We start from the raw sequence: 137901 nt of genomic DNA, 5'->3' as shown, positions 1-137901 counted from the left end.
CCGACTGAGCCACCCAGGCGCCCCACCCCTGTTCACTTTTTAAATATAGTTACCTCCATTGGTCAGTATTTATATTCCATACGGGCTTCTCCCCACATCCTGGGTGGCTTTAATTGTTAGTTTATTTGGGGAGTGCGTGAAGGAAATTTGAAGCGTGACTATAATTCTAAGAGTCAGAATTACACAAAAAAGGTAGTGTTTTCTCTCCTGGTCTTTCCTGCTCTGTTCCTGTCCCCCCCTTTTCTACCCCATCCACCCCCTGTAAGTAACCCATCTATTTCCTTTCTGCTGTATCCTTCCTGTATTTCTTTGGTAGAAACGAGTAGATAACTGTGTATATCCTCTTACATGAAGAGTAGCTGACTATAGGCACAAATAAGGGAGGGGCAGAGAGAGAGAGGGAGACACAGAATCCCAAGCAGGCTCCAGGCTCCGAGCTGTCAGCACAGAACCGGGCGCGGGGCTTGAACTCACCAACCGCGAGATCATGACCTGAGCCAAAGGCGGACGCTTAACTGAGCCACCCAGGTGCCCCGACATTTAAGAATTTTGAACTGTCACTTAAAAGTTTGGATCTCTGGGGTGCCTGGGTGGTTCAGCCCGTTAAGGGGCCAGCTCTTGATTTCGGCGCAGGCCGTGATCTCACGGTTCGTGGGATTGAGCCCCGCATCCTGCTCCGCGCTAAAGCATGGAAAACCACCACATAGAGACTTAGTCTAGAAGTTGACAGATTTCGTGGCACTGGGCCCACATGGTGGCTGTCACCAGAGCCAGCGATGGCTGCCCCTTTGAGATAGGGCAGGGTCTACAGTTGGCCACACACACCATAACTCCTTGCTGCCTTATTCCTTCCAGCTGGCCCTTGTCTCCGTTTATATTACCCAGCAGGCTTCTAGACATCTAAATTTATAACCCCCAAATGATATCAGGTATGGGGGTGCCTGGTGACATTTGGGGAGCCTACTTGGGATTCTCTCTCTCTCTCTGCCCCTCCCCAGCTCGCGCTCTCTCACTCTCTCTCTCAAATAAATTAAAAAAAATTTTTTTTTAAATCATGCATGTAAAGTGGCACAAGGTCTGCACAGAGTGAATAATGATATTAATAATGTAATCCCAGCTGCACTGTTGCAGGCGCTTTATTTGTATTTACTCACCTAAGCCTCATCAAAACCCTGTAGAGTAGATATTATTATCATTCTACCTTACAGATGAGGAAACTGGGGCTCAGAGGGGTGAAGCGACTTGCTCAGGGAAGCACAGCTTAGAAACGCCAGAGCCAGGATTGAACTTGGGGAGCTCCGGAACTGTGTCCCTTGACTCCTCGGTGTTCCGGAGCTCTTAGTTATTGGCCCTCGATCTCTGTGCACCCCCCCCCAGGCCTCACCGCCCAGCCCCACTCTGTTCCTTTCTCCCCAGGTGAGCCAGGCTCCATGACGGTAACCTGGACCACATGGGTCCCCACCCATTCTGAAGTGCAGTTCGGCCTACAGTTGACGGGGCCCCTGCCCCTCCGGGCCCAGGGCACCTTCAGCCCCTTCGTGGATGGGGGTGTCCTCCGGCGGAAGTTCTATATACACCGAGTCACGCTGCGGGGGCTGCTGCCGGGGGTCCAGTACGGTGAGAGGGGCCCCGGACCCAAGTGTTGAGGGGAGCAAGAAGAGGAGTGCGGTGTAGACTAGAAGCTACTACCACCAGCAGGGGGCTCTGGCTGGGCTGGCAACTGCTCTGTTTACCCGGACCCCATTGTAGGAGACCTTGAAGATGAAAATGGAAGGCGCTGGGGTCCGGGGCAGGGTGGACCAGAGGGCACGGGTCAGAACCCTTCGATCCCCCACCGCCTCCCCCCACCAGCTGAAGGTGGATGGCGGTGGAGGAGACGGCCGGGGGTGCCCCTCGCTGACCACAACCTTTCCCTTTCCCTCAGTTTACCGCTGTGGCAGTTCTCGGGGCTGGAGCCGTCGGTTCCGCTTCAGGGCCCTGAAGAACGGTCCCCACTGGAGTCCCCGCCTGGCTGTGTTTGGGGACCTGGGGGCTGACAACCCAAAGGCCTTACCCCGGCTGCGCAGGGACACCCAGCAGGGCATGTACGATGCTGTTCTCCATGTGGGTGAGGCATCGGCAAGGGTGCGCCCAGAGGTGTGGGGTGGGGCGTGGGTGGGAGGACTGTTGAGGGGACCTGGCCGGGGCCAGGGTGGTTCTGAAGGGACCGGGATGTGCCTGACCTTGGCAATGGTGTCTATGGTTAACCAGAACGCCCGGGTGAGAATCCCAGCTCCCAACACGTAGAGCATTGCTTTTGTCCTCTGCGTTATTCCCCTGTGACAGCTGAGACTGGGTCAGAATTCACAGGACTGTCGTCATGACTAAATAGTTGACATTGCCCAGCATGCTGTAAGTGCTACATGTTCATTGTCATTATCATTGCTGCTGTGGCTTCAAGGGACAGGGAAACAGATGGGAGATGGAGATTGGGGCTGATAAGGTTCAAGGCCGCATACTCTGGAATCAGACTCTCGGGGCTTGATTCCTGGGTCTTTACTAGCCAGCCTTGTGACCTTGCACGGGCCCCCTGGGCCTCAGTTTCCCCGTTTGAAGTGAGGTCATAATAATATCCACCTCAGAGGGTGTATTGAAGATTCAGGTGATCAAGAATGTGAAGCATTTGGAACTGTGCCTGGTACGAAACCAGTATCAGACTGTGTCGGTCTTAACATCGTTGTCCTGGGAGGGGACAAGAGGGCGGGCAAAGATGTGGGCCGGTGTAATCAGAGCACAGGAGACCAGCAGGGTCCTGCGGCGGGGGCTCAGACCAGAGGTTCGGGAAACAGTCCCAAGGGTACATGTGGGTGGGTGTGAGGTAGGGATCGGAGAACCAGGATGGCTCCGAGCCAGAGTTACAGCCGACTGAGCAGCTGTCTCAGTCCTGGCAGAAGGAGAGCCGGGCCTGGGTCCTTACTCTCTCCCCGCCCGCCCCTCAGGAGACTTTGCCTACAACATGGATCAGGACAATGCTCGCGTCGGCGACAAGTTCATGCGGCTCATCGAACCTGTGGCCGCCAGTCTGCCCTACATGACCTGCCCTGGGAATCACGAAGAGCGCTAGTGAGGGCCGAGGGCTTCAGGGTGGGCGGGGGCCTGAGCGGTGAAAACGGATGTGTCCTTCTTAGTGTCTCACCTTAGTCCCTCGTGCTGCAGCTGCTGATTGGTGGAGATAAGGGCTAGGCTGGGAGCCAGACCCAGCCTGGAAGTGGGGAGGTGGGGGTGGGACCGGAGAACCCAGAGTCTCTTCCCACCCCTTTATTTCCTTTTACCCAGCAACTTCTCTCACTACAAGGCTCGCTTCAGCATGCCGGGGAACAACCAAGGCCTGTGGTACAGGTAATCTGGGGAACCTGGGGGACTGGCTTCCCTCCCCCGAAGGGCGGGAGATGCAGAGGAGACCCCGCCTTCGACCCATGCCCTTTGACCCCTCCAGCTGGGATCTGGGCCCCGCGCACATCATCTCCTTCTCCACCGAAGTGTATTTCTTCCTCAATTATGGCCGCCACCTCGTAGAGAGACAGTTCCACTGGCTGGAGAGCGACCTCCAGGTAACCTGGCTGGAGGTCCCCTCTCATCCCCTGACCAGGCTGCCATCCCCTCCCCTCTCCCTGCCTCTCACTCTGGGCCCTTCTCTCCAGAAAGCCAATAAGAACCGGGCGGCCCGGCCGTGGATCATCACCATGGGCCACCGGCCCATGTACTGTTCCAATGCAGACTTGGACGACTGTACCTGGCACGAAAGCAAGGTGGGGACCCCCTCCCCGGGGGCGGGGTGCCGAGCGCCACGTGGGGGGCCGGCCCGATTCACCACTCACCTCCTCTGTCGCCCTGCCCAGGTTCGCAAAGGCCTCCTTGGCAAGTTGTATGGGTTGGAGGACCTTTTCTACAAACACGGTGAGTGACCCGGGGGAGTTCCCCGCCCCCTGATCTCTCCAGGGTCCAGGGGCTTGACCCCCACTTTTTCTGTCTCAGGGGTCGACCTGCAGCTGTGGGCTCACGAGCACTCGTACGAACGGCTGTGGCCCATTTACGACTACCAGGTGAGGCTCAGGGAGGGCCAAGGGCCCGTGTGGCTGGTGTCGGTGGACCCCTGGACGCCCCGGGGTGTGGCCTGTTGTGACATGCCCCTCCTCCTCGCTCCCTCCTCCAGGTGTTTAATGGCAGCCGAGAGATGCCGTATACCAACCCCCGAGGCCCCGTCCACATCATCACTGGATCTGCTGTGAGCAGGGCGGGAAGGGGGCGCCTTCGGCTTCTTGTCTCTTGACTTTCATCGCCTCTTGTACTGGCCTCGGTGCCATGTGCTTTGTATAGTCACCGTCACCAACTCTCAACCCGAGAGCGTAGGTGCCCCTAGTAGCATGCCCATTGTACAGATGGGGAAACAGAGGCACAGGCAATCAGATGCTCGTTGAGTAGTGGGTTCAGTAAGTGGCAGGGGTTGCTTATTATTATCCTCATCACACCTGAACTCCAGACTAGTCCCATTTCCCCGAACTTCTCACTAACGACCGCCCCCTGTTCCGGGATCCCACACTGTGTCCAGTATCTTGTGTCTCCTGAGTCTTGTCCCATCGGTGACGGTTCCTCCGTCTTTCGTTGTCGTTCATCCTTCACATTTTGGAAGACTCCCGGCCAGTTGTCTGGCCGAATGGCCCTTGGGTCTGGGCATGTCTGACGCTGAGCCTCGGGTTATGCATTCGGGGCAAGACAGTGCCCAGACGTCACCCAGAAGTGATGGTGTGACCGGGGGTGACGTGCCGTCTGCGTGTCTCATTCCTGGAGGTGTTTCTCTGCGTCACCTGGTGAAGGAGGTGTCTGCTGGGTTCCTCCACCGTGAATGTATTATGGCTCCCTTTCTAATTAATAAGTGTCTTCAGGGAGATACTTTGCCGCCACGCAAATATCCCGTCTGTCCTCAAGCTTTCACCCACTGAGTGTTGAATCCCTTGGCGGGTCTTGCCAGCAAGAATTATTACTGTGGTGTTCTAATGGGGAGCTTCTATTTCCCGCGTTCCTCCTAGATTTATTAATCAGAAGCCTCCCACGAGGAAAAGTTGTCCCTTCTGTTCCATTTATGTAGTTAGTTATTGATTTATACCAGTCTGGACTCACGGGTAATGATTCTATCCTGTGGGCGATAATCTGATACGACCGCTATTACCTTACTGCTCCTGTTTGGGCCACTGGGAAGGCTTCCGGTCAGGTCCTGTGTTTTTTCCCCACGTGCCCCTGTCATTTGGTGAGCACTTCCTTATTTTTTGGCGCTCCAAGGTGCTCCAGGATCATCTTGTGTTTTCCTGCCCCCCGCCCTCTGCCTTGCAATCACTCATTTCTGCAAGGAGAGAGGGCTTGTTTTTTAAGCCGGTTCTTACAAGTCAGGACGATCAAAGTAAGAACCACTTGTGACAAAAATTCAAACAGTTCAGGGGGCAGGAGGTGAACACCAGCCCTCCACACCCCTTCGTAGTCCTACTCTGTTGTTCTGCCTCTTGGATGGCATTTTAGAACGTTCTCCGCATGTACAACGGAGTCATTGTCTTGATAGAGATGTGTTACTGTATTGCCCACTTTTAAAAAACAACTTGGATCATGCTTCATACCCTAGGGGTTCTCAGCTTTGGTGCGCATACCATGGGGAAGTTTTAAAACTCCCGTGTCTGGGCCCCACTCCACAACAAACACGAGAATCTTCGAGAAAGGGGCCCTGACATTGGCCCAGTGTTGGCCACCACCTGCAGCAGGAAATAGACTGTGGTCAGCACCAGAAGACTCCTCATACCCCTACGTGATCGCTGTTCTGAACTTTAATCAGCACAGATTGGTTTTTTTCTTTGATTTTAAATTTTGACATTCCTTCAGACTTCCAGAACAGTTGCAAAAATACAAACACTTTCCATATCCCCTTTACCAACATTTCCCAAGTGTGAACATTTAGCTGCCTTTGTTGTAATCTCTATGTTATTTTATTTGTTGTAGTTATTATTCTATTATTAATGTTTTATAATTTTATCTTATTATATGTAATTATTACTAATATATATTATTACTCCTGGAGAGATCATTTGGGACTCTGCCAATATCTGGCTATTCCTCAAACTTTCACCATTAGTTTCACGATCTACTGATGATTCTTGCTTCCATCCGTTATTACAGTGATGGCTGCTTCCATCCGTTATTACAGTGATGGCTGCTTCCATCCGTTATTATAGTGATGGCTGCTTCCATCCGTTATTATAGTGATGGCTGCTTCCATCCGTTATTATAGTGATGGCTGCTTCCATCCGTTATTATAGTGATGGCTGCTTCCATCCGTTATTATAGTGATGGCTGCTTCCATCCGTTATTATAGTGATGGCTGCTTCCATCCGTTATTATAGTGATGGCTGCTTCCATCCGTTATTATAGTGATGGCTGCTTCCATTAGTTATTACAATGATGGCGGTCCCTCATGGTCTCTGCTCATGTCGCCTGGTGTTCTGCTGCTTGTAGAGGATGAGCACACCCTCTCCCCCAGGCACTGGTGATTTAAAAAGCTTTTCTGGGGAGTCTGCTGTGCAGCCAGTGTTGAGACCCACCGGTTTTTATCTATTTTGCGTTTTCCCTTTTATCATACACCTTGGCCACCTTTCTGTAGAGCCCTGCTTTGTGATGGCTATGCTATAATTTATTTAACGGACCCCCACTGATGGGCATTTGGGTGACTTCCAGCTCAGGGCTTTTACAGAAAATGCTGCAGTGGGCAGTCTTTTCCAGCCATGCACTTTTCTAGAAGTCAGAGACCCAGGGCACAGGAAGCCTGGCTGGGTCAAAACCCTCAATGCTGAGCATCAGTGAGGTCAAGTCTTAACGGATTTTGCCCTCCTTGGGGGCAGGAGGGTCCTGGCCCGGGAGGTTGTTTCTGCTGCTTGTGGGTCCTCCACCCTCCCCAGCCCTGGGTCTGAATGATTCTGTCTGGCAGGGCTGTGAGGAGCGGCTGACCCCCTTCTCCCTCTTCCCGCGGCCCTGGAGCGCCTTGCGCGTGAAAGAGTACGGGTACACGCGGCTGCACATCCTCAATGGAAGCCACATCCACATCCAGCAGGTGTCCGACGACCAGGTCAGTGAGCAGTGGTCCAATCACCTCCCTGAGTAACCGAGCCTGGCGCGTTCTGGAGTCGAGTGGTTAAAAACAGGGACTTCAGGGGCGCCTGGGTGGCTCAGTCGGTTAAGCGGCCCACTTACTCTCAGGTCATGATCTCCCGCTTTGTGAGTTCGAGCCCACGTCGGTCTGTGCTGACAGCTCAGAGCCTGGAGCCTGCTTCGAGTTCTGTGTGTCCCCTCTCTCTGCTCCTGCCTTGCTCACCCTCTGTTTCTCTCTCTCTCTCTCAAAAAAAAAAAATGAACATTAAAAAATTAAAAAAACCAAAACCAAAACCAAACAAAAAACAAAAACACACGGACTCCAGAGCTGGAAATCCTGGGTTCAAATCCTGCCTCTGCTACTTACCAGCTGGATGACCTCGAGCAACTTATTTCAACTATTTGAGCCACAATTTTCCCATCTGTTAAAGGGGATGATAATAGTTGAATGACTTATGATAGAAAAGTGCTGAGAACGGTTTCCCAAACATGGTAAATTCCATAGGTGTTTATCAACATGAAGCAGGGACTGAAAGAGGTGGGAAACCAATATGACATGTGGGGGGTTGAGACGCCTTAAGGTTAGATGCACCCAAATAATCACGGTTCACCATTATTTTTGCCACTGTAATTTTAAAATAATAATTATGATGATTTATTGAGCACCTGTTGTATATCCGATGCTGTGCTAGATGCTTTCCATCTCGTAGTATTTGAATCACGAGAGCCATCACATGGGGTGGGTTTTCTTTCCATTTTACAGATGAGATAACTGAGGCTTAGAGACAGGAAATAATTTTCCAAGGGTCACACAGCTGGAGGGTGACAGAGCTGAGATATGACCCTAAAGACCATATTCTTTTCTTCTTCTTCTTCTTCTTCTTCTTCTTCTTCTTCTTCTTCTTCTCCCCCTCCCCCCTCCTCAACTATGTTCTTTTTATTATAAATAACTTCCATTTATTGAGTCCCACGCGCTCCAGGGGTAGGCTTATGTGTTATCCCATTCGGTTCTCCCAGTGTGTAGAATATGGAAGTTAAGGCTCAGAGTTGGATAATGTGCTTACAGTCATGGAGAGAGAGCCGTTGCACTGGGATGTAAGTGAGGTTTGTCTGACTCTGGGGTTTGTGCTTATAATAATATCCTACACTTATGCAATCCTTGCCATGCTCTGGGGCCCCTTCAGAAACGTCCTTCGGGGTGCCTGGGCGGCTCAGTCGGTTGGGCATTGGCCTCTGGGTTTCAGCTCGGGTCATGATCTCACAGTTCATGGGTCTGAGCCTCAGGTCCGGCTCTGTACCGGCAGAGTGGATCCTGCTTAGTATTCTCTCTCTCCCCCCACCCCGGCCCCTCCCCTACATGTGCACACACGCACTCTCCCTCAAAATACATAAACTTTAAAAAATATAAAAAATAAAAATTGGCGCCAAAAAAATAAATAAAAATAAAAAATGATAAAAATAAAAAATAAAAATAAATAAAAATGATAAATAATAAAAATAAGTAAAATAGAAAATGAATAAAAATAAAAAATGATAAAAGTAAGTAAAAAAATAAATAAAAATGATAAATAATAAAAATAAGTAAAATATAAGATAAATAAAAATAAAAATAAAAGTAAGTAAAAATAAAATAAATAAAAATAAAAAATAATTAAAGTAAATAAAAATAAAAATAAATAAAAATAAAAATAATAAAAATAAGTAAGAAATAAATAAAAATAAAAAATAATAAAAGTAAGTAAAAATAAATAAAAATAAAAAATAATAAAAGTAAATAAAAATAAAAATAAAAATAATAAATGATAAAAATAAGTAAGAAATAAATAAAAATAAAAAATAATAAAAGTAAGTAAAAATAAATAAAAATAAAACATAAATAAAACATAAATTTAAAAAGCCCTCTACAAATAATCTCATTTCCTTCCTACAAGATCTATGATGTACATGCTATTACTATCATCCCGCTTTTCAGATGAGGAAAACTGAGGTTCAGAGAGGTCTAGCAATTTGTCCGGTCTCACACAGCCCATTAAAGGTAGAGCTGGAATTTGAATCCAGGTCCCTGGCCCTGGAGTCTGAACGTCCAGCTGTCATTACCTCCTTTGTTTTTGTCCCTTGCAGGACGGGAAGATTGTGGACGACGTCTGGGTGGTGAGACCCCTGCTTGGCCGGATGATGTACCTCTAGGCCCAGGGGCAGCCCTGGTCAGGAGCCCTGGGCCTTGCTGCCTTGGCTAGTGTGACCGGACGCTGCCCAGGCCCGGGTGGAGAGTCAGGGCGGGCCTTGTCTCCCAGCCCTTCTGAGGCCCCATGTGGGGTGGACACAGCCCTCGGGGAGCTGGGGCCGCTCCCCCCTCCTGGAGAGGTGGGGGTGCCCTCTGGCTGTAACGAGAGGGCAGGTGTACAGGAACCGAGTGAGGCGGGCGCTGGGCAGCCCTGCTCTCCTGCATAGCACTGACGGCGCGGGGCGCCCACGGGGCCTCTGGAATAAAGAGGCTCATCGCTGCGACTCTGCACTTCCGCTGGGGGTGCCCCCTGGCCGGTCTCCTCTCCCTCCCGCGCATCACTCGCCCGGAGTCAGCAGGGTGGGCACGGCCGTCATGACACCACTCTCCGGCAGGTGGCGCTGGTGACTCTCTCCTGGGCGGGCCTTCCGGCCCAAGGCGTGCCAACCGGTGTTGCTTTGTGCCTCAGTTTCCCAGCCCAGCGCTGGTTTATCCTGGAGGGGAGAAGTGTTAACGCTCCTAGTGTTAGTCCTAGTCCGTGTAAGCCTCCAAGCTAGTGGTGCTTACACGGACCTGCCTGTTTTTTTCCCCTTTCCCCTTCCTCTTCTCCGCCCCCTCTGTCTTTCCCCACCACCCCCTCCCCCCGACCATTATTTACTGGGCGTCTACCCCCAAAGCAGGGAAGGGCCATGAGGGGGGACACTTGCAGTTTTCACCAGGACAATCAGGGAGACCTCACTGAGAGGGTGACATTTGATCTGAAGGAGTCAGAGGGAGTAGCCACGGGACCAGAGTGTTCTGGGCAGAGGAACGGCCAGTGCAAAGGCCCTGAGACAGAAACGTGGCTGGCCCTGCCGGGGTGTCGACGTGGAAGTGGAGGCCGGGGTGGCTGGGGCAGAGTGAGTGAGGGGGAGAGAGGGGCAGAGAGGGGTGACAGGGAAAGATCAGAGGACTTTGTCCTCTATCCTATGTGCAGTGGGGCCACAGGAGGGCTTTGAGCTGGTGACAGACCTCGGACTCCGGGAATCTGAGGCCGAGCTGGGCTCCAGCCCCAGGGCTCAGGGCTTCCCTGAGGTAGCCCGTGGGTCCCCAGCTTTGCAGGCTCACCTCGTCTTAATCGCTCTATGAGATGCACGGGCTCAGCTTTCTAAAACCAGCCCATCCCCGGGGTGACACTTTCTGGGGGGGTGGGTCTGTCTCCCCCACTGGACTCTCCATCCCGGGAGGGCGGTGCCCAGGGCTCTCCCCGGCATAGCCCAGCACAAGGTAGGTGCTTAATAAATATTTATTGCCTTACTGATGGCCACCATATGCCAGGCTCCGGCGGGGCGATGCCAGGGACACGCCGGGGACAGCAATGAATCCGCCCCCGTCAGGCCCTGTAGGAGTTCACGGGTGAGCAGAGAAACACAGTTACCCAACGCCGGTGACAAACAATGAGGGAATGCCACAGAGGGGTGCACCCAGCCCGTGAAGTCACCCGCTGGGCAGTCGTTGCCCTGAGCTGGTGCCCGTGTGGGCCTGGCCTGTTCCATCCCAGGCCTGGGGGAGGCTGTGAACGTGCCTGGGCGGTGGGGTCCACGGACAGCAAAGGCCCGGCACTGGGTTTGAATCTCAGCTCTGCCCCTTCCTGTGGGGTGTGAGGTCACCAGCCCACTCTGAACCTCTGTTTTATCATCTGTCACAAAAGGAGGATCACACATTATGGGGTTGCCTTGGGATTAAATGAGTCTGAAAGCCTTGGTGTCGTGTTGTCCTTGACTCTTCTTTTTCTCACGGCCTTCATTTTTTGTTTAAGCGAGAGCAAGAGAGAGAGAGAGAGAGAGAGAGAGAGAGAGAGAGCACAAGCAGGGGAAGGGCAGAGAGAAGGAGAGAGTCTCAAGCAGGCTCTGCACCATCAGCACCGAGCCCGATGCGGGGCTCGAACTCACGAACCGTGAGCTCATGACCTGAGCCGAGACCAAGAGTCAGATGTTTAACAGACTGAGCCACCCAGGCGCCTCTGTCATGTCCCACATTTAATTAGCTAGCGGGGCTCCTGGGTGGCTCAGTCGGTTGAACGTCCTACTTCGGCTCCGGTCATGATCTCGCGATTTGTGAGTTCGAGCCCCCACATCGGGCCCAGCGCTGACGGTGCGGAGCCTGCGTGGGATGTTGTCTCTCCTTCTCTCCGCCCCTTTTCTGCTTGTTCTCTCTCTCTCTCTCTCAAAATAAGTAAATAAATTAAAAACTTAAAAAAAAAAAACCCACACGGCATCCCACCCCCTACCTCCCATCACCTTTCCCTGCTTTATTTGCCTTCAGATCACGTTTGCTTTGGGACCCGCTATGGAGATACATCTTTGATGATTTATTCTTTATCTCCTCCATCGGAAACTGAGCTCCTGGGGCACGGGGGTTTCTGCCAGCTCTGTTTACCCCTGGAGTGCCAGTACCCAAAACAAAGCAGTTCCTCAATAAACACCACTTGAGTGAATGAGGGAAGGCAGGAGACGTGCAGACAAAATGCTTAATGTGGCGCTGAAGGAGCAGGTAATAAATAGGAAGAACGATGGTAATTTAGGTGAATCAGACGAAGGCCTGGCCCTCGGGGTTCCCACTGCCGGGTGCGCAGGAGACAGGCACGTCTGGCCGATTGCAACACCTGTCGTGTGTGACATGCCCAGCAAGTGACAGGTTGCAGGACGGAAGCCCCTACAGCTTCTGGGAGGGCGAAGCGGAGTGAGGCTTTTGGAGGCTCCACAGATGTGTGTCCAGCAAGCTGGGGTGAGCGTTCCCAGGAGGGGCGGCGGTTTTGGCCCTTGTGAGGCTTAAATTCTACTGGGAGAGATAGAGAAGAAACCATGAACAAAAATACTATCATGCGAGCATTCCGGATGGCGATCAGCACTGCGGAGAAAATACCCTGGAATTAAAGCATCGGGATAGACTCAGTCGGTTGAGCTCCGACTTCGGCTCAGGTCATGATCTCGTGGTTCGTGGGTTCGAGCCCCGCGTCGGGCTCTGTGCTGATGGCTCAGAGCCTGGAGCCTCCTTTGGATTCTGTGTCTCCCTCTCTCTCTCTGCCTCTCCCTTCTCTCTCTGTCTCAAAAATAAACTTTAAACATACATAAATAAATACATACATTTGAAAAATAACGTGTACAATTTGAGGAGTTTTGGCCCATGTGTATTCCCATGAAACCGCCACTGTAATCAAGACCCGGAACATTTCCACCACCCCAAAGTTTCCCTCCTGTCCCTTTGCCGCGAATCCTTCCTGTTGTCCCCCAGCTTCTGCCCTCTGTCACCAAAGATTCGATTTACCTTTTCCAGAAAGCTAGGAATAGAACTGTAAGAGACTGGCGTCTTTCACTCAGCCTAACACATTCGCAATTCATCCATGAGGCCCTGCTTATCAACAATTCCTTCTTTTTTATGCCGAGTAGCGTCCTGGAATGGATATATGGCAACCCGTTTATCTGTTTGCTAGTTGATGGACGTTTTGGGTTGTTTCCAGTTTCCGGCGATGTGAAAACAAGCGCTGTGGAAAAAAATAAGACAAAAAACCCCGAAACCCCAAAAACGAGCACCATGAACCTTCCTGTACGGGTCATTGCGGGAATATATGGATTCATTTCTCTGGAGTAAATACCCACGCGTGGGATCGCTGGGTCCTGTGTCTTCTGTGCTCTTTTTATGGCGGCAATCTTGTGTTCTGTGACATGTTTCGAGCTCCCCTTGTCACCTTGCTTTATATTATCCATTGGTTCATGTGTTTATTATTTCTCTCTCAAGCATTTATTCTCTGAAAAAGAAGAGAAATGGTTGGAAGCCTAGACCCTGAAGCCAGGCTGCCTGTGTGGTTTTGGAGAAGTTACTCAACTTCTCTGTTCCTGTTTGCCCATTTGGAGAATGGGAATAACAAAAGTGCATAGGCTGGTTGTAGGGATTAAATGAGGTGGTGCATGTAAAGTGCTTAGCACAGGGCCTGCTAGAATCGAAAATCTTCAGTAAATGTCGGTGGTTGTAATTATCCAGTAGGCTTGGCACACGGATGGCGTCCGACGAATGTATTTATTGAATGAATTTGAACAGTCTTGAAGAGCATCAGCTTTGAAGTCAGACTTCCTGGGGGAAATTCCAGCAGAGCTGCTTACAAGTGGTGGGACTTTGTTCCACCCCCCGCTCTCCTCCCCTGCCTCAGTTTCCTCATCTGTTAAATGGGGCTAAAGATCTCACCTCATAGAGAAGTGGTGAGGATTAGATAAGGTCATACAGGGAAAGTGTTTAGAGAGTCTGGGAAAAATTGGAAGCAACACGAATATGCAATAATAGGGAGATTGTGAAGTATGGTATGATACATTAGTAATTAAAAAAACGACGGTGAGTAGGGGCACGTGGGCGGCTCAGTCAGTTAAGCGGCCGACTCCGGCTCAGGTCGTGATCTCACGGTCCGTGAGTTCGAGCCCCGCGTCGGGCTCTGTGCTGACAGCTCGGAGCCTGCTTTGGATTCTGTGACTCCCTCCCTCTCTGCCCCTTCCCCCACCCCTCTCACTCTCTCTCAAAAATAAATAAACATTTTTTAAAAATCTGCTTATTAGTGGGGTGCCTGGGTGGTACAGTTGTCTGAGCATCTGACTCTTGATCTCGGCTCAGGTCATGATCTCGCAGTTTGTGAGTTGGAGCCCCGAACCTGGCTCTGCGTTGATGGTGCAGAGCCTGCTTGGGATTCTGTCTCTCCTTCTCTCTGCCCCTCCCCTGCTTGTGTGCATGCACTCTCTCAAAATAAATAAATAAACTTAAGAAATTTTTTTGAAAATATGCTTATTAGTGGACCGATGCAGTTCAAATCTGTGTTATTCAAGCGTCACCTGTACATTCGCATATATTCCTTTGTCTATGTCTTTTTTTTCTCCCTTTAAGAACAATTCCAAGAAGAAGAATTGCATCAAAGGGTTGACAGCATTATTAAGTCTCTTCATGGATATTACCAAAAGCCTACCCCAAGATCATAGTCCTATAAGTGGGGTATGAGAGTGGCTGTTATCTGGTATCTCGTCAGCACTAATTATGACATAAAAATTTTTCTGAGAGATCAAAAAAGGGATCTGTTTAAGAGTTTAATATCCATTTCATTCATTTGATTTGCCAATTCCATTTTTTTCGTATTCGTTGTATTTTAAATTTGTGTTCATGTGTTTTGCCTGTTTTTATGTTGTATGTTCATCTTTCTTACTGATTTGAAAATGCTCTTTACATATGAAGGACAGAAAGCTTTGTCTGCCATCTATGTATCGCCACTCATCTTTTCCCTTGATGTACTGAAATTTACCATTTTTATGAGGCCAAGTCCTCCTCACCTGTTTCGATCTATTGGGCGGTCACCTCCTGGCTACCTCCTCCAGGAAGCCTTCTGGAGGAGGCTGATTTTTTCTCTCAGAGCCCTGAAGAAAGAGGGTCTAATTGCCCATCCTGAGGAAGCCCTCGGAGGAGGTCTACCACTGGGCTTGTTCCGGGAGTCTGATCTCTGGCCGAGATCCCCAACTAAGCTCCAAGAGCCTAATGCCCTGCCTTAAAGAGGGCCTCAAAGAGGCAAAGGCTACCCCCGGCCCTCCTCCCATCACTCCGACCTGGATCGCGTGCCGTCATCTTCGCTACTGGACTTGACTTTTAAAAAGCGGAGACTCTGTAAGACATACAGATTTCAAAAGAGCACAAAAACAAGAATGTTTAATGCTGGCGAAGATACCTAAAAGTTCACGTTCCCTCTGAACGATGGTGGGAACGTGAATTGGATCCTTGGAGCACAATTTGGCAGCCTGTGTTCCGGACCGCCGGGAGGCAGCAGAGGGCAGGTAGCGAGAGCCTTGGCTGGGAATCAAAGGTGGGGAGGAGCCCTGGCTCTGCCCCATTAGCTTGTGTGACTTGAGCAAATAAAGTTACTTCTCTAAGCTTGGATTTCCTCTGCGAAGCGCAGGCACGAATAATCATAGCCCCTGTTGTTAAAATTACACAGCTTAGCTCCAGGCATGGCAACTGTTACTATTATTAAATCTTAAAGTTGTACATTTCCTTTGACCCAGCAGTTCCATTTGTGGGAATTTATTCAAAGGAAATAATTAGAGATGTGCACAAATATTTAACTGCTTGAATGGGGGGGGTATTATTTATAATAGCAAAATATTTATCACAGCTTCGATGTTCAACAAGAATGAGTGGTTAAACAAATCAGAGTTCATTGACAGGATGGCATCTGAAGCCATTAAAACTAATGCTCTCGAAGAAAATGACTTGGGAAGATACTGGTGATATTTCCCATCTTGTTTTTAAAAACATATAAAATTCTTTATAAACGTATGCCTCTGATTCTGTTAAAGACAAAAGGGGTAGGTAAACGTACAGAAAAAAAAAATGACTCATGCAATCATCCATTCATTGCCTTCACAGGCATTAATTAAATGCCTACTATGTGCTAGACACTGTTCCGGTGTGTGTGTGGGGGGGGAGGCAGAATGCACCCAGCGTTTAAGAGTATTTCTGTGGGGGTGGATTTAGGAATCATCCAACCACCCCATTCAGTAAATGTTTATTGATCATCTACATACCAACAGTGCAAGGGTACTGGGGCATGCACAGTGAAGAAAACAGACAAAACCCATGCCCTCCTTGAGCTGACATTTCAGTAGAGGGAACTACCAAAAAACAATAACTACAATTAGCGAATCATCTCGTTTGTTAGAAGGTGATTACAGCAGGAAAATTTAAAAGAAAAAAGCAGACAAAGTGAAGGGTTTAGTAGCTTGAGAGAAGGTTGTTTGCTGCTTTAGTTAAGGTGCGAAGGTGTAAGATCACTGATAAGGTGATACAGGAGTAAAACACTGAAGGAGTCAAGAGAGGAAGCCCTGGGGTACCTGGGGGAAGGCTACTCTGGACAGAAGGAACAGACAATGCAAAGACTTTGAGGTGGGAGAGCACCGGATATTTTTCTGGAAGGGCAAGGTAGCTGGCGCCCAGTGAGTGAAATCACAGGACAGCTTGTCTGGGTTTAGTTTAAGGATTTTGTTGTTTTCTGGTAGTTTCCTTTTTTTTTTTTTTTTGGACACATTATTCACTTTTTAAAAACTTATTTAAAAGAGTAAGATCAAATAGTGTCTTGATTTCAGGTCAAGTTCCTGAACTCAGACAGACTGTCGTTCAAAACTCAGTATCTGGGGCGCCTGGGTGGCTCAGTCGGTTAAGCGACCGACTTCAGCTCAGGTCATGATCTCCGTAAGTTCGAGTCCCGCGTCAGGCTCTGTGCTGATAGCTCAGAGCCTGGAGCCTGCTTCAGATTCTGTGTCTCCCTCTCTCTCTGACCCTCCCTCGTTCATGCTCTGTCTCTCTCTGTCTCAAAAATAAATAAACATTAAAAAAATTTTAAAAAAAAACCTCATTGTCTATGTCCTGTAATCCTGAGGCAGCTAGGTCACCACTTTGAGCCTCAGTTTCTTTATCCGTAAATTGGGTATTAACAATAAAATAGGGATTTAGTGAGCGTTTAGCGGAACGATGCAAGTAAAGCATTTGGTCGGGTGTCTGGCACATAAGAAGTTCGTCATAACTGTTTCTGGCCACTATTGCCCATTACCGCTTTCCACCCACCAACTCTTTTTAGTGTAAGGTGGGTCTGTTACAAGAGAATAGTCATTTCCCCTTTAAGAACTCGATCCGGCGGGGAGCCAGCTTCCCGGCACCCTTTCCAAATTTTCCAATCCCCGCTTGGCATTTTCATCCCGAAGGCCTCCGATTGGACAATATGCACCAATCAGAGGCTGGAGCGGGTTCTGCCAGCGGCCCAGCTCCGCCCCCGAGTGGGCCCTGCCCCCTGCCCGGTCAGCCCCGTTGCTATGGGGACTGGTGGGCGGTGAGGGGGGAAAGCCCCGGATGTTCGTTGGGGATTTAACATGGCGGCGGCAGTGGCCGCGGTGGCGGCGGCGCAAGAGAGTTGAGGGCCGTGTGAGGGTTCGGAATTCCGAGTCGAGCGGCTAGGCCGCGAGCGACTGCAGCGCCGATCCGGTAGGATAAACGGTCTGGCCAGGGGATTGGGGTGAGCCGGGCGATGGCGGTGGGAGATCGTTTACACAAGTAGGGGGCGGGGCCGCTGGGGTCAAAGTTCACTCAGGAGGGAAGGGTCGCGTCCGAGGGGTCGGGGGTCAATATTGCTGGGGAGGGTGGGGTAGGGGAGGTCAGAGGTCAAACTAGCGAAGGGGGCGTGGCGAAGGAGAGCGCAAATTTCGAAATTTAGAATGGGGCGCGTTCGAGGGGGCTCGGGGCGAGTGTCAAAAATGGGGGTCAGAACTCATTACTTGAAGGCCGGGTGCGCCTACCAGGGTCAGAGATCGCAGCTAAGGGGGTTGGTGGTTCGCAGGTTTAAGGCAGCAACCAGTGGAGCAGATGCGTGAGATTTAGGTTGGGGGACCTCTTTTTAAGGGATCAAATGTGGGGCGTGGCCAAAGGAGGGCAAAGGTCAGAATCTGACAGATGATGTACCTGAGGGTCAAAAGTTACAACCCTAGAGGGATGCATTGCTGGGGAGGACGGGAGGAATGTCCCAGAGAGGGGTCAGGGAAGACCTGGTGGAGTAAAAGCCCCCTCCCGCAAATAATGAAAATAATAGCAAACACAAATCACTATGTGCCAGTTCATTTAGATGCTTTACATATGTTTAATCCTCACTACAACCTTACAGGGTTGGCACTATTATTAAGAGCCCAAGTAATTAGCCCAGGATCATCTAATGAATAAGTTGTGGGGTTGGGATTCAAACTCTGGAGTTCTGGGCGCAGAATGGTACGATGCTCTCAAACATAATCTTGTCTATCATTTAATGACGGCTAACTTTGTTCTCAGTGCTGTTTCATTCTACCACAGTCTTGTGAAGTGGGTACCGGATAGACCCACTTTGCAGACGGGAAAACTGAGGCTCAGATAGCTTCTGTTGAGTAACAGAGGCCGATTCCAAGCTGGGTCTGACTGATTCCAGAGCTCCTGCCCCCAGTCCTCGTAGTGTAGATTGTTGAAGGTCTGTTCCTGGAAGCAGGGGGCCGGGCAAAGCTGAGCCACTCCCTGGACTGGAATGGATTGTCTCTGGGCTTCTTGGAAGGGCGTGATCTGGGAAGAGAAGTTCCCTCGGACCTATGGGAGTGGGGTGTTTGTGGGTGGCCCAGAGTTCAATGAGTCTGATGGGCTTCTGCCTGGAGAGGGTGTCCTTGACTGGGACCCTGTACAAAGTTGAGTATCCTCTGTACTGAAAGCCCCAAGCTCTCACCTTGGTCCTCAGTCGCCCCCACCTCATTTCCTCCCCATCCCTCCTCGAGGTCCAACCCCACTGGCCTGTTTGCTGTTCTTACTCTCTGTAGGCATATGCCACCCTCCAGGGCTTTGACCTTCCTGTTCCCTCTGCCTGGAATCCTTTCCCCACCCTGCCCCCTCACTCCCAGTCACTCCACCCAGTTCTCACAGTCCCTCACACTCTTTATCTCACTATCTTGTTTTCTCCCCAGCCCTTTGCTCTGTTCTTACTTGGTTTTTCAGGGCACTGTTTATTCCCTGCCTCCTCCCCAGAATGTGGGCCCCCCACGGCGGGAGTTTCTCCCATGTTGTTCCTTCCCTGAACACCCACCTGAAGCCCTGCCCGGCGGTAGAGGATGCTCGGCTGTTGGTGGCCGAACGATGGACGCTGCTGGGCGCCGGGACCACAGCAGTGGAAGAGACACAGAATCCCTGGCCTCCAAGGGCTCTCGGCATCCCTTCGTGGGAGCAGACTGGAAGCAGACCCCCAGCCAGTGACACATGGCTTCATCCGTACCCCTGGGGTGCCTGGCCTGGGAGGGGTGGTGGAGCAGGGAGGGGATGGGTACCTGCCCTGGGTCTGTGGAGCAGTACTGGGGACTGGTTCGGAGCGCGGGCGCTGGAGCGGGGATTCACACGCAGCTCCAGCACTCACGGGCTGTGGCTGTGGGCAAGTCGCTTAACTTTCTGGGCCTCCGTTTTCTTCGTCCGCAAAATGGAAATAGCGATAGTGGCCACCTCGTGGGATTGCCGTGAGGGTGCAAGGTGTAAAGCGCTTGACCCAGGACCTGGCACACGGTGGGTGCTGTGTTAGCATTTGTCTTCCTTGGGAGGACCTCAGAGACCGTGGAGGGCCTCTTTCCATCCGCCTCCTGGCTTTCTCAGCCAGCTGCCCCGCCCCCTTCTGGGCAGGGTCACTGGGTGGGCACACTGCCAGGCAGCCCCATGAGGTCAGCCCAGCCTCGTGCCCTCGCGGTTCCAGCTTGCTCAGCATCCCGGGCTTGGCACAGAAAAGGAGGGACGGGGCTTTGGCACTGGGGACCCAAGTTCGGGTCCCTGCCCTGTCACCGGCCGAGGGACCTTAGGCAAGTCATTTCTTACTTGCCAGTCTTATTCCTGACGATACATTTTAGACTAGGGAAGAAAGTGAAGCATTCAGTGTAACAGAGCACTCCCCCCTCCAGCTTGGGCCTGTGACGAGCTCAGAGCTTGCAGTGTTGAGTTCAATGCCCAGCCCCCTCCCCAGCCTCCCTGCCGGGCTGCCCGGCCCTGGATTTGGTGTTCAGCGCTCCTCTGCGGGTCTTCCTACTTTTACTGCCTTTGAGAGTGTTCCCGAATGACGGAGCAACGGCCCTCAACCCTGGCTGCACACTGCAGTCACCTGGAGAGCTTTCAAAAATGCCGTTGCCCAGGCCAGCCGTAGAGATTCCGACTTGGATCCGCTTGGGTCTGGGGTGGGGCTGGGATCAGTACGTGGCTCTGGTGGCCAGCCAGGGTTGACCGCCGCTGTTTTCCGGTTTCACGGATCATGTAAGTGGTATCCCGGTAAGCAGCCTGCTTTTCCTGCTCAACGTTAGAGTCCGCCTGTTGCTCCGCGAGGATGCGTGTCGCGCTAGGATTCACAGTCTCGGCCGTGAGTGTTTCTTTTTGTGATTATGCCACACAGGAGTTACCTGTTCACCTCTCGGTGGACATTTGGGTGGTTTCCCATTAGGACAGTGACGGTGCTGGGTCGAACATTCTAGAACGTGTTTCCTTGGATACCGTGGCCAGAGTCTCTCGCGGGCATGGGACTCGCAGTGGAACTGCTGGACCTTCCAAATTGCTGTCCTAAGCAGTTGTACCAGTCTGCTTTCCAACCGGGCTTGAGGGCTCCCTTCACGCCACGTCCTGCTTTGGGCGAGTTCATGGCCCCCGCTGAAATGGCTTTACTCAGCCATGAGATGGTGGCTTTATGCCCACCCCCCGCCCCCGGGCTGGCTGGGAGCAGTTGAGGAGGCGGTTCACGCGATGGGCTTAGCTGGGGCCTGACACCCACCGAGCCCCCACACCCAGGCTTTTGCCCCGTAGGGCATCCGGGGCAGTGACCACAGCTTTGACGCAGCTCTCCTGGGGAGGCATCTCTCAGGGCTGACAGTGGGGAAGGAAACCGCACTGACTTGAACCTCCTCAGGAACGGGGCAGGGAGTAAGCAGGCGAAGTGTGGAAAGCGACAGGCAGAGCCTGTCACACTCTTTGCGTGTCTGACCACGGGTCCCACTGGCAACCGACACGGCCCTGGCCCTGCCTGCATGGGTTTTGGCATACAGGGACACGGGCCCCATCCCCAGACAGTGACGGCCCAGAGCGTCAGGGCTGGGATGGGGAAGCACAAGCAGAAGCGTCAAGGTTAGGATCCGGGAAGCGCCTGGCCCAGCCTGGGGAGTCAGTGAGGGCTTTCTAGAGAAGGAGACATCTGACCGATGAGAAAGAGTGAGCCAGGCCTAGAAAGGAGGTGGAAAGAATAGAGCGGGTAGTGGGCATGGGAAGTGCAAAGGCCCTGAGATGGTCAGGTGCCAGCACGGAGGCCAGTGTGACCAAGCAGGCACTGAGCTCAGGGAGGCGGGGGAGATGTGGCCGATGCACGGGGGGCCGACGGGCTGAGGCGAGGAGTGTGGGTTTTGTTCTGTGTCTAATGAGGATCGTTGGAAGGTTTCAAGCAACATTTGGTGTCTTTCTTTAAAAAGAAAAAACTTTGTTTTAAAGTTTGTCTTGAAAGAGAGAGTGAGAGAGCACAAGGTGGGTAGGGGCAGAGAGAGGGAGAGGGAATTCCAAGCAGGCTCTGCACTGTGAGAGAAGAGCCCAACTCGGGGCTCAAACTCATGAACCCTGAGATCATGACCTGAGCCGAGATCAAGTGTATACTTAACAGACTAAGCCACCCGGGCGCCCCCATCCCGTTTCTCTTTTATAAGGGTTGCTCCTTTTGCCACGTGGGGCCCAGATCATGGGGGGCGGTGGCAGGGAGACCGTAGGGAGGCTGCTGTAATAGTCCCAGCAGATGAGGGCGGAGAGGATGAGGGCGGCAGTGATGGAGGAGGGATCTGTGTGCTGTCGAAATTGTGGGTACTTTCCACATATTAACCCATTGGATCTCCACAGACAGCCTACGAGGTAGGTACTGTTATTGTCCCCACTTTAGAGATGAGAAAACTGAGACCCAGAGAGGTAGGTGACAAGTCTACGATTACGCAGCAGGCAAGCGGCAGAGGTAGGACGTGAACTCCAGGCCTTCAGACTCTGGAGTCACTGCCTGCTGTGGCTGTCCTCAGTGATTTGGAAGTGGTTTTGATGAGACAAGGTCTCTTCCTGTCCAGTTGGGCCTGACCCAGGCTCCTCTTTATTAGATGGAAGCTCCTTGGAGGTCTGTTCAACCTGGGCTGTTTCTGGGCCCCGGGTCCCTACCTCCCTCGGGGCCCCCCACAACCCCTTCGCTCTCTTATCCACTGCCTCGCCCCTCCTTGTCCTGCTGGCTCACAGTAGACCAGACTTCCTGGCCAGACGCCGGTCGGGGTGTCCCCAGCAGCTGTTTATCCCATCACCCGAGCCAGGCGGCCACAGATGCTGCCAGCAGGAAGCGGTCTCCTTCCAAGTCACGGCCAGGGAAATGGGACCCTTCCCGCCCCAACCACCCTTCCGGGGCTGGGGCTTGTTGTCCGCCGGCCGCCTTGGCCCACAGGAAGGTGTGGGGGGAGCAGAGGGGGACAGAGGGGAGCTCTGCCAGGTCCCAGGGGAGCTGGCTGTGGCGGATGAGACAGAAGCCACCCCTCACTGCAGCCTGTCTCCTGCGGCCCTCTGGTCCTGCCCTGCCTTTCCCCAGGTGCTGCTGCCGCCCTCAGGGGCAGTGACCACTTCCGTGCCGGGGGCCACGCCATCCACAGCACCCCTGCTCCCCCTAGCTGGGGCCCCTGGGAAAGAGCCGGAGCCTCCCGGCCTCACGTTCCTCACCTGTGAAATGGGCCGTTGGGAGGGTTGTATGTAGATCATGCTGGAAAGCGCTTAGCACGTTGCCCGGCCCACGGTGAGCTTGCGGTAACAGTTTAATAATTCAACAATTTTAACAGTCTCCGTTTCCGTGCGCCCCGTCCCCCTGGGCTGCGGCGGCGTCCTCGCGGGCTCCCAGCCTCCGGGGCGGCCAGGCCAGGCGCTGGCTGTGCTTTTAGAGCATCCTCGCGGTGGCTCTGCCCAAGGGCCCCGAGGGGGAGGGCTGAGTAACCTCATTTCTCTCTGCCAGCGTCTTCTTCGTTTTAAAGAGGTACGTTTTTGCTCCGTGTGCACGTTGTCCCCTACACTTATAAGAGTTGCAAACCTCCGCACGGCACAGCAGGCTACAGGGTGACAAGGAAACCCCTCTCCGGGGTGGCTGTCCGTCCCCTTCCCAGAGACAGCCATTGTTCCCGGCGTCTTGTCTTTCTTGCGACGTCTGTTCCTGCACACGATCTGCCCCCTTTTGTTTCTCCCCAGGTGGAGCCGACTTCCCATGTTGGTATTCTGTCCCAACCCTTGCAGTTTTCCCCCTTCCATTCTGTGGAGCGCTCTCTGCGGCCGTGTGATGTCCCTGATGTGCCTGTGTTCGCGTCAGTGGCCGTTCCCGCCCTTCCAGCCTTTCCCTCTTCTGGACAGGCTTCACGCGAGTGACTGCGGCTGTGGGTGCGGCTCTGGAGGTGGGCTCGGGGGGTCTGAGGTGCGCACCCTGGTAGCTCTGCCCATAGGGCTCTGGCCTGCCCGTTTACACCCCAGCCCCGGGGTCTGGTGGCTCCGGAGTTTGAGGAGGTTGAGGTTTTCCTCCGGCCTGGCCGCGTTGTTGGGTGTTACCTGATACTTTGATCTTTGCCCGTCCTTACCTGTAAGGTCCTGATTTTCATGTGAATGAAATGGAGCATTTCTGTGTTTGTTGAAAGCCATCCAGGCTTCCTTTCCCGGGAGCTGTTTGTGGGATTTTTACTTTCCCTGAGAAGGGGAAACTGAGGCACAGGCTGGCAACCCCTGCGCAAATAAGTGGCAGATCCGGGACTCGAACCCCAGGCCCTCCTGGCTCCAGTCTGGAGTTCTTAACTTGAGTGACACGGTGGAGGCTGAGGGCATGGACTCTGGCGCCAGCTTTGCCCCTATTAGCTGAGTGGTCACTTAACCGCTCTGTGCCGTGGCGTCCTTATCCGTAAAATGGGGACGACGATGGTACCTCGCCGAAGGGTTGTTGTGAGGATATAAATGCGTAATCTTCAGGCAAAGTGCATCGAAGGCGCTCAGAGACTTAGCTGCTAGTGATAATACGCATAGTCTCACCCGATACCAGGACTGTTCACCGGCCTCCCTCTGCCTGCTCCTGCGAACTGACTTATTGGCCCCCGCCAGCACCCTCCAGATCGGGGCGTTACTGTTACTCCCCTTCCACAGGGGAGGAGACTGAGAGCCTGGGAGACTTGCCTGGGGCCACTGCCGAGTCTGCCTCCTGAACACCTTGGCACACGACCTGTGCCACCCCCGGAACTAAGCCTGAGGGCTTAGAAGGCTCTCTCGCGCCCCCCTCCCCCCTCCCCCCCCTTTGTGTCTTCCCGGGGTTCCAGGCCCTCCCTGCTTCCACCCCCAGGTGCCTGGGGCCTGGCTCTGGAAACTCCTGATAAAGTGGCATTGTGCTGAGGTTTCGGCCGGCTCACTTCCCCAGTCTGGTTTCAGCCGCTCCCACACAACGGGAAGGGAAGCCGCCTGGCTATCCTGGGCCTCCTCCCGCCCTCCTCCTGCCCCTTCCTCCCCTCCCCTCCCCTCCCCTCCCTTCCCCTCAGCAGTCAGTGCTGGGAATAGGGAGAAAGTAGGACATGGCCGGAGGGCAGGGCTCTTCAGCACCTGCCCCTCAGGTGAGGACCCCCAGGCCGGTCTGCCTCCTCTCTCCCTAGGGACCCCTCCTCTGCTGCCCGCGGGCGCCCCCAGATCTTCCACAACAGCCTGACCCCAGATGATTTGACTCTGAGATGCCGCGTGTGTGTCTAAGTATGTTTATGTACGTTTATGATTCTACTACTTTTATACGTGTACCAATCCTGAAGCGTAATATGCCTCCGGAAATGCGCGTAAGCGCACGCCTCGATTTCACATAATTATAGGAGGAACCGACACCTCACCACACCCAGGGGGAGACAGGACGCCGCACCCTGGAAGCCTCCACCCCCACTCTCTCGATCACGACCCCAGGAGTGATCAACCCCCTGACCTTGGGGGTCCCTGCGTCCCTGCTTTTCTGGAGAGTTCTTACCAGGCATGCGTCCCCCACCTTTGCCTGCTTTTGAACTTCACATACATGGAGTCCTCCAGCGCGTCCTCGTTTGTGCCCGCCGTCTTTGGTCCGCAATCTGGGAGGTCCACCCGTTGCCTCTAGTGTGGCAGGCCCCTCGTCCGCCGTCACTGCTGTGTAGTATTCTGTCGTGGAAATAAATCAGAACAGATCTCTCTGTCTCCTGCTGTGCAGGGTATAAATGTCCTTGAACTTGTCTGCTGGGGCACGTGTGCATGCTTTTGCCAGGGAATCTACCCAAGGTGCCTTGCTTGGGTCAGAGGTAGGGTATGGTACCAATGTGCACTACGCATCCTCACCAACATTTGGTCAGACTTTCTTTTTTAATTTTTTTAAGTTTATTTGAGAGAGAGAGAGACAGAGAGAGGCGAGGAGGGGCAGGGGGAGAGAGAGAGAGAGAGGGAGGATCCCAGCTAGGCTCTGCATCAACATCGCAAAGCCCCATGCGGGGCTCGAACCCACGACTGAGAGATCATGACTTGAGCCGACACCAAGAGGCGGACAGGACACTTAACCAGCACCCCTGGTCGGTCAAAGTTTTTAATTGAGCTTGGAACATTTTATATTCTGTTCTGCAGAAGTAACATGTGCTTGTTTATCATTGATTGGAGTCCTCTCATTATTCTGTCCTTCCCATGTTCCTGTCCCTGCCAGCTCTTACCCGTCCTTCCAGTAGGAGTCAAGTGCTTATTCCTGAGTAGGCGCTGTGCTGGGGCCACGGGAACCAGAGGTGACCACAGTAGGTGGCCCTTAGTGTACCCTGTCTTAGTGCACAGACCTTGGTCAAAGGTCGACACACAGACGGGTAAAGGAAGTCAGACTCCCAAGCCCCCGTCGTCCCCCAGTGACCCTGTCTCATCAACGGGCACCCCATCCATCCTGTAGATCCGGCCAGGAGTCTGGTATCATCCTGACTCCTCTTGTCCTCTTTCTTCGCATCCACCATGGTAGGAAAGCCACTCGCTGTACCTTCAGAACAGAACCTTTCACTCTCCCTGTGTCAGCCCCTACTTAATCCACTCTCTTCCCCCACCTCCTCACTCCCCGCACCCCTGCTGCCCCCACAGTCCATCCTCCCATGAAGACAGAGGGAGCTGGGGTCACATCGTGTCTCTGCCTGCTGGGGACCCTCCTGTGGCTTCATCTCTTTGGGGCAGGGGCGGGGGGAGGGCGTGAGATCCTGGCCCAGCTTCCTTGCCAGCTTCCCCTTCTCTCCTGCCATGCTGTTCCTGGAACATTCTAGGCTGGGTCCTGCCTCAGGGCTTTTGGTTCATGCTGCTTCCTCTGCGACCTGTCACCGTCTCTTCCCGCCTTCCCCTGCTTGATTTTCTTTGTAGCACTCATCCTACATTACATTACATTAGGATTTGTGGGTCACTTGGCTTATTGTCCTCCCTGCCCCTCATAACTTGGCTTCATGGGCTGGGGGGTAAGCGTGGGAGACCCTTACAGTGTCCCTTGCTAGAACCTCAGCTTGATGTGTATGTGTCGTGATTGCTCAGTCAACGCTGGTGGACTAAATGTGAAAGCAGGAATGAATGAGCTGTGCTAAGCTGTGAGTGCTGTTGTCACCTGAGTGCAGTGACGCAGGGAGATCTGCCCCAGGTAAGGAGGGAACACCACTTGAAGGGTGGATAGAGGTTGGCTGGGGATGCGCATTTGAGGCTGGGAGAGCGCAGGGGCCTTCGGGGAATTGAAGGGTAGCAGTGTCAGTTCTGTGGTCAGTCTGGATTTTGAATGCAGACGGCCACGCGGGCCTCTCCACGTCCGGGTTCTTCTCTAGAATCGAGGCCACTCTGGGTGTTCTAGGGCATCTATGAAGTTCTGCTCCTAACATACTTAGCTGAATGCCTGGCGTATAAATATGAACGTGATTGTTTTCGTTTCCCTTCCACAAATACTCTGGCCCTTTGTGGCCTCCAGGGACACAGTGGTTGGTGGATAAACAGATCCCGTTGCTACCCACTTGGCGTCTGCCTCTTGGACTTTCAGCCTTCTGGGGCATCCCTGCTCAGAGGCAGGGGAGGGCCTGAAATGACCTCGGGTCTGGGGAGTGCTTATTCCCTAGACTGATTAATAGGGAAAACTAATTGAAGGTTTGCACGTACCAGGCCCGGCGCCCCATGTAGCACTCCTGTGCGTCTGCCCAGTGCATCTCGGGATCCCAGAAGGTGGCCGTGACTATTTGACCCCTTTCATAGAGGGTAAGGGTGGTACCAGTGGGGAGTGCTAGCCTGTCCTGAAAGCTGGTGCTAAGCAGATCTGGTGGTATCTCCTCAGCCTGCCGATTTGCCTTTGCCTGGTGGCCGGTCAGGTGGAGCAGCCTTTCACCTGTTCCTGGGACATCTGGAAGCTCCTCTCTTGTGAAGAGCCTGTTCAAGTCACTTGCCCATTTTCCATCAGGCTGTCTGCATTTTTCTTTGTCAGTTCTTTGAGTTAAATCCTAGGTTCTGGATGAGAGCCTTTGTTTCTGAGGTGCTATACGTATCTTCTCCTGGCCTGCTGCTTGTCTTTTCGCCTTCTTTATTGTATCTTTTGATGAACAGAAGCTCTTAATTTTAATGTGGTCAAATGTATCACTCATTTCCTTTACGGTTTTATAGTCCTGCTTCTCACCTTTAGTCTTTCTTTGTCCTGGGTGTGTGTGTGTGTGTGGTGTGAGGCATCCAGGTTCATATTCTTCATCTGGATCCCCAATCCTCCAAATACCATTTATTAAAAACAGGCTCACTTTTCTCCACAGTCAGGCTTCTCATAAATCACGTGTCTGTATAACTGGGTCTTTCTCTGAGTGCTCTGTCCTTTTCTCGCTCTTTGGGCCTATTCCTGCATCACTACCATGCTGCCCTAATTTCTGTACTCGATAAGAAGTTTTGATCATGGGGAGAGCAAACACTCTTACTTGTTCTTCAAGAGTGTCTGGGCCATTCCTGGCTTCTTGAGTTCTATTTAAATATTAGACAAGCATCTTGTCACACACACAGACACAACATTGTGGCTCCCCAGTCCATGAACATGGTATATTTCCCCATTTATTTGTCTTCTCTGACGTCTCTCAGGAACGTGCCCTGCTTTTCCAGCACTTGGACTTTTCCAGTCCTTGCCCACCTCTTGTTGGATTTATTCCGAGGTACTTCATGATGTGGCCGGGGGAGTCCGTGCCTTCCTCTCCCACAAGGTGCCTTGCACCCTAGGTTTGGCCTTTGCCAGGTGAGGCTCACATTAGGGGCAGGAGTCCCCCTCCCCAGACCCTGCTTCCTCCCTGGCATCACTCCTGGGCCCTGGGAGAAGGCGGGCAGGGTGCCCGGAGAGGAGGTTGTAATTTTCCTGAATGATTTCAAGGGCTAATTAAAGGTTTTCCTTGACTAATCAGCTTACAGTTTAATTATCGAGGAACAGGCTCAGGGATGCGGGAAGCAGTTCTGGAGGAGTCTCCTCACAGCGTCGCAGGAAGGAACCAGGACCCAGCTCTACCCCTCTGGGGTGGCAGGACCTGGGGATACCCTGGCACCCTCCAGTGGGCCAGCTGGTGTTTCCCATCCCCGTGAAAGAAGAGAGGTGGAGGGCAGCTGGTGTGGCTGAGGTCAGCGCGGGTTCCTTCTCCGCCTGACATCCTTCCATGTCTCCCACTGCCTGGGGGCGAGGACCCAAACCTGGAGCCCCCTCTGGTGGACCGGGCCCTGCCCCGATCTGCTTGCCTGCTGCACTTAGCCTTGCCCACCTTTGTTAAGTGCCCTCATCTCAAGTATTCCTCGCCGAGACTTGAACTAGAGGTCACCCTCTCCGGGAGGCCTTCTCAGGTCGCCCCTCCCCCTGCCCCGCCCACCAGAGCAGGTGATAAGCTCTGCTAGCTCCCTGCTGGCTGTCAGGGCCACTCACTCCACCCCTGCTAAGTGCTGGGCCTGGCGCCTGGTCCAGCATGTGAGCTGCAGAGAACCCAAAAGGAGAAGGGGTTCAGGACAGGCCTTCCGAGAAGCCTGGGAGGGCTGGAGGACTGAGGGCTAGCTGATGCCTTCCCAGGGGAGGCTTCTGGCTGGGCCAGGCGGAGGTGGGCTCCTGGGAGTTTGTGCAGGGGGAGGGGACCCGGAGAAGGCCGTGCCAGGCCCGCCTGCATTCCTCTGCGGGCCCCAGATTCCTGGTGGCCCGAGGTGGGGGAGGATGAGAAGGCAGAGGGGCCTCCCAGCCGATGCCCCTGCCCCTCCCCGGCCCTCCTTTCTACTTCGCTCCCCCTCTGTCATCAGTCTGTCTCACTTTACAAATCCCACCTCTCCCCTCCCACCCCCCAGGCCTCAGGCCTGGAGCTGTGTGTCCTGCCCAGCCCCTGACATCCCACTTACCCCCGGCCGCACCTTAAATCATCTGGGGGGATCGAGCCCAGATCGTTTGTTTGAATCCCAATCTCTGGCTGTGGGGCCCGAGCACTGATCAGTTTTTGTTTTGTTTTGTTTTGTTTTAAGTTCCCTGGGTGACTAGCTAAGACGAGAGCCACCGGCCTACAGAAATGATAGCAAACGTGTTCACTTCTGCAACGTTGGGGGCACTTTCCAGGCTCCTGACATGGCGTGATTGAGCCACGTCACCCCCACAGGCGCACTGTCGGAAGATAGGACTGTTGTTCCCACGTTACAGATGAGGCCGCTGGGCCGAGGGAGGGCTTCCGTGCTGGCGGTACAGCCTCTGCCGCAGTCCCGTCTTCCCATCCCTGGGTCCTCCAGGCTCCTGGAGGTGGCCTTCTCTGTCTCCCTGCCCTCCTCCTCTCTTTCTCCCCATGTCTCTCTGCCTTTCGCCTCTCTCCCCCTTTCGCCGGCCTCGATTTCTCACTCCCTCCTCCGCGAGTCGAAGCTTGTCCGGCTTCCTGTTTAGCCAGGATCCTGCTGAAGCCACAGAGGGAGATGGTGTCCACCAGCCCAGGACAGGGATGGGAAGGATGCTGGCGTCACCCTCCCAGCCCCCATCACCTCTCCTGGCACCTGGAGTGGGGGTGGGGGCAAGCGTCCCACTGATATTTGGGGGTACTGGGGCCGGCTTGGCTGCCTCGCGGGAGGACTGTCCCGGCAGGTGGCAGACCCTGACGTGACCGATCCTGTGACCCAAGATCCCTCCGCGGGCCCAAAAGTCTGGTGGTGCCCTCTGTGGCCGGTTACCATTTCAAGCTTCTGCGGGACAACCCAGGGTTTGGTTTCAGCAAAACCTTATGCTCAGATGTGGAGGTTGTGTCGCGGGGGCCTTTACATTTGAGGAGGACGAGGAAATGGGTCCAGTGCTCGCCAGGGCTCACTGGCCTCCTCTCCCACGCCCACTCAGGGCAAGGGCTCCCCACTGGGCCTCTCCGGTTCTGGCAGAGCTGCCCCTGGGGCCCCGGCCGGGCCCCGGAGCCCCGGATGCCGCAGCGGCGTCGGTTCCCACATCTGGAGCAGGAGATGGGTTCCCGCTGCCTCCTGGGAGTAGCTGGGAGGAGTGAGCGAGTCAGTGGCGTGTGTGACGCTCAGCACAGCGCTGCCATCCGTATGTCGTCATGGTCGCTTTGGCCGCGATCGCTGTTACAGTTCTTAGAGGCAGGACACATGTTTGGATTTAGTAATAAAAGATTCACTGGGCGAGCAAGCCGTAATTCTTTGCTGTTATCAGTAGGTCACATTTCCTTTTGCAAAACGTGTAAAACCTTTGTGTAGAAGTGTTCATTCATGCTCAGAGGGGTGGTCTCATGCCTTCCCCAGGTCCCCGTCACTGTCCCTGTCACCGGCATCCACAGTTACCAATGATGTCACCGGGCTTTTTCATCTCGTAACGCAGTCCCCGCCTCCCTGATTGTTTCAAAGCAATTCCCAAACGTCATATACTTTAGCCGTAAGTTTTCCCAATTTTCCTCCTAAAAAAGATTAAAGAGTCTAAAAGAACAAACCCACAATACTGTTGTCACGGGAAAAAAAGAGCTGGTAGTTCGTGAACATCCTCACATTTCTCCAATTGTCTTATCATCCTTTTTTTCAATTTGTTCGTTTGATTTGGAATCCAGACAAGGTCTGTGCTTTGCATTTGGTTGACAGGCCCCTTAAGGCGTCTGTCGTCTGTGGGACCTCTCGTGTCAGCGCTTTAGTGTGCTTGCTGTTTGCATTGTGTATCTATCAAAGACCCTGGTGCTTTGTCCCCTCGAGTTTTCCACAGTCTGGATCCAGCCGATGAATCCTTGTGTCTCTTAACGTGTTCCTCTGTCCCTTGTGCCTCCTGTAAATTGGGACTTAGGTCTAGAGGCTTGATTATATTCAGGTTCTGTTTCTTTCCCAGGTGGTACTATATGTATGAAATTCAGGTCAACATTAGTGCCTGGGGCACTTTTAAAATAAACCTAGGGGGCGCCTGGCTGGCTCAGTTGGTTAGGCATCCGACTTCGGCTCAGGTCATGATCTCACGGTTCTTGGGTTCGAGCCCCGCGTCAGACTCTGTGCTGACGGCTCAGAGCCTGGAGCCTGCTTTGGATTCTGTGTCTCCCTTTCTTTCTTCCCCTGCCCCACTCACACTTTGTCTCTCTCTCGAAATGAATACATGTTAAAAAAAAAAAAAAAAACTTAAAAAAATTAAATAAGATAAAATAAAATAAGTTGCATTAAATTTTAAAAATTAAGTGGATCGAAAGAAAAATTCTTCCATTGCTCCCAGTCAGACTGGTATCCGGATACAGCAGAGTGGGGCGGGGCGGGGGGTACCTGAGGACAGAGGCCTGGGAGCTGCTGGGGCCTGGGCAAAGGGCTGTGTGTCAGCCACCAGCCTCCACGAACTGTCATCAGGAGCGCATGACTTCGGGTTCCTGCTTTGCCAGGACCCCTAGGCCCCCAGCTGAGAGCCATCCCTGTCCCCCAGCCCCATCCTTGAGTCACCCCCTAGCTGGCCACTAGCTGGCCTGGTGGTCATTTAGGCACAGAGCTGCTCTCCTGGCCTGGCTCTGCCCTTGGCCAGCGGGGCCAGCCTGGGAAGCTGTCCCATCCTCCACCCGCTTCCTCGGGGACACGATGGGGACCACGCCTCCCTAGGAGGGCTGTGGTCAGGACTCAGCCAGGCGGAGACCGTGCAGAAAAGGGTGTGATGGGAGCTACTTTTCTTCCACAGTCCGCGTGGGCTTCCTTGACCTCAACCGTACCACTGCCCCCACCGCTCCCGGCCACGCTGGCCTCCTCGCACATCCTGGCGTGTATCAGGCGGGCTTCGGTCCGGGGGCCTTTGTGGTGGCCATCCCCTCTACCCTGGGTTGCCTCGTGGCTTCCTCCCTGCCCTCTGGTCCAGCTCCAGTGTCACCCGCCTCAGAGACCTCCCTGACTGTGCTCCCTGTCGTCGCCCCCTTGTTACGTCCCATTTCGTTTACCTGTGTATTGTCTTATCTCCCCCACTGGAACTTCAGCTCTGGGAAGGAGGGACTGTCTTCTTTACTGCTGTGTCCCCAGTGCCTAAAACCGTGTCTGGCGCTCACTGTGTGCGTAATAATTACCGGGCGCATGAAACGAGAGGATGAACACGGTTACGCGAGCAGACTTTGGCCTGCGTCAGACCTACCACGGACTCCTGGCTCTGATACACGCTGTGTGACCTTGGGCTGGCCCCTCCCCTCTCTGAGCCTCACTTTCCTCCTCTGCAGTGTGGGGTGTTAACAGCACCCTGCCCACCGCCTCGTTTTGGGCCAGCAGGGCGCCCGAACGGAACGCTTCGCAGCTGGCCTCGCTGCCGTCTTGTGTCTCCAGCATAGGGCACCGATGAGCCAGTAAAGTGTCCTCCAGGGGGACTCTTCACTAAATCTTAACTCTGTCCTTCTACTCTGTATGACTGGCTGTTGGTGCCCCGGGGTAGGGCAGGGCAGGGACACATTCCCTTGGCCAGAAGGGCTCACTCACTGAAGAGTGATGCACATGGGACACGGGAGTGTCCAGGGTACGGGGACCCGGGCCGTGGCAGCATCCAAGGGCTCCAGGGCTGGCTGCTTGCAGGCCTGTGCCTTCCTTGAAGGAAACAGGCCAAGAACTGCAAGGGGCCAAGGAGGACTGTTGTGATTATGATAGCAGTTTACAGCTTGGGTGTGTGTGTGTGTGTGTGTGTGTGTGTGTGTGTGTGTGTTGAGAGATAGAGCTCAAGAGAGGGAGATTGTCTGAAGGTACAGGTGCATATAGAGGAAGCTTCCAGCCGTCAGAATTGCCGTCCCTGGTGTTTGCCACACGGGAGTGTAAAATAGGACACGTGTAGAGAAAAAGTACATCACTCCCTGTTCAGTTTAATGAATGATTCTGAGGTGTACCCCCATCTAACGACCACCCAGATCTGGAAGGTGGGTGTCACCAGCTTTGTCAAAGAAATCCAACCGTCTTTTTTTCCTTTTACTTTAAAAAAAATTTTTTTTAATGTTTATTTTTGAGAGAGAGAGACAGAGACAGTGTGAGTGGGGTGGGGCAGAGAGAGAGGGAGACACGGAATCCGAAGCGGGCTCCAGGCTCTGAGCTGTCAGCACAGAGCCCCACGCGGGGCTCGAACTCACGGACTGTGAGATCATGACCTGAGCCGAAGTCGGACGCTTCACCAACTGAGCCACCCAGGTGCCCCTTTTCTTCCTTTTAATTGTTGCTTTTATTTTTGTGAATTCTGAGAGCTATCAGATGCCCCAAGAGGACAGGGAATCACCTGACGGCCCCCCTTAGGCCCTCTTGCCCAGCTGAGAGGAGAGACACCCTGGCCCTGGGGAAGCCCTGTGTGCCCACCTGCAGGTATTCCGGCCTCACCGTGGTCCCTTGGTGCCCCCCTACACAGTCTCCCATATTGCTCCGCAGCTTTTAAAGCCGAGTGTAACGACACCAGACCGCCAGCTCTCGGCTGTAATTTGCTCTCAATATTTTGCTCTCGAGGTTTCTCTAGGTGGACAAATGAAGTCCTGTGCCAATAGGAATGTTCCCCAGTGTGGGTCGGAGCTGCCTCCCCCGCCCCCACAGTTGCCAGATGAAAGCAGCCCAGCCCTGGGGGAGCCTCGGGAGGGCATGGGGGGGGGTGGTTTGAAACCTCAAGTGACATCGGCATTTTCTGTCCATGGAGGGCACTGCTGGCTTCCCAGGTCACCACATGGGACTCAGTCACAGGCCCTTGACATGTAAGGGGTCTTCACTGAGCACCTGTAAGGGATAAAGGAACTCTGGTATCATCCGGGGTCTGTTTGTCCCACTACAGAGGAACGGATTGCAGGCTGAGGGCCAGACGGTCTCTTCTCTTGCCTGCCCCCCTGTGCCCCTCTGCTTCCCCTGGTAGCCAGGCTCATCCAGCCTTTCCGGAGAGGCCCTCGGGGGTGGAGATGACTATCAAAGGCTCTGGATGCGTTCCCCGGCTCTGCCGCCTATTGGCTGGGTGACCTTTGGCATGCGGCGGCTTCCCCCTGTTGGCCTCAGTTTCCCCATTTATAAAATGGGACTGTATAAAGATTATTTCATCCACGGAAAGCACTCAAAAGAGACTTGCGCGGAGAATCCTTGTACTGAGTGCGAGCTGTGTTATTGTCCTCACTGCCACTCACTCATTGATTTTGTAGATATTCCCTGAGTACCGCTGTGCCTCCAGCTCTGTTCTGGCTGACGCCGGGGAAAGGCTGGTGGCCGGTCAGCCCATGGTCCTCCCTCATGGAACTTGTGCTCTAGTGGTGGAGACAGCACCAGTCGGTGACAGCCAGAATGACCGTGGAGCACAGATCACTGCCTTGGCTGTGGAGGAGGAAGCCCAGAGAACTGGGCTTAGGAAATCAGGGAAGGCTTCTTGGAAGAGGAGACTTCTGAGCTGAAGGCTAAAAGAGGCACAAGAGTTAGTATGCGGAATGGTGTTCCAAGGAGAGCGAATAGCATGTTCAAAGGCTAAAAGGTGGGCAAGGGTCTCTGGCATTTTAAATAAATTATTAATATATATTAATAATTTATATATTATATATATATTATATAATATATATATTACATAATATATATTATATATATAAAATATATAATTCCAATAAACATTTGAAAAAAATATATATATATATATTTCAAATGTTTATTTATTTATTTTTGAGGAAGAGGTAGAGAGCAAGCAGGGGAGGGGCAGAGAGAGAGGGAGAGAGAATCCCAAGCAGCCTCTGTAATGACTGAGCCACCCAGGTTCCCCTCAAGTATTAATATTTTTGACTAAGCTTTTATTTTGAGATAACCGTGGATTCACTGGCAGATGCAAGAGATAACACAGAGAAGGCCCCTGTTTCCCCAGAGGTAACATCTTGCAAAAACTATAGTTAGTACAAGACCACAACCAGGATAATGACATTGATACAGTCAAGAGACAGAACATTCCATCACAAGGTTCCTTCCTGATGCCTTTTTATAGCCACATGCCCTCCCTGGCACGTCCCTACCTCCTGACAATCACTCATCTGTCCGTTCCCCATTATTATAATCCTGCATTTCAAAAATGTGATGTACTGTGAAACAATTTTCACAGCCCTGATGTAAAGAACTGTAACAATAAGGAGAATGTAAAATATAAAATAAAGCAAAAAAGCTTACAGTTTCAAAAAGAAAAGAATGTTATGTAAGTGGAATCCTACCGTATGTAACCTTTCGGTTGGCTTTTTTTTTTTAACTCAGCCTAAATCTTTGGAGAGTTCCCCAGGTTGTTGCGTGTATCGATAGTTGGTTCCTGGAGCGCCTGGGTGGTTCAGTCGGTTAAGTGTCTGACTTGGGCTCAGGAAATGAACCCACGGTTTGTGAGTTGGAGCCCCACGTTGGGCTCTTCGCCTGCTTGGGATTCTCTTTCTTTCTCTCTGCCCTTCCCCCACCCGTGGACACTTGTTCTCTCTCTTTCTCTCTCTCAAAATAAATAAACATTAAAAAATAGAATAGGTATTTTTTAAAAAAATCGTTGGTTCCCTTTTCTTGCTGAGTATCCATCCCATGGTATGGACGTACCACAGGTTATCCTTTCACCCACGGAAGGACCTCTGGGTTGTTTTCATTTTGGCGGCTATTACAAATAAAGCTGCCATAAACAGTTGCATACAGGTTTTCGTGTGAACGTAAATTTTTGTTTCTCTGGGGTAAATACCCAGAAGTGCGCTTGCTGGGCAGTATGGCCAGTTGCACGTCTAAAGAAATTGCCAAAAAAAGAAGAAAAGAAAGAAATCACCAAACCGTTTTCCAAAGCGGCTGTACCATTTTACGTTCCCCCCAGCAGTGTGCGAATGATCGTTTCTCTGCATCTGCACCCGCATTTGGTGTTGCCGCTGTTTTTGATTTTTGCCGCTCTGTTAGGCATGTTAACGGTAACTCATTGTGGTTTTAATCTGTGTCTGTCACCACACATCCTTTCATGGGCTGATCTGCTGTCTCTTCACCGTCTCTGGTGAAATGTCTCTTCGTGTTCTGCTCATTTTCTCCCGGGGTTGCTTGTTTTTTTTACTGTTGAATTTGGGGAGTTCTTCTAGAGACTAGTCCTTGGTCAGATAGGTGGCTTGTAAATCTTGTCTCCCAATCGGTAGATTTTCCCCCCCTCTTCTTGTGGACTTCTGCAGAGCAAAAGTTTATAATTTTGATGAGGTCTGCTTTATTAATTTTTCCTTTTATGGGTCTTTTCATATCCAGTCTAACATTTCTGCCTAGCCTTAGATCCTGAAGGTTGGTTTGGTCGGTTGGTTTCTGAAAGTTTTGTGGTTTTATATTTGAGTTTCTGATCCATTATAAGTTAACGTGGGTGCAAAGTGCGGGGTTGAAGATCAGGGTTCATGATTCCAGCACCGTTTACAGGAAATGCTCGTTGCTTGTGCTTTTTGGGGGGCCAGAAGTAAGTCACCACAGCGAGATACTACTTCACACCTACCAGGATAAATGTTACCAGTAAAGGGAAACTAACAAGTATTGGCGAGGATATGGAGAAGCTGGGAGCCCTCACCCATCACCGATGGGAATGTAACACGGTGCAGCCGCCGTGGAAAAGTCTGGTAGTTTTTCAAACGGTTAAACACAGAACCATCATATAACCTGGCAGTTCTACTCCTTAGGTATATACCCAGAAGAGTTGAAAGCAGAGGCTTGAATAGATATTTGTACATCAGTGTGCATAGTTGGATTATTCACGATAGCTAGAAGGTAGAGGGAACCCAAGTGGCTATCAACGGATGAATGGATACACAAAATATGATGTGTATATATACAACACAGTGAGTTATTTTTCAGCCACAAAAATGAGTGACATTTTGAAAAATGCTCCCACGTAGATGGACCTCGAAAACATTATGCTTAGCGTAAGAAGCCAGACATAGGAGAAGTATTGTAAGATCCCACTTAAAGGAGACACCCAGAATAGGCAAGTTCCCGGAGAGAGTAGAACAGAGCCTCCCAGGGCCTGGGAGGCAGGAGGGAATGGGCGCTGCTGTCTCATGGCTGCAGGGTTTTTGCTGGGGATGACGAAAACATTTTGGGTGTAGACGGTGGTGATGGGTTCACAACACTGAGGAGATACTTAATGCCGCTGAATTATACACTTCACAAATGGTTGAAATGATAAATATTGTGTATATTTTACCACAAAGAAGGAAAAGCCAGTGTTTATTTATTTTAAGTATATTTATTGATTTTGAGAGAGAGAGAACATGCGTGTGCCCGCAGGAAGGGGCGGAGAGAGAATCCCAAGCAGGCTCTGTCAGCACAGAGCCCCAATGGGGTTCGCCTTCACCAGCCGTGAGATCGTGACTTGAGCTGACATCGGGAGTCGGACGCTTAAGCGACGGAGCCACTCAGGCGCCCTGCAAAATGAGTTTTTTAAACACCAGTGTGTATATTTGTGCGGGTCTGTTTGCGGGTCCTCGCTCCGGCTCGCTGACCCGTATGTGTTTATCCGCACTGATTACTGCGGCTTTGTGAGTGGGCCTTCACATCAGGGGGAGTGAGGCCTCCACTTTCCTCTGTTCCAGAATTCTTGGGCCTGGGGCCTGTCGCTTTTGGAGTTCCTCTCAGGCCCCCTTGTGTGGAAGGTGGCACTGTGGTTTACCCAACTTCCGAGACCCCCTTGACGCCTGCCTCGTCCTCAGCCCCTGTATCTGACTCCTCAAGTATCGCCCTGGCCTGTCCCCCTCTCTCTGCGTCCCGCTGTCCCGGCTGCCTTCATCAGTTGCCTGGACCGATGCTGTGTCTTGTCACTTGTCCCCCACACCCACTCAAGCCACCTCGGTCTCGTCCTCCGCAGACGGGACAGCCAGAGTTCTCTCTGGCAAGGACAGGCCCCTCGCCAGCACCCACCGGCTCCCCCTGGCTCGCCCGTGGCCTGGCTGCTGCCCCTCTCTGGCCTTGATCCGCCGCATTCTCGTCCCTCCAGCCAGCCTGGCTCAGCTGGAATTTCACATTTCATTTGTCCGATCCGTGATCAGGGGCCCCAGTGGGCAGGGACCAGGCTGCACCCCCGCCCCAGCCCTGGTGACACAGGGCAGACATGGATTGGATTTCTCTTGACAGAAACCCTGAACGTGGGCAGGAATTTGCACCCGCGATTGGGGGGAAAGGGAAGGTGAGGATATGAGCCCAGAGAGGCTGGGAGAGCCTGGGGAACCCTGGAGAGGGGGTGGCTTTAGCCGTGCGTGCCCGCTAGCGTTTCGGCAGGAAAGGGACATAGATGGATTTACAGAGGTCTCCCTGGGCCCGTGGAAAATAGGCAAAGGCTTGGTGGAGACACTCGGCAGGAAAGGAGCCTGATGGCTTTCAAACTACGATGGGGTGTGCATCCTAAGTAGACAATGCAAATGAAAAGTAGGCCGAGAGGGGCCAGGCCTCCCCTATCTGACAGGCAAGGAGCGAAGAGAGCGAGACAGCACCCTGGGCTGGGAGGCCGAGGGGCTGTGGGGGGTGGGGAGCGCTCATGTGGGCGGCTTGGCGGTGATGGTCCTTGTCCAGCGAGCCCGCTTGTCAGCACGTGGCCCACAGACATGCTGGCACACCCATGAAGTGACATCTGCACACGGGCGTCGTTTTGCCACACCATTTGTAAGAGGAGAAGGCTGGAAACCACCTCCCTGGCCCCGTGGGGACTGGCTCGGGCATCCCGGTCCTTCTGCGCAACAGCTCAAGTGCACGCAGTGCTTTGCAACGATCGAGGCCTGGAAAATCACCTAAGACAGGTAAAGACTATGTATATGACGTGTGTATATTATACACACATAAACACATACACAGATACATATATATACGTATGTACTTGTGTCTAACATCGTGATTTTATTTATTTAAAAAAATTTTTTTAATGTTTATTTTGAGAGAGAGAGAGAGAGAGAGACAGCACAAGTGGGGGAGGGGCAGAGAGAGGGAGACAGAATCAGAAACAGGCTCCAGGCTCTGAGCTGTCAGCACAGCCGACGTGGGGCTCGACTTGGGAACAGCAGATCCTGACCTGAGCCGAAGTCAGACCTTTAACTGACTGAGCTGCCCAGGCACCCCCGTAACATAATTTGAAATCGTTAGCCTGCATGCCGAGGAGGGTATCAGGCACGAATGTGTAGCGTAACCAGTTACTGTGAAGGGGAAACCCACCTAGCGCCCCCGCCCCAGGAGAAGAAGCAGCTGGCGCCAGCCCCCCAGGACCCCCTCTCAGGCCCTCCCTGCCCCAGAGGCCGCCCCTCCCCTGACTTTGGAGACAGTCACCGCCTGGTGCTTCTCCTTGGGTTTCACCGCCTCTGTCGTCATCCTTCAACAGCATATTGCATTGTGTCTAGTTTTGAGCTCTTTCTAAACGAAGTCATGGGACGCATTGTTTTGCGGTTTGCTCCTTCGCTTTCGACTGTCCTTTCACAGGTAGCTGTGGCTCATTTCTTCTCACTGCTGCGTACCACCCCGTGGAGCCAGCACATCCCAGATCGTCATCCGTCTCTGGGGGACGAGCGTGTGCGTCGCTCCCAGTCTCTCTAGCTGATTCCGACTGTGCTGCGGGAACTTACCCGTGTGCGTCCCTGAGGCCAGCAGTCCGCTGGCCGGGAGAGCTCAGTACGTGCCCGGGAGAGCGCTTTCTAGGTGTCGAGGGAATGTGCCCGGGAGAGCGCGTGCTAGGTCCCCAGGGTGTGTCTTCACCTCCACTGGGTGCTGCTGAGCTCCTCCCCTGTGCCCGGAGTGCGGAGGACCCAAGGCACGTTTTTGAGAAGAGCAAGGTCGGAAGAGTACGCGTGGTGTGCTGCCATTTCTGTTTTGTTTTTGTTTTCTCAAACGGTGTGTGAGCACGTGTGCGCACACGTGTGCACACGCGCGCGTTTGTGCAGGCTCTCTCAGGAAAAGAAAAGAAACTGCGTAGAGGTTGCCTCTGGGGCCGAGCTGGGGCCGCCCGGGAGGGCGCAGTCCTGTCACTGTTTACCCTTTGGTGCCACTGGCTTTTGAACTCTGGGCCTGTGTCCTGTAGAGCCAGAGAGAAGGAAAGGGAAGAAAGGGGATGGATGAAGCCCAGATGTGACGGAGTGTGATGAATTTTGCATGGGTTTATTGGTTTAGTCTCTACTTGGGGGTTATGTACACAGAGCCGTATAACAATCTGTTCCGGTGTGAGGTGATCCTGGAGCCACCTCTCCTTGCCCCTGAAGCCTGTTCCCAGGAGGACCCCTTGTTTCCAGTGTGGCTTCTGGGGAAAGAGTGCTCCCTCCCTCTCCCCCCATCCCTCCCCTTGGGATCTAGTTTCCCTTGGCTGGCCGGAACTGCCCAATCCAGCCAGCCAGCCAGCCCGAGCCCAAACCTGCCTGTCCGGTCTGGGAAGGTCTGGGGGCCCACCCACTTGGCTCCTCTCTGGGCGGCTGCCTGACAGGTGCCCCACCCCATATAGGAGGGCGTGGCCTGGGATCTAGGACTTCTGGGGTCTCCTAGACCTGCCCTGCTGTGGCCCCCCCATGCCAGACCCAGCCTGGGCCTGACTGGGAGCCCCTGGCTTGGTGGGTGGGTGGTAGACAGGAGGAGGGAAGGTGGGGTTTCCAGGACCTTGGAGCCGGTGCGGTCCTCCTGGTCCCCGTGATAAAGTCCTCGGGGAGTTGGCCGCCGGGAGTCGTCTCTGTAGAGGCGCCAGAGCAGGAGAGTGGGAAGGACACAGGCTTCTCTGTCCACCTGCCCGCCTGGGCCACTTGCTCGCTGTTCTCACGGGCTTACCATCGACTGGGCACCCGTCCTAGGCCACCTGTGAGAACCTGAGAACCTGGTCTCCGCCGCTCACGGGACCCCACCCCCATAGGGAAGCAGTCCCACTCGACGTCAGTCCCTGGAGCAGGGAGTTTTGTCTAGTTTGTTCCCTGCTGAATTGCCAGGGCCTCCAACAGGCCGACCTGGCAGGTGCCGGGAGCTCCGGAAATGTGTGAACGAATGAGGGAGACCGACATGGCAGAGACAGCGTGGCCTGGAGGAGTCAGCACCAGGATGGGGTCTGGAGGAGGTACCAGACCCAGCCCGGTGTCAAGGAGGGCTTCCTGGAGAAGAAGGTGTCTGAGGCAGGGCCGGAAATGTGGATAGGGACACAGCAGGCAGCCCCACCGTCTTGCCCCCCGAGTCCCCTGTCAGGGAGAAGACAGACAGACACACAAAACACATTTTACGCAGTGCGCTCTGACCTGGGCCGGAGAAGGCTTTGTAGAGTAAGTAAGATCTGGAAGGGGAGGGAAGAGGGAGACAGAGGTGGGGCGGGGTGTGCACACACCGTCTAGGTTTCCCCTCTCTAAACATCTCTCTCCTGTGTGGAATGGGGGTTCAGGGCAAGCCAGCCTCATGCTCAGGACAGCTGGTGAAGGGCACAGAGGCCTGTCCGGGAAGCCTGGTGCCCGATCTCCCTGCTGGGTGCCTGGGGCAAGTGTTTCAACCTCTCTGGGCCTCAGTTTCCTCCATTGTAAAAGGACCCTGGTAAAGTACCTCTCCCTTTTAGGGCAGTGGTGAGTGTGTTGTAGGTGCCCAGCCCAGAGTCAGTTCTTGGAGAGTCGGGCCCCTCACTTGCATCCTCGAAGACGGGAGCCAGCGGGGCGTGACGAGGCCCCAGCCCTCCCCGCCTTTCTCCCTCCACATGTCCACCATTCAGGCCCACCAGTCCCACTTTTGCGCCTAGAGATGGCCATGTCAGGGGTCCGCCGTGACCTTCCCTGCATCTAATGAGAGAGTGGGGTACAGCAGGAGAGGCCCCCTTCGCGGCCCCTCTCGGAGCTCTTGCTGGAATCACGAGGTGGCCGGTGGGGGCAGAGACAGCAAGCTCTGGATCTCCAGCCGCCCCTCCGCTTCGGAGGGGCCGCCCACCCTGACCAGCGCCCCCCTCCCCCAGCTGGGACTGTCATCTCAAACCTGGCTGCCTGGCCAGCCACTCTCGGGTACTCAGCCCCATGCTGTGTGGCCACTGCTTCCCTGGCCCCTGGCGCCAAGCCTGGCACGGGGGTGTGGGGTGCCAGTGGGGAACTACCCCGTTGAAGCAAAGGGCTGGGGCTTGGGTCCCCCGTTGCTGTGTCCCTGCCCAGGTCCTCCCTCCGCCGGGGCAGTTGTGGCCACGTGGCCCCGGCTTTCCAGGCTCGGCCCCTCCTTCCCTCTGTTCCTCCCTCCTCCCTCCTCCCTCCCCCCTCGGAGCGCCGCTCCTGCCAGGGCGGGCCTCGGCACCACCCGCTGCCAGAGAGGCTGGGGTGCAGAGCCAGCCAGCTCTCTTTGGTGGGCGCCTGCGTCGTGGGCCGGGGAACCCCTTGATCCCCGTTCACTGCTCTGCCGGCTGGAAGCCTGTCTGCTGGCCTGCCCCAGTGAGGGTGGCCCGGGACAAGGGAAGAGGATGGTGGAGGTGAGCCGACCCTGGCCTCGGGCAGCAGGGGAGGAAAGGGGAGGACCACATGGGGCGTGGGAGGGCAGTCCTACCGCCTGGCGACCAGAGCCACCCGGGCCAGGGTAACACGTGCTCAAGGGCTCACACCGATCTCGGGGCCAGGGGCGAGGTGGCCGTGTTTCCACGTGCTCAGAGGCAGGTGTCTGTCTCCTGGGGCTTCCTGCGTGCCTCAGCGCAGGCCCCTGAGCACCTCTGTGGGGGCACATTCCTGGGGCCTGCTTTCGTGGGGGTGGTCCTGAGGGGCTGTGCCCCGCTGGGTCACCCCAGATGACCCTGGGGTTGGCCATGGGTGTGCCTGGGTCTGGTGTGGGGTCTCGTTACCTTCTGTGTGTGGAGCTAGGGTTGTGTGGGTCTCGGGGTCTAACTCTGTCTCGGGGAGTGTTCCTGAGTATGTGTCTGGGTCCTTTCTAGGTAAATCCGACAGTTGTGGACCATCTGGGATTGTGTATATGCGCGCGGGTGCCTGTGTTTTAAGGTGGGTGGCTGGTCTGTATGGTGTATCTCGTTGGCATGTGTTGTGGGTCTCTTTCGGGAGTCTGTGCGTCTCGGCGGGGAGTGGGGGGTGGTCTCTGTACTCTGTGTGGAGAGGCAGCTGCGGGGCTGGCGATTATCCTGGCCCTTCCATTCTGGTTCCTCCGGGCCAGGCCCTTCTTCACGGCCGCTTCTCCCACTCGGAGCTCGGCCACGCGCTGCTGGGGCCTATATTCCGGAGGCGGAAGCTAAGGCTCAGGGTGGGATGTCCTTTCCTGCTCCGAGGCTCCTGTACGGCTGCTGTCACCAAGATGCGGTGGGGCGGCTTCATGTACTTCAGTGTCTAGGGCTCGTGTGTGTGTGTGTGTGTGTGTGTGTGTGTGTGTAGCGGGGAGTTGTTTGGCGGGGGGGGGGGGGCTCCAAACGCTCTTTCCTGCCTGTGACCCCCTCCCTCCTTCCTGCCCTCCCTCAGGGGAAGAATGAATGAAGTCCAGTCGGATTTTCCTGGTCCCTGGGGGCTCATCCACACTTTCAGGCTTGTTGTGGCCTCTGTCCCCACCCTGGGCACCTCTGGGGGTGCCCTTTGTGTCTGTGTCCTGTTGTGCCTGGTGGGGGGTGCGGGGCACCGGGCCCAGGGCTGCCGGAGGAGCCGCCTGGCCTCCTTGGGGCTCTGGGCACCTGCCCGGCCCGGTTGGGCACAGGAAATACTGTGTCTTCATTCAGCGCCGCTCTGAGCTGTGTGCCACCCTGTGTTGGGCAGGGCTGAGGACCCAGAGGGGCTGAGATGGCCCCAGGCCCTGCCCTCTCGGAGGGCTCCTGGTGCAGCGGGATCGGCAGACCCGTCATCGGACAGTGCAGCCCGTTCTGCCCCCCATCCGGGCCCTGGAGAAAGCAAGGCAACAGAGACAGGCTGGCACCCCTGTGCTGGCCAGGAGACGGCTGTGCCCGGCCTCCTCTTTCATTTATTTGTTCCTAGCAGCAGGTTCACCCGTAGCGAGGACCCGCTTGGTGGCAGGTCCTGTTCTAAATGCTTTTCCCGCGTTGCCTTATTCCGTCATCCAAACAGTCCCAGGAGACAGGGACTGTCGTCATCCCTGGTTTGCGGATGAGACCCAGAGAGGTTGAATCACTTGCGCAGGGGCGCACAGCTTGGGAGTGGTGGAGCCGGTGGCAGAGCTTGGGTGGCCCACTCCTAACCACCCACCGCCTCCCGAGTCCTTGCCTGGCACTGTCTGCACAAAGGCCGGGTTGGGGGGGGCAGGGCTGCTCCTCGCTCCCCAGACTTCCCCAGGCCAGGGGGATCCCTGGATCTGTGTCATCTTATGGGATTTCACCCGTTATGGAGACCAATGGGTTTCCTGCGGCATCTGTCACTGTATGACCTGCCTCTTGCCTGTCGCCAAAATAGGCTGTCACTTCTTCACGTTTGGAGCCTCGGCAGCACAGCGTGGCTGGGGTGGGCCTCCCTGGGGTGGGCAGGGCCCTGGGATAGGAGCGCAGTGGGCGCCCCTTGTGATGTTCGGAACACGCACCAGCTTCTTCACAAATAGCCGGATTTGGTCTCCAAAGCCCAGACCAACTCCTGCTGGAGCCTCAATCGGACTTGCAGGTGGTGTGAGGCAGGGATCGGGGACTGATGTCCACTCTCCGCCTCCACCAGCCTCGCCTGTCCCCCCTCAGGGTCTGGACGCATTACTTGGGCAATGGCATCCCTCCTTTGCTCCACAAATACTTGATGAGTGCCTACTGCTCCGGATGCCAAGCCTACAGCAAGAATGAGACAGAGACCCCTGCTCTCAGGGAGAGGGAGCCTCTACTGGGGGGAGAGGAGGAGGAGGGGACCAACAGTCCGCATGTACACGAGGTCAGGTACTAATAAATGCCACAGAGGAGGATAAAGCAGGGGTGCAAACTTTGTCAGGGGTCAAGAAAGACCTTTCTAATGAGGTTTTATTTGCACGGAGACCCAAATGTCAGGAGAGGGTGAGCCACGCAGCTCCGGGCAGAGGGAAGCATAGGTGCAAAGGCCCTGAGGCTGGAACAAGCTTGAGGTGTCTGAGACAAAAATGCAGGAGGCTAGCGCAGTTGTAGTGAAGAGAGTGGGAGGGATGAGGTCCTGAGGTTGAAACAGCCCAACTGGTCTGGGGCTTGGTAAGTCCCAGTGGGGAGTTTTATCCAAGGGGGAGGCCTGGGGAGAGCCATTGATTTACCGTTGCTTCTGGTTCCCTCCTAACCAAGGCAGCCTTTCTGATCTTGGTTCTGGTTATCGGCATAGAGTTGTCTCTGCTGTTGTTCTTGTCCCATAAACCTCTGGGGTCCTTTGTCTGGAGCAAAGGCCTTGGCTGGAGCCTGGGCCGCAGGGAAGCAGGAGGCAGAGGGGGTGGTGACCTTCTCTGTGGGTCAGAGTGGGCACTTTTGTGACCTGGTGCAAGGCAGCCCTGGGCAGTGACTTCCCCTCTCTGGACCTCAGCGTTTTGGTTTGGGAAGGAGAAAGGAAGAGGAACCGTGCGGAGGGCTCACTGTGGCCTGTCTGCACGCCTGGTGCCGCACGCCTGGTGCGGGCCTGGGCCAGAGTCGGCACCAAAGCATGCGCCCGTCCCCTCCATCCACTCGGCCACCAAGAAGGAACAGCCCGCGCTAGGTGCTGGGACCGAGCCGTAATCAACTGAAACGTGGGTCCCGCCTGTGCCGAGCCACTGACTTAGTGGGAGACAATAGGCACACTCATGAGTGTGTAACCTGTTGGGTGATGTGAAGGGCCGGGAGAGGGTAGGCGGAATGTGCCAGGCACCGGGGGTGCGGTGATGGGCAAGACTGGACCGAGCCCCCGCCCCCGTGGCGCGCTTGCTGCAGCCAGTACGGAAAGTTGGTGTCGGTCCTCAGCAAGTCCCGTCATCGCGACCATTACCACACGCCTGGAGCCTGCCCGCTTCTCCCTCCTGAGCCCCCACGTGGGCCTGCCCACCCCTGTCTTCCGCTGGACCGTCACGTCCTGCACCTCCCCGGGCTCCCCGCTCCCAGTCTGTGCCCCACACTTGGCCATGGGGAGCCTGTGGACGCGAGTCAGGCCACGTCCCTTCCCTGCTCAGAGCCCTTGTGTGGCTCTGCCTCACTCCAGGGAAAGGACAGAGTGATCTCCGTGGCCCCCAAGTCCCTACATGATCTGCCCCCACCGCCTGCCCCGCCACTCGGCCTCCTCTGCTCTGGCCACACCTGGGGACATTTGTCCTGACTCTTCCCTCTGTGCTGCCCTGCCCAGTGCTCTTCCTCCGGGTATCCCAATGATTCCCTCTCCGCTCCCCTGTCAGGTCGCTGCTCAAGTGTCCCCTTCCCAGCCACGTCCCCCCCATCACTTCACTGAAAATTCCAACCTCTCCTGACCCTCAACACTGTCCTGACCCTTCCTTTGTGTATGTCCTCAGCGCTTACCATCTCACTTACTAGATGTTTTTCTGATTCAGCTCATTTATCGACAGTCTCCTTTCCCGTAGACCGTGAGCTCTGCACGGGCCCGGAGGCTTCTGGCCGTCCTGACCACCGCTAGGAGCCCCGGCCCTAGCCTGGCAGAGATCGGCCCTCAGTAGCTATCGACGGTGGGTGGGTGCAGGAGCGTGACGGGGTCCTTTGTGGGTAGAGTAGGTATTGTCAGGCCCAGAGCTCGTGGCGGGGTCTGGGGTCAAGGTCCCTGAGGATTCCTTGGAGGAACTCGGCTCGGGGCGGGAGACTGGGAGAGAGATTTGGACTGGGGAGGGCAGGGCGCTGTACAGGTGGGCACCCAAGAGCTGAGCACAGGTATGGAGATGGGAAGGGTGGGGGATTAAGGGAGGCAGTGAGGCTTCTGCTGCAGGCCGGGAAAGGAGGCCGGACTCTCCTTCCGTTGTCAGAACACAGCCCGGGGAGATGGGGTAAACTGAGGTGAGGAGGGACTTCCCAAAGCTAGTGGGTGAAGGTCTTGACAGAAGGGTGAGTGGGAGCCAGGGGTGAAAGCCCTGAGTGCAGGCCGGGGCCAGTGAGCCCTCCTCCGTGGTCCTCTTCCTGATCGAGGGGTTCGTTTGGGTGGATGTGAAAGCGAGACTGTGATCCTGTCACATCCCCCGTTCTTTCCCTGGGCCCCTGGGGTCCAGCTAGGTCAGCTCCCAGAACTGCAGCTTTATTCAGAGCCTGGGGGGAGGGAAGGGGACAGGAGACAAGAGTTTTACGCACGCGCGCGCACACACACACTCCCCAGACACAGCTTCGTCCCACAAGTGGATCTTGCTCTCCCCCTGGGGCCGATTTCCTTGGTGGGGAGAGTTTGGGTGGGTGGGAGGGTGGGTATCATTTTCTCCTGAAAGCTCAGAGTATAGATCCAGTGAACGCAGGGGTGACTAGAAAATCTGAAGCTTTTGCTGGGACAGGTTGGAAACCGCCTGTCCCACATGCTGAATAATTCAAAAGACTTTCTGTAATTGCAATGACCGTACGAGAGTAGAATGCAAAATGGGCCTGCGTTCTTGGGATCAGACCCTAGACTTCAGAGGCATCTGCACGCTGTCCTCCTCTATTCCCTCTGTCTGACGTTGCTGCTTCACCCGCCGCCCCTGGGTCCCAGGCACATCTCCGCCAGAGTGCCCCAGGGACCGCCCGGGCAGAGTCAGAGGTGTCCAAGCAGGGCTGTAGCGTAGTGGGTACAGATGAATCCGTTCATTCACCACAGGTTCCTTGAGCACCTAGTGTGGGCTGGGGCCATGTTGTAGACGGGGTACACTGGGGAGCAAGACAGAAGACAGGTGCAAAGAAAAAGGCATAGAGGGAGGTGGGACAGGAGCAGGGATATTTGAGCACAGACTCGGGTAGCAGGGAGGAGGGCGGGAGCCATGTGCAGATCAGGGAGAATGAAGTTCCAGCAGGTGAGGTGACAGCCAGTGCAAAGGCCCTGAGGTGGGGACACATCTAGGGTTTGAAGAACAGCAAGGAGGCCCATGTGGCTGGGGCAGAGTGAACGAGGGGACAGAGGTGACAGGCTGATCATACAGGCCATGGGGCCACACGGAGGCGCCTTGGGGGCCAGCAGAAGGCTTAAGGAGCTCGACCCTGTAGTAGATACCCCTGTCTTCTAGGCCCAGCTCTGCTTGGTAACCTGAGCAAGAGATTTCACCTTTGTGATCCTCAGTTTCCACGTCTGCGAAGTGGGAATGAGAATAGCTGCCCCACCGAGGTCATAGGGGGTCCGTGAGCTCCGCGTCCGCATCTGCACAGGGTCACGGGGGCCCTCGTGGTGGTGGTAGTGATGGAAGTCCCAGAGCTGAGCCTCGGTGTGGCACGTTTGGTGGCAGGGACTGGTTTGTGGACATCTTTTCTGCTTCAGATTGTCCTGCCGAAGGCTGCGGTAAAGGCAGATAAGGATGGGAGGCAGGGGCAGGAACCCCACTCTACCCTTGGGGGCCTGGGACGGGTCAGACAGGAGGCAGGGACCCTCAGCTCCAGGAAGGGTCAGGGCAGGACCTGAAGGGCAGGGTGTGGGTGTGGACTGGAGGCTTGAGTGGGAAGGAGAAAGGCACCCTGGTGATGACGATGATGACGGAAACAAGGGCGTCCCTGTGGCCCTCCGGGCAGGCCAGGCAGGGAAGAGCCTGGACTTTGGTGCCCGCCTGCCCGAGTTCAAATCCCGGATGCCCTGGACAAGGGACTTCCTCTCTCCGGGCCTCAGGCTCCCCATGTGTGAATTGGGGCCAGTCGGTTGTGAGGGCGGAATGGGACTGGGGGCAGAGGGCGCCGAGCAGAGCCTGGCACGCACGGACCTCCGAGGGGGTAGCCGCCTTTATTTCCGAGAACTGGCCGGGCACGGGCTTCGGGTTAACAGGCCTGGAGCCTCGTGTCCCCCACTCTGCTGCCAAGCTGTGTGACCTGGGCAAGTGGACCGTGCCCTCCCCGTGCCTCGTTTTACCTTGTCTGTAACGCGTAGTGGCTGCTTCCTCGTGGGTCACGTGTGCAGATTACATGAGGGACTCCGGGCAGGGTGCTTAGAGGAGGGGCCGGCACACAGTGGGTGCTCAGGTCAGTGCTGCCCACAGCTGCTTTCGGGCCAGGCGGTCAGGGCCTCGTGTTCTCACTTGTGACCCCTGTAGGAACTCCAGGAAGCAGGCACTGGCATTATTGTCTTTAACAGAGGGGGAAACCGAGGCACAGAGTGGCCGAGCGGCCGGCCCCCAGACACACAGTGAGCTCCCGAGGTGGGTTGGTTGGCAGGGACAGGAGCCAAGGCGGCACAGGGCACAGCGGCCGGGCTGCTCAGGGGCCTGGGGACTCGGTGGGGGCGGGGAGCCGGGCAAGGGAGCCGCCGGAGCTGGGAGCTGTCCCAGGGTGGAGCCGGGGCCTGATCATTATAAACACGGCCAGTTCCTCTGTTTGTCCCGCCCTCCATGAGGTGCCCAGAGGGAAGGGGTGGCCCCCTGGCAAATATCCGGAGGTGTGTCCTTCCATCCCCTTCCCCTGCAGGGGTCACACGAGCGAGCGGAGGGCAGGATAAACAGGCGGGCTGCAATGTGCAAGGGGGGCTTGGGGCTTCTGGGGGAGGGTTCTGAGTTGGCTGTCCCACCTTGCAGGCTGCCTCCCGCGTGGCGTGCCCCGTCTCCGTGCTGAGCTCCTCCCACCTCAGGGTCCGCCCCTCCCTCTCCCGGATTTAGTGAGGGGTCACGTGGCTAATCTTATGCCCCTGGAGTGACTTGGTGCCTCGGGCTGTGGGCTGCTGGGTGGAGGATGGGTAGGGCTGCGTGAGAGAGGCCAAGGTGAGGGTGAGGCTGGGCCTGGGGCCGGGTGGGGGCACCTCTGGGAACACAGTGAGGAGGTGGAGGCGAGGCTCCGGGGTGACAGCAGGGAGGATGGGGGAAGGTCCGGCCGTGGGGACAAGGCGAGGACGGGTACTAGGAAGGGGGGGACAGCCGAGGGCAGACAGGCTGGAGAGCCCGGACAGGGATGGAAGTCTCCCGGGAAGGATGGGCAGGGGTCAGTGGGCTGGAACGGGGGAGAGACATCGAAGGGGCTCCCGGCTTGGTTGGGGTCAGAGAAGGGAAAGAGGCAGAGGCAAAGGGGCACCCGCCCTGGCCAGGGCTTTCACACCCCACTTCCTGGCAGCCAGGGGCCCCAGAGCAAGCTGGGAAATTGGACCTGCTCGGGGAGCCCTGGCCAGATCTGGCTGTGGCCACCTGCTGCCCAGGAGGCCCCGACCAGTTGAGACAGGTTGTCTGCTGGGTCCCCACCCCCTCCCACTGGGCTCCTGCCACCAGACCGGTTCTCCCAGATGGCTACCCACTGATGGTCCTACCTCTGGGCTAGGGGTGGCAGCCTGTTCTAACCTCACAGAGCTGCTCCCACAGGAGAGGAACAGGGAGGGAGGAGAACCGGGGGCTGAAGGGCCGCATCCCAGGCACGCTTGAGAGTGTCCTCATTAGGTCACAAGACTTACTAAGCTTGGGGCCGACCCTGTGTCAGGCACTGTGCCAGGCTCTGGCGGGCCAGCATGAACCAGACGGAGATCCCCGCCCAGTGCGTTTCCCCTCATCCTCTGGGCCTTCGTTCACACGGCCTGTCTTCTGGGAAGCCTCCCCTGACCCCCACCTACCATCCTTCACGCCAGTCTGGTACTCCCTGACCCCAGCCCTGACCGCTCTGGGCTGTCAGAGGGCTATCTTGGTCACCACTGTGTCCCAGCATCAACCAGTACGTGACTGGGCACAGAGGAGTGGGTTATTGGTGAATGAATGAATGAATGAATGAATGAATGAATGAATGTTTTCTTCCCATTTTACAGATGAGTAACTCGAGGCCCCAAGAGGAGACGTCACCTGCCCGAGGGCACTTCTAGCACAGCCAGCATCAAACCAGGTCTGTGGGACTCTGGGGCCCATGTGTGGGACAGGGGAGCAGGACCCGGGGCCCTTCCTCCCTCAGACACTGCAAGGAATACTCCTACTCACGAGAGTCACACACGTGGACAAGGCCCTCACTCCACGCCCGGCTCCGCTCCTGTTAACTCAGTTAATCCTCACAGCAGCCCTGTGCCGGTTGATCCGAGGCACAGAGAGGTCAAGTCACTTGCCCAAGGTCACGCATAGTAAGTGGCAGAGAGAGATTTGTGCTCTGGCCATTTGACTCCCCTTGCCCTCATCGTCCTGGTCTCCCTGTGGGACACTGCGATCTGCGCATCTCCCTTACAGCCCCTTTGGTTGTAAAACTGGCTTTCGTTGAGCATTTATGCCTTGCCTGGTACTGTGCTAAGTATTCACCTGGAGACCACGGCTGCACAGAACTTTCCCCATTGTGTGAACTCACTTCTGTGAGTCTCGGTCCCTTCATCTAGAAAGTGGGAGTGTTGCGGTGAGACTCCTAGGGGTCGAGCATAGGACAGGGACTGTGATTGGGTAGGTAGCCAAAAATGTGTGGGGTTAGCCCAGATTCCGGGCTGGGAAAGCAGAGGTAGCTGAGGCCAGGCCTTTAGGAATCGGTCACTGAGCACACTCTGTGTGCCTGGCATGGTTCTGGGAATGGGGTGGGACACAGAGACACTGGGCAGGTGAGACCTGGCCTGTGGTGCTGATATTCCAGTGCTGACGGGTATAGACACTGAGCTAGTAAACACAAGAACAGTGGAATTTCCAGACGTTAAATGTGTTATGAAGTGATATCGTGGAAGGCTAGTGGGGTGGTCTTTTACTTGAAGATTCACCAACTCTTGAGACTTGAAGGAGGGGAAGGAGGGAGCCATGTGTGGATACTGGGGAATAGTGTCCCAGGGGGCGGGAACAGCCAGTGCAAAGGCGCTGAGGTTTGAAAACCAGTGTGAACGTAAACAAAGGGGAGGTGACAAGGGCAGGTTGTGTGGGGTGGGCCACCGGAGGACTCGGCTGAGGGCTCTGAGCGGGGGCAGGTGTCCACAGGGTCCCTCGGGCTGCATGTGGGAGACGGGAGACCAGGGAGGAGACGAGGACGGACAGGACCAGGGCAGGGCCGGAGGAGCAGAGAGGACTGGGCGGGTTCTGGTGAGTGGCCCCCTCCCGCAGGCCTGCTGATAGGAGCCCGCGTCTGCACCCTCGTGGTGCCGAGAGCCTCAGCGCCATGTTTGGGAAGAAGAAGAAGCGGGTAGAGATCTCCGCGCCATCCAACTTCGAGCACCGCGTGCATACGGGCTTTGACCAGCATGAGCAGAAGTTCACGGGGCTGCCCCGCCAGTGGCAGAGCCTGATCGAGGAGTCGGCCCGCCGGCCCAAGCCCCTCGTGGACCCCGCCTGCATCACCTCCATCCAGCCCGGGGCTCCCAAGGTAGGCCAGCGCCCACCTCCACCCCTCCTGCCCCACACCGACCCCCCACGGCGCCCCCGGCCCTTAACCCCACGCTTGATCGACACACCCCAACCGTCCGCCACAATCCTCGTCCCCCCGTGCCGACCTTTCACTCCTCCACCCGCTGATCCCTCCCCTTGCCTCTCAACACTGACCGCTACCTTGACCCCTGCAGCAGCCCCCCACACCAGCCTCCAAGTCCTGCTCCTCTCCCTGGGCTCCATGCCCCTGTCCCCAGTAGCAGAGACTTGTCCTGGGGCGAGGGACAGATTCCCCCCCCCCATCCCCCATGGTCAGGGCTAGGCTCAGAGGAGCTGCTGACCCAGCCCCACAGTCCCGGCCAGCTTCTGGAGGACACCTGAGCTGAGCCCTGAGGGACGCGGAGGAGTCATTGTGCCGAACGGAGAGGAGGCTCGGCTTTTAGTGGAGGAAACGGTCCAAGTGAAGCCTTGGGGGTCTTTCAGTTTGGAGCTTTGGTTTCCTGCCACCTTGGGCAAAAGGGTGGAGTTGGGATTTGAACGGAGGTCTTTTTCCAAGGCCTGTGCTCTTAAGCCCTTTCCTGTCTGCGTGGTCCAGGCGCCCAGGCGTGGCCCGCGGTGAGGCTGGCCCGGTGGTGGCAGGGCGTGAGCCTGCCCGGCCCGGGAAGCTGGCTTCAGAGCGTGGACTTCACCCCAAGGGCACTGGAAACCAGGAAGGGCCGGGGGCCAGGGGCATGCAGCCAGGGTCGTTCTAGGGGCGGAGATGGGTGTGCCCGTCCGCGGGCCCAGCGCCTGGGGACAGGCCTGCAGCTGACTCATCCTCTCCTGGTGCCCGGCCCCTGCCTGGCGGGAGGGCGCCCTTAGTGATCCGCGTGGTGTGGCGGGTGGGGACACAAGGGCGGACGCTCACCAGGATGACCGGAATCTCCATCCGGTGGCCCACCGAGGTGTGAGGGCATCCCACGCAGGCCTTTTGAATATTTTGAAGTCTTTGCCACGGCTTAAAGCAGCCGAGGCTTCACCTCCGGATCTTTCTTTCTGGCTCTCCTGGGCCCCACGCAGCCCCCCTCAGTTCTACCCCTGCTGGTCCCGTGGCCCCTGGAGCACTGGCTGTGGCCTCCCCGGGGGAGCCCCTACAGTCTAGCCCCTGCTTAGCCTGTCCGCCGCGAGCCCTGCCAGGAGGATGAGGTGCCTGGTCGTAATTCATGCAAAGGTGCCGCGTGGGCTGGTGTTCGCTGCCCTCGGCTGGGAATCTCTCCAGTCCCCCCGGGCCCTCCCCCAACCCCCAGGGACTTAGCCTCTTATCCCAGTACCAGAGTCTGAGCGGATATCTTCCTTCTTCACTGGGCTCCCGGGCAGGGCCGGGCTTCTGCGCTGGTAGCCAGGCCCAGGAGAGGCAGGGGCAGGGGCGCTGTGGCCTGTAGGTGGCTTTTGTGTCATCGGTGTTTTCTGCACAGCAGAGGCAGCTCCGGCCTGAGGCTGCCTGGCCACCCTGGGCCTGCGTCCCCGCATAGCAGTGACTGATAGCAGAGGGATGGGGGTGCTTCTCTGCTCCCCGCGGCCTCCTCCCAGCCCCCCTCACTCACTCACCGGTTCAGCCAGTGTTTACTGAGCACTGTCTCCATACCTCCCAGACACTGTTCTGGGCGCTGAGATGTGCAAGAGCACAAAAACAGGAAGAGACAGGAGCTGCCTTCATGAACGTTGCACTGGGAGTGCAGGCGATGGTCAGCTTATGAGTGCTTCGTGTCTGCTGGTTTTGAGTACTCCAGAGAAAAAAGAAGGCGGGGAACGGGGAGAGTTAGGGGCGGGCATTTTAGACTGCGGGTGGTCAGCAAAATCTTCCCTCTGAGACGCCGAGCAAGCCTGAAAGAGGGAAGGGAAGGAGCTGTGGGCATACTTGGGGGGAAAGATGTTCTAGGAAGAGCAGACAGTCAGTGCAAAGGTCCTGAGGTGGGAGCGTGCCTGGTATGTTTGAGGAGGCCTATGTGTCTGCAGCTGAGTGGGGGCTGGGGGAATCCTGGAGGCCTTGACTCAGTACTCGAGGGAGGAGGTGGCCATGGCCCGGATCGGGGTGGACTTGGCAGGTGAGGCTTGGGTGGATTCAGGACACACTCTGGGTCCACCGGGCCCTCATGGGAATTTGCATTTGCCCCCGGTGCTCCTGGGGCACTCTTGCCCTGCGCTTCGGGTCCGGTCCTTCCCGACTCTCCCTGTCCTCCACCCTCGGCTTCCAGGGAACCCAAGAGTGTGGTTTTGGGGCTGACGGCCCTCGCGGGCTGCAGGGGAGGAGGAGGTCTGAGCCGTGCCCTGGCCCTAGCTAGCATCCTGTAATTTTCGGCTCTCCGGGGCTGATTATGGGGTGGCGTGGGCTCCGCACTCCTTCCCCTCCGGCTCACAGGGCAGAGGCCCGCTCCCAGCCTGGAGAGCAGAAGACAGGGAGTGCTTTTCAGGGGGCCCAGCCAGCCCAGGGGCCACAGCCTGCCCTGTGGGAGGTTAAGCCTCCAGCTCTCCTCCGGCAGTAGACAGACAGATAGACAGACAGACGACTCAGTGGTATGGGAGGGGCTGCAGCCTTCCCCCTCTCCCCCGCCGGTGCCTCCCCCAACTGCCCGGCCCCATCATCACCCCATGGCATTTCTTCATTCCGTCTCTGTCTTGTCTTTGTGTGTGTTGTGTCGTGCTGTCCTTGTGTGTCGGATCCACGTCCTGTGTCCTCCTCTTCCTTGCCCGGCCCCCATCCCGCCATTGCCCCGGACCCCAGACCATCGTGCGGGGCAGCAAAGGCGCCAAGGATGGGGCCCTCACGCTGCTGCTCGACGAGTTTGAGAACATGTCGGTGACACGCTCCAACTCCCTCCGGAGAGACAGCCCGCCGCCACCTGCCCGAGCCCGCCAGGAAAACGGGATGCCCGCAGAGCCGGCCAGCACGGCCAGAGGGGCCCCAGAGAAAGCGGGCGGCCAAGGCCGGGTCGCCGGTCGCAGCGAGGCGGGTGGCGGCAGTGGTGACAGGCGGCGGGCGGGGCCAGAGAAGAGGCCCAAGTCTTCCAGGGAGGGCTCGGGGGGACCCCAGGAGTCCTCCCGGGATAAACGCCCCCTCTCTGGGCCTGACGTCGGCACCCCCCAACCTGCCGGTCTGGCCAGTGGGGCAAAAGTGGCAGCTGGTCGGCCCTTTAACACGTACCCGAGGGCCGATACGGACCACCCGTCCCGGGGTGCCCAGGTAACCAATCCCCCTGCCCCAGGACCTCCCGCCGTCCCTTTTTCCAAAGCTTCCCCTGTTCCCCACCCACCAACCCCAACCTGTGCCCAGCCCGCTGTCCATCTCCATCCTGACCGCCATGTGTCTGTCCCGCAGCCAGGGCCCCTGTCCTGCTCAGGGAGCAGAGCCGGCCCCCGTCCCCTCCACTGACAGCTGCCTCTCTTTTCTGTTGCAGGGGGAGCCTCACAACCTGGCCCCCAATGGGCCGTCGGCAGGGGGCCGGGCTGTCCCCCAGTCCTCCTCCTCCCGGCCTCCCACCCGAGCCCGTGGACCCCCCAGCCCAGGCGTGCTGGGCCCCCATGCCTCCGAGCCTCAGCTGGCCCCCCCGGCCCGCCCCGTCACCACCCCCGCCGTCCCCCCCCGCCCCTGGGCCCCCCGGGCCCCGCTCGCCACAGCGGGAACCCCAGCGAGTATCCCATGAGCAGTTCCGGGCCGCCCTGCAGCTGGTGGTGGACCCCGGCGACCCTCGCTCCTACCTGGACAACTTCATCAAGATCGGCGAGGGCTCCACGGGCATCGTGTGCATCGCCACCGTGCGCAGCTCGGGCAGGCTGGTGGCCGTCAAGAAGATGGATCTGCGCAAGCAGCAGAGGCGCGAGCTGCTCTTCAATGAGGTGGGCCTCGGGCCCCCTCCTGTCCCCTCCTGTCCCCGCCGTCACCCTCCTCTTGGAGTCCTCCACCAGTGGGTTTCGAGGCCCGTTCTGGGCCAGCCCCTGTAAGGGTGGGGATGGGAGAAGGCCGTTCAGGGCTGGGGTTCCCTGGGGCTGGGTTCTGGGCCTACCTCCTCTCCTTACTCCTCACACCTCCCCGGGCTGTCACCTCTGCGCCCCCGTACCCCCCGCTGCATCTCTGTCCTGTTACTGGCCTTCTCTGAGCCCCAGGCCCCTCACACCCTCCCAGACTGGCCCCAGAGTCCCAGCCCTGCCCCTTCCCGGGTCCCCTGTCTCAGAGAGGCCCCACCCTCCCTGACCCCAGCTCAGAGCTCTGGCCCCTCCCCGTCTCCCAGCCCATCAGCCCCTGCGTAGCCCCAGCCTCTCCCGCTTGGCCCTGCCCGGCCTTCCCCTCTTGGGCGCCCCCTGGGCATTCCCCACACAGCCGCTAAAGGGCTCTTTTTGACACGTGACATGTGAGACTATCCCACGCCCGCGCCCCCACCCCTCAGTGTCCTCAGGATGAAGGCCTGGCCTCTTGGCCGAGCATTTGAGGTCCAGCCCCCATCTAGGCCCTTGGTTCTGTCCAGCCTCTGGCTTTGGCTCTTGTGGCGTCTGCCAGGGAGCTTGTTACAGAGGCAGACTCCCGGCTCCTTCCCCAGAGGAAGCAGGCCCCGGACTCTGCCGCTGGAGTCCCAGGACGGCAGGCCTGGAGGTGGTCTAAACTGTGGCTTTTGCCTCCCCGTCTCAGTACTCCTCAGCTGTCCCCATAACCCTTCCCCCGGCCCCCCAACATTACAGGGCTCCAGCTGCACCGGGAGCTATTCAGCGGGACCCCTGCAAGCGGCGTGTTCCCACCCCCGAGCCCCGGCTTTGCCTCGTTAGGCCCTCTGCCCCTGAAGTCCATCCCCCCCAGCCTTTTATTCTGACCTTGGCTGATAACCTGCTTGTGCTGAGGTCTCATCCCTGTGCGTAGATGTTCTCTTCCCGAGTCCCTCTCCCAACACCAGCCTGGTCATCAGGGCCACTCAGAGACCAGCTCAGGACTGGTCGGAGAGCAGGATCCGAAACTGGGGTGTGGGGGGGCGCCCCCCCCACCACGCAGGCATCAGGCCTCAAGCTGCCGTTGGGGTCTGTTGGCTTTGGCACTGGGGCAGGCGGTCCAGGATGACCCCGGTGAGCGGGAGCGACAGGTGGGACTGGGCCTGCGGCATGGCGGGGCCCAAGCCCGGGGCGGGAGAGGAGGCGGGAGGGTGGCCCTCCCCACCCCGCTGACCCAGCCCGGTGCCCAGGTGGTGATCATGCGGGACTACCAGCACGAGAACGTGGTGGAGATGTACAACAGCTACCTGGTCGGGGATGAGCTCTGGGTGGTGATGGAGTTCCTGGAGGGCGGCGCCCTCACCGACATCGTCACTCACACCAGGTACCGCCAGGCAGCTGGACCCCGGCGGGCACCCAGCCTGCTGCCTCCCCAGGCTGTCCAGCGGGAGCCGCGTCCCCTCAGACCTGTCCCACGACAGGATGAAGTCCCCTCGGACCCCTTGGGGCGGGGCCGCGTCTCGGGGCCGGGAGGGCCGCGTCCCCCCTCGGACCCCCGGCCGGGGCCCTGTCTGCCCCAGTCGCTGACCCCCATCCCGCGCAGGATGAATGAGGAGCAGATTGCCGCCGTGTGCCTGGCCGTGCTGCAGGCCTTGTCTGTGCTCCACGCGCAGGGCGTCATCCACCGCGACATCAAGAGTGACTCCATCCTGCTGACCCACGACGGCAGGGTGAGGAGCAGGGTGGCTCGGGCTTCCCCCGCCTCTCCCCAGTTCCCCCCACCTGTCCCCAGCTCTCCTCTGCTCCGAGGGTATCTCTGATCCCGGGTTCAGTGGCTCAAGGAGCAGTAAGTTTGTGCCTCATGCAACAGTCCGGAGTCGGGTCCGGGGCGGTGGGGGCTCCGCTCACGCATCCACGGGGGGCCTGGGCTGGCGGAGTCTGCCTTCAGCGCAGGATGCTGGAACTGTGGTCTCGCATTGAGCCCAGAGAGGGGAGAGGGCGTCTGAGTGGCCGGCCACTGCTCTCGGCCATACGCTTCGTCCTCCACCAAGAAACTGTTCCTAGCCGAGCACCCAGAGGTGGGCTGTCGACCGCCATCCCGCCTCCCATCTTCTGGACCGACGCTCCAAATTTGAGGTCCACGGATGAGCCTCCCGGGGCCCAGAACCTGCATTTATATTTTTAAGAGTAGATGTGATTTTCAGCGGGAGGGGGTCCTTGACTTTCACCAAAAATCTTGTTGGTGATTCGCCTGCCCTCCCCCAGGAAGGTTAAGCCATTCCAGTAGAGGTAGGGGTGGGAGCGGGCCCTGTTCCACTGGGAGTCTCAGTTGAAATCCACCAACCCCTAAAGCCGTCTGCAGACGTGTTTGGGGGACATCTGGGAGCCTGAAATTGTGTGCACGCCGTGTGCGTGTATTTCCTGGGGGTGAGAAGATCCACACATACCCTCGAGAATCTGAAGGGGGCTCGTGGCTCCAAAACAGGTGAAAATCCGTGGTTCTGGGAACGTGGTTGTTGCCGCGTGGGCCACACCCCTCCTGCCCTCGTGGGCAGGGCTGTGCCCCTCTCACCTAAAGATGTGCCCCCTCCAGGGACACCGGGGCCCAGGGCATGGGCCTCTGGAGCCAGCCGTGATCTCCGCCCCCATGAGGCATCTGTTACCTGTAAGGCTTGGGCCACTTCCTGCAGGAGCCCCAGGGCAGACCCTGTCAGGGAGGCAGAAGGTGTGATCCTGGGGAGGTGACACACCTGAGGGCCCCCTGCTGGCAGATGGTGGAGCCGCTCAGTGGTCTGGCTCCAACCTCCAGGCTGCAGGTGGACACCGCTCACTCCCACCTCCAGCACCTCTGACCCCCGCTGCCTGTGCCCGGTTGCAGGTGAAGCTGTCGGACTTTGGGTTCTGTGCCCAGGTGAGCAAGGAGGTACCGCGGAGGAAGTCACTGGTCGGCACGCCCTACTGGATGGCCCCAGAGCTCATCTCTCGCCTCCCCTATGGGCCAGAGGTAACCCGGAGGTGGCCCGGTTGTCCGGCTGTCGGCCCTGGCGTACAGCGTGACGGTCCGAAACAGCTGGAGTGCTGGGGGCGGGGTGGGGCTCAGTCTGGGAAGTGGGTCACCAGGGATGGGCTTGTGGGAGAGGACGCAGGCACGCATGTGCTCTGCGCATTCGTCCCTGATTGGGTGCTAGTTCGGAGCCACGCCCAGGGCTGTGAGTGACAAAACCAGCTCAAACGGTTAGCTGGGTCTGGGTCCCAAGAACTGTGAAGTTGGGCATGGTGACCGGCCTCGGGCCCAGCCATCCATGCGTTCTGTCCGTCCCCAGCCCCGACTGCTTCGGCGTAGTCCTCAGTCAGGCGGGCACCGCCCTTGTTGGAGCAGAGCTGGCCCAGCCCCTCGGTACATGGCCACGTCCCCACCCCACGAGCGGCACTGTTTTCCTGGATATTAATCTTAGAATTGACTCTGATTGGCTCCGCTTGGGTCACGTGCCTATTCCTGAACCAATTACTATGTCCCACCTGTGCCGATTGGGCCCCCTGGTCCGGGACCCCAGGATGCTCTGCAGAGGGAGGGAGGGAGGGTCGCTCCCCCGAGGAGACCTGGGCGTGGTTAGCAGAAAAGTGAGGGGTGCTGCGTGCGCAGAACCCTTCGAGGGCTCCCTGCGGGAAGAGTGTGTGGGTCTGGCAAGGTGGGTGCCAGAGCGGGTGTTCAGGGCCCAAGGACCCCAGTCACGAAGAGGCAAAGGCAGAAGCAGGGCCCCTCCCCACCTCCGCGGCTTCCCCCAGCGCCAGCCAGTCCCTGCACAGCTCAGCCCTACCGTCCTTCCCCACTGCAGGTGGACATCTGGTCTCTGGGGGTGATGGTGATCGAGATGGTGGATGGGGAGCCCCCCTACTTCAACGAGCCACCCCTCAAAGCCATGAAGATGATTCGGGACAACCTGCCGCCTCGACTGAAAAACCTGCACAAGGTGGGCCCCGCCCGGCAGGCAGGTGGTGTAGGGGAGAGGACGCTCTGTGCTGAGCTCCCCACCCCCTACCCCCGCGGGTCCCCTGAGCCCTCACCGACCGTCCCACAGTGGTTGTGCTTAGGCTGGCCTGGCTGAACACACACAGCATAGCCAGGTGCAGGAGAGGAGCCTTCCTGGTAAGGGAGAGGTGCCCCCAGGGCTCAGCTGCGGTCACCTCCTTACAAACCTTGAAAATGCAGAAGAAATGAGCCCCTGGCTGGATTTGTTGCTCCCCCCGGGGCCCGACCCTAGTACACATGGGACCTCCTGGCCCCCTCCCTGGGCAGTGGGTATTGTCATCCCATTTGACAGAGGAGCACGGAGGCCCAATGGCAAGTGAGCGGTGGAGCTGGCACTCAGATCCCCTGACTGTCTCCCTCTCTTCCCGACAGGTGTCCCCGTCCCTGAAGGGCTTCCTGGACCGCCTGCTGGTGCGTGACCCGGCACAGCGGGCCACGGCGGCTGAACTGCTGAAGCACCCGTTCCTGGCCAAAGCGGGCCCGCCCGCCAGCATCGTGCCCCTCATGCGCCAGAACCGCACCAGATGAGGCCCAGTGCCCTGTCCCTGAACCAAAGAGCCCCTGGGGTCACCCCTGCCCTGCCGCAGGCCAGTAGGGGGCCGGCCCCCACTCCTCAGCCCGGGAGACACTCCATGTGGCACCGCCCTTCTTGCTGGGGGTGGGGGGGTGTGCAGGACCCTACTACTGAACTCCAGTTTTGATTTTGTGACTTTTGAAAAAACACAGGGACTCGTGGGAGCACGTGAGGATCCCAGGACCCCCACCCTCGGGGACAGGCCCTCCCTGTGTCTTCCTGTCTCCAGGAAGGAGGGGCAGCCCCCCATCACTGGAAGTCATCTGCAGTGGGGGCTGCTGTGGGTGGAGAGAACACTACGAAAGGTGTGTGTCTGTCTGCGTGCGTGTGCTCACGGGTGTGCATGTGTGTGCGCGTGTGCATGTGCGGAAGGTCCATCCGCTCTGTCCTCCAGCCTGCGAGTGGGTATCGCTGAGACCTTACCTAGCATACAGCGCAGCCCCCTGTCCCCGCCTGAGCCATTGTGGGGGCGGTCATGAATGTCTGAAGAGTGGCCTTTTCCCCAAGTCCTGCACCCCCTTTCTGTGGCTGGATGGGGAGACGGGGGTCAGGGCTTCCTGCCCGTCCCCAGCCTCTGCAGAAGACGACTACTGCGCCTGGACAGCCTCCTCTTTTCTAGAAGTCTATTTATATTGTCATTTTATAACACTCTAGCCCCTGTCCCGACTTGGGGACGGATGGCCCCTGTCCTAAGGGGCAGCGTCAGGGACAGAACCACCACTTGAAGAATCAGGTTCCTGTCCCCTTGGAGCCGCCCCATCCTCCCCTCCCTCAAGTTAGTTTTACAATTAAAATGTTTTCTTGTTTTGTGTGTGTGTGTGTGTGTGTGTGTGTGTGTGTGTGTGTGTGTGGAGCCCCACCCCCACCCCCATCCAGGCCGGCTTGGTGTGGAATTGGGAGGGGTTGGGGTGGAGAGAGGGCAGCCTCTGCGGGAGTTCGGGTCAAAGAAGCCAGTAGCACCCCCCTGACCAGGGGCCCGGATCCGCTCTCCCACCGGCCTGCCAACGGCCAGGTTCCCGGAGCCCATGTGCCACGACCACCAGTTTGCCAAATCTGAGATTTGCTGGAAACTTGTTTCAGAGGTTGTCTTGAGCATGTCCAGTGGATGGAAATGATCCTTGATGAGTTGACATTCGAGTAAATTGGCCATTCAGAAAATCGGTCAGCGGGCAGGTGGGCTTTTGAGGAATCGGCCGAGGCAGATGGATCCCGAGTGGCCAGCTGGAAGATACTCCATTGGCCAAAGCCTTCCCTCCACGTCAGGGTCCCGGTGGGGGCTGAGCCTGGGTCTCCACAAGGGGCGAAAGCAATTGGCTGACGTCACGATAACCGCGCTGCCTCTCAGTCCTGGTCACTGACCGCCCCGGGCTGGTCCTGGGCTTGCCTGCGCGCATCTTCCCCGGAACCCGGGAAGTGGCGGGGGCGGCGGCAGCGGGAGGAGCCAGTCGCATCACCATTGGCACCCGGGACCTCAGCCTGGTGTGGGCATGAAGTATGTAGAGATTCTGGCTGGGGCCACACCTCCTGTTCCCCACGGTCACATGACACCCCCTCCTCCGCCCCCAGCATCCCTCTCCTCAGGCCCTGAGCTCCCCAAGGATGGGGCACCGTGTCTGTGATCCGGGCCGGCCAGGAACACGCACTAAGGCTAGGTGGGGAATCGGGTCGAAACCTACCAAGGGCGACAGCTGTTGCCGAATGTGTGAATGTGTTGGAGCCTGGGTGGAGCTGTTACGTCCCTGGGAAGAGCCAAAATTGGTATAAGGAGGAATGGAAAACAGGAAAAGTCCAAAGTAACACACACCCCCGTCCCCCGCCAAACACACACTAACGAAAAAGCTTGGAGCTTAAATGCTTTTACAAATGAGTTCTACCAGACTTGGATCCAGTAATTCCTACCTGGTACAGTTTGTTCCAGGAAACAGAAAAAAGATAGAAACCCCCACTCATTTTAGGAGGCTGGTAAGCCTGTGATTCTAAAACCAGCGAAGGACGGTGAAGAACAGAGCCGCCGAGCTCACAGCCTGAGTGCCTTGTTTCCCTGGGGCCCCCGGGGCCTCTCCAGGACAGGCCACTGCAGGCGAAGGACGGGAAGTCCCTTGTAGGGTCATTACATGGTGGAGGCGACCCAGCTGTGATTGTCCCCTTCAGTCACCGTCACTGCAGTTTAAAGAATGGTTTTGGGTGGCCTTGAGGATGTCTCTGCAGGCCCTGTGCCCCCGTCCTGTCCTGCCTCCACAGAAGGGGCTCCTGTGACATCAAAGGCCTCTAGTTGTCTCAAACAAGAGATTTAATACAGGGGGTTAGTTACGAAAGTATTGGGAAGTCTGTGGGAGCCGACAGGGCCAGTAACCTGGCCATGTGTGGGGCTAGAGGAACAGAAGGGCTCAGTGGCACCACCAGAATCCCGGAAGTCCCCTCGTGCCTCTGCTGCTGGGGGAACGGGTTCTTCCAGCTTCCCGCCCCCCCAGCACCGGTGCCTCCTGCAGGCAGAACTCTACTGACCCCGGCTCGCAAGGGGGTCTGTGCAACTTAGTTCTTCAGGCTTCCAGCCTCGGCAGGACAGGGGAGCACTCAAGGGCAAGTGTGGCACAGTCGCAGCCGGCCTCTGAGTCGACCTGGTGCCACACAAGCAGCGAGGGTTACCTCAGCTCCAGCAGGGGGTGCTGTGCTCTAAACTGCAAAGGCCTGGGAGGGGCAAGTCAGGATGTATTAGCCTGTAGGTCAAAGGCATGTTTAACAAAAACCCAAGATGAGTGAGTGAAACAAGTCAGACCAATGGTTCTCCGAAGTGTGGTTCCCAGACCAGCAGCATCCCTGGGAACTTGCTGGGAATGCAAATTCCCAGCTCCCCGCACCCCCCCCCCCCCCCCGGCTGAATCAGTGGTCCAGAGGACTGGAAGAGGTAGGCACTCCCCTTTAAGGACATGACCAGAGGTTGCACCATTGCCTCATTGGCCAGAGTTTAGTCACGTGGTTTCCTCCAGTGGCAAGGGAGGCTGGGAAATGTAGTCTTTATTCTGGGCAGCTGTGTGTCTGGCTAAAAAGTCTATTAGTGTAGAATTGTGATTCTCCACCTCTGCTGTTCACTAGACTCACTGGGCTTCTCCGGAGAACCCCGAGGCCGACCCACGTGTATTCAGGAGCTTAATATACAATAAGGATGGCCCCACAAAGCAACGAGGGAAAAATAGTTTAATAATAGTGTTGGGGAAATTGGTTCATTTTCTGGAGATAAAAGAAAACTGAATCCATACCTAACACCACAACAAAACCCTAGATCTGTGCTGTCCGAGGCGGTAGCCACTAACCGCATATGGCTATTTAATTTTTTTAATTAATGAAGCAAAATGAAGCATTCAGTGCTGTGGCTGCAGTAGCCACATTTGACATCCTCAATTGCCACTTTTAACCAGTGCTACTAATTTGATGGTATAGATATGAAAGCTTTCCATTATCTGAGTTCTATTGGACAAGGTTTCTCTGATGGATTCAGCATCCTCTGAAAAACTATAAAGGTGACGGAGGAAAATACTTGATGACCAGGAGCAGAGAAGAACTTAAAACTCCATTGGAACAAATTGTAAAGCAAAAAAAGAAATAATAATAATTTGACTATGTTAAAATTTAAAGCTTTTGTTCAAGGAAGGACATCATGGGCAAATGTAACAGGTTTCAGAATGGGAAGAAATATTTGCAAAGTCTAACATGGAGATTTGTGTGTGTGTGAGAGAGAGAGAGAAGAGCGTGTGAGCGAGCAGGGCAGAGGGAGAGAGCGAGAATCCCAAGCAGGCTCCATGCTGAGTGTGGAGCCCAACTTGCGTCTCCACCCAAAACCCTGGGATCATGACCTGAGCTGAAATCAAGAGACACTCAACTGACTGAGCCATCCAGGTGCCCCGAGAAGATTTTTTTTTAATGAGAAAAAGAGTGACCCAAATAGGAAAATGGGCAAATGGTATAAACAGGCAACTCATAGAAGAAAAGAAATAAAAAAAAAACAAAAAACACAAAAGACCAATCAGGGTGTGTACAAGCACAAACTCACTGGTAATTAGAGGAAGACAACTTTCAACAACAAGTTGTCACAAGTCTGCTAAAAATTAGAGTGTGGTTTAGTCTGATGAAGTAAGTATTGCACATATGTATCTCCCAATAATTCTGCCTCTGGGTGACTTCCCAAAGAAATCATGGGACCGGGAGGGAGCGAGCACGAGGATGTTCGCTGCAGCAATGTTTATGGGGCAGGAGCAGGAGGCGTCCTGGGTGTCCCTCCTAGGGCAGTGAGTGATAAACACAGGCTGCACACCAGCTCGTGCCGTGCTCAGGACCCAGGGACCAAGTGCGCCCGTGGTTAGGGGGAGCCAACCCAGCAACAGAAAAAAGTGAAATCAAGATCTATAGTACCAGGCTACGTGTGTCGATTACAAATTATGGGCATAAAACAATAATATTCATTTTTCAGGGTTACAAACAAGAAAGACTCATTTACATAATGAAATGGCTCCCAGTGGGGAGGAAGGGGGAGGGAGAGGGAACAAAGAGGAAGAATAAATGAACAAGAGAGGGGTTTGGGGAGGAATAAAGACCTTCAAGGTCATGCTGATGGTCTGTCCTGTGAACAAAGGGCAACCCTCTTTGGTATGGCTTGGGACCTAGTCACGGGTATTTAAATGAAAATTATCCAGGTGATTATACACACACACACACACACACACACACACACACACACACGCAGAGAGTGGGGGAGGGGGGACAGAGGATCTGAAGCAGGCTCCACACTGACAGCACAGAGCTTGAGGCAGGGCTCGAACCCATGAACTGTGAGATCATGACCTGAGCCAAAGTTGGACGCTCAATCGACTAAGCCACCCAGGCACCCCTGTGCAGGTGATTCTAACGCGCAGCCAGGATTGAGAACAGGAACATGGTGTGGGGGCCGCCCAGCACTTTGTCCGCCACAGTGTCACTGTTGGGCTCAAACCTCGTGCCTGCCTCCTGCCAACACCCCACAGCTTATGAAGAGGGGCGCAGGGAAGCATCTCATGCCTTCCCCCATTTCACAGGTGTGGAATCATGTCCACAGAGGTTAAGGCCCTGTCCCGGGTCCCGTGGCCTAGGAGGGCCAGGCCTAAAGTCTCAGGTGCCTCGTTGGTTTCTGTGCCAGGCCCTGGGTGGCCCAGATGGTGGGGCTGCAGCATTGAGCACGACAGACATGGTCCAAGAGGCTCAGCCTCCGAGCCCCGGGGAGGCTTTTCCTTGAGAAATCCCCATTTTCACGTGAGAGCTCTTCAGTCTTCAAGGTAGGCAACCGATCTGGCATGTTGAACAGTATCGTGTGGCCCAAGCAAAATCAAGGTCATAGCTAACATTCGTCAAAATAGTCCGTGTCCAGGGCTTTGCTGAGCTCCGAGTTTACCTCGTTTAACCCTACAGTGTTGAAAGGCGTCCCTTGCGGCCTCCCGGAGATCCGTCCACGCGGAGCCTCCAAATCCCTTCTGTGGAAAAAGGGCCCTTGCGGGTGTGATTAAGGGTTTTGAGATGCGATCACCCTGGTTCATCAGGCTGGGCCCTGCATCCAGTGACAACGTCCTGTCCTTAGAAGGGAAAGCGGAGGGAGGTTTGCGATGCCCAGAGAAGGCACGTGAAGACGAGGCGGACACGGGAGGGCTGCAGTGTGAACAGCACCCACGGCTCCCAGGCGCCAAGAAGATTCTCCCCTGAGAGCCTCAGAGAGGGCAAGACCCTGCTGACGCCTTGATTTTGGACTTCGGCCTCCAGGGCTGTGAGACAGCACCTTTCTGCTGGTTTAAGCCACCAAGTCTGCGGCGATTCCCTTACGGCACTCTGGAAGCTAATACAAGCCTCCCAGGAAGTCACCAACCTGAGGTCACACAGCCAGAAGGTGCGAGAGGCGGGATTCGAACCTAAGCACGTGGCCTGGGATTCTCTGCACATCACTGCCCTGTCACAGCTTCCTGGACCGGGCAGGGCTTCCTTCACTACTGCGCCTGAGGGGCCACAGGACCCAGTTGGAGATTGTCACCGTCTGTCTCCCGGGGGGCTGGGGGTGGCCAGTCAACTGGACCAGGGCCAGGCCCCGAAAAGGCTCAGGGGAGAGATGGTTGCTCAAGAAGCCTTAGGGCTGAGAGGTGTTGGGGCTGGGAGTGACTCTGGACAGCAAACAGGGTCCAGGTCTGTGGTTTGGGGAGGTGGGGACAGCTCACGGCCTGTCCCTAGAACGTCAGACGCATCACAGAAGTTTGGGGCCCCCGGGTTCAGCAAAGTTAGAATCTCTCCCTTTCTTCCTCACTCCCTCTCCTCCCTGTACCTTTGTCTCTGTCTCTGTCTCTCTACCATATTCTATCGCTGACTCTTAGTATTTAAGCAGGTAACCCAAACCCATGGAACAAAATGTAAAAGATTCCAAAGGGGATAAATTGCAAAATCAACCCCCCTCCCTCCCCCGTCCCCCTTCCCCGGAGGCGACCCCTGGTACAAGTTTCTCTACAAGTTTTCCGCAATCTCCTTCCAGAAACGTATGGCATGTACCAGCAAATCCCTCCATGCATATGCAGATATGTGTCCTACTTTGCACAAATGTTAGCATAAATGTACACATCCTTCTGTGCTTTTGCTTTTTCCTCCCTAACACTCTATGGTGGTGGTGGTACCTTGTTAGTACGGACACAGCAACCGCACTCCTTGTCGATGGCTATAGTATTATCCCATGGAGCATATGAACCGTGAGTTACTGAAACAGTCCCTGTTGATGGACTTTTCAGGAAGCTTGCGGTTGTTTGCCGTCCTAAACAATGCCTCGGTACAGATCTCGTACGAATACTTTGTATTTGGCACAAGGGCAAATGTATCTGAAATACACACGCCTTGCCTCTTCCCGCACCTGCCGCTGGACTCCCACCTGCTCTCTGCCCCAGGTAATGCCTTCCGGGTGTCTCTAACCTTCTAGATCCTTCCCTGCCCCTGGCCAAACTCATCCCAGTCTGTCTTTACCTACACCTCTGTCTCTGTGTCTTTTTGCTTCCCTCCCCACCACTCTCCCCTCCTCCTCTTCCTCTCTCCCTCTGCCCCTCCCATTTCCCTCCTACCCAACTCATCCCTGCCTCTCTGTCGCCCCCTGCAGGACGAAGCTGGCTCCCCGCATCCTCCACCAGACTCTCTCCCATCCCCTGCCCCCTCCCGACCTGGCTGGGCTTCCCCACCCCCTGCATCCCTGGTGGGAAACCTACCGTCTGTTTCTCAAAGGCCCCTGGTACCTGCCCTCCAAGAACCCCACCATTCTCTCTCAACCAGTAGGATTGGGCCCTGGGGGTGATACTGGTTTTGCCGTGAGAGCTAGACTCTAGCTCTGGTGGGAGCTAGACTCATGCACGTTGGATGCGGTTCCTTGACTGGATGGAGCCTCGTCCTCCTGCCTTCTTGTCCTCCCTGCTCAGCAAACAGAGCAACCAGTCTGTCGGCCCTGAGCTAAAAACAAAACAAAACAAGAAAACAAACCCGCCCAAGGCCCTGCCCTGGTGAGGCAGACATTCTCATGGGGTGACACGGTTCATGACCAAGTGAACATATCCACATACTCATAGGTATTTATAAATCATAGAAAATTCAAGAAAGAAAGAACGGGGTGTGACGACAGAGAATAGCAGGGGGTGGGAAACTGACCTTGGCTGGGGAGGGCCCAGGTTGCTGTTTATGCACCGGTAGGGAACAATTGCCAGGATATACTGTTGGGTAGAATAAAGGCAGAAAGGTGTGTGTTATGAAGAGGTGACGTTTGAAGGGAAGATGGAGTGGAAGGCCTGGTAGGCAAAAGGGACAGCCTGTGCAAAGGCCCTGAGGTAGAAAGGAAGTTGGAAGGTCAAGGACCAGCAAAAATATGGAATACCACGAGCAAGGGGAGAGTGTGGGCTATCTCGGATAGCACCGTGGGGAGGAGTTAGCCCAATATTATAGATGAGGAACTAAGGCTTGGAGAAGGAAAGTCCTTCGCCCAAGGACACACAGGATAAGGGTGGCGACTGTTGAGCTCAGGCAACCTTATGCTCAACCACCAGCCAGTGGTTCCTAGTGTGGGATCCCAGGCCAGCATCACCTGTTGGCCCACCCCAGAACTACCAAATCAGAAACTCGGGGTGGGAGCAGGGTTTGGAGCCCGACAGTCTGCGATTAATAAGCCTTCTAGAAGATTCTGACACATAGTCAAATTTGAGAACCACTGAACCAGGCTCTCTTGCCTCCCCAGACCTCTGAGGAGGTCCTCTGAGGGATCCCTGTCTGTCGTGGGTTGCATGGCGACAAATGGCAGTCCCCCAAAAGATATGTCCCCAACCTAGTCCCCAGAATCCGTGAATGCTACCTTACTTGGAAAAAGGGTTTTTATAGATATAATTAGGTTAGAGAGCTTGAGGTGGAAAGGTCATCCTGGATTAGTCAGGTGGGCCCTAGATTTAATGACAAATGTCACTGACCTATGCGAGTGAGGCAGAGGGGCCTGGGTGGCTCAGCCTGTTGAGCGTCCGACTCTTGACCTCAGCTCATGTCATGATCTTGTGGTTCGTGGGATCGAGCCCCACATTGGACTCTGCCCTGACAGCAAAAGGCCTGCTTGCGATTCTCTCTCTCCCTCTCTCTGCCCCTCCCCCCTCAAAATAAATTAACTTTAGGGGGAAAAAAGAGCGAAGCAGAGGGAAATCTGAGAGTGAAGAGGAAGCAGCATGACCACAGAGGCAGAGGTTAGAGCGAGGTGGCCACAAGCCAAGGAACACGGCAGCCGCCAAAAGGCACGAGAGGCAAGGAAGGATTCTCCCCTAAAGCCTCTGGAGGGAGCGAGACCCTGCCGACCCCTGATTTCGGATTTAGAATAAGCTTCTGTTGTTTCAGGCCACCACGTGTGTGCTCATTGGCTGTGCAGCCCTAGGAAAGTCGTACACCGTGTGTAATGGGGCAGACGGACCGACAGACCCCAGCGGGACTTCCCACCTGGGACGAGATGGAGCCCTGTCACCGTGCCCGGCACAGCCTTCATCTGTCCTCCTCCTGAGGGCTCTGAATCCTAGGAATGGCAGTTGGAGCTGCCGGAATGCAGAGAGGGGGCGGGGGCGGTGTCCGGGTAGCTCGGGACCAGCTCCATGACTTAGAGACTGGGCTGCTGACCAGGATCCCCTCTGAGGCCTTTGGGGCTACGGGAGGGGTTTTAAGGAGAGCAGAGCCATGGTCAGATGGCTGGTAAGAAGGGTCCCACTGGGGGTCAGGTACTAGCATGAGGACCTTGGACCCCAACCTCAGCCACCCTCCCTGGGGGTGCAGACTCTGGGGCCAGCCCGCTGGGGTTCAAATCTCAGTTCTGCCACGTCCTGGCTGTGTGACCTTGGGCAGGTCACTTTACCTCTCTGTGCCCCAGTTTCCTCCCAGTGAAGTGGGCTTAATAATAACAATACCTACCGCAGTGAGTGCGTTACGGGAACACACACGAGTGCATCGGGCAGTGTCTGGTCCAGAGTAAGCGCTCCATAATTGCAATCATTATTGTTGTTATATCTCATTATTTTCTTCCGCTGTCGACACGGTGGTGCCTCCCAGACCTGGGTCTCGGCCCTGATCTGTCCCTCAACTGTGGCCTCGTACATCCAGTCACCGCCTGGCACCGTCCCTTTGGATGTCCTGCACTTTCCTGTCTCTCCTCCCCAAGCCCGCATCTGTCCCGCCTTCCATACTCCCCTCTCTGATAATGGTGCCACCATCTGTCCACGGCCCAGGGCCAATCAAGAGGGGATACTGAACCTGTCCTCTGCCTGTCATTCCATGACCCCACCCTGGTCCTGTCCACCCTCATCTGCCTCCTCGCTGTTCCCCTGACCACTCTCAGCCAGAGATCATTTCCCAGCTGAGACCTTCCCCGGGGTCTCATTTAGAATGTATTCCACCTACCTACCTACTGCTCCCTACCTAAGCTGCCCCCCAATGCCCTACATTCCTCTGTTCCAGCTGCCTGGGCCTCCCTGCTGTTCCCCAAACACACTAAGCTTGGTCCCACCCCAGGGCCTTTGCACTTGCTGTTCCTGCTGCCTGGATAGGCTCAGCTCTTTCCCTTTCTTCAGGTCTCCACTCGAATGTCACCTCCTTCAAGAAGCCCTCCCTAACTACCCTAGTTAAAGCAGGCTTCCTGCTCCTCTCCTCCGTCCTCACAGTCTGTTCTTTTTCGTCAAAGCACTTGATGCTGTTTGTTAATTAACCAGCTACCCCTGGACTTGTTGAAGTCCATACCTCCCCCGACAAGGCCCGAGGCTCCGTGAGGACAGGAATCTGTCTGTTCTTCCACATTATCTCCCCAATGCACAGGGCTGGGGGATATAAGTAACAGTGGTACTTGATAAGTATTATTACTTATTATTATGTAATCCTTAAGTATTTGTTAAAAGAATAAGAGATAGAAAGGCAATGGGAAGCCAGGGATCCTTGTTTGCTTTGCATATATTTTTTTCTTCACACGAATAGTAGCATATAAGGTCCCCTGTCGGTCACCTCGCTTTTTTCACTTAATAAGCTTGTAGATAATTTCTTATTAGTATGTAGAGAGAGTTGCCGTATTCGTTTTGTTTTGCTTCTTACTGAGGTATAATTTACAATACAACACACCCATTTTATTTTATTCTGTTAATGTTTATTTATTTCTTTTGAGACCCAGAGAGTGCGCGCGGGGGAGGGGGAGGGGCAGAGAGAGATGGGGAGAGAGAGAATCCCAAGCAGGCTCCGGCTCGAACCCACGAACGGTGAGATCATGACCTGAGCCGAAGTCAAGAGTCGGACGCCTAACTGACTGAGCCACCCAGGCGCACCCCCCCCCCCAAACACACCCATTTTAAACACACCGCTGGGCGAGTTTTGACAAACGTATTCACACACATATAGAACCACCACCACTAAGACAGAACTGTCTCATCCTCCCAGAAAGCACCCCCCGCCTCGTGCCTCCTTAAAGGGGACCCTCCCGGGCCCAGGGAGCCAGCAACCTCCCTTCTTGGATTCTAGGCGACTGCCGCCTCTTCCGGCATTTTCCCTAAGCGGAACCACAGAGCACCTGCACTTTTTCGCTTGGCATTTGCCACTCTGCGTGACAGTGTGTGGTTTCGTGCGCGCGCTTGTATGTTTCGATGCTTTATCCCTTTTCCTTACTGAGAGGAGAGAGCATGAGCACCTTGCGCTGTTCTCAGCTTGGAGCTGTTACGAAAAAGCGTGGCGTGTGGCCCTTTGTGTGGCCCTGTGCTTTCGTGTCCCGTGGCTGAGTCCTCGGCGTGGTGGGACGGCTGCGTTGTAGGGTGGGAGGATATTTGTTGTTTTTGTTTCCTTCTTTTTTTTTTTTTTTTTTTAAGTAATCTCTACACCCAACGTGGGGCTTGAGCTCAAGAGCCCAAGATCAAGAATCGAATGCTCTTTCGACTGAGCCAGTCAGGCTCCCCGGATATCTGGTTTCATAAGAAATTGTTGGGGCGCCTGGGTGGCTCGGTCGGTTGAGCGTCCAACCCTTTTTTTTTTTAATTTTTTAAATGTTTATTTATTTTTGAGAGAGATAGAGCGTGAGCAGGGGAAGGACAGAGAGAGAGGGAGACACAGACTCCAAAGCAGGCTCCAGGCTCTGAGCTGTCAGCACAGAGCCGGATGCGGGGCTTGAACTCGAGAGCCATGAGATCACGACCTGAGCCGAAGTCAGACACTTAACCGACAGAGCCACCCAGGCGCCCCACGTGTCTGACTCTTGATCTCGGCTCAGGTCATGATCTCACAGTTCATGAGCTCCAGCCCCGCGTTGAGCTCTAGGCCGACAGTGTGGGGCCTGCTTGGGATTCTCTCTCTGTCTCTCTCTTTCTCTCTGCCCCTCTCCTCCTCTCTCTCCCTCTCTCTCAAAATAAATACACTTACAAAAATTGTCGAAGTGATTTCCAAAGTGGTCCCACCATTGCTCATGGTCTTGAATGTTTCGTGACCCATGAGAGGTGCCCTTGAGGAGGGGCACTATGTCAGTCACCCAGGCCTCAGCCTGTTTGGACGATGGGTCCCCACACTAAGACCTTTATTCCTTGAAGGTGGAGGCAGGGGGACATTTGAGGCCTAATGTTGAAAGCCGCTTGGCTTTGCAGGGCCCCGGGTTGTGGCCTGGATTCCTCAGATTTAAGTAAGAATGTTTCTCATAGGAGTGTCAGGGGGAGAGGTGCTTCTGAAATTTTGGATTCTGGGGCCCAGAGGGATTGAGTCAGGCGCCTGGGAGTGGCACCTGGGAAGACACATTCTGCATAAGCTCCCTGTGTGAGTCTGACATGCTGCAAAGTTTGGGACACGGGGTCTGGGGGGTGAGTGAGGGGGAAAGTCATTCAAGGGGGAAAGTCATTCAAGGTGGAAAGAACTTTGGGAACAAAATCCCTGATGGGACAGCACAGGTTATGGGGGCAGGGACCAGAAATCTGGGCCTCGAATGTCAGTCCAAGAGTGCCTGAGGGCACTGGGGAGCCATGGTAGTTTTAAGTGGGGGAGTGTCTGCTTGGGTTTGGGCTCTTGTAGGACCCCTCTAACTGTATCTGTGTGTGTGTGTGTGTGTGTGTGTGTGTGTGATATAGAAGGGGGTGAGGACCCAGGAAGCAGACGATGTGAAGTGTGGTGTGGAAACCATGACAGGCCAGGGGGGCAGGCGGGACAGGGGTGTAGACCCCACTCTACACACTCCTTGCCGCTCTTCCTTTTAGGTCTCTGGCCCCAGGCCACTCCCTGCCTTGGATTCTGACCCAGGAACAACTGTGACTCCCCTCGGAAGACACTCCCGCTCTTCTCTGCCCTTCCTCTTCCTCCTCCCCCACCCCTGCTCCTGTGCTCCCTCTCCAGCGAGGACAGGAGGGCAGGCGGCCAGATATGGGTGTGTGTTGTGTGCTTGTGGCGGCGGGGGGAGTGTCTCTGGCCGTGCGTGTGCCAGGAGCTCTGCGAGTTTTTGGGAAACCCCTGAGGCCTTCCTGGTGCATCTGGGTGGCAGCCCTTGAGGGCAACAGTTGGTCTGCTCCCTCCCATGGGTCCCGCTTGCCACCCGCCCCCCCCCACCCCCCGCCCCGCCCTCGCCCAAGACCCTGGCTAATTCTCACCTTTCCCAGGACAGGTCATCTCACCTCTTGCCTCAGTTGCCCAATCTGTGAATGAAGGAACCATGGCTAGATACCCCCTACCCGGGCTCGTTGTGAGGTTCCATGAGTTAAAGACAGACACCCAGTAAATGTGATCATTATCTCTCGCGTGCTTCTGTGCGGGCCAGTATTCCTCCCTGGGGGTGGGGGGATTTGATTCTGTGTCCCCGTCCGTGTGCCTCCGCGGAAACTCTGGTGTATCCACCTGTCGACCCGCCAGCTGTGCAACCGCGGATGAGTTACCAGACCTCTCTGCGTCTCCGGTTCCTCATCTGCAAAATGGGTGCAATGACGGACTCCATTTCCTAGGGAGGATGTGGTGATCGAGTTAATTACTCCACCTAAAGAACGCGGAACAATGCCTGGCACGCAGGCAGCCCGCAATTACACGAGCAGCTTCATTCGGGTGTGAGCTCAACTCTGAGTGTCTGGAACATGTGTCTGTCCGCGTCTTGCAAGAATCCGGGGCAGGAAGTGCCCGTGGAAGCATACGGAGTTATTTAGGGCAGCATGGGACCAGGCCTGTGAGGGTGGCCTCTCTTTCCTCATCTGTGAAATGGGAATAACAACACACCCCACACGGGGTCGGTGCGCCGGCAACACAGGCACTGGGTGCGCAGGGCCGGGCCGCAGCGCCACCCCTGTGTGCTGCCGCCTTTCCTGGGTCTCCAAAGTGCAGATAATAGGGGCGTCCACCTCCCCTGTTGCTGGAGGACGAAATGAACCCATAAGCACTTAGAACAGCACCTAGTACACAGGAAGCACCCACTGTGAAAACTGTCGCCGGTAATCCGTGCGGAACTCTGTGCCTGTGCTTGCCTGGGCCGGTGTGGGACGGGGCCCCGGAGGATGTGGCCGCGGGCATCCGGCCCTACAGGTTCCTCCGGCACCCCACTTCCTCCGCACCCCGACCTCTTGCCCCCACCATCGCCCTACCCCTCACTCCAAAATCCCCAGGACTTCTGAGGAAAGAGGGGTTGGCACTCCGTAACCCCTGCCCCTGTCCCGGGAAGGGGTACAGGCCCCCCCAAACCCAGGTGGGGTTGCTGCTCCCCTCTCTGCTGCTCTCTCAGGGCTTCCCTGGGGTCCCCCATCTCGTGCCTTCACATCTGTCCCTCTGCATCTCTCTCTTTCTGAAAAAAAAAAGTTTATTGGGGCACCTGGGGGGCTCAGTCAGTTAACCATCAGACTTCAGCTCAGGTCGTGATCTCGCGGTCCGTGAGTTCGAGCCCCGCATCAGGCTCTGTGCTGACAACTCAGAGCCTGAAGCCTGCTTCAGATTCTGTGTCTTCCTCTCTCTCTCTGCATCCCCCCCCCATTTTCTCTCTCTCTCTCTGTCCCTCTCTCTCTAAAGTTTATTTATTTTGAGAGAGAGAGAGAGAAAGAGAGAGAGTGCGTGCAGGGCAGATAGGGAGAAAGGGAGAATCCCAAGCAGACTCCGCACCATCAGCACAGAGCCCTAAGCGGGGCTCGAACTCACAAACTGTGAGATCATGACCTGAGCTGAAATCAAGGCGCTTACCTGACTCAGCCACCCGGGTGCCCCTGTGTCTCTCTCTGCCCTCCACCTTGGTTTCCAGAACAGGAAATGTCAGGGTCCCAAGGGTGTGGCCCAGGTGAGGGGGGAGGAGGAAGCAACAGAGGTAGGACCTCCCCCCAACCCCCTACCCTCTGGATGAGAACGGGGTGGGGGCAGGAGGGGGTCTTCCTCAATTGACCTCTGAACCCTGCCATGCCAGGTCTTGATGAGGGCGGGGAGCCCTGGTATTAGCTCTTTTGTCACACGCTTCTCCCAGGGCCAATGCCTGGGCCCTCGGCCGGCCCCGGGGAAACTGAGGCAGGAGGCTTGGGAAACTGAAGCGGGGCTGGGCGCCCGGACTCCTGGGTCCCGGCGGAGGAGAGGACCCGGACTCCTAAGTCTGAGGGCGGACGGCCTGGGACCGAGGGCCTTCCCCCAACACACCCGTCTCTTAAATGCCCGCCGAGCGCCCCGCCCCTCCCGCCCCCAGTTAACCCCGAGCCCCGCGGCCGAGCCCGGCACAGTCGCCCGGAGCCCACAGACCGAGCAGGTGCGCGACCCACACGCGCTCGGCAGCGGGATGGACACCGACCAGCCCGAGAGCCCCCGGGAGCCGCCGTCCCCGCCGTCGCCGCCGTCCCCGCCCCCGCCGCCGTCGCCGCCGTCCCCCGCGCCCCCCGAGTCCCCCGGGTCCCCCCGGCCCGAGCAGCCGTCGGAGGCCTACGCCCGGCAGCTGCTGCTGGAGGAGTGGGGGCCGCCCGGCGGGAGCCTGGAGCTGCCCCCCCGCCTCACCTGGAAGCTGCTGTTCCTGCGGCGGCCGCTCTACCGCAACCTGCTGCGCTCGCCCAACCCCGAAGGTGCGGGACCCGCAGGGCACCGGCCCCGAGGCCCCGCCTCTTCCGCCGCGCGCGGCACCCTCGCGGCCCTGCGTCTCTCCTTCTCTGCCCTTCTCGCTTTCTCTGCATCCTTCCCCGGCTCTCCCGTCGTTGTGCCCCTCTCCGTCTCCTGGCGCCTCTCTCCGTCCCACCTTGCACGGCCCTCTGCCTCTGTCTGTATCATTTGCCCCTGCTGTGTCCCCTTGTGTCTCTTTGTCTTACCCCGTATCTCTACCTCTCTCTCCCTGCCTCCCTCCGCCTGTATTTCTGTCTCTTTCTCTACGTGCCTCTGTCTCTCGGTCCCTCTGTCTGTCACGCCAGGACGCCCTCCTCCTTCCACCCTCCCTCTTCACCGCACCGTCGCTTTTCCCCCCCCCGGACATTCTCAGGGCTCTGGCCAGGCTCTGACTCACACGTCGCTGCCAGGCAGGTCCGGTCTGGCACAGATTCCTGCCCTTCCAGCGGAGCCCTCGGGGCGGGGGGGGGGGGGGGGGGGAGGGAGTCCGGGGGAGGCGGGGAGGGGTGGGACGGGGTGGGGGGGGCGCTGGAGGCAATTTCAGCCTGCCTGAGGCTCCACTCACCTTGTGCATTTCAGGCATCAACATTTATGAGCCGGCACCCCCTACTGGTCCCACCCAGCAGCCCCTGGAGACTCTGGGTGAGTGCTGGTGGCTGCGCCCGAGGGGAGGGGACAGTCCTGGAGAATGTGCTTGTTCTAACGCTTTGCTCCTCCACCTGCCAGGCAACTTCCACGGCTGGTACATTAGGACCGAGAAGCTCCAGCAGAACCTCAGGTGAGCGGCCGGGATGCGTGTGGCCTGCGTTTGGTTCCCTGCCCCAGGGTCTGGCTGCGGGCCCTAGAGACACTGACTTTGCCCCTCTGGGCCTCAGTCTCCTGCTCGGTGCACAGGCTTTGGCATAAAAGAACGCTCGCAAAACACAAGGGAGGGTCTGGCTGGCTAGGTCCCGCCCGCGTGTAGTAGATGTTCAATAAATAACAGGTCTTAGTGTTGTTTTCTCCACTTTTTTTCCCCCGGGAGAGGGAGTCACCAGGCCACTATTGATTCTCCATCAAACCGAGCCTCATTTCTGCACATTAGGGGAGACGGTGTAACTCAGGGGCTCAGTCACACGCGCCTGGGTTGGGATCCCTAAGGCCAGTGACTTCCCTTCTTGAGCCTCTGTTTCTCATCTGCATCATGGGCTTCCGAAGGAATGGCCCTCAGAGGGGAATAGAGGAACCCTCAAGGTGCTGACTGAGTGCTCGGCGCCCCTGTGTGGGTGCCCTTGATGTCTCTGCGAGGGCGCTAGGACCCCAGCACGTCCCAGGCCTCACTGCCCGCCCCCCCCCCCACTGCCCTGTCCCGCAGCTGGACCGTGAAGCAGCAGTGTGTGGATCTTATGGCCGAGGGCCTCTGGGAGGAGCTCCTCGACGATGAGCAGCCAAACATCACGGTCATGGACTGGTACGTGCCCCTGCCCCGCCAGCCCGTCCCTGCCAGCTCACGGGAGGGGCTCCCGGATGTGGAAACCTCACCTTTCCTCCCCTTTGGTCTGAGCTCATCACCAAGACCAGCTCGCCCGCTGCAGGACCCAGCCCCGCCCACTGCACTAGCCCCTTGGCCCTGAGACTCCCAGCTTTTGAGATGGGCCAGGCCAGAGGCCGGTCCTCCTTTCTGAGATGCTCGGCACCCCCTGTTCTCGAGATAAAGTCCTTCTTATCCTTTGGGGTTCCGTCACGCGTGGTTACACAAGAATCCTTTCCTGACTACCCTCGAGCTGGGGCAGACGCATTACGCATTATGTGCCCCCAGACCTCCCCCCTCCCAGCCCCCACCATTCTTGGTTTCACTGGTGACAGGTCTGCCTCCCCCATCAGACTGTGACTCCCGCAAGGGCGGGGCGTGGGGCCATCTTGCTGTGTGGCCAGCACTGCCCGGCCCCGGGGTGCACAGAGCGGGTGCCAGTGAGCGTGTGCTGAATGGCCATCAGGGCCAGGGGTTGGGGCCGGGACGTCGGGGCCGCAGTGGCAGCTGAAGGCCTGGACCCCACCCCCAGGTACGAGGACAGCCGGCTGGACACGTGTGTGTATGAGCTGCACGTCTGGCTGCTGGCAGCCGACCGCCGCACGGTCATCGCGCAGCACCATGTGGCCCCCCGGGCCTCCGGGAGAGGCCGCCCCGGCTGCTGGATCCAGGTGAGGCTCTGTCCCCGGCTGCCATCCCCAGACACGTGTTCCTGTCACCTCAGAGAGGGCAGAGGGCAGGGTAGGGTAGGGATCGCAGGTCCCTAACGAGGACTTCTCCCCTAACCCTGGGTGCTGCCACAGGTGTCCCACGTGTTCCGCCAGTATGGCCCTGGCGTGCGCTTCGTCCACTTCCTGCACAAGACCAAGAACCGGATGGAGCCTGGGGGGCTGCGGCGGACGAGGGTGACGGACTCCTCCGTGTCCGTGCAGTTCAGGGAGTGACTGGCAGACTCCGGGCCTGTTCTGACCCCCGGTGTCACTTGTCCACAGCCTTGACACTTTACCCGATCCCTTGGCACCTCCCCCCCCCCCACCGCCCCGACCCTTCGGCTCTGTGGCCTTCTCTTCGCACCTCCCTGGTGCTCACCACCACCTGTTCCCTTAATCCCTTCGTGACCTCTCAGCTTCTCCTTGATCGCTGACCACCTCCTGGGCCCCTTATTCCTGCCTGGCCCTCGGCTCCCCGCTTGGCATCTTCCCACACCCTTGGACGTCTGGCTCGTTGGCATTGCTTCCGCACTCTCTGAGCTCCGTGAGGGCAGCGGCCACTTCCTCCTGAGTTAGTGCTCGACAGACAGTAGGGGCTTCGTGCATCCTTGTGGATCGATGAATAAATGCGTGTGCGCGGGGATGCGGAGTCTTTTCCCCGGCGTTTGCTTCTTCACAATGTCACTGAGTTCACACCGTGATTTTCCAGCACCCCACAACCCCTGTGCCCTTTGCACCTCCCTTGACCGCTGATCTCTCCACATGTCCCCAGTTTACAGCCTCTTGGAGCCCCCACCTGCCTCTTCTCTGACATCTCTTAGTCTCAGACTGTTCCCCTTCTCCCCGCACCCCCAAGTTCTCAACCCTTAGAGCCGTCCCCATATCTTTTCCCACAAGACCCTCACTTCTCCGCCTCAGTCCTCCAGAGCCCCCGAACCCAGCAAGGTATGGTATCCATCCGGGGCCATCGTGCTGGGGACAGTGGCGGGACAGACTGCAAATCTGAACGAAAATGTTTTCCATGTGTTGGGGAAAAAGAGATTGAGAGTCTTTAACCATCCCTAAGCCCGGGGCTCTGGCCAGATCGCGCAGGAGACCCCGGTCTTAGCCTGGGCAGCGTCCTTGGAGGCCTCCTGCTGTTCCACGCGTGCATCCTGAGGGAGTCTGGAGGTCCCTGGCAGGCCAGAACCGCTGGGGGCGGGGTGGGGTGGGGGGGACACTCAGGGGAGGGCTACCTGCCAAAAAGTGTGGGAAGCATTTGAACGTTTAACAGTCAGCCAACGGTACATGTCACACGCGTGTCCTGTGGATGTGTGCCTTTGTGCACACCTAAATCCATGGCAGAATCTATGAGTATGTCCCCACCTACAGCATTGTCCCAAGTATAGGCTGATGCAGGCCTCACCACCCTGCTCTCTCTCCCGACGCCCGCCCCCCCCCGCGACCGCCCTTTCCAGTGTGGACTTGGGCCCCAAGCACGAGTAGATGGCAGACAGGGTAACTTCACAAGCACACTCTATATTGCAGGGAAGACAGGGTGGGAAGGGGGCAGGAAGAAAGTTCTCTCCTCCTGGGACTTGGGGCCTTCAGCATACCCCAGGTGAGGGGCCTCTGCACTCTGTGGGGGTTGGACACGAGGTACCTCTAAGGCATCAGTAACACCTGCAACAGAGTCAAAAATTGTCACCAGCGGGGGATGCCAGGGGCTCAGAGATCCAGGGTGTGGGGGCTTCCGAAAGCCTGAGATGGGGTGGAGGGCTGGGGCTGGGCTCTGAGTTCAGGACCTAGGTGTGCTGGGAGCTCTTGGCGCTCTTGTAGGGGGAGGGACCCAACAGGTGGAGAGAGCTCTGACTCGGTGTAGGGCCCCAGGGTCTGTGAGCTTGCATGCGAGAGTGCAGAGTGGGCTCTGGGGCCTCCAAAGTTGGGTCTGGAGGACTCTAGAACCCTAGCAGGGCCTCCTGGGACTGGTTTCCAGGGCGGAGGCCCATCTAGAGGGTCTAGGTGGATGGGGAGCATGAGGGTAGCTGGGGGCTTCCTGGAACTGGGTTTGGGGTCTTGCAGTGGGTCAGTTTAGAGTCTGGGAGTCCCAGAGTTGGGTCTGGGAGCTCCAGGACCCGATGACCTGGGGGTGGGACGACTGGCTTCGGTTCTGGGGGCTCCAGGGTGAGAGGATTGGTGGCTCCCCATCCCCAGGCCAGGCCTAGGACTGCCAGGCTCTGGACGGATCCGCAGGTGGAGGATTCAGGAAGGTGGGAGGCGGGCTGGAGGGTGGGGTCAGTTTCTGAGTCCCAGAGCTGGGTCCGAAGGGCATGGCCTTGCTGGGGGGAGGGTGCGGGGAGGGGAAGGGGGCCCTCCGGGATTGGTTCTAGGGATTGGTTCTAGAGAGTCCCCACGTGGGTCGGGGGCGCCGGGGCGGGGGGGGGGGGCGGGGGGGCGGTTCGCGCTTTGGCCGCGGAGGCGGGGCCGGGGCGCGGGCGGGCACCTGCAATAGAGCGACGCGATGGTGTTGGACCAGTCTCCGAAGATGCCCTTGCGGAACTCTTCCAGGCGCGGGTAGGCGCCGGTCGAGAACTTGCGCGTCTTGCCGGCCTTGCCGCGCAGGGACCACACGGTGATCTCGCAGCGCGGGGCCACCACGAGCGAGGAGGCGGCGTTGTTCCAGTCGGCGGGCAGGAAGGGCAGGTCGGTGCCCGGCTCCACCGACAGCTCGGCGCCCCCGCAGCAGTTCTCGTAGTAGGGGTCGCTCTTGTCGTAGAGCTTGGCGCACGTGCGCGTCCCGTCCGGCCTCTTGAGGTCGGCGGGCAGCGGGCAGGCGGCTCGGATGCCGGGGACGGCCACCAGGGCCAGGGCCAGCAGCAGGGCGCACAGCGGGGACATGGCGACACTTCGGGCCGCGTCCCCTCGAGCTTTTATGCGCCTGACCCGTGGGAAGGGAGAAGCTGCGAGATAAGGACGCCCTCCCTCGCCTCCCCCGCGGGGAGGCCTTCCTAACCGAGGCCGGAAACCCACAGCGGATGAACACGAGATGGGCAGATTTGTATACAACCTAGTAACTTTCACGTGGCAAACGTTATTTTTAAAAAGTCGATTAACGGGACTTGAGGACGAGTCTCTTGTAACGGGAGGGGCAGCATAGCCTTATAGGTATAGGTACGAAGAGCTCTAGAAAACCGACAGGGATTGGAAACCAACCCCCCCTCCGCCCACTTCCAAATAAAGAGAGATCAACGGAGGGCGGGGTGGGGGTGGGGGGCTGGGTTTCCAGGCTGGGCAAGTCCCCTTATCAGGACACAGGACCTTGGGAAAGGAAAAGCTGGAGGTAAGGAGAGAGAGGCCCTGGAGGGAAGGGAGAGGAGGGGAGGAGAGGAGGAGAAAGATCCCACTCCCCCCAGAACAGGAGAGATTCCCAACCAAGGTTGGAAACCCAGAATCTGTGAATTAGACATATCAGGACAACACTTGGTTTTTACCACCTCAAGGCAACGTATAAAAAGGTTTGGGGGTGGGGGTGGGGGTGGGGGGGTGGGAGATCGCAACACGTGGGCCAGTGTATCAACGATAGCTATCATATATAAAGAGTGCTTACAAATGGACAAGAAGATATCAAACAACCCCCCTCCCCAAGAAAGGCAAGCCTTGGAAGGGGAGAAGGGAGGGACAGGAGGCTGCCACAACCTCCTCCCCATTTCCCAGGAGCCAGAAGATTTGCTTAAGAAGACTGGAAATCTTGAATTTATAAGATAAACAGAGGACCTAGTGAGCTGTATAACATGTAAACCTTTTGTATGGCAACAAACACAGCCTAAACGGAAACCTTTTAACCTGGGACAAAGTAGACAATTCTTGTAACATACAGGAAGCGGTGACCAATCAGCAAGCAGAAATGACACAAGCCGAAGGGAAACTTAAGGAGCAGCAAAGGAAGGGTGGGTAGGCTGGGACCTCACAGGGGGACAGGGAGCTGGGCATCTGGGAGCCTGGCCGAGACCCTCCAGAGACTTGGGAGTTCCTGGCTGCCTGCCAGGCGAGCACAGAGTGAAGAGTGGATGAACCCATCGACAATCAGTGTTTCAAGTCTGTGGCTCTGTGGGTAAGGCCAAGTCTGGCCTTGGTTTCCTCATCTGTAAAATGGGTGATATTCCGGGGCACCTGGGCGGCCGATTGAGTGTCTGACTCTTGATTTCGGCTCAGGTCACGGTCTCACAGTTGGTGAGATTGAGCCCCCCGTCGGGCTCTGTGCTGACAGTGCGGAGCCTGCTTGGATTCTCTCTCTCTCCCTCTCTCTCTCTCTCTCTCCCTCTCTCTTTCTCTCAAAATAAATAAACATGAAAAAATTTTTTAATGGATGATACATTGTACAATAGGATAGTTATGAAGATTACAAAGGGTGACAGAAAGTACAGAGGGAGGGGGTAAGTGAACGGCCTACGGAGCCAGGCTGCCTGGGGCCAAATCCCAGCTCCTCTTTGAGCAGGGCCCCAGGGGGACAACGATGGTATCCACCTCAGGATGCTGGCATAAGGGGTCAGTGAGTTAGTCCCCGTGACAGCACTAACGGTAGGGCCCTTGCCAAGTGTCCTGTGGGCATTTGCCATCACTGTTACTACGTCAGCCCTGAGCACGGTGCCTGGCACACAGTAAGAGCTCAATAAACACAAAGCAGCACAAGGCGACATCAACGACAGTCTGCTCTTCTCCCCGACCAGCTCGCCCTGCCCCCACCCCCGGGGGCCCCAGATGCTGTCTCCCCGCTTTGGCCAGGGTCATGCAGGGGTAAGGAGCCAAAGGCTAGAAACACTTGGAAGTAGGTTCAACGTTTTGACTCTTGTCACTCTGTTGAGTCACCTTGGGCAAGTGAACTCACCTCTCTGAGCTTTGGTTTCCTCCTACCTTCAATGGGATGATAGAAAAGGACAATAGAAATTTACTATGGGGCGCCCGGGTGGCTCAGTCGGTTGAGAGTTCAGCTCAGGTCATGATCTCGTGATTCGTGGGTTCGAGCCCCGCGTCGGGCTCGGTGCTGACAGCTCAGAGCCTGGAGCCTGCTTCGGATTCTGCGTCTCCCCCTCTCTCTCTGCCCCTCCCCCACTCGTGTGCTCGCACCCTCTCTCTCTCTTTCGCTTTCTCTCACTGTCTCAAAAATAAACGTTAAAAAAAATGTTTATTTATTTTTGAGAGACAGAGACAGAGCATGAGCGGGAGAGGGGCAGAGAAAGGGAGACACAGAATGGGAAGCAGGCTCCAGGCTCTGCGCTGTCAGCACAGAGTGGACGTGGGGCTCGAACCCACGAATCGTGAGATCATGACCTGAGCCGAAGTCAGACATTTAACCGGCTGAGCCACCCAGGCACCCCTAAACATTTAAAAAAAGAAAATAACTATATAAAGAAATCTATAACTGACATAATTAAATCTTATTCATAAACATTAGGAACAATCCACGTAATTTTTATTTATACATGTAATATAAATACTTAATCTGTAATACTGAACAAAACCATTATCAATATAAATATATAAAGCACAAAGTACAGTGCCCAGCACAGGGAACAAGCTCCAGAGACGGGAGCAGTTGTGACTGTCTTATAATGATGATTTTGAGACCCTGGATCCTGGCCTGGCCCTGCCCCAAACCAGAACCTGGAGCCTTCTCCCTCCTTTCCTCCCGTGAGCCCGTGAAATCTAATCTCCAGCCGCTAACTTCCCAGCCGGCCTCCTTGACCTCAGGGACACACAGCCCCCACCCTCCCAGCTCTGCATGGGTCCCTGGATCAGGGATGGGGACAGGAAAGCATAGTGCTATTGGAGAGGGCCACGAACATCAGACACTGTAGCGACACGGGACAGCAAGGATACCCTGATGGGGAGACAGACCCAGCGACAGGACCCCTGGCTGTGGACCATAGTATACAGCCAGCATCAGAGAGAACCCACGGAGACCCAGCGCGAGGGCACGGCATCCCCAATCCGGGGACACATACACGGGCAGGGGAGGGGAGGGGAGGGACATGCTGTGACACAGTCGACCACTGATGGTCACTGAGACTCACTGGTGAGTTCTAGAGAACAGCACGCACTCAGCGCAGACACATGCTTGGACACAGTCGGGGAGAAACTCTGTCCCCGCCCCCGGACAGAAGCACACCCACCATCAACAACAAGCCCCCAGCCCTCAACCGCTCCCGCTCTACACCCCATGAAATCTCCAAAGCACAAAAGTCCATGCACATTTCTGATGTCCCAGGGTGAGCACCCACAGGCATCTTCACCCAGAAACAATTTCCTTACTGTTCATTAACACAAACTGGGCAAATAGTAGAAAAGTAAACATCTCCTTTTTTCCTTTTTTTTTTCAAAAAAAAAAAAAAAAAAAGGAAGAATGCCCTGCCCTTGAGGAACCCATGAGCCCTTGAGAAAGTAGATCAATAATTTGAACACAATGTGAAGAGAGTTAAAACGGGGCATTGCAAAGGACTCTGGGAATACAGTGCAAGGAATAGTCAGTTTCCCCCTTAATGTCCACTGGTATATTTTGATTTGTATCATCAGGAAAAAATCTTTTCAGAGCTCACAACCTGAATGCCACATTTTTCACAAGACCCTAAAAAAGGAGATTGGTGTGCACGTGAAATTGCCACTAGTAGAAAAAGGAAGTATTTGTCTCAATCAAGGTGGTGCCTGAACACAGACAATATTATAGGTGGCACACCCTTGAAATGAAAATGCTGTCTGTTGCATAAGTACAGGAAAATATTCAGATCGGTACTCAAGTCCACACTGGATCAGGGGAACTCACTACGCTTCTGCAATGATATGTCACTGGTGGGATTATTTCTGTATAATCCTTAAGGGCTAATATGACCACCCCCTCCCCCCCCCCCCAAGCAGCCATAATCCTATGGTTTGGAAATAGGGATTCTCAGAAGTGTGGTCGCCGGATCAATGGCATCAGCATCCCCCGGGGACTTGTTAGAAGTCAGTGCAAATTCTCAGCCTCACCCAAGTTGTATGAATCAGAAACTCTAGGGGTGGAGCCCCACAGTCTGAGTGTTAAATGCCCTCCTGGTAATTTGATGCCTCCTGGAGTTTGAAAAACGCTGGGTAGGGTTTTGGTCTTCTAAGTCTCCGCAGGTCACTGACTTTATTACATCTAGAATTTTCTGTATTGACACCTCAAGGTTTTCAGCTTCTATAAGACGTATTTCACAGAATTTTCCTGATTAAAAAAAAAAAAAACCACGTTAGCCATAGAAAAAGGGACAGGTCTTGGGGGTCCCAGGGGGAGTCTCATAAGGCCATGCCTGGAACCTAATGCCTCACATGAACTTGAATCTTCTCCAACACAGACAAAAGGTCAGTCATCATCCAACTTCAGGACGTGGCTGAAGACCGTATTCTCAGATACACCGGCCCCAGGTGAGGCTCCTTGTTTCCAAGCCTCCCTTGGATCCCATGGCCCCCTTGCGGTCTAGGTCAAGGCTACTCAACCTTCACTGCGCCGCAAATCGCTTGGGGAGGGAGGGGGGAGGGTCTTAAGAAAGCGATCCAACAGGTCTGGGTGAAGGATCTAGGCTCTGCATTTCCCGCGAGCTCCCGGGTGCCGCCAGGCTGCTGGGGGCCACTGAAGAAGCGTCTCTCCCCAGGCGAGACAGGTGTAGCGAGAATGCAGCTCCAAATATGGAACCTGTCACCAGGAGGTCGTGGCAGGATTTGGGAGGTGGGCAAGGCCAAGTGGACGCCCGGGCAGCGGTTAGAGAAACTCCAATGAAATTTCAGGAGGAAGGCTGTGGAGGAAGCGAAGTCCGAGACTCCTCGGGGCTGGAACAGCTTTGGCTCAAGAGTCCCTGCAGCCGTGGGTGCGGGTGCGGGTGCGGGTGCGGGTGCGGGTGCGGGTGAAACCCTGGGCGGAGCCCGAAGCGGGGCGGGGCTTCGGCGGCTTCGGGACGGGTTAGGGGAGGCTGGGAGCCCTCGCGAGGTGGCGCCAGAGCACGGAGATTCACCAGGCAGCCTGGGCGTGCAGGCGTCCAGGTTCAAATCCCGACTCTGCCCTTCACGAGCTCCGTGCACTTGGGCACGTTGAACAACCTCTGTAGACTTCAGCTTCTTCGTGTGTGAAGTGGGGCTAAGACACAAAAGTTAGTTGTAGCTTCTTAGCTTTGAGGCTTGCATGGGACGTTTCCTTTTTATTGCTTATGTTCGTCATTGGTATATTTTTTTGAGAGGGGGAGGGGCAGAGAGAGAGAATCTTTTTTTTTTTTTTCAGAGAGAATCTTAAGCAGGTTTCATGCTCATCACAGAGCCCCAGGCGGCTCTGGATTCCACGACCCTGGGTTTATCACCTGAGCCTAAATCAAGTGTTGGTAGCTTAACCGACTGAGCCACCCAGGCGCCGCCACCATTACACTTGCATGGGGACTAGGGATTAGAGCATGGACATCTTGGGGGGACAGTTACTCTGCCTATCGCAGATCAGTATTGAGTTTTACTATAAAGGAGGAGTAGTCTCTCTTGTATGAAGAGAGGCAGTCGCCCAAGCTGTCTGGGGCTCCAGTGTCAGGACCCAACCTCCTTCTATACTGTGGCTCCATCGTCAATATGTGGGTTCCTCTTCATGGTCCAAGATGGCTGCTTGCGCTCCATCCTTCACACCCACAATCCCAGACAACAGGTGGACAATGGGAGGGAGGGAGGGAAGAGTGAATGCCTTACCCTTTAGGTCTTTCCCAGAAGTGCCACATGACACTGAACTTAGCTCCAGGGGAGCACGTGATGCCACACGGAGATGAGTCTTGACTCGGGTTAGCCATTTGCCTGCTGACAGACCAAGTTTCCTGTTCCTAAAGAAAGAACAAACACTGAAGGATTGTCACAAAGCTTGGGTAAGAGGCAGGTTGAGGGATGGCACGAGAGGCGGATAGGGGACAGATATCTAGGAGAAGAGAAAAGGGGATCCAGCCTGTCCACAGTCTGGGTGTGGTAGAGAGAAGGCTGACTGCGGTGGGCTGATTAACGGCCTCCAGAAATATTCTGGTACCAATCCTGGAAGCTGTGAATGTGACCTTATTTGGTAAAAAAGAGACTTCGCAGATGTGAATGCGTTACAGATCTTCCGATGGGGAGATTGTCCGGGATTATCTGGGTGAACTCCAATCGCAAACACATGTCTTTGTAAGCGGGCAGTCGAGGGAGACTTGACCACAGAGGAAAAGGTGTGACAGCCGAAGCAGAGATTGGGGCGATGTGCTTCGAGGATGAGGAAGGGGCCCGAAGCCCAGGAATGCAGGCCACCAGCGGAAGTTGAAAAATGAAATGAATTCTTCCCTGGATCCCCCCTGAGGAATCAACCCTGCCAACACCTTGATTTTAGTCTTTGAGGTCTCGTCCTTACCTTCTGACTTCTAGAACTATCGGAGAGTGAATCCCGTTGTTGCGGACTACTAAGCTTGTGGCAATTTGTTACACCAGCCATAGGAAATGAATGTGGTGACTCTGCCCTAAAATGTCTCATGTCTCCTGGGAGAGCTAACTGGGGCAGGAGATCCCCTGAGGAATTGGGTGTTGGCTAAAGTCTTCCAGGGAACCACAGTGATTGTGGGCCCAGCAGCTCCACTTCTGGGTATTTACCTGAAGAAAACAAAACACGAATTCAAAAAGGTATCTACGCCCCCATGTTCATCGCGGCCCTATCCACGATAGCCAGGTCATGGAAGCACCCTAAGTGACCACCAGTGGAAGAAAGGATAAGGGAAATGTGGTATAGGTACACAATGGGATGTTATTTGGCCATGAAAACGGGAAATCTTGCCGTTTGCGACAACCCAGGTGGACCTTGAGAGCATTATGCCGAGTGAAATAAGTCAGACAGAAAAAGACAAATAGTGTAGGATCTCACTTATGTGTGGCGCATGAAAACAACACACACACACACACACACACACACACACACACACAAGCAAAACCGAACTCACAGAAATAGAGAATTGGTGGCTGCCAGAGGCAGGGCAGAGGTAAAATGTGGACAAAAATGGGTGGAAAGGGGCAAAGGCACTGACTCTTCGTTATGAAATAAATGTCACGGGATTGTAACCACACCATGATGGCCACAGTTAATAATGCTGCAGCCCGTATTTGAACATTGCTAAGCTAGATCTGAAAAAGTCTCATCACAGGAAAAAACATCGTAGTAATGTATGGGGACGGATGTTAACTAGGCTTAGTTGGTGATTATTCATACGTACCGACGTCGAATCATTATGTTGTATGGCTGGAACTAATATAATATTCTATGTCTATTATACCTCAAGTCTTGAAAAAGTGATCGTGGGGAGCAAGGGGACTTCCAGAAGGCAAGGGATGAATTCGATTGACTGGTGCCAATACACCCCAAAGTAGGAGTAGTAGTAAATTAAAAAAAAAAAATAGTGACAGTAGCAATGATATAAGTGGTACTAATACATGTTCTCATTTACTCTTCACAGACACTCAGTGGGTTGGTGACGACGAGCCTGTAAGTTAAGACACGCTGCATTTTGCCGCGGGAACAAGCAACCCTCAGGGGCTGACGTCTGCAAAGGTTCTTGCTCACACCACATGCTCATCCAAGTCACTTTGGCGACTTACTCAGACAATACCCCAGATCCTTGCCAGTCTCTGGTCATAGGAGAAAGCAGGTAAAGTGTGCACCGGCTCAGAAACGACATGTCATACCAGTCACATTTAGGGGCTGGGGGTGGGTGGGTAATTGGCTTTACTAATGAGACAAAAAGACAGTGCCCTTGGGGAGATTGCATTCCATGTGGGGAGACTGGCAATAAGCAAAAGAAAATAAATGAAATGATTGAATGCCACATGGTGTACATGCTACGGAGAAAAGTTAATCAAGCAGCGGGCATGGAACAGAGTAGGAACAATTTTGAATGAGTGGTCAGGGAAGCCTGACCTCAAGTCAGCAAAGACTTGAGGAGGGGAAGGAGGGAGCTATGGCAATGCTGGGGGAGGGTGGGGGAGCATTCCAGGCAGAGGGAACTGCCAGAGCAAAAGAATATTTAAGAAATGGTAAGGAATTCGTGTGGCCAGAATGGAGAGAGGTGGGAAGAGAGAGGAGTAGATGAGATCAAGGAGGTCAGGGGGGCAGGTCATGTGGGGCCTTATATGAGGACTTTGTCTGTTACTCTGAGCAAAATGGAGCCAGAAGAGAGCAAGGGGGGTCCTGGCCTGACTCAGGTGTTCACAGGGTCCCTCTGGCTGTGTTTGGGGAATAGACTGGGAGCCCAGGGAGGAGGCTGCTGCCATGGTCCAGGGGGAAGAGGGTGGACAAGACTAGGTGGGGGCAGTGGAGAGAGTGAGAAATCGTCAGATTCAGCATATACTTACAATTAGAGCCAACTGGGTGTACTAACCAGATGTGAGAAATGACAGAAAAGAGAGGAGCCAGGGGTGATTCCACGGTCTTTCGCCTGTGGGTCTGGAAGGATGAGCTGCCACTTACTGGGCTGAGAAAGATTATAGAAACAACAGGGTTAACATGAGAGGAGCGGGAGTTACGTTTGGGGCATGACAAGTTTGAGAAGCCCATTGGACATCTAAATGAAGTTGTTCGGTAGTCACTTTGATGTATAAGCTTGGAGTTCAGGGGTGAGGTCTGAAGATCAAAATTTGGGAGTGGTATCAGTCACTTTGTGCTGTGTAATAAATAATCACAAATATCTCAAAACCACAATAACCACTTACCGAGCCCAGCATCTGCAGATCAGCCGGGGGTGGCTCTGATAATCTCTGGCAGATTCCGGCCAGGTTCAGATGGGTGGGTCTGGCTGGTTCAGATCTGAGGCCAGCCTGAAGGACAGCAGCAAGCCAGGGGAGCTCTTCTCATTGCCATGGCCAAAGCCCAGGCAAGTGGAAACCCATGAGGCTTGGCTTAGCTTGAGAACGACACATCATCACTTTTAGACATACATCATTGGCTTTAAAAATCCACATGACTTGGTCCAAAATCGAGAGACAGAGAAGTAAACTCTGTCTTCAGTGAGGCCATACCAATGATGTGGATTTGAGGGTGTGGGGGAGAATTTGCAGCAAGAATTCAATCTGTCCCAGGAGCCATGACTGTAGAGGCTGGTTATGTTCTAAAGCCATGAGAATAGACGAATGCATCACAGATTGAGGAAAGATAAAGACCAGGATGAGCCCTGGTATATTCCAATGTCTATAAGTGGGAGAGGAGGAGAAAAATCAGAAAATAAGACTGAGCTGGAGCCACCAGAGAGGTAGAAGGAAAATCAGGCAAGTGGGAACTAGCGAAGAGTATGTTTCACAGAACAAAGAATGATCACCTATATCAACAACTATGAATAGATCATGAAAGATTGGACTGAGAATCAACCACTGAGTTTAGCAATATGGAGATGATTGGTGGGCTGGAGAAGAGCTGAATCTGTGGAGTGGTAAGATGCTGTCCCTTTTCTTCCTCTGGATATTGCCAAGAGGATGTAATGTCTGGAACTGTAGTAGCTCCCGTGTAACCATAAGTTGGCCTAACTTAAGGGTGAAGCTAAAATGCTGAGAATGGCAAGGCTGAGAGATAGGAAGAATCTGAATTATTGATAACATTACTGTGAGTTCCTGAATTAGCCAACTCTTAGCCTATTTTACCCTTAGACCTCTGGTTATATGAGATTACAAATTCCTGATTGTTTTGAGTTGGGGTTTTCTATTATTTGAGCAAAAAAAAAAAAGTCCTGATAAACATATTTGCATTTAATACACAATGGTATGGTTCTTTTTGTTCTACAACTATATGTGATGTTACACTATTTCGTTTAAAAAACAACCGGGACACCTGGGTGGCACAGTCGGTTAAGCATCTGGCTCTTGATTTCAGCTCAGGTCATGATCTCATGGTTGTGCAATCGAGCCCCATGTTGTGCTCCCCTCTGAGCATGAAGCCTGCTTGAGATTCTCCCTGCCCCCCCGCCCCGCCCTCTGTCTCTCCGTCCCTCCCCCACTGGCGTGCTCTCTCTCAAAAATAAAAGCCACCACCACCACCATTACCTCTAAGTGCTGAAGATGTTAACAGGCATTCATCAAGATCCAAGGGATGGAAGAAACCACCCTGCTCTGGCAGATAGCGGTGTTCAGAACCATGGAGAGCAGCCACTGGTGCTGCCTTCTGGGTACAGTAGACTGGCTCTTAGAGGGGTTTCCACGGGCCAATCCCTTTCTATGGATCATTGTTCAGAAGATGGCAAGGGGACCTTTAGAATTAGAGTTTTTGTTGCTATTGGCTTATGAGGTGGTCCAGTGTGGATCTGAACTTGAGCTGTTTTCTATGCACAAGAACAAAGCTAATTTGTCCCTGTCCTTGAAATTAGAGTTGGAGATATAGACTTTAGAATGTATTAGACTGCCTTATCATTCAAATTATGTTCTTACATTTATTTGTTTGTTTGTTTGTTTGTTGAGAAAGAGAGAGAGAGAGCACACAAGGAGAGAAGAGGGGCAGAGGGAGGGAGGGAGAGAGAATCCCAAGCAGGCTCCACGTTCACCACGGAGCCCAATGTGGGGCTCGATCCCACAACCCTGGGATCATGACCTGAGCTGAAATCAAGAGTCAGACGCTCAACTGACTGAGCCACCCACCCAGGTGCCCCTGTTCTTACTTTTTAAAGTGAGGAATCCATTTTTTTGGGAGGGAATTACAAATCTCTGCCCTATTGACCTCAGTCTTGGTTATATCATTTGTTTTGTCCAGTGAAAGTATGTGTACCATTTTGGAGCAGATGCTCTAAGAATGAGTACATAGACCATCATGTACTCTAATCTCTCTACTCTAAGACCAGCAATATCCCAGTTAGGGCTACACCTTTATCCTGGATCCCAGTGAGGAGCTGGGAGTCAGCCTACCCATGATGGTCATATTGAATGAGCAATAAACATTTGTTGTTACTAGCCACTGAAATTTGAGAATTATTTGTTACGATAGCATAACCTGGCCTACGTTGACTGATGCAAGAGTAATCAGCAAGAAGGTTGTTGGTGAATTCATGTATGTATGAATGTATATCATGTATATAGAAATGTATAAGTCCAGAGAGACCATAAAGAGGGAAGCAAGAAAAGGGACAGGACTCTGAGAAGCTCTAGTATTTAAGAGGTAGGAAGAAGAAAGAGAACCAGAAAATGTGACTGAGAAGTAGCAGCCAGAATTTTCAGGAAGATAAGAAAAGTATAATATCACAAATATCAAAATGGGAGAGAGTTACAAGAAGGAATGGATGAAGAATGGGTTCTATGCTGCTGGGAGGCCATCTGGGGTGAGAACTAGAGAATCAATCACAGGATTTAGCTGTGAAGAGATTGTTGGTGTTGAGTGGAGCTCTTGGGGCAGAAGCCAACTGTAGGGGCTATGGAGACTGGGGTAGGTAAGGAAGTGGAGCCAATGGAAAAAAGATATGGAGAAATAGTTGGAAAGAAACCTATGGACTAAGAAAGGTGAGCCTGATGATGGGCAAGTACTTGTAAAGAAGGTTTTGAAAAATAGAGGACAAGAGAAGGGTATTTTATGGGGGAGTGAATTAAGAGGGGCCAGGATCAGGCACTGGCCCAAGTCAGGCAGAAAGACACTTCATCCATGGGGACAGAGGAGCAAGGTAGGAGAGTGGTGTAGATGATGAGGAATTTCTACCTTGCAGCTTCTGGAAGGTAGAGGGAAAGGTAATCTGTATGGAAAGAGAGAGGAAGTGATGGAGTAGTGAATACGAGAAAGAAGAGATTTGAAAGAGCTGGAGTGAAACATTCCAGAAACAGATTTAAAGAAAGAGTGGTGTCCCAGAGATGGGAGTGGGCAGAAGAGGCTGGTTCCCCAGACTGCAGCCCCAGATTGTCCATCTTCCTGACTCTCCTCCATGGGTACTGAATACAAGGATACTTTGACACTTCATACCGACTGCAGTCCCAGGGAATGATGGTGACAAATAATCCCATGCAGCCAGAATTCTTCAGCTTTGAGGGAAACTCACCTTTCACTTCCACGTGTATCATTAAGGATGTTTTGGCTACAAATAACAGAAAGTACTACCTCAACTAGCTTAAAAAGTGAGGTGAGGGGCGCCTGGGTGGCGCAGTCGGTTAAGTGTCCGACTTCAGCCAGGTCACGATCTCGCGGTCCGGGAGTTCGAGCCCCGCGTCAGGCTCTGGGCTGATGGCTCAGAGCCTGGAGCCTGTTTCTGATTCTGTGTCTCCCCCTCTCTCTGCCCCTCCCCTGTTCATGCTCTGTCTCTCTCTGTCCCAAAAATAAATAAACGTTGAAAAAAAAAAAGTGAGGTGAATTTGTTATCTCACACACACACAAAAGTAATGAATATAGACACAAAACTCTTTAACAAAATATTAGCACATAGAATTCAGCAATAGATCAAAGAATTATACACCATGATCCAATGGGGTTCGTCCAAGGATGCAAGACTGGTCAGTATTTGAAAACTAATCAGTATAATCCACCAAAACAGGCTAAAGAAGAAAACTCATGTGATCATATCAATCAATGCAGAAAACACATTTGCCAAACTTCAACACTCACTCATGATTTTTAAATACCTCTTATAAAAATAGGAACAGATAAGAACTTCCTCAAGTTGATAAAGAGCGTCTACAAAGAGTATCTACAAGTTGATAAAGAGTTAACATTACGCTTAATGGTGAAAGACTGAAGGCTTTCCCTGTAGAAGAGAGAAAATGTGCCTTCTCAGGCCATTCTTATTCAATGTAGTACTACAGTTCCGTCCAGTGCAATAAGGCAAGAAAAGGAAATAAAAGTGTAAAGGGTGGGAAAGAATAAATAAAACTGTTTGCAAAAGACACAACTGTCTGCATAGAATGATGTCCACAGTGTAACGTAAATGACTTCTTGGTGACAACTCTGACATCCCTCCCAAGAGATTTCCACCATGACAATTGTCACTCTGGATTGGGAACCACAGTAAGTTTAGGGGAAGGAACCACAAACACAAGATTGACACATATCCTTAGAAATACTCAGATACATATCCTAGGTTCATGATAAAGCCCTTGTCCCACTGATCTGACAGCCACAGCCTCCGTCCAGACATGTTATGACTTGGTATCACAACTGCTTGTTTAAGTAGCTTGCAATGAAATCTTCCGCTACTTCAGCTGAAAGCGTCCTTAGTGAGCCTGTCCCTCCTCATTCATTCTTCCATAAACTCTCTCTATCATCCCCTCCCCCCTTCCTTTGCTGCCCCCTCCCCACACACACACTCAGAGGGCCACAGTCACTTGTGCAATCGTGCAGTCACTTACACAGTCACATACAAACAGGGTCAATGTCACAGACCAATAGTTTATTTTCACACATTTTATGAAAAGCATGAGATAAACATCTTTTGGGGGCTTCATAAACAAATAGGGATCTGGAAGCAATGATCTAGGGGAGATTGTTGGTGTGGCAATAATATCTAAGGGACACGCTACAGGTGGGTCTCAGTGATCAGACACAAGGGTCTTCACTGGTGACACCTTTCAGGTCCCGGGTGAGGAGGTAGAAGAGGTTGAACATGACAGAGGCCTCCAGGCAGCTGAGGGACTTCAGTGGGGAGGAAGGGATGGGTCAGTGACTATCACCTGGGCTCCCAGCTGTCCCCAGATACCAGTCACTCCCTGGTCACTCACCTTCTTCGGGGCCTCATGGAGCCAGGGAAGCCAGTGATGGAGGCAGCCTTGGGTCTGGGGGCCTGCTGGGGCAGAGGAGGGTGACATGTGAGGCAGGGCCCAGGACAGAGGGGGACGTTCAGGTGGTCAGAGGCAGACACGGCCTGGCTGCCCCGAGTGCTCACACAGGCCCGGAGCTCAGAATGGATGTGGCGCAGCATGTGAAGGGGCCGGTCCAGGATGTCCCCCTGGGACGCATCAGCCACGGTCCCCAGGACCTTCAGCGTCAGGGCCAGCTCAGCCTCCAAGGCCACGGGGCGCTCCCACACCTGGGGACAGGAGACAGAGGCAGGTGAGAGAGGACAGGTTGGGAGGGTGAGGAGAGAGAGGTGGTGAGAAGGAGAAGGGCAAGGGGACAGGTGAGGGCAGGGGTGGGCCTGACTGTCCCCTCACCTGCAGCTGTCGCAGCTCCCGGGTCTTGGGGAAGAGGCAGGGGCGGCAGGTCCAGGCCTGCGGGGCGACTGACTCTTTCTGGAGAGCAGAGGCAGAGGTGGACCCCGGCAGGAGCAATGAAGGGGACACTCACAATGGTGTCCTCCCTCTAGGGCCCCGCACCTGGCTGCATTCCCGGCTCCTGAGTCTCTTTCACCAAGGGGAGGAGGAGGCTGCTGCCCTGGAATCTGTTGCCCTGGGGCCTCAGTCTCCCCTTCCGGGTGCCAGCTGCAGCTCTGTCCCCGATGACGATGACAGTGCCTAAATTTCCACGTCCTCCTGGGAGCTCATTCTTGCCTCAGCTCCGTGTCGCACCATGTGGCCCGGACAGACGGGCCGTCTGGGCTGACATGGCAGAACACAGCCCGAGGTTGTCTGGGGAGCCAGGGGAAGCCCCAGGCTGGGGAAGCTGGAGGGCAGGGCGGGGCCAGGGGAGCCTGGGGAGGGGAAACGGACACGGGAAAGTGACCTCCTGAGCTGGACACTCCTCAGGGCTGGGGCGGCCTCAGCCCCACAGTCAGGGGTTACAGGTGTCTGGGTGGGGTGGGGAGCTCATCTCTGCAGGCTGCCCAAACGCGGACAGGGGACAGCGAGGGGATACCCAGAAAGCATCTCCACGAAGGGGCTGGAGGCTTCTGGAGGGAGGCTGCTTACAGCAGAGGGATGACCCAGGGAGCCACGCAGGGGGAAGAGTCAGCAAGGCAGAGACAGAAGAGGAAAGCTTCTCTTGGGCCCCCCTTCACGTGATACCAATATGAGATGGGAATGAGCGTCTGCTAAGGACTTCAGGTGTGGCTGAGGACGTCAAAGGACCCAACCGATTGTGGAATAAAGGAACTCATTCCTTTATTTCTTTGTTCAGTCATTCAGCCGATCATTGATTGAAGAATGTATTCTTGGGGCGCCTGGGTGTCTCAGTGCGTTAAGTGTGGGATCGAGGCTCAATGCAGAGCCTGCTTAGGATTCTCTCTCTCTCTCTCTCTCTCTCTCCCTCTGACCCTCTTCTTTGCTCCTGCTCTCTCTCTCTCTCAAATAAAAAAAGGGGGGGGGGCGCCTGGGTGGTTCAGTCGGTTGAGCCCCTGACTTCCGCTCAGGTCATGATCTCACAGTTTGTGGGTTCGAGTCCCGGGTCGGGCTCTGTGCTGACAGCTCAGAGCCTGGAGGCTGCTTCGGATTCTGTGTCTCCTTCTCTCTCTGCCCCTCCCCCGCTCGTGCTCTGTCTCTCAAAAATAGATAAATGTTAAAAAAAATTAAAAATAAAATAAGCTAGGGGCGCCTGGGTGGCGCAGTCGGTTAAGCGTCCGACTTCAGCCAGGTCACGATCTCGCGGTCCGTGAGTTCGAGCCCCGCGTCGGGCTCTGGGCTGATGGCTCAGAGCCTGGAGCCTGTTTCCGATTCTGTGTCTCCCTCTCTCTCTGCCCCTCCCCCGTTCATGCTCTGTCTCTCTCTGTCCCCAAAATAAAAATAAACGCTGAAAAAAAAAATTAAAAAAAAAATAAGCTAAATTAAAAATAGTCACAGGTTCCAGGGACTGGAAACACCTGTGGGGGCCACTATTCAGTCCACCGCTCGTCTGTTGCGAATGGAGACAACAAACTACAAGGGTTGGCAGAGCTTGTGACTTTATCACCAAAAGAAATCACAGATGTTTTCTTATTATGTTATTTTCCAACAGGCATCTTGCAATATTATTTATGCTCATCTCTACTTTCAAGTTAAAGTAGCTATTAAAGCTGCCACGAGTGGCTTTCTATTTAATGCATTAGCGAAGAAGCACATAAATTACTATATCACGGGTTTAAAAAATATTTTGATAGCCGCGTTACAATAAAAATTGGATTTCTTTGTCCTGTGTCTTTTCCTTTATTTCGAGAAGCTTTGCAAGGCTGTCATGAGGTCCAATGCGTGAAAATGTTTAAGAATGCCTGCCCTCTGCCTGAGTGGCTCAGTTGGTTAAGCATCCGACTCTTTTTTTTTTTTTTTGAGTTTATTTGTTTATCTTGAGAGAGAGAAAGCAAGCAGGGGACGGGCAAAGAAAGAGACAGAATCCCAGGAGGCTCTGCACCGCCAGCACAGAGCCCGATGCGGGCCTCGAACTTACAGGCTGTGGGATCTTGACCTGAGCTGAGTCGGTTGCTTAACCGGCTGAGCCACCCAGGTGTCCCGAGCATCTGATTCTTGATCTCAGCTCAGGTCTTGATCGCAGGGTCATGAGTTCAAGCCCCCTGGGCATGGAGCCTATGGAGGGGGGCAGGGAGTGAAAAACTGGGTCTCTGGAAAACTGGGTAGAGATGTTCTGTCAACTGGACCACGGCCCTCAGGGCTGTAGGGTGGAAGAGAATTATACTTCCATGGGGTTTTCTCATCCACTGGTTTTGAGAGTCTCTTTGTTACAGCAGCTCACCCTTTATGCAAACTCTTTAGTATGAATTGTCTAGAGTTGTTCTCACTCGTGGGGGCATATCCAGGATTAAGTGGGGCTTGAAGCTTACACCATTCAGGGGCTCCTTTTGAAAAACTGAATGGATGCAGCCACTATGGAAAACAGTATGGGGGGGTGTCCTCAAAAAATTAAAAATAGAACTACCATATGACCCACTAACTGCGCTTTGGGTATTTACCCCAAGGATAAGAAGACACTAACTCAAAAGATATACACACCTCTGTGTTTACTGCAGCATCATTTGCAATTACCAAGACATGGAAACAACTTAAGTGTCCATCAATGGATGAATGGATAAAGAAGGTGTGGACTGTATATAACAAGGGAGTATCATTCAGCTACAAAAACGAAGGAAATCTTGCCATTTGTGATAACATGGATGGAGTTTGAGGGCATTGAGCTTAGTGAAACAAGTCGGAGAAAAGCAAACTCCATATGATCTCACTTATATATAGAAGCCATGTATATCTATATCTGTATCTATATCTATATCTATATCTATATCTATATCTATATCTATATCTATATCTATCTATATCATCTACATCTGTATCTATATCTAGCTTCTATATATAAACAAAAAACAAAAAACTCATAGACACAGAGAACAGACTGACGGTTGCCAGAGGCGGTGAGGGGGATGAAGGTGGCCAAGATGGGTGAAGGTGTTCAAAAGGTACAAACTTCCGGGGTGCCTGGGTGGCTCAGTCAGTCGAGCGTCCAGCTTCGGCTCAGGTCACGATCTCGTGGTTTGCGAGTTTGAGCCCTGAGTGGGCGCTGTGCTGTCAGCAGGGAGCCTGGAGCCTGCTTTAGATTCCGTGTCTCCCTCTCTCTCTGCCCCATCCCCACTCGTGCTCTGTCTGTCTCTCTCTCAAAAATAAAGAAACATTAAAAAAATTTTTTTAAAGGCACAAACTTCCAGTTATAAAATAAACAGCTATCGAGGGTGTGATTTACAGTGATTGTAGCTAATAATACTGTTTTGAATCTTTGAACATTGCTAAGAGAGTAAGTCTTAAAAGTTCTCATCTCAAGAGAGAAAGTTGTAAGTATATATGGGGATGAATTGAGGTGATCATTTCATAATGTATACAAATATCGAATCATTAAGTTGGACACCTCAAGTTAATATAATGCTATACATCAATTTTATCTCAATTAAAAAAAAAGGAAACAGAAAGGGAAAATATTTTTTTAATGTTTCTTTATTTTTGAGAGAGAGTGAAAGGGGGAGGGACAGAGAGAGAGGGAGACAGAGAATCCCAAGCAGGCTCCGTGCTGTCAGCGCAGAGCCCAACTTGGGGCTTGAACTCACAAACCCTGAGCCCATGACCTGAACTGAAATCAAGAGTCAGATGCTTAATCAACTGAGCCGCCAGGGGAAAAGGTTTTATTTTGCTTATTTTACACAAACGTGTGACCTTGTGAACCTGCGGAGAAGGCCCCACCCCAGACTGGGAAGGGCCATGCAAAGGTGAGGCCCCGAAGCTTGGGCTGTGTTGTGAATACGAATGCCTGGTGACGCTCCACCCACATCCCTTCTTCAAGACCAGCAGGCTCAGGCCCCAGTGGTTGGGAACGTAGCTGCTGATGGCTCCCAGCTGCACCCCCCCCCCCCCCCGCCAGAGGGGAGTGCTGTCAGCTCCAAGGAACTGCCTTGCTTCAAAATTAGTCCCCCTCCCAGGGAACTGGCCATGGCCAATGGTTGGCTGACATAGAGATACCAAAGCCTGAGTCCCTGGCTTCAATTTGGGACAAGTCTGAGGGGCCATTTCCGCTGCAGAGCTCTCTGTAGGATGGGCTAACGTCTTGTGGAACTGCCTTGCCCCCTACAATCCTGCCTTCCTCATATTCTTACAGGTGCACCTCCCAAGAGCCCTCCCCTAAAAGCCTTCTGCCCAGGGGTCCCTGGGTGGCTCAGTCAGTTGAGCGTCTGACTTCGGCCCAGGTCATGATCCCAGGCTTCGTGGGTTTGAGCCCTGCATCGGGCTCTGTGCTGACAGCTTGGGACCTGGAGCCTGCTTCGGATTCTGTGTCTCTCTCTCTTCCCCTCCCCCGCTCATGCTCTGTCTCTCATAAATATACATTAAAAAATTAAAAAAAAATTTTTTTTTCAACGTTTATTTATTTTTGGGACAGAGAGAGACAGAGCATGAATGGGGGAGGGGCAGAGAGAGAGGGAGACACAGAATCAGAAACAGGCTCCAGGCTCTGAGCCATCAGCCCAGAGCCCGACGCGGGGCTCGAACTCACGGACCGCGAGATCGTGACCTGGCTGAAGTCTGACGCCCAACCGACTGCGCCACCCAGGCGCCCCATACACTTAACATTTTTTTAAGATGAGGTCATTAGGTTTGGCCCTAATCCAATACAACTGGTGTGCTTATAAAAAGAGGGAGAAGAGACACAGAGGAAGAAGGCGGCCATGTGACAATGGAGGCCGAGATGGCAGTGATGCACCCCAGGAATGCCAAGGATTGTTGGCAAATGCCGGCAGCTGGAAAAGATGAGGAATTTCTCCTACACAGGTTTGCAGACGAAAACCTGAATGGCCCTGCTGACACCCTGACTTTGGACTTCCAACCTTCAGAACTGTGAGACCGCACACTTCTGCCATTTTTAAGTCACTCGGTTCGTGGTGCTCTGTTATGAGAGCCCCAGGCAAGTAAAATATTATGTCTATTATTTCTACGGAGAAATACTAGACCATGACGTCCTGCCGGACATGTCTTCCAAACTCCGTGCTCAGCGATACCATGTTGGCAGCCTCTGTATTTACACCATCGAAACTGGAAAATGCTACAAATTAGAGCTTTTCTTCTCTGAGAACCAGTCGGTAAACATTTACAGGAAGCCACTACCCATGGCCATTACCTTGGTTAACAGGGCACTGGTTACAGGTGACAACTCAGACCTTTTGATGATCGTGGAACACAGAATCTGAATGAATATCGATGCCATTCTGGCCCTTCCGTTCGAGTGGGGGGCATATGGAGGCAGGTGATACATGGCATCCTGACCCAGGTCTCCCTCACAGAGCTGTTACAATGGGGAAGGGCTTCTTATAATAGAAATATCTGCAGCTGACCCCTTCCCATCGTGATCATCATAACTAAGAAACAATCATCACACCCCTGAGGGCATGGCAGAGATCAGTGCCCTCAGACACGAAGAAGGCAAGAGTGGTGATCCCGTCATACCCTCATTTAGTTCACTTGCCTGCTCCCTTTGAAGCCCGTCTGGATCATCGTGGAAGACAGTGGATGTGCACATTTAATCAGGCAGTAGCCCAAACTGCAGCTGCTGTGCTGGACAGGGTATCTTTGCCAGCGAGAATGAACACAGCCTCACCGTGTGATATGTGGCCATTGCCCTGGCAAATGCAGTCTTTCTGTCCCTTATGGAAAGGAGAATCAGAAGCCGGTCGCATTTACTCAGGATGGCCAAGATGCATACTTAATCTGGCCCCAGGGATATGTTAGCCCATCCTGTCCTCTGCCATAACATTAACTGCAAGGACCTAGACCATCTGGACACGGAACGTCATGTTGGCCCACTCTTTGACAGCAACATGCTAATCAGATTGTAAGAGGGAGAAGTGACAAGTATATGGAAGATATCCTCCCGAGGGTGGGAGGGAAACTCTTCAAAGGTCCGGGCACCTGCTCCACGAGTCAAGTCTTTAGGGGTCCAGTGGCGCGGGGTATGTCAGGATGCCCACTTCAAAATAAACTATTGCAACTCACACCTCTTCCTGCTAAGAAAAAGGCCCAATGCCAGTTAGGCATGTTTGGACTCAGCAGACAGCATATGGGAATAATGCTCCAAGCCATAAATGTGAAACAGTGTCAGCTTCGAGTGGGGTGCAGAGAAGAAAAGCACTGTGCAGCAGGTCCGGACTGTGATGTGAGTCCTCTGTCACTTGAAGCATATGATCCAACAGACCCTATGGAACTTGAGGTATCTGTGGTAAGAAAAGACCACTTGTGGCATTTACACAAAACCTCAATGGGAAAATCACAATGGAGCCCACTAGGGTTCTGGAGCAAGGTCAGGGCATCTACAACAAAGTACACTCCATTCATAAAGCAGTGCCTGGCGTGCTGCTGGGTCACAGTGGACAGGAAGTTCAATGTCTCGAGACATCAAGTGACCAATTATGAGCTGTCTGACCCACCAAATCATAAGGCCAGGTGATCTAAGCAGCCATTCATTGTAAGATCTAAGATCTAAGATGAGACACAGGCAGGGCCAGAGGACAAGTCTGCCTCCTGAACAAGTGGCCCAAGCTTCCATGTCATCTATTGCTGTTACATGGCTGCCTATTCCTCTGTTCACATGTATGGCCACACGGCAGGGGGTTCTTTGTGACTGGCCCATGAGAATGAAAGAGGCTAAGTTTGGCCCATGGATGGATTGGCTCAGTACTTGGGTCTAAGATGAAAATAGACTTATGTCTCATGACAGCCCATTCAAGGGTGACCCCGAAAGACAGCTTTGAGAGGAAACCTTGTCAATAGGCAGAGCTCCAGGTGGTAAAGCTGATCATCCAGTATGTGGAAACAGAAGTAGCCCAAGGTGACTATGCAAGAATTTATAAGCACTAGAAAATGGCCCTGACGCTTGGTCAGCAGCTTGAAATTAGCCTGAAAAAGACGAGATGACCTCAGATGGGGACATTTGGGATAGAGGTATATGGATGGACACAGGGGAATGGACACACAGCGTATTTTGGTTTTGCATGTCAACGCCACCGGAGAGCACCTACTACAGAAGTGACACTAATCAACCAAGGGGAAGTAATGATTTGGCCAGCTGACATCAGCCGCCTCCATCATCAGCCTCCCCAGATCTGCTACCATGCACACATGAATGGGGGAGCCATGGTGGCAAGATGAAGGCCATGGATGGGGCCCAACAGCCTGAGCTGCTGCTCACAAAAACTCATCTGGATAATGCCACTGCTGAATGTCAAGCCTGCTAGCCAGAAGCACTGTGAACTAAGAAGACCAACCTGCCACTGGGTGATAAGTTGATGACATTGGATCCCTTCCACCCTGAATAAGACACTGATTCATCCTGATCGGGATAACCCAGCCAAGGGTTTGCCTCTCCTGACCTCAAGGCCTCAGCAAGAACTACCATCTGAGGGATATCAGAACTCAGATCCACCAACATAGGATCCTGCATAACACCACCATGAATCAAAAGACTTCATAACAAAGGAAGCCCAGCAGTAGGCATGCAACCATGGGATCCACTGGTCCCATTTCATACCTCACTACCCAGAAGATTTGGCCTAATAAAGCTGTGAAATAGCCTCTTAAAGATGTAGCTGAGGCTTCCACCTGCAATGGAAATTCTGCAATGGAAATTACTGAGTATGCAGCATATACCACAAATCAACCATCACCATATGGTATTGGGCCCCCAGCGAGTAGAAAAAAATGAGTCCGGGAACGAAAGAGCGAATGCAAAAATGGCATTGCTTACCATCATTTCCACTGACCCACCTTAGAAAGTCATGCTTCCTACCAGAAAAATTTAGGTTCTGCAGAATGAGAGATCCTGGTTCCCAGTCAAGGGTCCCTTCCACCTGAAACTCAGCAAGAATCCCATTGAACCTTAAGTTCTGATTGTTACCCAGCCACTGCTCTTCTGCGAAGACACCAATGAGCAACATTTTGGCAGGGGAAATTGACCCTGTTGTACAGTGGAGATGGGGAAGCATATGTTTAGCACTCAAGTGATCCACTGGGTCTTCAGTTCAGTTAATCTGTTGGCCAGCTTTGATGGGGAAAAAAATGCATAGGTAGACTGCAGCCATAGATTGAGAAGGTCATGGTAGCAAGTCACACCACTCTGGGATAAGGGTCTGGGTTACCCATCCAAGCCAGTAGAAGTTCTAGTTGAAGATGAAGGGAATCTACAATGTATGGTGCAGGAGGGAATAATAAGTATCGGTAACTTGCCTGTGACCAGCTGCAGAAGCAGGATGTAGATCATCCTACTAAACCTTCTTTCTCAAGTTCCTCCAGAAGACTGTACCAGCCAGAATCTTGGAAAAACTGTTCCCAGATGGGACAAGGTGAGTATATGGAGCAAGCAGCTCGACTAAGACAAGGGGTGGACTGTAGTGGACACTGTGGTGGTCAGAGCCAAGCTGCCGACAGTGCACAGCCAGGTTCCTCCATGGAAACTTCCATCATCCACTGGGAACCAGCTGGGACTATGTTTATACTCCAGTTCTTGGGGGGGGGGTGTCCCACAACCACTAACTGACTGATATAGAAACAGAAAGGCCTGAACTCCTTGTGTCAATTTGGAACAATTCCAAAGGGCCTTCCCAGCTCCAGAGCTCCCTGTAGGACCTCGTTTTCAAGTGTATGGTGGTTTAGCTTCCCCCTCTACCCAGTCCTGCTCTGCACACTCCCTTGTATGTCTATCTCCTGAGAATCCTCCCCAGTAAAGCTTGGGCTAGGAGGCTCTCATCTCATAATCTGTTTCCAGGAAACCCAACCAAAGGTGAACTTTGTTAGCTTTATGGCAAATCTGGTTCAGCCCCCTGGAATCTCCCCTTCCATTTCTTTTCTCCTGGTCTCTCCCTTCTTTCTGTCCTCCACATTATCACCAGCCTGGAAGTGGCCTTTGTGGGAATGGTTGAATATCAGAAACTTCTTGATGAGGTAAGAACAGAGCCACCTTCCCTAGTAAACCACAAAAATCATAAAGCAAAAATGTTTGTAACTATAAAACTACCATTAGTACATGAATGATGTAAATGAAATATAAAAGTGGTAGCTTTATTTATTTTACCAATTTTTCATCAAGAAAGCAAGGAAAACAAAAAACTATGAGCATTTGTTACTTTTGAAAATGCTATTTTAAACTAACCTCTGTCTTTTTATTTCCATATGGCATCTCTCTCCTCCTCTACTTCATTGACCCCCATCTGTGTTCCTGTCTACCCTCATTCATAATTTCAGGGAGAGTCTGTACAGGGGTGTAAAGAAAACCATTGGGTTCTGTCATGCAATAGTGTTGAAGAACCAGAAATAAGGATGGTCTCAGTAAAAAAAGTTTTACTTTTCACATTTACTTTTGTTGCCCATTTTCTTTTAGAGTCCATATATTATAGTGGTTAAGAGCATGGAGTCTGTCAACAATAATTTGTTTTGGGGCGCCTGGGTGGTTCAGATGATTAAGTGTCCGACTCTTGGTTTCGGCTGAGGTAATGATCTCACAGTTTCATGAGTTTGAGCCCTGTGTTGGGCTCTGTACTGACAGTGTGGAGCCTGCTTGGGATTCTGTCTCCCTTTCTCTCTGCCCTCTCCCAGTCACACTGTCTCTGTCTCTGTCTCTCTCTCAAAAAAAAAAAAAACCCACAATAATTTGTTTCAAATCCTAACTTATTAGCTGTGTAACATTGAGTGGGCAATTTACCTCTCTGTTCCTCACTATTCCTGGCCTCAAAATGTATGTGGATAATAGTACCTACAACATAGGATTATTGTATGAATTTAAGGACTTCACCTTGGGATAGTGCTTAGAATATGACCAGATCCATTGTGAGCTGTCACCAACTTCTTGCTATTGTTATAAAACAGAATGGTTCTCTTTTTTCTATTATTATATTTCATGTCAATTTTTGCCAATGTTGACAAGGAAAGAACATGCAGTGTGTGTGTGTGTGTGTGTGTGTGTGTGTGTTGGTAAAGTTGGACCATTCTCCTGCATGGCTTTGGGCAGGGAGAAATCACACAGATTCAGGACCACGGAGAGTGGTACTAATTGGTCTTCTATCCCCTAATACTAGTGTTAGACAAAACCTCTGGAGGTGTGCCAATTTTTTTACTCTCCAGGGCACTGGAAGCCATGGACTCTGGGCAGACATTCACATTAACTCACACAGCATCGTACACACTTAGAGTATTGCGTGGAGGGAAATTGTATCTATTGTGGTCAAACTGTATTTTCCAGCAATCTCTATCTTATATGCTCTGCTGCAGTGTGGCACTTCCACTCCACCATCAAGACTGAGTTTTACTTTTCACCAGTCCCTCAAATCTGGGCAGGGCCTGAGACTGCTGGGACCAATAGAATTTAGTGTCATTTCTGGACATGGCCCTTAACTGGCCTCCAGCATTCACATCTTGTCCTTTAAACACCGTTTGGAGGTCAGCCAACCCCATTGTAAGAAGTTCAACTGCCCAGGGAGTGCAGTGCTGGGAGAAGTCTGAATCGCATGGAGAAGCCACTTACAGGTGCTCTGGTAACTCTCCCAGCCGAGCTCACAGCCAGCCATATGAGTGAGCCATCAATGGCATCCAGCCCAGTCAAAACTTCAGATCAATCAAATCCCAGCTGACATGTGGTCTGCAACCACAGGAGAGACCCTGAGTTGAATCACTCACTTGAGAGGGAACCAGAGAGGGAGAAGGATAGGACAAGGACAGGTGAGAAGGCCCTGACTACCTTCCCCACACACAGCAATTACCAATTCTGGACAAAAAAAAATTTTTTTTTTAAATAACTATTTACAAGCACTGGAGAGAAACTAGAGGCAGGCAGAAACTTGGAGAGGATTCAACCTTTTAAAGACAAGAACGCACTGTATGAGATCTAAGTTTACATGGCTTTTCCCCTAGAGACGCATCTCTGTGCGGTAAGAGGTAGCTAGAACTCAAGCAGAAAATCGTAATCATTCATTTGAGGTGTCAGATGCCAGAGTTTGGGGCTTCCAGAGCAGGTAGAAATTGAGAGAAGAAATCTCAATATGGAGGGAGCTCCAGAAAGAAAGGACCTCGGTCTATATATAACTTACCCTGAATTTTCAATGTGCTGAAAGAAAAAAAGGCTGTCAACACAGAATTCTATAGCCACTGAAAATACCCTGGAAAACTGAAGGCAAAATAAAATGACTGTTCTCATTCTTGTCGTTCAGCAAGAAAAGAGAAAGGAGAAAGAGACGGGCATTGCCATTTCCTTCAAAGGAATGACTCATGAGGTGCTCAGATCACTTTCACTCACATGCATTGGGCAATACCCGCTGCTGTAGTTGCAGGGAAGGCTGGAAAATGTCTTTAGTAGAGCGCTCTTGGATCCACTTAAAACTTAGTTTGTCTCAGTGTAGGAAGAAAGAGAGAATAAGTATAGATACAGCTAACTGTAATCTTTGCCACTTCTGGTTTTTTTGTTTGGTTGGTTTTTTTGGTCCGTTATGTGATTGTGTGATGGCTGGATCTGTGGCAGCCATTTTATGATCATGATGAAAGACAGTACTGATACACTGAGGAAGGAGGAGTAGCCGGGTGGAAAGAGTCTAGAACCAGTTAAGACGTCATGCCCTCTAGACCAGCACTGTTCAATATAAGTATTATGTGAGACACGTATGTAATTTTAAATTTCCTAGTAGCCACATTTAAAAAGTAAAAAGAAATATATGAAATAACATGTGACCAATAAATATATGAAAGAAAAAGAAAATAATAGAAATATTCATTAAATATCATATATTTAAATATATCATATCTGCAAATATATTTATAATATTAAAAAATATATAATTTCAACAGATAATCTGTGTAAAAAATTGTTTTAAGTTTATTTGAGAGAGATAGAGCATGCACATGAGTGGGGGAGGGGCAGAGAAAGAGGGAGAAAGAGAATCCCAAGCAGGTTCCTTGCTGTCAGCACAGCGCCTGATGCAGGGCTCGATCTCAGGAACAGTGAAATCACGACCCGAACCAAAAGCAAGAGTCAATCGCTTAACCGCCTGAGCCACCCAGGTGTCTCCAGTGTAAAAGTTGTTAAGATTTTAGCCTTTTACGCTGAGCCAAAATTCTGTACGTACATCTATCTATTCCCTGGCTCTGTCCCTCTGTCCTCAGAGAGAGTAGAAGCAATGGTGTTCCTGAAGAAATCAACCCACCTCGCACCCAGATCTCCGTCTCCAAACACTGTGCTCCACTGAAAATAACCAGATCTCCTTGGAGAAGTGGCTCTTTACAGACCTGGGAGGGGCGGGGGGATTACTAAAAATTGTATTCCAGAAAGCAAGGCGGTGCTCAAAGAATGACGGGAACACACACAAAGACACAGGCGCCCTCTTGAACCCTACTGACCTAATCCGGAACAACTGAAATACCAAAATAAAGGATAGCAAAGAATTACAATCCACTGAATAAAATAAGGAGTCATGAGTCTGTGCTGATGGAAATCCATCGATAAATACCTAAGTGAGGGAGGGGAGAAAAGCTCTTCCCAAGAGTAGAATGCCAGCGAATACACGTAAAAAGAGAATCACTGGTCGGTAACTGTCCTAACAGTAGCCATCAAATGACCACCGTCAATGGATGCCAACATGGACGGGTCAGAGGTAGGGAAGGAATACGCATTTACCTAGTCTCAAAGTCTCCTCACTTACTTGTTACAAAGAGAAAAAGAGTAGCTTTACAGTGGGGAAACTTGGCAGGCCCGATGTGAAAAAAAAAAATTTTTTTAATAAAAATTCCTCAATTTCTGCAGAATGTTCTATACTTAGAGCACAGCTCAGCTTGTACCAGCTACATTTCAAGTGCTGACTAGCTAGGTGTATGTAGCCTGTGGACCACCCGGGTCAACACAGCTTCACACGAACCCTGCTGTTCCAGACTTCTCGTTAAATACGATGAAAGAGGGGCGCCTGCGTGGCTCAGTCGGTTGAGCATCCGGTTTCGGCTCAGGTCATGATCTCATGGTTTGTGAGTTCGAGCTCCGCATCGGGCTCTGTGCCAACAGCTTGGAGCCTGTTTTGGATTCTGGGTCTTCCTCTCTCTCTGCCCCTCCCCCACTCATGCTCTCTTTCTCTCTCTTAAAAATAAATATTAATTAAAAAAAAAAAGAATCCTGATCTTAAGAGACAGAATCTTAATCTCTTAAGAGAAAATCTTAAGAGCTTCTTAAACTCAGCAGGGCTCGGGGCGCCTGGGTGGCGCAGTCGGTTAAGCGTCCGACTTCAGCCAGGTCACGATCTCGCGGTCCGTGAGTTCGAGCCCCGCGTCAGGCTCTGGGCTGATGGCTCAGAGCCTGGAGCCTGTTTCAGATTCTGTGTCTCCCTCTCTCTCTGCCCCTCCCCCTCCCCCGTTCATGCTCTGTGTCTCTCTGTCCCAAAAATAAATAAACGTTGAAAAAAAAATTTAAAAAAAAAAAAAAAAACTCAGCAGGGCTCAATCCCACGACCCTGGGATTATGACCTGAGCCGAAATCAGGAGTCGGACGAAACGTGGCCGAAGGGGAAGTCAGAGGGATTCGAAGCATGAGAAGGACTTGCCACACGCTGCTGCTGGCTCTGACATGTAGGGTCCCATGAGCAAAGACCACAAAGAGGCCACCAAGAGCTAAGGGTGGATGGGTGTTCACAGCCCCACGAGGGAGCAGGGATCTCAGTCTTACAACTGCCAGGAGCCGATCCTGCCAATAACTTGAATGAGCTCGGAGACGGATTGTTCCCAGGGCCCCGGATAAGAACCCAGCCAGCCACACTTTGTTCGGCCTCGTGAGACCCACGGCGGAGAAACTACCGAGCCCATGTGGATTTCTGACCCGCAGAACCGTGAGCTAGCAAATCCGTCTTGTTTTGAGAGGCTAAATGTGTGATAATTTGTTATGGCAGAAGAAAAAATATTTTTCTTAAGCAAATTTTTTAATGTTTTTTTTCCTTAAATTTTTAATGTAATTATTAATTTTAAAATTGACATCCAAGTTAGCTAGCATATAGTGCAATAATGGTTTCAGGAGTAGAGGTCAGTGATTCATCCCCTATGTATGACACCCAGTGCTCATCCCAACAAGTGTCCTCCCTAATGCCCCTTCCCCATTTAGCCCACCCCCCCCACCTACAACCCCTCCAGCAGCCCTCAGTCTGTCCTCTGCATTTAAGAGTCGCTTATGTTTTGGGGAGCCCGGGTGGCTCAGTTGGTTAAGCGTCCGACTCCGGCTCAGGTCATGATCTCACGGGTCGTGAGTTCGAGCCCCACATCAGGCTCTGTGCTGACCCCTTGTTCAGAGCCTGGAGCCTGCTTCGGATTCTGTGTCTCCTCCTCTCTCTACCCCTCCCATGCTCATGCTCTGTCTCTCTCTGTCTCTCAATAATAAATAAACACTAAAAAAAAAAAAGAAAAGAAAAGAAAACAAAAAAAACCAACTTAAAAAAAAAGAGTCGCTTATGTTTTGTCCCCCTCCCTGTTTTTATATTATTTTTGCTTCCCTTCCCTTATGTTCATCTGTTTTGTATCTTAAATTCCTCTTATGAGTGAAGTCATATGATATTTGTCTTTCTCTGACTGACTAATTTCACTTAGCATAATACCCTCCAGTTCCATCCACGTAGTTGCAAAAAAAAAATTTTTTTTTTAATAAAAATTAAAAAGGGGCGCCTGGGTGGCTTAGTCTGGTAAGCATCTGACTTCTGCTCAGGTCATGATCTCATCGGTCGTGAGTTCAAGCCCCACATGGGGCTCTCTGCTGTCAACATGGAGCCCGCTTTGGAACCTCTGTCCCCCTCTCTCTGCCCCTCCCCTGCTCGTGTGCACCACCCACCGTGCACTCTCCCAAAAATAAACATAAAAAAACCTCACAAACTTAATCCATACAAACACACACACAGTCCCACACCACGAGGAGCGTTTTTTTCCTCATTTTTTATTTGCACAATGTTTACAAAAAGTAGAAAAATAAACATTTTATCAGGTCCGAGTTTGAGAATTCACGCACATGAATTCATAAATCATGATTTGGTGGCAATGAATTAAGAAAAGTGGTGGATGCATAAGTAATACCTAAGGTGTTGGGACAGGGTGCAGGTGGCTGTCAGGGGTCACACACACAGGTCTCCGCTGGCGACACATTTCAGGTCCCGGGTGAGGAGGCGGAAGAGGTTGAATAGGACAGAGGCCTCCAGGCAGCCGAGGGACTCCGGTGGGGAGGAAGCGATGGGTCAGTGACTGCCTGTCATCTGGACTTCCGGTCGTGCTCAGACACCGGTCACTCACCTTCTTCGGGGCCTCGTGGAGACACTGCACCCTGTGATGGAGGCGGCCTTGGGGCCGGGGGCCTGCTTCAGACTGAGCCGAGACCTGGGGGCAGAGGAGGGTGGCGTGTGAGGCAGGGCAGGGGACAGAGAGGGACATTAGAGTGGGTGGTCAGAGCGCAGACACGGCCTGGAGCTCGGAGTGCATGTGGCGCAGCGTGTGAAGGGGCTGGTCCAGGATGTCCCCCTGGGACCCGTCGGCCACGGTCCCCAGGACCTTCAGCGTCAGGGCCAGCTCAGCCTCCAAGGCCACGGGGCGCTCCCACACCTGGGGACGGGAGACAGAGGCAGGTGAGAGAGGACAGGTTGGGAGGGCGAGGAGAGAGGGATGGTGAGAAGGAGAAGGGGAGGGGGCCGGGTGAGGGTGGGGGTGGGGGTGGGCCTGACTGTCCCCTTACCTGCAGCTGCCACAGGTCCCAGGTCCTGGGGAAGAGGCGGGGGCGGGGCGTCAGGTCCGGGCCTGCAGGGCGAGTGACTCTTCCTGGAGAGCAGAGGCAGAGGTCGGCCTGTCAGCCTGAGGCACGGCGAGGAGACCACCCCAGTAGGACTGGATGGTGCTAACAACAGGAGGTTAAGTTGCAAAAGGAGTGGCAGAGTCCCTCAGAGTCTGCCCACTGCACGGCTGATGGGGGGTTAGCCCAGGGAGGGAAGGGTGCAGGTCCCCCGCTGGGGGAGCGCGGAAAGGTAACCCACAGAGGGAGGGGAGGAGGTTAGCCCGCAGCTCTTGTGGGGACAGAGACTTGAACTGGGCCAAGTGGCAGCCCCCCCCCCCCGCATCCAGGAGGGCCCCGAGGGGCTGGGGGCCGGGCACTGCTCCCGTCCCGGTCTGGACCATAGCAATGAGCGCCAGCGTGCATCCCACAGCCGGATCTGTGATACGGAAGGACAGAAAGGCGAGGGCGAGGGCAGCATCAGGGGCCGAGGGCGAGGGCTCTGGGGAGGGGAGGGTCGTGGATGGTGCTGTGGGGTTCGCTCGGCTTCATTCCTGGACTCTGGTCTTCCTCAGCAGACGGGGGACTCCAAACGTCAAAGAGGCTGTCCCCCGGGGTCCTCAGTCTTGTCGGGCGTCCTCTCCCGGGTCCCAGCTGACTGTTCTGTCTGCGTCCCCGAAGAACGTGCAGCTCTGAGACGTGTCGTTCCTGCCCGAGCCCCATGGTGCAGCTTTTAACCTGGACAGATGGGCAATTCCGGCTGATGTAGGAAAAGTGAAAACTTTCGCTGCCAGGGGAGGCCCCCAGGCCGGGGAAGCCCAGAGCCAGCCGAGCATCTGGAGCGAAAGAGAAACCGGATTCAGTGTTCGCCTACGCAAAGGTGAGTTCCGAAGGTGAATCCTCAGGGCTGGGGCAGCGCCGGCCCCACCGGGAGGGGTCACGGTGCCCTGAAGGGACTAGCTTCAGGACTGGGGTGGGAGGGGACAGAGGGACTTGCCTTTCTACGGGACTCCCTAATATAGGGAGGGGAGGGGTAAGGCACCCTTGGTGGGTGGTGCCACAGGGAACTTGAGACTTCCAAGAGGGAGGCGGTTCAGGGGCTGGGAGAAATCCCAGGGAGAAGGCTGGCTGGACGCAGGCAGAGAGAGTCGAAAAGCTAAACATCCAAGAACAGAGAGGACACCAACCCTTCCCCACCTGTCCTCACCTGCCATTCATTGACAGAGCCCACATGCACACCTTCCATCGTCCAGGCACAGAAAGACCCAGGGATCTGACGCTCTGCTGAGGAATGGGGGGTGGGGTGTGCCCAAGGACTTCAAAGGAACCAGCTGGTCACCAGTGGTGACAAACGCCTTCATTGATTCACCGGGTGCTTATTCGGTCCCCATTTTGTCAGGCACTGCTCAAGGTGCCAGGAATTGAGCACCGAAAACAAACACAAAACCCTTCACAGGGCTTGTTACTAGAGAGGAGTAAGAGACAGTGTCCGGGGTTGGGGGTGGGGGTGGGGAGCGTGGCGTATGTATTACGTCAGGTAACAGAAAATGTGTGTGGGGGGGGAAATAATGCCGAGATGAGAGCAGAGTGCGGGATTAATGAGGCGGCCTGAGAAAGTGACATGTGAGCAAAAGCCTAAAGGAAGGGAGGGAGGGAGCTATGTGAACATCTGAGGGTCGAGCCTTCTGGGGAAAGGCAGCAGCCAGTGCAAACGGAAAACAGAGACACCCCCCCCTTTTGTCGAGCACTTCTGCGTCTCACCGGGTCACGGAAGCTTTGCCACAAGGCGGTATTGAATGCCCGTGAGAACACCAACTGCATACTGTGCTTCGCCTGCCTTGTAAATAGGTAGTAACCTGCGGGGACTCAGAGAGGTTAAGAGACCTGCCCAAGGTCACACAGCACATAAGTGGTGAGGGCAGGGATTTAATGAACTTGGTCTGACACCTGGACAGTAACCACTGCAGTCTCTGGCCTTTGTGTAGCTGGAACTTCTGGACCCAGAAGGGATGAATTTTTTGGAGAGAAGGTGTTGGGTCCTTTCTTACACGTGATCTCCATCTGCAGTCCTTTCCCTCATTGATAATTCCAGAGAAAGGGTAAACAGAAGTCCTCAGTTGGGAAAATCTTTGAGCTCTGATACAGAAAAATGTTTCAAAGCCAAAAGCAGGGATGTACCCCAGTCACCTACCAGGGCATTGTCAATTTCTGTCAATTGCAAGGGCCTTAATTCAGGGGAGAAGACATTGGATCAACAGCGAATTCTGAAAGTGGATAGAGTATCTCAAAATTCCTAAACTTCAGGCTTGTTTTTCTTAGAAAGGAAGTTCAGTGGGGGTGATTAAGAGCATAGGTTCTGAAACTAAAGGGTCTGGGGTTCAGACCTGGCTCTGACTTTCACTAGCTGTGTGACCTTGAGAATGAGGATCACAGTTAGCAACAAAGATCGCCAGCCCACAAATCTGGACAAGTTTAAAAGGCACAATTGTGTACTTCTCTGTGTGTGGTTGTTTAATGGAGACCATTTATTAAGACCACACTATGACCTCACCTGGAAGCTTTATAAACACTATTTCAAAATACATTACTCATTTGCAAGGACAGTATCATAATGTCATTGCATAGATGAGAAAACCGAGGCTCAGAGAGAAGCAATTTGCCCAGAGTTACTCCATAATTAAATGGCAGGGTCAGAACTGAAATTCAAGTCACCTGATCTCCCTGGTTCAGCATTTTTTTTTTTTACTGGACAGTGCACCCCAAAATGGTCACAAGGAAACAACCAATGCAAATGCAATAATATTTAATAATTGGCCATAAATTAACACCCGCAGACAGAATTGCAGATACACACAGGAATTTTGCAAATACAAAACATGCGTAAGTAACAGAGATGAAAAAACTACAATAATTTAAGGCCTTTAGGCCTTTCCACTACCAAATCCCTCAGGGAACGTATGCCGCCTCCCCATTGGGGAGATTCAAGAATCACAGATTCAGACAATCCCAAAGTGGGCGTTGAAGGTTCAAATCAGGGCCTGGGACCTGCCCTGGGAGAGGGCCGCTGGGATTCTGGGAACCACAGAAGTAGAAACTGGTACGTGGCGCGTGGGAGTCAAGGCAGACTCCAGACTCAAGTCTCTTCCTGCCACACCAGGCGCCTGGACGATCATGCCTCCCACGGAAGTATCGCTGCATCCCGGGGAACTCGTTCTGGCCTTGGGAAAAGCACCCTCACCTCTGGCACCCAGTGCCGGTGGGTCGAGGTCCCGCCGACCGAGGCTGAGGATCTCCCGAGCTGGCTGAGAGACCCGCCTGCTGCAAAGGGCCCCCCGGAGGGCGGGGCCCGAAGCCTCCCGCCCGCAGAGCTTCGGGTCCCAGGCCCGGCCGAGCCCAGGCCGGATCACAGACAAGGCCCCGAGTCTGCCACCAGCCTCAGGTCCCACGTGAGCAGGCGCAGGAGGTTGAAGATGACGCTGGCTTCGTGGCACCCAGGCGAGTCCTGGAACCCGGGAAGGAGGCGGAGGCGGGCTGAGCCAGGAGTCCGAGCTCCCATCCCTTCTCAGCCTCGCACGGCTCCCCCCATGCAGACTCCCCGCCTCCCCGCCGCTGCACTCACAGCTCTGCGTGTTTGGGGACGCGTCCTCGGTGGCCTGAGGGACTTCCTCCAGGAGCCTGGCCGGACCAGCTCGAGCTGCAAGGGGAACAGGAGGGACGTGAAGACGGCGAAGAACCCAGGGTCCCTGGGACTCTGCCCGTGAGTGACTCTCCCACCGCAGACCAAAGCCCGGATAGGGGGACACCGAGACGACGCGAATCGTGTCTGGGCCGGCTTTTCGGTTCGGGGGACAGATTGGCCTCGCGGGGAGGCCCGGGGGCGCAGAGCGAGCCGGAGGGGCCGGGGGGCGCGGGCGGTACTCACGCAGGCCCCCACGTCCCGCCGTGCGGCCGCCAGCAGCTCCAGGATCGGGCCGGTGCCGGGGAACCGCTCCGGGCTCCGCAAGCGGCTCAGCACCGCCTGGGCGTCCTCGAGGCCCCGGGCCACCAGGCGAAGCCGCGCGCACGACTGTGGGGAGCAGGCGGGAGTTAGAGAGGCCGCGCCCACCGCCCGCGCCGCGCCCCGACGGCTCGCCCGCCTCACCCAGGGACGCGGAGGGTCCCTCCTTGGGCGAAAGGAGCAGTTGCGCGGCCTCCAGCTCAGGGTCTCCTCCTCCTGTGGGACAAGGGTCGGGGTGAGGCCGAGCCTCCTCGCCGCGCTCCCCAAGCGCTGGGAAGGCGGGGATTCCTACACGTGGGACGCTCCCGGCCGGGGACGGTTGTGCGGATGGTGCACTGAACCCCGTAGCTCTCGGAAGGCCTGGACCGTGGGCCGAAGGCACCCCGCGGTCGCCTTGCGAAGCCCGGCGCCCCGACGTGGAACCGAGTCGGCCTGGAGGGGGCGCCCTTTGGGGCCTGGCACAGAGGCAGAGCGTGTGCTGACCGCACGGGCGCCCCGCAAGATGCCGCGGTCTGAATTCTGCCCTGAGATCCTGCTGGGCGCTGGGACGCAGGGGGCCCTCGGGGACGGGTGGAGAGGTCTGGGCGTCACTCACGTAGCGGTCCCTCAGCGCCTTGACCGCCGCCACCGCCCTGGGCTCCAGCGAGCGGTAGTGTGACAGCAGGCAGCGCCGGGGTGTCGTCACGCCAGGGTCCGCCGCCTCGCCCGCCGTCACCAAGACCCACAGCCCCACGGCCACCGCGGCTGCGCCTCTCGGCCCCATCTCTGCTCCTGCGCAAGGCGAGGCGCCAAGAGTCCAAGCCCCTGCCTCTGCTTGGCGTCGCGCCGGGACCGATGCTCAGGGCGCGGGCCCGAGACACGCCGCGAGCCCGCAGCCCCCTGGTGCCGTCGGCCCGTCTCCGCTCGCCGCTCACCTGCACGCTGTCCTCGGTGCCCCCTCGTGCTGCTGCAGCGCCCGCCTTCCGCTGTCCCCAGGCTGGAGCCCACCTTCGACAGCGGCGCCTGCAGGGTCCATGCGGCTTTTATGTGCGGGGCTGGGAGACGGTGAGCAACCGGACTTCCCCGTCCCGAGCCGGCTAAGCTTTCCGAACGTCAGCGCTGGGGCGCCTGCCCGGGGCTGAGGACTTTACCCGCCTGCGGGCCGGTGCCAGCCGTGGCTTGGCCCCAACCCTCTGTCCTGAGCCAACCGCTTGGGTCTGTTTTCTGGACAGCTGTTTGTCTTGCGCTCCCGCGCGGGCCTTTCTTCTGCACTCTAGGAAGGAACCGAAAACATAGCTTTTCCTTCCCTTCTGACCGACACGAGTGGCAGGTGTCCCCACACCAGTGCCTGCCCTCAGGGAGCTCCTTGGGCAGGTTTGTAGTGCCCTGTGGTCAGCGGCTTCCTGGCTTCGCAGTCTTGTCTTCCTCTGTTTCTTTCTTTTTTTCCAAGAAAAAATTTATTTATTTATTTTGAGAGAGGAGAAAGAGAGAGCAGGGGAGGGGAGGGGCGGGTAGGGAGAGAAGGAGAGAGAGAGAGAGAGAGAGAGAGAGAGAGAGAGAGAGAATCCCAAGCAGGCTCTGAGCTGTCAGCGCAGAGCCCCACGTGGGGCTGCAGTAGACAAAGCTGAGATCATGACCTGAGCCGAAATCAAGAGTCCGCACTTGACTGTTGAGCCACCCAGGCGCCCCTTGTCTTTCTCTGTTTATCTTTCTTGTCTCGCCCTGAATATTCCCCCTGGGTTCTCTTGGGTTTTCCTCATCGGGGTCTTTGACAAACTCTCTCTGGCTTCCTTGGCCTGTTCTTAAATGATATGTATTCCTTTGCCAATTATAAGTGTGCGTTTGCTGTTGAAAAGTGGAATCACGGGGCACCTGGGTGGCTCAGTCCCTCGACTCAGGTCATGATTTCACAGTTGGTGAGTTCAAGCCCCGCGGCGGGCCCTGTGCTGACAGTTCAGAGCCTGGAGCCTGCTTCGGATTCTGGGTCTCCCTCTCTGTCTCTCTGCCTCTCCCTGGCTCGTGCTCTGTCTCTTTCAAAAATAAAATAAACGTTAAAAAATTTTTAAAGGACTTAAAAAAAAAGAAAAGTGAAATTACATTTTTCTCAGTCATTGTTCATAATAATTGGAGCTAATTTATACTAAACACTCTCCCTGTGCTGGGCCCCACTTGAAGCTCTTTTCTTGTATTTAATGCTTTATTCTCCCCAGCAGCGTTGCCACAAAGGTCCTTTTATTAGCTGACATTTTATCAGGGAGGAAGCTGAGGGACAGAGAAACCGAGTCCTGCCCGAGCTCGCATAGCTTGGAGATGTGACTTTGGGACTGCCGGTGTTATTATCGGTGATGCTCTACAATCTATATAGACTGGTCTGTGTGCAGAATAGCTTAGGTATGTTTTGGCCAAGTTCAACCAAGCTTCCTTCATGAGACCACCTCTAATTTATTATAATTATGTTCATTAATAAATATTGATAATTACAGGCAAGTTGTGACTCTTTCAGATGTAGGTCTTCCTCAGCATCAATGAGAAAATTGTTTTGTTTTTTCAGTGTTTATTTTCTTATTCAAAGGTGTAAAGGTTTTAAGAAACATCTACATGGTTGATATGTAAGAACTCTGGGTGGTTAGGCGTCTGACTCTTGATTTCAGCAAAGGTCATGATCTCAAGTTCATGGAATCAAACCTCCCCCCACCCATTAGCTAGGAGCTTGCTGCTTGGGATTCTTGGGATTCTCTCTCTCTCTCTCTCTCTCTGGCTCTCCCCACCCACACATGCATGTGCACGCGCACAAGCACGCGCACATACACACACACACTTTCTCTTAAAATAAATACTAAAAAAAAAAAACAAGAAAGATAAGAACTCAGAAAAATCATGAGAGAAATTCTATGGAAATGTTAGAAAGGATCCCCCAAAGTGTCCATGCAGCCTGTTTTCCAAGCTTCCATTACCTCTCCCCCACCCATCCCCACATCCCCCATTTCAGTTGGAGATTTGGATAGTTCCAGAAGGAGACTTTTCCCCCTCCCCCATCCCTGGGATGGGATATGTGACCTGGCTGCAGCCCTCTACCACAGTTGTGCCTCTGGCTCTAGTGACTGGGTTTGTCGTGGATACATGACCTAAGCTAGTCCAATCAAAGTCAGACATCTTGGGAGAGAGGTCTTCGACCTCTACTGAAGAAGTCCGAGTATAAAGCCGGGGAGCTCTTAGCACCCATCTTGGAATGTGTAAGAGGGAACAGCTTCCCCACCTGTGGAAGGAAACCCGAAACATAAAACAAACAGAACTGGGAGGTTCATGATGTCCTACAGGATCACACCTTACCCGAAGCCTTCCCTGAACTCCCGCATTCTGGTTTTATAAGTCCGTAAACTGTCCGCTGTCCAAGGTGGCTTGAGCTGGGGTTTTGGTTGTTTGCCACCTTATTAGTTAAGGTTATTCGTCCTTGACCAATATCCACTGTGGGGCTGAACAGCAACCACATGTCTCCAAGGACCAAAGAAGTACAAGTAAGATTGGTAACAGCGGGAGGAGTGGAGGGCTGGGACGGACTCAGGGAAGCAGACTCAGATTCTGGACAATCAGGAATCCAGCTATGAGCCCCACCAGGCACGCTATTGAGCTGGAGTTACGTGCGGTAGAAAATAACATTTAATACTCTTGTACATTTGTCCCCTCAACATTTCTGTGTTGAAATCCTAATCAGCGAAGATGATGGTATTGGTTGGTGGCACCTTTGGGAGGTGAGTCATGAATGGAGTTAGTCCTCTTGTGAGAGAGACCCTACAGAGCTCCCCAGCTCCCTTCTAGCACGTGAGAACTTTGCCTCCCAGAAGAGGGCCCTCACCTGACCAGGCACCTGCTCTTGGACTTCCCAGCCTCCAGCACTGTGAAAAAAATTCTGGGGGCACCTGGTTGGCTCAGTCAGAAGAGCATGCAACTCTTGATCTTGGGGGGGTGTGAGTTTGAGTCCCACGTTGGGTGTAGAGATTACTTCAATAAAGAAAATCTGAAGAAAAAAAAGAAAGAAAACTTAAAAAAAAATCTGTTGTTTATAAACCACCCAGTATGTTTTGTGACAGCAGCCAACCGGACTAAGACAAATACCAATCTAACAGCTTTCTTGTGACCCACTCACTGTGTGTGACCCATACTCTGCTAAAAAAAAAAAAAAAAAAACACAAAACAAAACAAAAAAAAAAAAACAAAAAAAACAAAACAAAACAAAACAAAAAAAACTGCTTCAAGGGGGGCCTGGGTGGCTCAATCGGTTAAGTGTCAGACTTCAGCTCAGGTCATGATCTCACCGTTTGTGAGTTCGAGCCCCACGTCGGGCTCTGTGCTGAGAGCTCAGAGCCTGGAGCCTGCTTCCGATTCTGTGTCTCCCTCTCTCTGCCCCTCCCCCGCTCATGCTTTGTCTCACTCTGTTTCTCAAAAATAAATAAACATTAAAAAATATTTTTAAAAAACGCTTCAGGCATTTTAGGAACCAAAACCAAAAAAGCTGTTTGTGAGTCCAACTCAAACATGATTGGGAAATCGGGTCAGTCCGTAAAAATGGTAGAACCACTCTGAAAAACAGGCTGGCGGTTTCCCATAAAACATGCAACTGATAGGTCCAGCCAGCAACTGCTCTCCTGGACCGTCACTCCGGGGAAATGAAAACGTATGTCCACCCAATAAGCTGCATGCAAATGTCCATAGCGACATTAGGAAGAGCCCCAAACTAGAAACAGCCAAGGGGTCCCTCAAAGAGTAAAACAACTTCTGCTACATAGATACCAGGAAGCAGGGAGGAATAATTGATACACGCAGAAAAACCTGGATGAATCTCCGGGAATTACACTCCGTGAAAAGAGCCATTCCAAACGGTTACACACTGCATGATCTTACTTATAGAATATTTCTGAAATGACAATATTTTAGAACTGGAGGCTAGATTAGTGGTTGCCAGGGGTTAGGGACAAGGTAGGTTGTGGACAGGGACAGGCGGGTGTGGTTATAAAAAATAAAAGCGACTTGGGGATCCTTGTGACTGAGTTGTTTTGTCTTGACTAGTGGTGGATACATGAAGCTACACATGTGATAAAACTGTGTGGAACTAAATGCACACACACACACACACACACACACTGTATATGCGTAAAACTGAGGCTGAGAGAGAGGGAGAGCACAGGAGGGTCAGAGAGAGAGGGAGAGAGAGGATCCAAGCAGGCTCTGTGCTGTCAGCATGGACCCCGACACAGGGCTCTATCCCACGACCCCAATCATGACCCGAGCCGAAATCAAGAGTTGGACACTCAACCAACTGAGCCACCCAGGTGGCCCCAGGATCTCTCAATAAGATGCGTGGATTGCATCAATGTCATTTGCCTGGTTGTCATATTGTACTATAATTTTGTAAGATGTTTTCACTTGGCGGGGGAGGGGAAAGAGCGCATAGGCTCTCTCTTGTATTATTTCTTACAATAGTATGCCAAGCTACAATGATCTCAATAACAATTTCAATGAAAAAATACGCAGGATAAAAATGAAAATTATCTGAAGCAGGTGACCTGCTCACATGTGCAATCTGGGCAAAAGTGGGCAGGTTAAGGGAACCAGCACCAAGGGGTGGTGTTGCACCCAGAGGCTAGCAACATGGAGAGCTCGTCTATCCATTGAGGGGCGAGGCTGGGACAGAGGAACAGTAACACAGCCACTGTCAGACATCAGTCCTGCACAGAGGGAACCAGGAGAATGGAAAATAGATACCCCAACCTTGTTCACCTCCCCCCTTCAGTCTCCTGCTGAACCCAACCTCTCCTGGGCTGAACCCAACCATGAGCCAGAGCTCACCGATGCCGTGTCTCAGGGCTCAGTACAGGCTGAAAATAGATCTGGTCAGTGGCACAGTAGCAGAAGGTTGGAGGGCCAGCCCAGTGTTTTACTCAGCCATATCAGCAAGTCTAGAGGTCAGATCAACAAGCTCTAACTCTTAGAAAGCTCTCAAATTTTTTTTCATCCTACCAGGAGTTAAATAATGGATGAGCTAGCATTTCCCCCATATCTAATGAATTGATTTTAGTTTTTTTTTTTTTAATTTTATCTTTAAGCAATCTCTACACCCAGCCTGGGGCTAGAACTCACGACACCAGGATCAAGAGTTTCATGCTCCACTGACTGAGCCAGCCAGGTGCTCCGAGTTGGTTTTAATTTTTAATTACTCAGGTAGATTTCCTTCTCCTTGTAAGGAATTAAAATATTACTGGTAAGGTTAAATATTCCAAGGATTATCTCCTCAGTTCCCATGCCTTCCCCAGAGATACCCCACTATCTATTAATCTATTTGGGACACAAGTGCTTGAATACATTTTTACACATTTTGAGGTACGTGAAATAGCTCTCAAGGCAATATGTAATATTTGTGTGTGATTGTGTTGATCCTTTTTATTTTCACATAATTTCAGATTTGCATGCAGTTGTAAGAAATAATACAAAGATCCTGTGGGCCCTTTACCCCGTTTCCTCCTGATGGTAACATCTTGCAAAAGTATAATACAGTATCACATCGATACAGTTAAGACACAGAAAATTCCATCACCACAAAGGTCCTTCCTGTTGGCTTTTCAACAGTCACATTCAAACCCCTCCATCCACTCCTGAAGCCCTTGTAAACACTAGTCTGCTCTCCACTTCTTTTTCTTTCTTTCTTTCTTTCTTTCTTTCTTTCCTTCTTTCCTTCTTTCCTTCTTTCTTTCTTCTTTCTTTCTTTTCTTTCTTTCTTTCTTTCTTTTTCTTTTTTTCTTTCTTTTCTTTCTTTCTTTCTTTCTTTCTTTCTTTCTTTCTTTCTTTCTTTTTCTCTTTCTTTCTTTCTTTCTTTCTTCCAGAGAGAGAACAAGCAGGGAGAGGAGCAGAGAATCTCAAAAATCCCCAAAGCAGGCTCCACACTCAGCACGAAGCCCAGTGCCAGGCTCGATCCCACCACCCTGGGATCGTGACCTGAGCTGAAATCAAGAGTCAGATGCTCAACTGACTCTGCCACCCAGACGCCCCTATCTGCTCCCCGTTTCAACATTGCTGTCATTTTAAGAATGTTATGTAAATTGAGTCATGTCGTATATAATTCGGGGGGATGGGCTTTTTGCACTCGGCATAATTCTCTGGAGCTTTCCACAGATAGTTGCATATCAAGAGTTTGTTCCTTTTTATTCCTGAATGTTATTCCACGGTACGCATGTACTATAGTTTGTTTAACTGTTTAACTGTTCAAGGACATCTGGATTGTTTCCAGTTTGGGGCTGTTACAAATAAAACTGCTATAAACGTTCACATGCAAGATGTTGTAGGAACATAAGTCTTCATTTCTCTGGGATAAATGCCCAGGAATACAATTGCTAGGTCATGTGGTGGGTGCATGTCTGGTTTTTTAAGAAACTGCCAACCCTTTCTTCCAGAGTGGCTGTACCATTTCTCCATTCCCGCCAACAACGGGTGATCAATCTCTCCTCCATCCTCACCAGCATTTGATGTTGTCGTTATTTTCTGGCTTAGCCATTCTGATAGCTGTGTAATGAGTGCTCATTGTGGTTTTCATTCGTATCTCTCTAATGGCTAATAGTGTGTCTTTTCATGTGCTGAGTTCCCATCTGTGTATCCTCTTTGGTGAAATGTCTCTTCATGTCTTTTGCCCATGTAGACTGTTTACGTTTTGTTAAGCTTTATTTAAGTAATCTCTACACCCAACATGGGGCGCGAACACACGACCCGGAAATCAAGAGGTGCGTGCTCCACTGACTGAGCCAGCCAGGTGCCCCTGGACTGTTTAATTTCTTACTGCTGAGTTTTGAGAGTTCTTTGTATATCCTAGATACCAGTCCTTGATCAAATACGTGGTTTGCAAATATTTTCTTCCAGTCTTTAGCTCGTCTTTCCATGCTCTTAGCATGGTCTTTCCCAGAGGAAAAGTTTTCGATCACCTGCAGTTGATGAATTTTCCTCTTACAGACTGAGCCTGTGTCAAGTCTAAAAACTCTTTGCCTACCTCTGGATCCCAAAGATGTTCTTTGTAAAATTTTTTTTTCACTAAAAGTCTTATAGCTTCATAGTTCACATTTGAGTCCATGATTCATTTTCAGTTAATTTTTTTATTTTAGGTCTGAAGTTTAGAGCAAGGTTCACATTTTGGCTTATGGATGTCCAACTGCTCCAGCACTGTTGGTGGGAAAGGCTACTTTTCTCCACTGAACCGCTTTTGCACCCACAAGTACTTCTGAACACAGTAGTGTATTGTTCAGCAGTGTACTTTTTTTCACTCTATAATATATGGTGAAGATTCTTCCACGTCAACACATATAGATCTACTTTATTCTATTTAACTGCTGCAGGCCTCGCTTACCCTGGAGTTCATGGACCCCTCCCCCCCCATCACCACAGTAAGACTCAAGGGAGAGTGAGCTTGCATGAGAAAAAGATGCATTTTCATCTTCACTAACCTCTGAGAGTTAGTATTTCTTTCCATTAGGAACGTAAGCAACAGGGAGGAGCGGGGAGAAAAAAAGGAATGTAAGCAACAAAATACAATCGGATTAGCAGAACCTGTGACTTTGTTGCTAAAAGAAACCGCAGATATTTTCATGGCACATTACAGACAGGGCACATATCTTAACATATCACATCCTCTCATTACTACCTCCCAAGTATAGTAGTCGTGAAACCTATTGCAATATCTTATTACTTAATGCATTAATAAAGAGGCATGTGTATTATTGCAAACTTGTTCTTATGTTTTGGTAACTGTGTTTCAATATAATCAGTGTTCTTCATAGTCCTGTGTACTTATTTACTTATTTATTTTAGTCCTGTGTATTTAATGTTATGCATTAAAAACACATTTCTGAACCAAGGCGTGATTATAGCAAGGTTGCAGGACACAAGATTAATATATGAAAGTCTCTGGTTTTCTTGTATAAAAGCAATGAACAATTTGAATTTGAAATTTAAAACACCATTTATGTTAACACCCCCCCCAAAATGAAATACTTAGCTACGAATCTTTTTGAATAAAGCATGCAGCCCTTTCATATTATTTTTTAAATAATTTGTTAGGTTTATTTATTTTTTGAGAAAGAGACAAAGAGCTAGAGTACTTGAAGGAGGGGCAGAGAGAGAGAGAGAGAGAGAGAGAGAGAATCCCAAGCAGGCTCCACGCTGTCAGCATAGAGCCTGACATGGGGCTCAATCTCACAAACCGTGAGATCATGACCTGAGCCATGATCAACAGTCAGACACTTAACTGACTGAGTCACCCAGGCACACCTTAGCTACAAATCTTAGTGAAATATGAACAAAATCTAGGTAAGGAAAACCACAGAACTCTAATGAAAGAAATCGGAGGAGATCTACAGAGATACTCCATGTACATGGATAAGAAGACTCGATATTGCCAAGATGTCAGCTCTTCCCAAATTAATCTCTAGCTTCAACACAATCCAAACAAAAATCACAGCAAGTCATTTGTGGATATTGACAAACTGAAAATCCATACAGAGATTCAGAAGACCCAGAACAGCTAACGCAACGTTAAAGGAAAAGAACAGAGTGGGAAGACTGACACTCCCTGACCTCAAGGCTCCCTATAGAGCTGCAGTAATGAAGACAGTGTGGTGTTGGTGAAGGGCTGGGCAAATCAGTGGAACAGAGTGGAGAGCCCAGGAATGGACCCACACAAATACAGGCAATGATCTTTGAGAAATACTCAAAGGCAAATCAATGGAGACAAGAGAGTCTTTTCAACACAGGGTATTGAAACAAGTGGACGTCGCGTGCAAAAAAAAAAAACAAAAAAAACACGGATCTACACACAGACCTTATGTGTTTCACAAAGTTAACTCAATACGTGTCATAGAGCTAAATAATAAAGTGTAAAACTATGAAACTCCCAGGACACCGCACAGGAGAAAATCTAGGGGACCTTGGATTTGGTGATGACTTTCTAGGTACTCGGCAAGCACAACCCATGAGAGAAAAAAATTGATGAGTTCATCTTTAGCCAACTTGAAAACTTCAGCTGGGAAGAGAATGAAAAAATTGCTCCCTCCCTTCTCCACCAGCCTTGAGAACCACGGCTTTAACAAAACCTGGAAATAACATCAGTGCCCACCAAGAGGGGATCGGTTATTAAATGATCCCCTTAGACTGGAAGCCTGAATAGTGGTCTGTGTGGGATGTTTTCCATTGCCACTCCAGCCTCACTCTTCCCACCTTTCCAACCTGTGCCAGACCCCAGGAGGCTGACCTTTGGCCTCAGTTGGGTTCAGCCAATTGGAAGCCTCGCAGTAAGGCCAGGGCGAGGAAAGGAGAGTATTCATCCTCTGAGAAGTAAGAGTATATTTTATCCCCAGGCTTCCTCCCTGCAGGGCCACTACGATTTGTCTATCTGTCCATCCTGTGAACAAGATTCTCCTTCCCAGGCCAGGCAGCCACTCCCTCCTCTCCCCCATCCCTTCAGGGCTAAGGATAACAGATCTCTCCCCCATCCAGGGCCCCAAGGCCATTCACTACCCTTAGCCCTTTACTTTCACTCCCCAAACCCTTTGTAGATACTCCTGGTATTAAGCCCACCTCAAATTATCCTAAATTGATTGGGCCATCTGTTTCCTGCTGGGGCCCTGATACAGTATAATTAAAGATGCAGAGAAATGCAAATGACAGATACTCGTAAGACATAAAAAGCAGGCTACCAAACTGTATACAGCCTGGTTTCAATTTAGGAGAAATTACTCCTAGAAAGAAAGAAGAAAAAAAAAAAAAGGAGGGGGGGAAAGGAAGGAGAGAGAGCCCTTCACAGAACTGCTACTAATTGATAAAAAGAATTACCTCCAAGAAGTGGGATTAAAGACTTCCTTTAACTCTCCAAGTCGTATGTGTTTGTAGTGATCGAATCTTTGAATGTGTTACTTTGGGAATCGGAAAACATATGCGCAAACAAATAGGCATACACTTTTCACCCACTGGAAACACGGTTCCAGAGCCCGGCTGAGGGGGAGAGGTAGGCAGTGAAGTTAGAGGCGGGAATTTTTTTCTCCTTTGTGCACTTCTGTATTTTCCAAGCTTTCTCCCATGAATCTGCATTGCTAATTTTATCAGAAAACAAAGTAGTAGATTTTAAACTAAAATAAGGAGATTGAGACAGACAGCGAAATCCTAGGCTGGACGTTTGTCAGCAAAAGGAATCAGAGGCATATGGAGTTAGACGAAGTCAGAGACACAGACAGGAAGGAGAGACAAGGGAGGCCTCTCCAGACGGGGGGAAAGAGAAATGGAATGAGATGAACAGAGATGGAGAGACAGGAGGGGACTGAATCAGATACTGCGGGGGGGGGGGGGGGAGTGGGGGGGGAGCGGCAATTATGGCTTAGAGAGAAAGCCTTGGGGCTGGACTCTGGGTAGGTTCAAATCCAGCCTCTGTCCACTTACTGTGCATCTTGGGAAAGTTCCTTCACTTTCCTGTGCCTCAGTTTTCCCATCTACAAAATGGAGGCAATAGTAGGAGAGCCCTTGCAGACCCATTGGAGCATTAAATGTGACACCTGCATAGCGATGACTTAGAACAGGGTCTAGTACACAGTAAGCGCCATATAAAGGCCGCTTAGTATACTAGAATGGAGATAAGGACACCCAGGCTGATGACAAGAGGAGAGGATTCAGGCGGGACAGAGACCAGAACTGGTGGCAGATCGTGGGGCCGAGCCACGGCTGGCACCGGCCCGCAGGCGGGTAAAGTCCTCAGCCCCGGGCAGGCGCCCCAGCGCTGACGTTCGGAAAGCTTAGCCGGCTCGGGACGGGGAAGTCCGGTTGCTCACCGTCTCCCAGCCCCGCACATAAAAGCCGCATGGACCCTGCAGGCGCCGCTGTCGAAGGTGGGCTCCAGCCTGGGGACAGCGGAAGGCGGGCGCTGCAGCAGCACGAGGGGGCACCGAGGACAGCGTGCAGGTGAGCGGCGAGCGGAGACGGGCCGACGGCACCAGGGGGCTGCGGGCTCGCGGCGTGTCTCGGGCCCGCGCCCTGAGCATCGGTCCCGGCGCGACGCCAAGCAGAGGCAGGGGCTTGGACTCTTGGCGCCTCGCCTTGCGCAGGAGCAGAGATGGGGCCGAGAGGCGCAGCCGCGGTGGCCGTGGGGCTGTGGGTCTTGGTGACGGCGGGCGAGGCGGCGGACCCTGGCGTGACGACACCCCGGCGCTGCCTGCTGTCACACTACCGCTCGCTGGAGCCCAGGGCGGTGGCGGCGGTCAAGGCGCTGAGGGACCGCTACGTGAGTGACGCCCAGACCTCTCCACCCGTCCCCGAGGGCCCCCTGCGTCCCAGCGCCCAGCAGGATCTCAGGGCAGAATTCAGACCGCGGCATCTTGCGGGGCGCCCGTGCGGTCAGCACACGCTCTGCCTCTGTGCCAGGCCCCAAAGGGCGCCCCCTCCAGGCCGACTCGGTTCCACGTCGGGGCGCCGGGCTTCGCAAGGCGACCGCGGGGTGCCTTCGGCCCACGGTCCAGGCCTTCCGAGAGCTACGGGGTTCAGTGCACCATCCGCACAACCGTCCCCGGCCGGGAGCGTCCCACGTGTAGGAATCCCCGCCTTCCCAGCGCTTGGGGAGCGCGGCGAGGAGGCTCGGCCTCACCCCGACCCTTGTCCCACAGGAGGAGGAGACCCTGAGCTGGAGACCGCGCAACTGCTCCTTTCGCGCAGGGAGGGATCCTCGGCGGACCTGGGTGAGGTTGGCTAGCCGTCGGGGGCGCCCGATCCCCGAATTTCCCGGGCACCTGCGCGACCCTGGAGCTGCTGGCGGCCGCGCGGCGGGACGTGGGGACTTGCGTGAGTACCGCCCGCGCCCCCCGGCCCCTCCGGCTCGCTCTGCGCCCCCGGGCCTCCCCGCGAGGCCAATCTGTCCCCCGAACCGAAAAGCCGGCCCAGACACGATTCGCGTCGTCTCGGTGTCCCTTTATCCGGGTTTTGGTCTGCGGTGGGAGAGTCACTCACGGGCAGAGTCCCAGGAACCCTGGGTTCTTCGCCGTCTTCACGTCCCTCCTGTTCCCCTTGCAGCTCGAGCTGGTCCGGCCAGGCTCCTGGAGGAAGTCCCTCAGGCCACCGAGGACGCGTCCCCAAACACGCAGAGCTGTGAGTGCAGCGGCGGGGAGGCGGGGAGTCTGCATGGGGGGAGCCGTGCGAGGCTGAGAAGGGATGGGAGCTCGGACTCCTGGCTCAGCCCGCCTCCGCCTCCTTCCCGGGTTCCAGGACTCGCCTGGGTGCCACGAAGCCAGCGTCATCTTCAACCTCCTGCGCCTGCTCACGTGGGACCTGAGGCTGGTGGCAGACTCGGGGCCTTGTCTGTGATCCGGCCTGGGCTCGGCCGGGCCTGGGACCCGAAGCTCTGCGGGCGGGAGGCTTCGGGCCCCGCCCTCCGGGGGGCCCTTTGCAGCAGGCGGGTCTCTCAGCCAGCTCGGGAGATCCTCAGCCTCGGTCGGCGGGACCTCGACCCACCGGCACTGGGTGCCAGAGGTGAGGGTGCTTTTCCCAAGGCCAGAACGAGTTCCCCGGGATGCAGCGATACTTCCGTGGGACGCATTGCTCTATAATCTTCCAAGTTTGTTGAAGAAGAAACTTCAAACCTTGGGCGACTTTGGGCACTGTCCCCCCCCCTCCCCCACCAAGCACCTAGAGGCAGACTTACTTTTGTCATTGCCTGGGTTACTCTGACCGGAACAGGGCCGGGCCTCTGATTTGAACCTTCAACATCTCCTCTGAGATTCTATGAATCTGCGTCTTGTATCTCCCCCGCCTGAGCTGGTCTCATTTCTTGAGGGATTTGGGGATCGCAGATGTCAGAGCTCCCAGGTATTGTGATATTTTTGGATCCTCCTATTCATGTGTCCTTCTGCTTGTAAGCGCTGTGTGCCTGTGGTGGTTATTCAGTGTCTCCTGCTGTTCACTTTCACTTATTAAATGGTGTTACACTTACTAGTGCAAGCAATCATTTGGAGATAGCGTGAAGCAGAGGAAACCAGACTTTGGACTCAGACCTGGATTTGATACCCAGATGGGACGTGTATTTGCCCAATGACTTTTAGTAATATACTAGCCTTTTCTGGCTTTTAGGTGTTTTTTTTTTTAATGTTTATTTTTGAGGGAGAGAGAGAGAGAGTGAGGGAGGCAGAGATAGGTGGGGTGGAGGGGGGGTGGGGGGAACAGAGGATCCAAAACAGGCTCTGTGCTGACAGCAGAGAGCCGGATGCGGGGCTGGAACCCACCAACCATGAGATCGTGATCTGAGCCGAAGTCCATCGCTTAACCCACTGAGCCACCCAGGCGCCCCTGGGGTTTTAGATATCCTCATCTGAAAATGACCTGGTGATATTTCTCTTTGAAAGGTTCATTTGTCATCCATCCATCCATTCCATCATCCACTCGTTCTACACGGATGGTATTTGTTGGTTGCTAGTTATTTACTAGGTATTGGGGATATAGAGCCACAGCCACGTTCTCAAGGAGCTTCAGACTGCCGAAGGAGCTGATCCTAAAAGTTTGAGCAGCAGAGAGGAGGCCAATGTGCTGGAGTCCAGAGCTCCACAGAAGGGCGGCTGGGAGTGAGGTTAGACAGGTTGGACAAGGGCCAGGTCTTATGGTGTCTGTGAGTCTTTGAAGTGCTTGGATTTTCGGGAGGATACAGAGGGAGGCCTTGCAGCGTTTTAAGCCAGGAAGCCACTGCTCCAATGTATGTTTCTAAAAGTTCTGGCCTCATCAAAGGAGAGGGGACTGGCTTGCCTAAGAGTGGTTGAGGGAGTCTAGGGGGGATATGATGGTGAGTTAGACCTCAGCAGGGCAGGGAAGATGGTGATATGTATTCATAACTTTTGTGGATTCGAAATAATATATACAAAGCAATTAGCACCTGACCCGAGAGGTGGAAATATCTCCAGCATGATAAAGGAGACAGAATGGTTGTAGTGGTTAAAAACGTGAACTCCGAAGTCAGAGAGATCCTAGAATCTCAACTCCGCCTACTTAGTTACCGCGTGATCTTGGACAGATTGCTTCAACTCTTTGTTTCCAATTGATAAAAGAGTTATGATATCTTTCCTCAACAGGTGGTTGTGGGAATTAAAAGCGTCCAATCATATCAACTGCTAAGGCATAGTCCCTGGCACAAAGTAAGGACTCAACATCAAGTCAATTTAACGTTACTTTTTAAAAAGCTTTAACATGTAAACTTTCAAACAAGAGAGGAAGTATTATCCTAGGGTCTTATCTGTAAAATGGATAAAGGAGACATAGCTGTTCCCAGCCCCCCCACAAATTTCTCATGTCTTTTTGGCAGATTTCTTCCCCCATTATTCTTGGGTGAATCTTGATTGACCTAAAACCAATCATGGGATTCCCATTCCTCTAGGGATTAGCATAGGCATGACTATGCGCCTATGTATATCAACCAGGTTCTCTGCAGCACACCAGTGTCATGGTTGAATGAGACATTTATTTAAGCAGCGATGTTCATGGTTAAAGGAAACCAACAAAGAGAAATATCCCAGGCCCAGCCAATGGCCAGAAGCTATTACCATTCCTAAATCAGAAAGGACATGGGAGGGAGTGATTATCAGTCCCTTGACAGAGAATCTGGAAACCTACTTCTGCCAGCACATAGCCCAGCAGGGATGTGGACAGGGGAGTAAACACCCAACTGCTCTCCCTAGCCCCCACAACTCTCTACCGACACCTCCCATGGGCTAAACTCGGCTGGAAGACAGGAAGCAAGCGACTAGGTTACAGTTGAGGTAATCCAGATTCCGAGACCTAGAACAGAGCAGACCGTGAATCTAGATGAGAGAGGACGTGTTGCGTGGTGATCCCGTTCTGGCAGATGATGAGGGCGATGTGGCTTGAGGGGAGACAGGTGCTTGTATTGTTTCATGTGGGAGGCTGGAAAATGGTTCTCCAAAAGATATCCACACCCTAAAACTAATCCCAGGAACCTGTAAATGTGACCTTATCTGGGGAGAAAAATGGTCTCTGCAATGTGATTGAATTAAGGAAGACGTGAGGTGAGACTATCCCAGATGATGGTGGGGGGGGGGGAGGCGCTAAATGTCATGGCAAGTGTCTTAGAAGAGCAAGACAGTGGGAGATGACACACACGAAAGGGGAGGAGGCAGGGTGCCTGGCTGGCTCAGTGGGTGGGGCGTTCGACTCTTGGTCTCAGGGTTGTGAGTTTGAGCCCCATATTGGGTGTAGAGATTAGTTTTTTAAAAATCTTAAAAAAAAAAAAAAAAAGAGGAAGAGGCAATGTGACCACAGAGGCAGAGGTTGGGATCAAGGAATGTGGCCACAAGCCAAGGAGACTGGCAGCCACCAGAAGCTGGAAGAGGCAAGGAAGATTTTCCCCTAGAGCCTCCAGAGGGAGCATGGCCCTACTGATACCTTGATTTTGGCCCAGTGATACTGATTTCGAGCTTCTGGTTTCCAGAACTGTGAGAGATTGAATTTCTGTCTGACACCACAAAGTTTGTGGTAATTTGTTACGGTAGCCATAGCAAATTCACAGCATTCGTTTTAGAGACTAGAACCTAGTCTCATTAATTTTTGCAAAAAGGGTTTTATTACAGTTTGTTAAACGGCTGACAGAAATGTCAGGAAGGTTGAACAAATAGATTCTGTATGGACCATTCTGGTACCACTTCAAGAGCCAAGCCGTAGATTGGGCTTCTCAAGGGCCCGCTTATTTTCTATGATCAGGACCTGGACTGCTTCATTGGGAATTGGCTTCCACTGGCGTGTTCAGGAAGACAGCACAACCAGAAATCTGTCCCAGTGGGACAGCTGCCATCAGGAAATGCCTGTGATTAGAAAGACCACCACAGAACAGCATAGCCTTTCATGATGGCAGAGCCAGCGGGTGAGTGGTTTCTAGCTCATGTCCACCATTCAGATCTTGTATGAGGGCATCTGACTGGACAAACTCAAATGGAAGAAGGCAGACCCTGGCTGCAGGGGTGTCTGGGAAATGTAGTTTTTAAACCTTCTAGCCTCTGCAAGCATCAAGGCATACAAGAGGGAAGTTGAAATGGATGTTCAGCACCAACCCACCACATCCAAGACAGGTTTCCCAGCAATTACCAGGAAACACAAGGAGATCCCTTCTTCCCCTTCTTACCCTGAATGTCTCTGTGTCTCTATAAGATGCCTGGAACTTCAGCAGCCATCTTGAGACCATGAGGGTCTGAGAACAAGCTAATTCCCTTTTTAAAAAAGCAGATCAGAAAGATGGAAGGAATCTAAGTCCTCCATACTTCCTTTTTTTTAAGTTATTTATTTATTTTGAGAGAAACAGAGACAGCGCAAGCTGGGGAGGGGCAGAGAGAGAAGGAGGGAGAGAGGGAGAGAGAGAATCCCAAGCAGGCTTTGCACTGCCAGCGCAGAGCCCAACACAGGGCTTGAACTCATGGAACTGTGAGATCATGACCTGAGCCAAAACCAAGAGTCAGTCACTTACCCAACTGAGCCACCCAGGAGCCCCTACATACTTCTTTTTTAAAAATTTAGGGGTGCGTAGGTGGCTCAGTCAGTTGAGCATCCAACTTCGGCTCAGGTCAAGATCTCACAGTTCATGGGTTTGAGCCCCACTTTAGGCTCTGTGCTGAAGCTCAGAGCCTGGAGCTGCTTCGGATTCTGTCTACCTCTCTCTGTCCCTCCCCCACTCATGCTCTGTCTCCATCTCAAAAATAGAGAAACATTAAAAATTTTTTTTTTAATTTATTATTATTTTGGGAGCATCTGGGTGTCTCATTTGGTTGAGTGTCTAACCCTTGGTTTCGTCTCAGGTCATGATCTCATCATTCATGAGATCAAGCCCCGCATCAGGCTCTGCAATGAGAGCACAGAGCCTGCTTCACATTCTCTCTCTCCCTCTCTCTCTGCCCCTTCCCTCCCAAATAAATAAGTAAACTTTAAAATTTTTTATTATTTTTAAATTCAAGCATAATTAACATACAGCATTATATTAGTTTCAAGTGTACAACGTAGTGACTCAACAATGCTATACATTTCTCAGTGTTCATCAAGATAAGTGTACTCTTTTTTTTAATTTTTTTTCAACGTTTTTTATTTATTTTTGGGACAGAGAGAGACAGAGCATGAACGGGGGAGGGGCAGAGAGAGAGGGAGACACAGAATCGGAAACAGGCTCCAGGCTCCGAGCCATCAGCCCAGAGCCCGACGCGGGGCTCGAACTCACGGACCGCGAGATCGTGACCTGGCTGAAGTCGGACGCTCAACCGACTGCGCCACCCAGGCGCCCCAAGATAAGTGTACTCTTAATCCCCTTTATCTATGTCACCCATCCCCCCCACCTCCTCCCTCCATGCTTCCTTGACCTTCTAAAATGCACTATCCACCCCCCACCCCCACCCCAGCCACCTACATTTAGACTCCTTAATTGTGACAAAATACATTGTCCTTAATGCTTAAGCCCATGAAACAGGGTTTTCAGTTATTTGCAGCCTGGTGACCTGATACAGGCAAACTTTCTGTCTGGAAAGAGAAGGGCCTTCTAGAAGAGCACAGTTCTTTTATGTAAATATTTAGCAGTTTGCATGTGCTGGTCACTGGAGACAGTGTTGATAAGACCTTGTCCTTGTGGAGCTTTGGATTCCCCTTTTCATCCATTAAGGTCTAACTAGATCAGGGTGCCTGGGTGGCTCCGTCGGTTCAGCATCTGACTCTTGATTTCGGCTCAGGTCATGATCTCACCGCTCATGGGTTCAAGCCCCGAATTGGGCTCTGTGATGGTGGCTCAGAGCCTGCGTGGGATTCTCTCTCTCTCCCTTTCCCTCCAGGTCTCCCTCCCCCCCTCATTCTTGCTCTTTCTAAAAATAAATAAATAAGTAAACAAACAAACAAACAAACATTAAAAAAAAGATCTAACTAGATCACCTCTTCCTCTGAGAAGCCTTCACTGGACCCACTAGTAAGTCATTCTTTGCTTTTCTTCTTACACACTTTGCACATGACACTTACCAAGTTTATGTGAGCTCTTTGGTAATGTGGCCTCTGAGCCCTCAGAAGGCTGGGACAGTGGACCACTTTGGATTCTAGTATCAAGGGCCAAGGCCTTGACTCTATAGCTATCTGGAACATATGATTAATGAATGAAGGAAGGAACCAACAACTATTATGAAGTCATCACCCCTGAGCTGGGACATTACCTTGGGGGATCCCCTAGAAGAGGTCATCCAATTGCATTGAGACTCTTAGTCATCATCAAGAAATGTCCTCTTGGGGCACCTGGCAAGCTTAGTAGAACATGCAACTCTTTAAAAAAAATGTGACTCTTGATCTCAGGGTTGTGGGTTCTAGCCCCACATTGGGCATAGAACTTACTTAAAAAATATGTCCTCTTAGGGACACCTGGGTGGCTCTGTTGGTTAAGCATCCGACTTCGGCTCAGGTCATGATCTCACAGTCTGTGAGTTTGAGCCCTGCGTCGGGCTCTGTGCTGACAGCTCAGAGCCTGGAGCCTGCTTCGGGTTCTGTGCCTTCCTCTCTCTCTCTCTCCCTCCCCCACTCACCCTCTGTTTCTATCTCTCTCAAGAATAAATAAACGTTAAAAAAATTAAAAAAACAAATATGTCCTTTTAAAGTACTTTCTCCATTTAGTCAGTAAACATAGACTGAGTACCTACTCTGTGCTAGGCCCTGAACTGGGGGAAAATGGGACACAGTAATGACCAAGTGAACCCAGGTCCAGACCTCACCAAGTTCAGTTGATCTGAAACTCTCCAGCACTTGATATTTTCAGTCTTTCTGGTTTTAGTCAGTCAAGTAGGAGAGTAATGGTAACTCATTGTGGGTTTTTTGTTTTTTAAATGTTTACTTACTTAGAGAGAGAGAGAGAGAGTGAATGCACATGCATGAGGGGAGGGAGGGGCAGAGAGAGAGGGAGACAGATCAAATGGGGCTTGATCCCACGAACATTGAGATCATGACCTGAGCTGAAATCAAGAGTCAGAGGCTTAATAGACTGAGCCACCCAGGTGCCCCTCATTATGATTTTAATTTGTGTTTCATGACTAATGCTGATGAGCAGGGTTTCATATTCTTATTTGCAACCCACATATTTTCTTTGGGGGAAGTGTCTGTTCAAAACTTTTGCCCATTTTTACTGAGTTGTCTTATTATTGAGTTGCAAGTTTTAAAAAATATATTCTGGATGAAAGGCCATTTTATCAGATCATTGGCAAATATTTTCTCCCCATCTGTGGCTTATCTTTTCATGTCTTAACCTTGTCTCTTTTTAATGTATAGCTTTACTGGGGTATAATTGATACACCATAAACTGCATATGTTTGTAACATAAGTTTGCAGTTTGATCAATTTTGACATATGAATACGTTTGTGAAGCCATCACCAAGATCAAGATAGTAAACATATCCATCAGCCCCTAAAATTTCCTCATGCCACTGTTGTAACTGTTCCCTCCTGCTCTTCCTTGTTTAAAAACCCCTCCTGAAATAAGTCAGAAAAGGGTCATGTATACTCTATGACTCCATTTATAGAACAGTCTGGAAAGGGCAGAACCAGGGGCGCCTGGGTGGCTCAGTCGGTTAAGCGTCTGACTTCGGCTCAGGTCATGATCTCACAGTTCATGAGTTCGAACCCTGAGTTGGGCTCTGTGCTGACAGCTCAGAGCCTGGAGCCTGCTTCGGATTCTGTCTCCCTCTCTCTCTGCCCCTTCCCTGCTCATGCTCTCTTTCCGTCTCTGAAAAATAATAAACAAATGTTCAAAAAAATTAAAACAAAAGGAAACGGCAGAACCACAGGGATGGAAGTTAGATGAGACTTCCAGGCCATGTCCCAGGTTGGCCCGCCCTGGCCCCAGAAACCTCTCATGCTGGGCTGTTCCTTCCTCTGCAGGCCGATGATGACACACACAGATCATCCTGCAAGGTTAATCCCCATTTAGGAGTCTTTTTCTATTATTTTATTTGTTTTCTTTTGCTGCCCTAATAAATGACCACAAATTTAGCAGTTTAAACAACACATATCTTGGATCAGAAATCTCATCTGGGTCCTCGGCTTAGGGTCTCACAAGGCCAAACTCCAGGTGATGTTAGGACCACCTTCCTCGCTGGAGGCTCTGGGGAAGAATCTCCAGGTTGTTGGCTGAATTCCACTTACAGTTGTAGGATTGGGGTCTCTGCCTCTCACTAGGTATCCAGGGGCAGCAACAAGTCTTTGCTCCAGGGGCTGCCTGCATTCCTTCTCCTGTTTTCCACGTGGTCCCTTCCCTTCCAGTAACCCTGGGTGGACCCCTCCACACACACACAAGTTGAATCTCTGACTTCTCCTTCCAGCACATCTTTCTGACTCCAGACACAGAAAGTCTTCTGTGTTTAAGGGCTCATGTGAGAAGGGGCGCCTGGGTGTCTCAGTTGGTTGAGTGTCCAACTTCAGCTCAGATCACAGTCTCGAGGTTCGTGAGTTCAAGCCCCACATTGGATTTACTGCTGTCAGTGCAGAGCCCGCTTCAGATCCTCTGTCCTTCCCTCTCTGCCCCTCCCCAGCTTGTGCTCTCTCACAAATAAATGAAACATTTGAAATAAAAATAAATCAAATACCTTTAAAAAAGGGAGGGGGGGTTCATGTGAGTAGAATGGGCTCACTCAGATGACTCAGGATCATTTTCCTGTCTTGTTGCCTGAAACTTCAGTGGCATCTACAAAGTCCCTTTGGCCATGTAACATACTTCTGTCACTTGTTTTTCTCATCCACCCAGCAACTTCTCAGGACCTACTTCATCTTC

General features: G+C 53.4%; 8 protein-coding genes across 8 annotated transcripts in view; 4 read left to right on the top strand and 4 right to left on the bottom strand.

The window, feature by feature from the left end:
• ACP7 (acid phosphatase 7, tartrate resistant (putative)) overlaps positions 1-9351 on the top strand; it is a 13774-nt gene extending 4423 nt beyond the window's left edge. The window contains exons 2-12 of the mRNA XM_047077556.1: positions 1417-1617; positions 1925-2107; positions 2979-3102; positions 3316-3378; positions 3476-3590; positions 3681-3788; positions 3879-3936; positions 4015-4082; positions 4193-4264; positions 7004-7141; positions 9286-9351. Coding sequence (XP_046933512.1) covers positions 1417-1617; positions 1925-2107; positions 2979-3102; positions 3316-3378; positions 3476-3590; positions 3681-3788; positions 3879-3936; positions 4015-4082; positions 4193-4264; positions 7004-7141; positions 9286-9351 — 1196 coding nt within the window. The remainder of the gene's footprint in view (positions 1-1416; positions 1618-1924; positions 2108-2978; positions 3103-3315; positions 3379-3475; positions 3591-3680; positions 3789-3878; positions 3937-4014; positions 4083-4192; positions 4265-7003; positions 7142-9285) is intronic.
• A 7971-nt stretch (positions 9352-17322) lies between these two features.
• On the top strand, positions 17323-61992 carry PAK4 (p21 (RAC1) activated kinase 4). Its single transcript, XM_047078082.1, is given in 11 exon segments — positions 17323-17425; positions 51121-51194; positions 52370-52628; positions 55392-55850; positions 56065-56241; positions 56243-56503; positions 57832-57965; positions 58185-58311; positions 59460-59585; positions 60418-60552; positions 60984-61992. Coding segments are annotated over 9 exon segments (1779 nt in total). The 5' UTR covers positions 17323-17425; positions 51121-51194; positions 52370-52424; the 3' UTR covers positions 61140-61992.
• A 14435-nt stretch (positions 61993-76427) lies between these two features.
• Positions 76428-79680, top strand: NCCRP1 (NCCRP1, F-box associated domain containing). The gene is made up of 6 exons (XM_047079179.1): positions 76428-76742; positions 77356-77418; positions 77503-77554; positions 78131-78226; positions 78819-78957; positions 79090-79680. Exons 1-6 carry the CDS (start codon positions 76466-76468, stop codon positions 79228-79230), a joined length of 768 nt encoding a protein of 255 aa, XP_046935135.1. The 5' UTR covers positions 76428-76465; the 3' UTR covers positions 79231-79680.
• An 832-nt stretch (positions 79681-80512) lies between these two features.
• SYCN (syncollin) lies at positions 80513-81891 on the bottom strand. Its single transcript, XM_047079323.1, has 2 exons — positions 81479-81891; positions 80513-80658 (listed from the first exon to the last, which is right to left on the bottom strand). The coding sequence occupies exons 1-2, from the start codon at positions 81871-81873 to the stop codon at positions 80649-80651; spliced, it is 405 nt and encodes a 134-aa protein (XP_046935279.1). The 5' UTR covers positions 81874-81891; the 3' UTR covers positions 80513-80648.
• A 13609-nt stretch (positions 81892-95500) lies between these two features.
• Positions 95501-96505, bottom strand: LOC124511746 (interferon lambda-3-like). The gene is made up of 5 exons (XM_047079113.1): positions 96469-96505; positions 96115-96242; positions 95845-95990; positions 95683-95764; positions 95501-95596 (listed from the first exon to the last, which is right to left on the bottom strand). Exons 1-5 carry the CDS (start codon positions 96503-96505, stop codon positions 95501-95503), a joined length of 489 nt encoding a protein of 162 aa, XP_046935069.1.
• A 14947-nt stretch (positions 96506-111452) lies between these two features.
• On the bottom strand, positions 111453-113342 carry LOC124511745 (interferon lambda-3-like). The gene is made up of 8 exons (XM_047079112.1): positions 113304-113342; positions 113139-113196; positions 112756-112932; positions 112359-112598; positions 112064-112125; positions 111793-111933; positions 111628-111711; positions 111453-111548 (listed from the first exon to the last, which is right to left on the bottom strand). The coding sequence occupies exons 1-8, from the start codon at positions 113340-113342 to the stop codon at positions 111453-111455; spliced, it is 897 nt and encodes a 298-aa protein (XP_046935068.1).
• A 2157-nt stretch (positions 113343-115499) lies between these two features.
• LOC124511744 (interferon lambda-4-like) lies at positions 115500-116856 on the bottom strand. The gene is made up of 5 exons (XM_047079111.1): positions 116689-116856; positions 116238-116309; positions 116019-116162; positions 115716-115790; positions 115500-115598 (listed from the first exon to the last, which is right to left on the bottom strand). Exons 1-5 carry the CDS (start codon positions 116854-116856, stop codon positions 115500-115502), a joined length of 558 nt encoding a protein of 185 aa, XP_046935067.1.
• An 11346-nt stretch (positions 116857-128202) lies between these two features.
• LOC124511743 (interferon lambda-4-like) lies at positions 128203-129443 on the top strand. Its single transcript, XM_047079110.1, has 4 exons — positions 128203-128370; positions 128750-128924; positions 129153-129247; positions 129345-129443. Exons 1-4 carry the CDS (start codon positions 128203-128205, stop codon positions 129441-129443), a joined length of 537 nt encoding a protein of 178 aa, XP_046935066.1.
• The last annotated feature ends 8458 nt before the right edge of the window (positions 129444-137901 follow it).

Source organism: Lynx rufus, unplaced genomic scaffold (assembly GCF_022079265.1).
Source record: "Lynx rufus isolate CCGP_SWC_20201006 ecotype Redwood Valley unplaced genomic scaffold, mLynRuf1.p SCAF_16, whole genome shotgun sequence".
In the NCBI taxonomy this organism is placed as follows: Eukaryota; Metazoa; Chordata; class Mammalia; order Carnivora; family Felidae; genus Lynx; species Lynx rufus.
This window is presented reverse-complemented; position numbering and strand designations above follow the sequence as displayed.

Excerpts from the sequence above, each read along its gene's own strand:
- NCCRP1 (XM_047079179.1), top strand. The coding sequence starts at position 76,466 with ATGGACACCGACCAGCCCGAGAGCCCCCGGGAGCCGCCGTCCCCGCCG. Across the intron at positions 76,743-77,355 it reads GCGCTCGCCCAACCCCGAAG|GCATCAACATTTATGAGCCG; the intron begins GTGCGGGACCCG and ends TGTGCATTTCAG. Across the intron at positions 77,555-78,130 it reads AAGCTCCAGCAGAACCTCAG|CTGGACCGTGAAGCAGCAGT; the intron begins GTGAGCGGCCGG and ends CCTGTCCCGCAG.
- SYCN (XM_047079323.1), bottom strand. The coding sequence starts at position 81,873 with ATGTCCCCGCTGTGCGCCCTGCTGCTGGCCCTGGCCCTGGTGGCCGTC.
- LOC124511746 (XM_047079113.1), bottom strand. The coding sequence starts at position 96,505 with ATGTCAGCCCAGACGGCCCGTCTGTCCGGGCCACATG. Across the intron at positions 96,243-96,468 it reads CCGTCTGTCCGGGCCACATG|TGTCCCCTTCATTGCTCCTG; the intron begins GTGCGACACGGA and ends CACCATTGTGAG. Across the intron at positions 95,991-96,114 it reads GGGAGCTGCGACAGCTGCAG|GTGTGGGAGCGCCCCGTGGC; the intron begins GTGAGGGGACAG and ends TCCTGTCCCCAG.
- LOC124511745 (XM_047079112.1), bottom strand. The coding sequence starts at position 113,342 with ATGGAAGGTGTGCATGTGGGCTCTGTCAATGAATGGCAG. Across the intron at positions 112,933-113,138 it reads TGTGGCACCACCCACCAAGG|ATGCTCGGCTGGCTCTGGGC; the intron begins GTGCCTTACCCC and ends CTTTCGCTCCAG. Across the intron at positions 111,934-112,063 it reads GGGACCTGTGGCAGCTGCAG|GTGTGGGAGCGCCCCGTGGC; the intron begins GTAAGGGGACAG and ends TCCCGTCCCCAG.
- LOC124511744 (XM_047079111.1), bottom strand. The coding sequence starts at position 116,856 with ATGGGGCCGAGAGGCGCAGCCGCGGTGGCCGTGGGGCTGTGGGTCTTG. Across the intron at positions 116,163-116,237 it reads GGGACCCTCCGCGTCCCTGG|TCGTGCGCGCGGCTTCGCCT; the intron begins GTGAGGCGGGCG and ends TGCTCCCCACAG. Across the intron at positions 115,791-116,018 it reads GGCGGGACGTGGGGGCCTGC|CTCGAGCTGGTCCGGCCAGG; the intron begins GTGAGTACCGCC and ends TTCCCCTTGCAG.
- LOC124511743 (XM_047079110.1), top strand. The coding sequence starts at position 128,203 with ATGGGGCCGAGAGGCGCAGCCGCGGTGGCCGTGGGGCTGTGGGTCTTG. Across the intron at positions 128,371-128,749 it reads AGGCGCTGAGGGACCGCTAC|GAGGAGGAGACCCTGAGCTG; the intron begins GTGAGTGACGCC and ends CTTGTCCCACAG. Across the intron at positions 129,248-129,344 it reads GTGAGTGCAGCGGCGGGGAG|GACTCGCCTGGGTGCCACGA; the intron begins GCGGGGAGTCTG and ends CCCGGGTTCCAG.